Source organism: Blennius ocellaris (assembly GCF_963422515.1).
Source record: "Blennius ocellaris genome assembly, chromosome: 10".
NCBI classification, from domain to species: Eukaryota; Metazoa; Chordata; class Actinopteri; order Blenniiformes; family Blenniidae; genus Blennius; species Blennius ocellaris.
In genome coordinates, this window is record NC_137659.1 from 14,876,431 (window position 1) to 15,018,864 (window position 142,434).

The 142,434-nt window shown below is 44.7% G+C and overlaps 9 protein-coding genes across 12 annotated transcripts in view; 3 read left to right on the forward strand and 6 right to left on the reverse strand.

Annotated features, from left to right (window-relative positions):
* The first annotated feature begins 6,262 nt into the window (after positions 1–6,262).
* Positions 6,263–12,674, forward strand: angptl4 (angiopoietin-like 4). The gene is made up of 7 exons (XM_080503410.1): positions 6,263–6,828; positions 7,440–7,550; positions 7,656–7,734; positions 10,437–10,550; positions 10,643–10,738; positions 10,952–11,236; positions 11,324–12,674. Exons 1-7 carry the CDS (start codon positions 6,313–6,315, stop codon positions 11,506–11,508), a joined length of 1,386 nt encoding a protein of 461 aa, XP_080359536.1. The 5' UTR covers positions 6,263–6,312; the 3' UTR covers positions 11,509–12,674.
* Positions 12,675–14,398: 1,724 nt separating this feature from the next.
* LOC308135424 (dipeptidyl peptidase 9-like) lies at positions 14,399–26,837 on the reverse strand. Of its 2 annotated transcripts, none has more exons than XM_080503407.1 (21): positions 26,708–26,837; positions 24,463–24,553; positions 24,006–24,244; positions 23,693–23,805; positions 22,881–23,054; positions 22,177–22,345; positions 21,962–22,072; positions 21,752–21,880; positions 21,591–21,652; positions 21,414–21,514; positions 20,964–21,141; positions 20,706–20,865; positions 20,518–20,597; positions 19,949–20,101; positions 19,327–19,462; positions 18,141–18,286; positions 17,853–17,999; positions 17,609–17,761; positions 17,245–17,387; positions 15,716–15,827; positions 14,399–15,471 (listed from the first exon to the last, which is right to left on the reverse strand). In XM_080503407.1, the coding sequence occupies exons 2-21, from the start codon at positions 24,516–24,518 to the stop codon at positions 15,379–15,381; spliced, it is 2,655 nt and encodes an 884-aa protein (XP_080359533.1). In that variant the 5' UTR covers positions 24,519–24,553; positions 26,708–26,837; the 3' UTR covers positions 14,399–15,378. The 2 variants fall into 2 exon arrangements, with proteins under 2 accessions (XP_080359533.1, XP_080359532.1); XM_080503406.1 differs by having other exon boundaries at positions 22,177–22,348.
* A 970-nt stretch (positions 26,838–27,807) lies between these two features.
* Positions 27,808–29,829, reverse strand: rps15 (ribosomal protein S15). The gene is made up of 4 exons (XM_080503413.1): positions 29,765–29,829; positions 29,294–29,379; positions 28,510–28,744; positions 27,808–27,972 (listed from the first exon to the last, which is right to left on the reverse strand). Exons 1-4 carry the CDS (start codon positions 29,765–29,767, stop codon positions 27,859–27,861), a joined length of 438 nt encoding a protein of 145 aa, XP_080359539.1. The 5' UTR covers positions 29,768–29,829; the 3' UTR covers positions 27,808–27,858.
* Positions 29,830–31,056: 1,227 nt separating this feature from the next.
* On the reverse strand, positions 31,057–38,591 carry cnn2 (calponin 2). Its single transcript, XM_080503412.1, is given in 9 exon segments — positions 31,057–32,451; positions 32,667–32,813; positions 34,619–34,750; positions 34,753–34,968; positions 35,346–35,412; positions 35,526–35,647; positions 38,322–38,339; positions 38,341–38,361; positions 38,363–38,591. Coding segments are annotated over 9 exon segments (1,065 nt in total). The 5' UTR covers positions 38,387–38,591; the 3' UTR covers positions 31,057–32,133.
* A 4,967-nt stretch (positions 38,592–43,558) lies between these two features.
* crsp7 (cofactor required for Sp1 transcriptional activation, subunit 7) lies at positions 43,559–46,602 on the reverse strand (the record flags this gene model as incomplete). Its single annotated transcript, XM_080503408.1, has 3 exons — positions 46,327–46,602; positions 45,321–45,395; positions 43,559–45,229 (listed from the first exon to the last, which is right to left on the reverse strand). The coding sequence occupies exons 1-3, from the start codon at positions 46,396–46,398 to the stop codon at positions 43,559–43,561; spliced, it is 1,818 nt and encodes a 605-aa protein (XP_080359534.1). The 5' UTR covers positions 46,399–46,602.
* Positions 46,603–48,628: 2,026 nt separating this feature from the next.
* On the reverse strand, positions 48,629–70,820 carry LOC308135428 (CREB-regulated transcription coactivator 1-like). Its single transcript, XM_080503411.1, has 15 exons — positions 70,689–70,820; positions 66,724–66,840; positions 65,622–65,755; positions 63,643–63,696; positions 62,964–63,058; positions 62,235–62,320; positions 62,115–62,149; positions 61,493–61,683; positions 61,179–61,324; positions 60,860–60,952; positions 59,812–59,910; positions 57,512–57,616; positions 54,758–54,841; positions 54,467–54,644; positions 48,629–53,483 (listed from the first exon to the last, which is right to left on the reverse strand). Exons 1-15 carry the CDS (start codon positions 70,812–70,814, stop codon positions 53,278–53,280), a joined length of 1,749 nt encoding a protein of 582 aa, XP_080359537.1. The 5' UTR covers positions 70,815–70,820; the 3' UTR covers positions 48,629–53,277.
* A 7,949-nt stretch (positions 70,821–78,769) lies between these two features.
* gdf15 (Growth differentiation factor-15) lies at positions 78,770–80,442 on the reverse strand (the record flags this gene model as incomplete). Its single annotated transcript, XM_080503058.1, has 2 exons — positions 78,770–79,608; positions 80,112–80,442. 2 exons carry the CDS (start codon positions 80,440–80,442, stop codon positions 78,812–78,814), a joined length of 1,128 nt encoding a protein of 375 aa, XP_080359184.1. The 3' UTR covers positions 78,770–78,811.
* Positions 80,443–92,364: 11,922 nt separating this feature from the next.
* Positions 92,365–120,948, forward strand: mast3a (microtubule associated serine/threonine kinase 3a). 3 transcript variants are annotated; one of them, XM_080503889.1, is made up of 28 exons: positions 92,365–92,416; positions 93,854–93,885; positions 100,830–100,918; positions 101,772–101,844; positions 104,810–104,830; positions 104,999–105,080; positions 107,959–108,116; positions 109,746–109,821; positions 110,077–110,286; positions 111,255–111,356; positions 111,739–111,871; positions 112,446–112,531; positions 112,899–112,984; positions 113,604–113,812; positions 113,916–114,054; positions 114,265–114,397; positions 114,485–114,650; positions 114,769–114,870; positions 115,834–115,956; positions 116,193–116,305; positions 116,427–116,608; positions 116,747–116,868; positions 116,962–117,150; positions 117,550–117,773; positions 117,929–118,051; positions 118,195–118,331; positions 118,473–118,657; positions 118,782–120,948. In XM_080503889.1, the coding sequence occupies exons 1-28, from the start codon at positions 92,378–92,380 to the stop codon at positions 119,648–119,650; spliced, it is 4,203 nt and encodes a 1,400-aa protein (XP_080360015.1). In that variant the 5' UTR covers positions 92,365–92,377; the 3' UTR covers positions 119,651–120,948. The 3 variants fall into 3 exon arrangements, with proteins under 3 accessions (XP_080360015.1, XP_080360014.1, XP_080360016.1); XM_080503888.1 differs by lacking the exons at positions 92,365–92,416; positions 93,854–93,885 and adding an exon at positions 96,788–97,219; XM_080503890.1 differs by lacking the exons at positions 92,365–92,416; positions 93,854–93,885 and adding an exon at positions 96,788–97,219 and having other exon boundaries at positions 118,807–119,245.
* Positions 120,949–131,637: 10,689 nt separating this feature from the next.
* The window catches only part of pik3r2 (phosphoinositide-3-kinase, regulatory subunit 2 (beta)), a gene marked incomplete at both ends in the record, with an annotated part of 19,037 nt that continues 8,240 nt past the window's right edge, over positions 131,638–142,434 (forward strand). Inside the window, 2 exon segments of the mRNA XM_080504118.1 lie at positions 131,638–131,956; positions 141,874–141,966. Coding sequence (XP_080360244.1) covers positions 131,638–131,956; positions 141,874–141,966 — 412 coding nt within the window.

Genomic DNA, 142,434 nt, shown 5'->3' on the forward strand with positions numbered 1-142,434 from the left:
TGGTACAGTTATAGGTCATGACCCCCCACTGTTCTGGAAGGACACTTTGTAATTCAAGCTGTCTTTCTCTTCCCTTCTCCGCACCACCAGCTGCTCGGCACTCGACAGAGGTTGAGGACCCGCATCGTTCCCAGAACAGGCCTCATTCAGTCAGAGGCCACTTCTCCTCAAGTGCCTCCTTCATCCAACCTGCTTAAACCTCTGCTGTTCATTCAAACTAAAAGGGCCCTGAATTAGCGTCACTGCGATCAGTAATCTACACCCAGTGACCCGAAGTCCACGTTTATGATGTGCTTGAATGTTTCACAGGAAGCCTCGGAGATCATGGGAATCAGGCTTGATAAGTGGGGTACATACCAAGGGGCTCATTTTGGGGACAAATGAGGAACAAAGCTGTGTCCCTTGAACCCCCAAGGAGACAAATCGGATCGTGTTCGTCAGATCTGAGGTTCAGATCCATGAACTGTCTGAAGAGGGGTTCTGGAGAGCTCGTTCAGAGGCCACAGCTGCCTCACTGATGCAGAGTCCCCTGACAATATAAATATGCGTTTCATTTATTTATAGCTACATTCAAGATACATCTCAACCTTGACTGGGGCAAATTGTTTTGGTCTCCAGTGGAATTTTTTGAAATAATGATTACAGCACAATGCACGCGAACACCGATAAGGGGATATTTTCGTCTTTCAGGAGATACACTTGTTCATTCCCATTGAATTTGTTGCTTTGCACAGGATTGTTTACGAGACTTAATATTGCCTCTTGTCTTTACATAAAGTTGACCAAATATCCCTTGGCAGCTTTTTCATATTTAATAAGCAGAAAACATGTTGTTGTTGGTTTTTTTTTACTTTTGCCAAGATGGAATACTTTGATGTTTTGGAAAATGTCAATCGAGTTGCTTATCATCTGAGAAAATGCTGAGCATGAAAAAGAACTTACAAAGTTATCAGTACTTATTTTTAATCTGTGCAAAAACGTGATTTATAAATTACTTCAGTTCAGCCCAGCTCCATGAGTCACTGGTATCCTCAGTGTCGTGCACAAGAGCCTTGCTGGCCGGGCTGGAGCCCTTCTGTTCCAACAGCTGTATGACTCTGAAGTGCTTTTCAAAAAGAAACGAAACATCATAGAGTCTTTGGCACTTTTTCACTTCAGCATCTGTTTGTTCTCATATTTTCTACCAACTTCAGCCTGAGGATCAAGTCTGATTGTTTACAGTTGGACATGGATTACAATCATTTATCCAGTATATGATCTCTCCGCTGGTCTTGGTGAGACTTCCACCGCTGTAACGGACTGTCAGCACAGACAGCTGCTGTGGTCAACCGCAGTCACTCCCTATTTACATTTTCCAAAGTGGAATATGCGTACATTCTGTACTTTTCAGCTTCCTGCCAGCTGGGACGCTCATTTAGTGTTCAAGCGGTGAAAGAAGTGCAAGGGAAGGCATGCAGCCGCTGTCTGAGTGTGTGGGTCGTCCATCGGCAGGAGTTTGTTCCTTTCAGACTAATCTGAGGTTAAAGTATCTCTTAGCATTCAGGCAAGCAGGAGCAATGACAAGAAGACATTCTTTTTTTTTTTTAATTATCATACACTGCTTGCCTATGCATGTGGAGGTCGAACTTGAGATTTGATGAATGTAAAAAAAAAAAAAGATGTGTGTGTGGGGCAAAGAGGAAGTGTTCCGCGATCAAAATAAAGAACATTTTTATGTGGAGACACGTTTCTGAGTCAGACTGTGGTTAATGTTTGGCTTTAGGAAGCTGGGGCTGCAAACAGACTCCGTAGGAAATGAATGTACAGTATTGTCAATACAATGTCCCCATAAGCCATAGAAACCTAATAAGTGTGTGTGTGTGTGTGAATATCAAAATGCCAAATTACAAAAACGTCCACGCGTGAAGGATGTGTGTGTGTGTGTATGTCTGTGGTCAGCTGTGCAAACAGACAGGACACCATTTAGTCCTGTGACTCACAGAGCTCGCCTTATGTCCCAGCAGGAGGGAGAAGATAGAGAATACATGTTCTTCTAATGTCAAGTATGGAGATTTCATGGCTTCGTTGAAGGAGATTCTCTGTGGTCACTAAAAATAAATAAAAAGTCTGCCCTTTGTGTGATTACTGAGAGTCTCAGACAGAACAGCATGTCGGACTGCTCAGAGGAAAGTCCTCATATCCTCTCCGCCTGCCTGCTCTCCATGCCTGTGGCCTGTTTGAAATGAGATCCAGTGTTGGAACAGGCCACACCTCGTCCCTCGGGACAGCTGGGAGAATAGAAACTCTAGGTTTTCCTTTGTTTCTGCGGGTTGCTGGGATTCACTGTGCGGATCCCAGCCTGACAATCGTACAGTGGTCGCTGAAGCAGGGTTCCATCAAGATAAATGAGCCCCAGCCAGGGCTGAACAGACAGGAATGCTGTCCTGTTGCACCACTGGGAGGCAGTGGTGTGTTTAGCCTCAACGCCTGTGGCCACAGTGCAGAGAGGTAATTGCGAAATTTGGTGCAGAGCAAGAGTGCTTGAATCAGTTCGTATGTGTCTGTCAGCACGTTTGTGTGGTCTCGGGGATCTGTGAGATGATGTATGTGGTTATTGTCATTTTATCATGTGTCGATATACTGGAACACCCAAATGAACCACAGCTCATTTTATTTACTTACGTGACTTGTTATGTTTATGTGCTTATATGGATAAAAACTGACATAGTTAATATGTAATTTCCTTTATCTGACACTTTTATCCGAGGTGACGCACACCCGAGGCGCCGCATAATGCCGCTCACCTCTAAAGAAGTCTCAAGTTTCTTACGCGAGGACACAACCCTGAGATTCTCATGATCACTGCAGGGTTCAAACCCGGGACTTCCTGACACCCAGACCAGGCTCTTGGATCACTGAACCTATCAGTAGTAATCATGGCACACCCCAAAACGCTCTCGCCATCGTCACAGATTGACTTTGAATCGTATAAAACCGCAGGACAGACGTTCATAAACTGTGAAGCCAGGAAATAAAAAAAGACTCATGAATGTCTGTATGTGAAGTTGCTTAAGTATGATGCTAAACAGGTTGATGCATTAAATTTGTCATTTCTGAATATCCTGGGATTTAAGCTTCACTTCAGACTGCTTTGAAACATATCCAGATATTTATTTTTGGCTCGTGCGCATGGAAAAATCTTAAATAACTTAAAACCCTCACAAACGTCATTAAACGAGAGAAGAGAGAGTCCAGAGATGGAGCAGAGATCATAGATCATAGTCTGTCCATGGGAACCAGAGGGTTACGGCTGGAAAGGCCTCAACACCTGTTTTCTTCTTCCTCTTCCTTCCCGCTTTCTATCCCCTTGTACATGACTAAGTCTGGAGGCTGCAGTGAGACATACAGATGTTAAGCATTTGGAATCTGGGTAAAGGGTCAACATGCCGGCTTGAGATAGGAGCGGCCATTTTGGAGGAATTGAATGAGCGGCAGTGGGAAGGCGTGGATCCGGATATGATTGGGAACACGTGAAGTCAGCGGAAAAAGTACACTCCAACAAGCCTTGAACTGAAATGGCATTTGTTTAGTCTGTTCTAAATTAAATATACTGTTGGTTTAACAGCACAAGATGGCTATTTGAAGGATGAGCTGGGTCTTTCCCCCTCGAGATACAATCCACTTATGGAACATGAATATTCTTCTAGCAAAATAAGTGTAATTTTGATTTACCTTGAATACTTATTTTCAATGTATTTTTAACTGACAATGGATGGATGATATTACATACATACATACATACATACATACATACATACATACATACATACATACATACATACATACATACATACATACATACATACATACATACATACATACATACATACATACATACATACATACATACATACATACATACACACTTCTACTTTATATTTTGACATTTAAATGAAATATTTGAATGCACTGTATTAATCTAACAAGATTACTTTTCTTGCAGATTACAGGATAATCTTTCAATACCTAGTATATCAAGTCCATTATCAGCTTCCCAGATCAATAATCAGCAGTTATGTACGTGACACAGCATGTTCTCCACATGCCTTTCGACAGATAATCAACTCTCTGTATGGCTTGTAACGACGTCGCCATCGAGACATGAGGTCAAATCCAGGTTTTCTCACTCATTGTCCTCCAGTCTTATTCATATATGGATTTAAAATTCTTTACATGTACCATCACAACCTTCTTGTTTGTGACATCTCAATTTTACATTTTATGCAAGTATGTGAATTATCCCAGTGTCTGCATTAATGTTTTTTACTTCAAATAGCCTTTGTTACTTAAAAAGAAAATGGGGGTGGGGGGTATTTTAATCCAAACAGAGCAGCCTTTGAGTGCGGAGGCCAAGAGGAAAATAATGAATGTTTGTTACATTCCACAGAGGTATGAATGAGAGCGCAGCATTGCTCCATCCCAGCACTGTCAGCAGTCTCCCAGTTACCTTTCACCCACTTCGTCTCAGCCGCAGACAGGAGAGGGTTAAAACAGCTCCTTTCATTGAGGTCTGGCCCCGGATCACTTATGGCCTGTGAGCTCACGGGCTGTTAAGAAAAAAAAAAGAGAGAGAGAGAGAAAGAATCAACGTCCCTGTAATGTGGGCATTCTCTGTGCTGTGAACTTTCCCCTAATTCTCACAGTCCTCCCAGTTTCCCAGCAGCAGACCTTCAGTGAGGAGCACCTCAGGCCAAAGTGTACATGCTCCCCCTCCTGATGACATCCACCTCTCTCTCTCTCTCTCTCTCTCTCTCTCTCTCTCTCTCTCTCTCTCTCTCTCTCTCTCTCTCTCTCTCCAACCAGTGACGATTAACAAGTCCTGACACCAAACGTCTCTGCACAGTCACTCCTGGCTATGATTTCCCACTGATAGATGATACATCCAACCTGTAACGACATCTTTAAGTTTATAAACTGCATTTTGTTTTCATTAAACATCAAGAATTATGTGGTACATTTTGTAAATGTAAGGCATTCAAGATCTCTTTTTTTATATGACTTGGTTTGCTGTTTTATAACACTTCTGTGGGAAAAAAAATATTAAGTTAAGTTATATGTTCTAGTTGTTAGTGCTCATACTTGTGAGACAAATTCTATGATTTGGTTATTTTGTGGTTTGTAAAAATGTTTAAGAGGTTTTTTTGGGGGGAGAGCTCAATTTATGTTCTTAATATTTGGGTGATGGTGTGTATTAAACATCTGGCTCCTCATGTTTCTACAGAAGGTGTATAAGTATTTGTTTCACTAGAAGTTCCAAATCTTCTGCTGCTTAAGAAAACCCAGTTTGAGCAGACTTTATGGTGCATCGTGTCTTTGTACATTAATATAAAACAGTGGAAAACCAGGCCAGACATCATGAACACAAAGGGGCTGCACAGATATATGAACAAAAAGTGAGGCAACAGGATGGTCTACTCTCTACTGGCTGCCAGTAAACCAATTTGGTGAATCAGCTGATCCGTTTGGATCAATAATATGAGGCTCCAGGGCTTTGGAATGAAGAAGGTTGCACATAATAGTTATTTTGTGAATTGAATAAATGGATAAATGGATCTTTTACTGAGAGTTCGGCTCTGTGTTCGGCTGCGCTCATCCATCAGTAGGTGGCTTCCATTCATCCTCCATGATTCATCCAAGAGAAAATTCTGCCTCTCATATAGTCCTGATTCTCAATGCTTCCTATTCTGTAAATTGTTAAGAAATTATTTTCTTTTAAAGGATACACAAGTTATAGGATTTTTTTTTTTTTTGCACTCATTTAAAAGAGAGTTTTAGTCTCTTCGACTCGAAACCTTTTGGTTTGTGCTTATCTGGCTTTTGATATCCCAATCATATCATGTGATGTCAACCACTTCCAAGATGTTCCTGTTCTGATTGAAATAGATCCGTTCCGGAAACATCACAAGTTACACTTTGTGCAGCACCTTCCAGGGTGCAGATCCACTTGATTTATAGCAAAATCGATCCCTTGTTACGTCGTAATGTGGTTCTTGTCTCACACTGGGCAGATGGAAACTGATCTTATTGTTATAGCACGTCCCTCCTCCGCCTCTGACATGAATAGTTAACGGAGAGGCGGAGGAGGGACAGAAACCTGAGAGTAAGTGCCCCCCTCCCTCTCCTCGGTTGGCCAATCGCAGGCGGCTCACGGCTGAGACTTGAGGGCTGAGGAACTATATAATAGTAGAGCTGCGTCTCATCCAGGAGCCCGAGAGCTTTTACGTTCAACTCAGCAAGACGGACAGGACACTGGACGAGATCCCGGCAGGAGCGATGAAGATCACACTGGCATCCCTGACCCTTTGCCTCGTGGTGCTCATGGCCACAGGTTTCCCCTTTGAGAGGAAGGGGGCCTCGCCCTCCGGCGCCAGTGCCAAGGAGAAGCGCGTCCAGTACGCGGGCTGGGATGACGTCAATGTCATCGCTCACGGCCTGCTGCAGCTGGGCCAGGGGCTGAAGGAGCATGTGGACAAGACCAAGGTCCAGATGCGGGACGTGGCCACCAAGCTGAAGGCCTTCAATCGCACCGTCGCCGAGCTGGGGAGGGAGAGCCAGAGGCTGCGCGCCGAGGGCGAGACGCTGAGGGCCCGCGCGCGGGGGCTGGAGGACCGAGAGGGCCAGCTGCTGAACGTCACGGCCGAGCTGCGGGAGAAGGCGGAGGAGATGCAGCACGAGAGGCGGGCGATGGGCGAGAGGATGAGCCGGCTGGAGGAGAGGGTGGACAGCATGCTGCAGGGACACTCGGCGGTGCCCGACGGGAGAAACGGCAGTGACGCGCGCAACATCCAGGTGCGCGTGAACCGTGGAAGCCGATTTGTTTGTTTAGGAGTTAGAATGTGAAGAGAATTCGTCTTTAAACTGTGTGCATGGCATTGCCACTCCAATCCAACATGTGCCAAAGTACAAAGTGGTTTTTTTTTGTTGTTGCACTAAATCAAAATGCAAGCAGTGGGGGTGGTGGTATATGGTTTGGTCAGAATGGGGGGTTGGTTAACAAGCCTGCAGTCACGCACGCCCGTGCAATACGTGCAGGGAAACAGTGAGCAGCAGGACAAAGGGACCGAAAGCATCAGCTGCAAGAATGTGTGAATAATTTCCCCCAGCTGTCACATTTGACAACCTGCACACCGCGTTATGACCCGGGGGCTTTAAGAAACTTGTGCTTCTCTGCAGCTCTCTGCTCACACAAGTTTGTTTAAAAAAAAAAATATATATATATATAGTGGGATGGAAAATCCTGCTTTAAGAGGGAGTTACGTAAGCAACCAGCACAGCCGGGCCGGAAGCACAAAATTGTTGGGGGTGGTCGTTTTTACGCAAAGACTTGTTGTCAAGTAAAGTTGTGGAAATGCTAATGGTGTTTGCACTTTTGTATCTTTTTTTTTTCCTTCTTCCACCAGGTGATGCTGGAGGCTCAGAACAGACGCATCGACGACCTGATGGAGCGCATTGGCCTCCAGCAGGAGAAGCTGGATAAACAAAACGTGCGCATCCGGACGCTGCAGAGTCAGGTGAGGAGGGAAGACGTACACACGTCGACGAGTTGTTTCTGCTGAAGTTTACACATTGTCTGCAATCCCACCGCTGATCCACTGCTTTTTTTTTTTTTATTTCAGATCCAGCAGTCCAGACAGAGACCCCCCGCGAGGAGCCGCGACCCCGAAGGCTCCGTGGAGCAGCGCGACTCCCCCGACGGTCAGTTGAGCCGCGAAAAGCGTCCGAAATCCTCTACCAGCCTTAAGTCGGCCGGACACAATCTGTGACGCCAAACGTGGCGGACCATCTGTCTAGCGTGGCCATAAAGAAGCTTAAATCAGTTGCAATTACAATCAAATAATCGTAATTAAATTGTGGGACTCACTCCTCTGATGCCAGAAACACGCAGCGACAGGTGGGCCATTTACACACTTACGCAAACTCACTTTGGCCAAAACGAAAATAAACAGGTTAGATAAGTGTATTTACTGGGGGAAAAAAACTCCATAAAGTATACAGGATCTAACAACGGCACAAGAGGCAGAAGTACTCACGTTCTTCACTCAAGTGAAGCCAGTTCTTTATGTAAGAGGTTATTCTTAAAGTGAAATGACTGATTGAACCTTTTTATTTAAGGGAAAGTTTTGAAAAAAAGACAGATTGGAATACAAAAATGTCTAAATGATTGTTTCACTTTATTTAAAGTTATATGACCACACACACACACACACACACACACACACACACACACACACACACACACACACACACACACACATTATGACTAGTGTTATAACACAACAGCTAATTATACACAGTCAGAAATAACATTTTTGAAATGAGTAGCAAATGGCAAATAAATCACTATCAATGGAAACGTGATGTTGCCATATTTAACCATGATTGATGTAACTTACATTTTTCTTAAAGCTTAGAGTTTGACTGCAGGGAGGAAAAGTAAATGGTGGGCAGAAAAATAAATAAGTGAAGGATAAATACCAGAAAGAAAGCAAAAAAAATGTACTTGTCAGCGCTGAGTGAAAGTCATTTGTTTCACTTTGGCCGCAAACAGCAGACGGTGGCTTCCAGTAAATGAAGCTGGCAGTAAATGATGCTTTGAGCGTTCCGCGGCTGCGATGACTGGACCGGCATGAATAGCTGCTTTTATCCCCACTGAACTGAGCCGGAGAGAAACCACTGCTTGGGCTCACAGGAGAATGAATAACACACAGATATACAGTACGTATAGACATGTATAAGCCCATATTCAGTCAACCATCAGTTTTCACCGGTCATGGGTGGGAACTAGGTAAGAGGTGAATACGGCTGAGGCAACAGTTGAGTGCAATCAGCCAGTGCAAATCACAATAATGCCTCAAAGCGCTGACATCAGCAGGATTTGAGAAATGGGAGGGAAAAAAAGGAAACACGGTTTTGTGGCCAGGTTTCAACTGGGGGAAAGTTCGCGGGCCTCAGAGAGCCTTCAGCCGGGGTCACGCAGCTCACAATGGGATTACTCAATGATCATTTTAGTGGGCTGGTGGGTGGTGGTGGGTGGGGGGGGGTGGAGGGGTCAAAAGGAGACCTTACACATCTTACATAGTGCTCCTCAGATTTCTGTGATTGGGTGAAGGAAGGAAAACGGGAAAAAAAGGAGTGGGAGAGACGGGGGAACAGGTGTCTAAATCTGTCTCTGAACTTTGTACAGATATTCTCCACTGTTTTGAGGACACTCGTGTATCCACTTTTCTAAGACATCCCACTTTTGAGTTAAACAAACATTTGTACATCCCCGAAGAATGAGCAACCTTTCCCCTACATCTGTCAGTCTGACAGCACTCCTCCTCCTCCTCCTCCTCCTCCTCCTCCTCCTCCTCCTCCTCCTCCTCCTCCTCCTCCGCAGGGATTCTCTCCTCCCCCATCCCTGCGCACCTCCGTCTCATCCTTCTCTTCTGTTGTAATGAAGAAAAACTGTTAAAAGTTTGGGAGAACCCCCTCAACCACAACCAGCTATCCAGAGGTTATTCCAGTTGAGGACAGATCAGAAACAAGGTTTCACCCTCCTCGGGGTTATACTGCAACAATTAACATGTCAATATCCAGCAAAAAGCCATCAACCAGACATGTTTGATGTTTTCAGTATGTGTGACAACAATAATGAAATGAGTCTCCTTCTTTATGGGGTATATGACCATTTTCATTCCCTGATGACAAGGACTGCCCCTACCTCCTAACACCACACTGCCATCATTCCCCATGCATGCGCCGGCCATGCGCATCTATGTCACCAGCTGGCTGCTGCGCACGTGAGGGAGGTGTGAGGAGCTAAATGGGAGAGGGGCTCAGAGAGGGAGGGGTGCGTTGGGTGGGGGGGGATTGAATGTAAAGAGTAGCGGTATGTGGAACCGGCTGGAAGGCTGTAAAAGAGGAAAGTCTGCTTGGGAACTGGGAGAAAGGTCAAATTTACACACAAGAACACAGTTGTTGCTCTATCGTTAGGAGCCACAGCGAGGTCAAGAGCGTTATCGGGGCACACGTTTCTATCTCCAGACTTTGCGATAAGCCTCGCTGCAGTACCGCGGAGCCACAGGGCTATTTGGAAACACCTCGCTGTGCAGAGGAGCCTGTGGCTCAGGGGTTCCCCGACTGCGAGTGACCTACTTATGAAAGCTGAGTGGAGTAGACAAGCTCAGATTCACAAAGGGCATTTGAAAATAGCTCAGATGGACAAACATCTGAGGATGCCTCGAAGGATACTGAAATATAACAATCCCATTGCTGCCTGACAGTTTCTATGGAGTCAGCCAAGTTTCAAATGTAATTCTGCAGATCTTCCATGTTGATGCGAAAAATTGTACAACACCAAGCCTAATGTTAGAGCTGCTTGTTTATGGGTTATTGTTTTTTTGTTTTCTGTCCAGAAATTGCAACCGACTGTCATGAGCTGTTCCTGAGAGGAGAGACCAGCAGTGGGGTCTACACAATCCAACCACTCAACTCTGAATCTTTTGAAGTCTTCTGCCAAATGACAACTGGTAAGTGAAGGACTACGTTAATTGTAAAGCTGCAGTTTTTGGTTGATATAACATATTCTTACTAATGTGTCTCCTCTGTGTTTTTCTTCAAGATGGTGGATGGACCATGATCCAAAAGCGTCAAGATGGTTCAGTGGACTTTGACCAACTATGGCAGGCCTACGTGAAAGGCTTTGGCAGCCTGAATGGTAAATGCTCTTTTGAGTTTTATCCCACTCTTACTGACTGAGCAGGTGCTAGTCCGGGGTCAGATTAGTTGCCGGAGCATTACAGTCTTTTATTAACACTGCATGTGAGTAAAGGCAATTGCCTCCAAAAGCATCTTAGCAGAGAAGCTTGAAATGGCAACGAGAAGTCAGGTCGAGCATCATTTTCTCATCGTTTCTTCTTTGCTTTTCCAGGAGAGTTCTGGTTGGGTCTTGAGAAGATTCACTCCATTGCCAAAGACGGCAGCTACATCCTCAACATCAAGCTCTCTGACTGGGGAGACGACTTGGCGTCAGTCCGTCTCCCATTCCAACTGGGCGGAGAGGAAACCAAGTACTCCCTGCAGATCCCAGAGGTTGACACTTTCAGTACGCTGGAGAGCTCTCTGGGGGCCGACGCCACCTCCGGCCTGCCATTCTCCACCCGCGACCAGGACAATGACCAGAAAGCCGACATCAACTGTGCCAAACATCTGTCCGGTGAGTGGCGGTGGATCATGTCGTGTGAGCGCAACCCCTAGAAATGGCTCATGACGTGCGACAACTAACCTGATCTAACCCCTACAGGTGGTTGGTGGTTCAGTAACTGCGGCCGTTCCAACCTCAACGGCCGATACTTCCAGAGCCCCCCTCCCAAGCAGAGGCACCAGAGGAAGCAAGGCATCTTCTGGAAGACCTGGAGGGGTCGCTACTACCCTCTGAAGCTGAGCACGATGATGATCGCCCCCGCTGCAATCGAGAACAAGTCATAAACAACAGGAAGAGATGCGGGAGGAAAAGTCACCACAAGGACAAGAAGCAGATTTTGAACTCTTCTTTCTTTCCTCGGTGCTCGGTCAATAAAGTAGAGGTTTCATTTCTTGGCCGTCTTTCATGCGAGGAAGACGTCTTAGCAGAGCCAAGACCCTCAGAACGGAAGCGAATGAGATTTTTGACTGAGTATCTGAAAAGACAAGCCGACTGCTTCTCTGCATCTGAAACTGCAGATTGGGGGGAGAGAAAAAAAAAAAGTCAAAAGCTGAGCGTGCAGTGGAATTTCTTTACATGTTTCCACCACTGTTGTTTCCTCCTTGTTGGCCCAGTCACGAGCCTCCAGGAGAGACGGCGTCGCGGCGCGAGTCCCGACCTGTCCGCTGTGCAAACCGCCAGCAAGCATTAGCAACAAGTCGAGACTCCTCACCCACCGGTGCAAGGTGTCAGCTGTGTATGTCTGGGTTGTTTTTCCAAGCCAGAAAGTGACTTTGTAGGGGAGTAAACATTGCTGTCGGCTCAAAAACAACTCGTTTGTTTTGAAGAGGATGCAAGTAGAAGAGAAACGCAGGGCGGTTGAGAAAGCCCCTGAAAGCTAATTGTGCAGACCAAACTGACTGAACCAAGGGTGATTTTCCCACATGAACAGGATGAGATTAGTGTTGAAAAGGGTTATGTAAATGTATCCGTCACTGGAAATCAGGATTACGACGCAGAAACTGTGTTAACACCGATACAATGGACCATTCCAGCCTTTTGTACCGCGTACTGTTTTCTGCCTGCAAATTTAGAATCACATTTATGACATTCTTTACTCATTTGTGTTTTCCTGTGGAGATTTTGATATTAAGTCATATTGACTTCTTTTAAGACGAGCGGCATTGTCCTGTACATAGTATTTGAAGGAATGTTTTCTGTGTTTGCAGAAATGTGACTGTTACAGATTTGTTGTGATGGTTTCTGTGTCCCTATGACTCGAGAGATTGTTGTTGTAGATGTTCATCTTATTTAAATGCTGTAAAGAATATATATATATATATATATATATATATATATTTCTACTGCTTCTTCTTTGTAATTTATATTTTGCTGCGTTTTTTTTTTTTTAAGAGAAAGAACAGAATCAACTTTTGGCCGTTGTCAGCCAATAAAAATCGATTGAAATGAACTATTGGTCTGTTTTTGTTTGTCCAAAAGCTATGATGCTGACATATAGCATTCACACTGAACACTATTAATACAATTCAAAAAGAATAAAATAAAACAATATAACATAATATTCTTCATTTGAATATATCAAGGTGAAACGTCAAGTGATAAGTTGCAGTTAGTTGTTGCAGTTATTGGCAGATAAATCATTATTTATATATTTAATGTAGATTTTAACCTCTCCGTGGTGTCAAAGGTGTCCGAGCTATATAACATAGGTTAAAAAACCTTATGTATCTATTTGACGAGGGAGCAGGTGTCATTTAAACCTCGTAAATATTCATCGAATACAGCCGAACTCGTCAAACAAACCCACGAGCCACTGAATTAGAGAACACAAAACACATACGAGCCGTTTCATTTAGCCACACGTGGCCGGTCTCTCTCTTAAAAGCTTCAGCAGCTTATTGCCTGGAACCAAACTTTAGTAGCTTCCAGGTGTCAGCTTTGATTTTTCACTGCAGCACTTTCTGTCCCGTTAATGTGCGTCATCCGTACTGATCCTCCACCCCTGACAACTGATTCAGGGAGATCACCTTCGGTGACACGGCGCGCTCCCATCTGACCTCGCTCCTCACTGAGGTAGCCGCCGGCGAAAGTGTATCACCAGCTGGTGTTTCACTCCGGGAAAAGCCCAGCACTGTAATGAGACAATCACAGTGACCTTCTCTTGCTCTTCAGTGCATACAAGTGTCCTGCAGGGCTGTATCTTTTCATGAGCTCTACCATTAGCTGATAAAACTGATGGAAGAATAGAAAGAAAAAAAAACTCCCACATAGACAAGAATGTAGGAACTGATCCAGCAAGCCCCTTTTTTCTAAAGCATGCTAGAAAGTAGCAGCAGACAGGAAGGAACTATGTCTCACACATTGCTGATGCCCACAGTCTAGGCGATTATTTTCTTTGCTGGGCCATTAAGTGTGTGTGAGGCTTTTCACATTCCTAGTTGGTACAGCACAGTGGCGTTGAGCACTTTACACCAGACAGACAAAACAATGCCGCATTAACTTTGTCTTATCTGATTCACATTGGTCATGCACCCTATCTTGCCGTTTCCACCACTGTACCAAGCTACAGACCATAAATTTGCAGGTTACTAAAGTGTTTTGATGTGTGTGTTGGTTTATCTTGACACAATATATAAGTGAATGATCCAATTGAAAATCCTCAAAGTTGTGCCAGTGAGTAGTGCATCAACTGTCAAAATACTATCAATTAGTCATGTGCTGACAGGCGTAATTTCAATGGAAAATAACCTGATACGTCTGGTGTTATCAAAATAAAACGAGGCTTCATCCGTCTGCCTAATAACACTTTATTCTTAGTGTGGTTTCAGTGGCTGCAGCCTGCCTCCAATAATGGGGGAGAAGAATAGGGTGGAGAGACATCGTTCATCAATATTATGTAAAGGTTACCATGGAGACCGAGCTGTTCACAGGGACTGGAGGCAGAAGGGCCTCTCCGTGTGTTTACAGAGCTATAAACTGGTCAGGCTGAACTGTGATATGAAGGCTGAGTGTGGCATTAATGCAGGAGACCACACTTGAGATGAATGCATTTGCGATCCAAGATAGGTGGCTGCGCTGTGATAAACACCAAACACTTTGCATAAATTGTAAACAATAATAAAATTCCAAAAAGAGGCAGCATGTGATTGATTCATACATTTATTCAATATCATGTACAAATTCGGTGGTACAAAGCTGTTGTAAGACTCCAGTGCTCACCCTCTTGTTGTCTTTATTGCAGTAAAAAAAGGAAATACCAGCAAGATCAAGAGTCAAGAGGTACTTTGGCAAATATAAATTATATGTTAAGAAGGCAAGCAGACGTCTTGAGCAATGTGATGTTATGTGATGGGATAAAACGGCGCAAACGATGTCTGAGCGGCTCCTGTGAGCGCTCATTAAAAAAATGCATAAGAATCCATAAAAATACTTTATTTTAAAGGAAACACTTAAAATAAGGGGACGAAGAGCCTTGAGGATCCTCCTTTCTTCATCAAACTGCAAGGTACAGACTCACAGTATGTTTAGGGACTGTTGCTGTGAGTGTCTGTGTGTGAGATAAACTGTATTGTGTGAGCGCTCATGTCTGCCTGCATGTGTGTGTGTAGGTTGTTTTTCATATCGGTGACTGGAACCTTGTTTCTAGCACTGGCTGAAGTGGATAAAACAGGAGAGGTGGAGGTCTGGGCCGGGGCGGGGGAGAACAAGTGGATTGGAGAACATTTGGCAAAAACCATGACGGATGTGGAGATGAGGAACGCGGGTGAGCCAGAGTCCACGTGACACAGCCGGCAAACGTTTCTCAAAATGTCCTTTTAACTTTGTTCAACTTTTAGCGTGAGACACCACAACCTCTGCGCTCGTAAACGTACTCCGGACTGTACAGAAGAGGAGAGCACGGCGAGATAGAGCGAGCAAGTGCGAGACAGAAGACGAGAGACCGCGAAGAGGGACAGCACACGTAGAGGGGTGAGATGACTGCGTCGTGGGTAGAGACAAACGCTTTGTCTTCGGCGGCTGGGAGGTTGGGGGCGTCGTTCTTGACGGCGTGCTGGGATGGAGGAGCGGGAAGGAGTTCAGAGGAGCAGACAGTCGGAGGGGTACGGGAGGACAGAGGCGAAACGAGACTTGGCTTCTCCCCCTGCGGTCTCATTTCAGAGGTATTGTTGTAGAAAGTGCAGCAGCATTATCTCATAGTGCTCTCCAGACTCAGGGCAGCGGATACTGTGCCGCTCGTTGGGGTAGATCTGGCAAATATAAACAGAGCCGCTTGGTTAACGGAAAGGTACAAGGGCATTAAAAGCCTGCAATCAACAGAATCTGGTTTAGCAGAACCCTCAGTCCAAAAACACAAAACAAGTACAATAACTGTAGTGAACAGGTCAGGCCCAATACTAAATAATCAACTATAAACTATATTCAGTTGGGTGTATTTTCGGAGTGGAGTCACATGCTCATTTAAAACGTCCAAAACAAGGTTTTAATACCAACCTGAAGCTGGTAGGGCTTCCCAGCACGGATTATCTGTGACACGAGGAAATTGGTGTGGAAAAAGTGCACATTCTCATCCAGAAATCCATGAAGAATAAGCAAACGATTGGGCCTGGAGTGACAGAGAGATAGACATTTTGTGAAAACAAAAAAAAACTTTTTAGATTCATGTCAGTAGAAATAAACATAACACTGTTTATTTTGTCTCTGAGTCTATAGAATGAGGAACAGTAGGCTTTGTCAGGAGGCAAACTGGATTGACGAGTACCATCAATCCATATTCTAAACTGCTCTACGGGTAATTTCAGGTCACCAATCACCCTCAAAATATTGGTTTTGGACTGCGGGAGGAAGCTCACACATCCACAGGGAGAAGATGCAAACTCTGCTAAAACATGGCCCGAGCCTGGACTGAAAATGGAGATGCTGCGGTGAGATGTGAGGCGAGATCGCTCAGAATATTGTGATCAAGCTTCTTCAGAACATGAAGAGTCTGTACAACTTTACTGATCATGAGTTGTAAAATAGCAGAAGTGCATCGTGTTCAAAGGCGTTCAGACTTGATTTCACCTTCTGAAAGCGAGGCTCCGACACGACGTCTGCTCCTCGGGGTTTATTTATCCAGCCTGTCTCCTCACATTGTAATCATTTCACCTCTGCGCCTATCATTAACTCAGAGAAGAAATCATCTAGTGGTGCTGAATTAACCCCTCATTGACCGATCTGTAAAAATGATTAACCTCCCCAAGACACTTTGTCAAGCGTTGAGTTACTCAATGTTTTAATATCACCTATTGAAGAATATAAAAAGGATGTAAAGATATATACAATTGCTCCCAGGTTCTATCATTGTCAGTGACCAGAATGTGTTTTTGTACCAGTGTTGTTGCAGGTATTGGTGACCTTCTGTTATAAAGTCCACTTGTCACGTATTTGCATTGGCTTCCTTCCACCCCGTGAGTTCAAAGCACTACAAAGCTGTTCCGTGTTATGAAGCATCCAGATCGCTCAGGTCATCCGGATCAAACCAGATTTGTTTTCCCAGAGTCGCATGCAGAAGCTGCTTGTAGTTTGTAATGCACCGAATAGTTAGAACGAGCTCCCAGAAAGCTGCAGGACAGCATCAACTCTGAGCTCTTTCAACTGAGACGTTTTCTACTGGCTTTCAGTAAAACCAAGTGTTGCACTGCATCATATTTTGCATAAACTTTAAAGTCTTTTTTTTGTTTGTTTTAATATTTGGATGATTTTAATATCCTTCGCCGTTCTCATTTCTTCTAATTATCCCTGATGTGCCGCTGCTCAGGCTGATTGATGTCATTCCAGATCATGGAGGATTGGAGAGTGACATCAAATCAAAAATTGGCTGAAGCATGCTATTTTGATGCACGCGCGTCAGACTTAATGATAATAACAATCAATTTCCGAGAAACTAATAGTCATGTCCAGGCATGCACAAAATGTTCTTGTAAATATCTGTCACATGCAGAACGAGTGCCAATTGTGTGTGTGTATGTGTGTGTACTGACTCGCTAGGCAGCTTGTCCACGTGCAGGGCCACAGATCCCTCCTCGTAGCCTTGCTGGTTGTTCTCAGGCACATCCATGTAACGCTCTGTGTAGCCGGTGTCATAGGCCATCCACACAGTGACCGGGGCGCCTGCGATGGCCAACTGGCAGAAATAGATCAAATTCATGTGTTATAGCAGATGGAGATCAGACTTTGTGGCAAGAAGTCCTGAGCCTTTTTGTGGGCCGCCGCCTCTGTTCGAGTTGGAAGCCGTTTCAGAAATTGTTCAACAGTGACCCCGTGTGGCAGCAGGGAATGCTGGTTGATGGAGGAAGTGAAAGCGCCTTGATGATAAAAGGTAAAAAAGATGAGAGTTCCCTTCACCTTGAAGATGTTGGGTCGCTGAATGAGGCCCATGAGAGACAGGAAGCCGCCGTAGGACCATCCATGGATGGCGACACGGCTGAGGTCCACAAAGTTAAACTTCTCCGCCACGTACTGCAGCCCCTCCACCTGGTCTTCAATCTCTACCTGGCCCTGGGGGAGCAGAGGCAAAGAAAGTGAACTCAAACTTGGCGCGAGGACATCGCTCATCTTTGCGAATCTTTATGCATCGTCCATTTCGTACCATTTTATTCTTCAGCGCTCCTTCAAATTCAAGTCCCCTCTGACAGGAACCCCTCCCATCGATGACGACCACGGCGTAGCCGAGCGAGGCCAGCGTGTTCAGACGGAGGTATTTCATTCCTTTGAAGGAGTTGTTGACCAGCTGCACCTAAAAAAAAAGAGAAAGAAATTGACACACAATTGGAAGTGCTTCAGCTTTATAGATTTACAGGCTACGTGGAGAATTCAAAGCGCCACTTGATGTCACTTGGACACGCCGAAGCCGAACAGGACGGATGTAACCACGAACCTGCGGGCCTCCGTACACAAACAGCACGGTGGGGTGTTTCCTGCCAGGCTGCAGACTGTGAGGCTTGTACACCATCCCGTACAGCTGGAAGCCCGACTTCCCCGGAAAGTCAAAAATCTCAGGTGGATTGTAATCTCCCGGACAACCTGGAGGAAGTGATGACAAAGGTCAACAGGTAAACACTCAAGCTTTACGCCCAGAAATAATCTGGATAGAAACTACAAACGAAAGGTTTATGTAAAACGTATGCTGATTTTTTATTTTTTTTTTGCTGTTTCCATACATAATTTCAAACCCTTGAAAGGCAGTTTAATTAGAATTATATCATGCACAAATGATTCCTCATAACTATGATCCTCATTCTTGTGAAAAGTCCTAAATGCACCGCGAATAATAGAAAAGAAGCTCATCTCGTAACAGTGCTGTTCAGATTACCGCTCGTCTAAAGTGCTAGTTGTTTGATACGTGACGGCATCAACACAGACCGCAACTGTGGGAGTAATTACCCTTTGATTCCTCGGCCGCGGGAGAAACACTCGTTGTTGTACAACAACAGGGTAAAAACAAGTCTGACACAAGCGCCGGTAATGACCGTGTTTGGGCTCCACGCTACCTGATGGTTGCATAGTGTGGAGACGACAGGAGATAAAAAAACTGACCATCTAATCTACAATCTAATTGCAAATTTCCTCCTCTCCAGTTCACTCGGCTCCAGTGATCGTTTCCAAGATAATGGGGGCAACTTTCACAAATGCTTTTTTTTTTTAATAACAAAATGTTATTTTCAAGGAGGAGAACTGGACGTCGAGCAGATTTTTCTTTTTTTGGGGGGTAATATCGGGTCCAGATGCTTCTTTTCTCTGCACGCTCCTTTCAAATCCAACGACTTGTGATCATTGTGAGCTCTGAGGTGACCAGTGACCATGTAAACTTGGACTGATCTGAGATTTCAAATGTTGCTTGATCACATTTGGCGCTTCTGATTCAACTGGCAAATGAATAAACAGACTTTTTAAGAAGCATTTCCAACCAAAGAGTCATGGTCAATTTCTTTGCAGTGATGCTTTGTTTGACCGAGACACTACTTGTTTACAGGCCATGACGCAGCAGCTACATCCGAAGACTATTAGTATAGAAACAAAACGTGGCCCTTGGAATGTTTGTTGTTTCCAACAGATGTGTTTACCTGGCGATTCCATCATGCTGGCCCAGAACTCGGGCACAACGTGCAGCGGGTCGCCTTCCGAACTGCTCAGCTTGTAGACGTGAACGCAGGGAGGCGTACTCACGTTACTGTAGTGGCTGACGAAAAAGTCAAAGTTCTGCGGGGAGAGAGGCTCAACATTAATATCAAGAAGAGACAAAAAGTAACATACGGGGGACGTACACGCAATGCCTCATGGGAATATTCCTAAGGTCCATAAACTACACAGCTGACATTCATCTTCCGGCACTTTCCTCCGGTTTACAGTGACAGGCACTGGCCCTGCTGCTCAGTGGTGTGAAGGTTTACCATGATTTCTCTTTGCAACTCCGGATTTTCCTTCATATGATGCAGTTTCCATCCAATGTTTGAAAAATAAATAAATAAATACATGCATCGCTTAAAGCTTAAGGAAACAGTTTGACCTCTTGACTGAAACCCCAAGTTCACCATCTTGTATTTTCATGTACATTATGTCCAACTCGTATTTCTATTCAGACACCCTCTCCTACATGGTTGCTCTTTAAATGAAAAGGCCAGAGCCGTCAGTTTTTCTCAGGAACGCTGGAAACAAACGAGCAGACGCATGAACGGGATGTTGCACCTGACTAACGGAGCAGCTATGAGAGAAGCCAGGCTTGGTTAGTCTGACCACGTCTCCGGGTGACTCATAGCTGACCACGTAGAGGTGGTGCTCCAGAGGAGTGTCTCTGGTGCCCTGGAAGTACACCAGCTTGGTCGCCTCGTTCACCCAGATCTAGAGAGGAACACACATTCAGAATAACGACAAGAAAACAGCAGCAGATCAATGTAAAATAATGTAAAATATTATATGGGATGACTCTGAATAGAAACAATGAGAGTCCTTCAGTGGCTTCTACAGCATTGGCCATTTTTCATCACTGACACAGACTGTAGGATACTACTGACCATCAGTTTCAATACAATGCAGCAGTAGAAAATCCCAGAGGACCAAAGTGACATCAAAAAAAAAAAAAGAGGCAAAAGAGTGCAGTCAGCTGTGAAGCCTGACAGACCATCCCCAGGGAAAAGAGCCTTCTCATGCTGATCAGCAGAAGTGACTATTTGTTTTACCCCCCCAACACTTTAAACATCTGCATATTGTTGAAGGCTGACGTCGTGTATCCGGGACTAAAACGCTCGTTTGCTGACCTTGGAGCCGTGTCTGGCCAGCACCTCCCATTCTCCGGCGGTCAGCGTGACCTCCTCCTTGACTGCACATTTGAAGTCTCCTGCAGGAACAATCAATCAGCACTCAAGTCTGACAGAAGCCACAGAGTGATAGACAACATTTTATAAGCTTCAATCATAAATGTTGAAAGCATCGGTTTGCCTCCTACCCTCCACATGACAGTAGTCCTCTGTCCAGTGGCAACTGCCCGGTTGTAACAGAGAAGTGATTTTATACAGGTGGCTGAAACTGCTTTTAGATTCATTTATCCAAATGAAACTAAATTCCTCTTCTGTCGTTTGAATGAAAGGATAGAATATATCATGAACCTGCAGAAAACAACAACACACAATACCAGGTATTATTGTGATGCTTACATTAGTAGACATGAGCTTCGAGGGATGTGTGGCAATGTGGAAACACTCACATTGATCCAGACGTCGGTGGTCTCTTCGTAGATTATGTACGGCTGCGTGTCGACGGGCACGGCCGCCAGACTCTCCTGCCTCGCCGCCGGGTCGTCGCTCACGGGGATGAAGAGCGCCGGAGGCAGCAGGACGAGCTGGAGTTTCCTCTGGCTGCGGTCCAGCAGCACTGCCCAGCCGCTGGGGGGACACACGGCACAGTAAAAACTCAAGATTCCTACGCAGGAGGAAGCCCACTCAATCAGGGAAACAAGCCTATTAGAGAGAACGCCTCCAATCAGCTGTGCTGCACTCCAAAATAACATCTGTAAAAAAACTAATGGGAGCATCGTGGGTCCTTGTGCAACTGGAACTAATGTCACAATGTTTAAAATCTTGAGAAAAGAAAATTGCACTTTTTTTATTTTTCTGAATGAGAAAAAAAACAACACAATTTGGACTGGACCACTCACTATTTCCCGTCACTTGTCCATCCTACTCTGGCGATGTATTCTGTCCCTGGAAACATGGAGTTGAACGGGACGACCAGTTCTTTATCTTGTGTGCTCACAATCTGGAAGTACACGTTGGCACATTAGCAACGACATCAACAAGAACAAACAAAGGACAACAGAGATCGTGGCGCTTACTCTTCCTTGGTGATCTGTCTTAATCTCTGCCAGCTTTAGGGTAGCCTGGGGATTTTTGCTGCCTGTAAATAAAATATTTGGGCGATGAAAATGGGGGAAAAAAAGAAAGAAAGCAAAGGAAGCAAAACAGATTTAATCTGTGCGTGTCGGGCTGCACAAACCTGTCCGAGGATATCTGTACGCGTCTGCCTTCCTCTCCTCCAGAGCCGGAGACGGAACATGAATAATTTCTACTTCGGTCTCGTCCACCTCTTCGTACAGAAGACATACCGTTTTGCCTCCACTGGGGTCTGACGGAAGAGAGCGAATGTAAGTACATACAAATGGCGGAGCGTGCGCGCCGGCTGGAATCACGGGATTAGTCGTCTGACCTTCGGCCGCTGACGGACTCCACCAGTAGCCTGTGAAACGGTCAAACTCTTCCTGGATGACAAACGTGGCTACACCGGCAGACTTGGGGTCTTCCTTAACATTATCTACACCTGGGAGGAGATCAACGACACGTTGAGAAATCGATGCGATTCAAATGACTTAAAAAAAAATGTCCAAATGTGTCTCGAATGGTCGATTAAAGCGCCTCCAAGACCTTTGTGGCAGTAAGTGAGCCTCCTCTCCTCCCCCGTCTTAATGTTGGCTATCCACAGGTCGTTGTTGTTGATGAAGGCGATGAAGTCGGGGTCGCCGGGGCAGATCTTGGGGTCCATGCGAGTCCCCGAGCACTGGGTTTTGATCTCCACAGGCTTTACAGGAGCAGACTGCTAAAGTGAACACAAGCAGTCTTAATGAACAGCACAGGGTCGGTTCACGTGCATTCATCAGTTCATTCAAAGTGATTACGTCAATAGCATAGCGAGGAACATTATGACAACCTGGATTTAAACACCAAAATTCATCCCCAATACTCCGACGTCTTTGGGCGCGTACACCTGGCAATCTGATTGATTTCATACTTTCTCATCAGAATTTGTGCATCGTACTCCAAAACAAGTCTGATAATGGACTGAAACATGTAAACCTATTTTTCCCCCAATCAGATTTAATTATTAGGATTATCTGATTGCTCCCTTACAGTGAAGCAAATAGGCTCAGAGAAAGAGCGGATGGGAACTGGACTTATCAAAGTACATCCCAAAAGGAATATGTGATTAATTTCAATGAATCTTTAATACAAAGACACAGATTTGCCAACAAACATGGTGTGTACTGTGCACATGGGCAGATAAGATTACTCTCAAATGCCTCGAAGAGCATAATGGTCCTCTTGCTTAACAGAAAAGCCAGAGTACTCACGATGAAGCCATTATTGCCTCCATCCTGACAGTAGAAGAGGCTGTTGCTGGCCTGGAAGAGGAACAGGCCCGTCTGCGAATGGTAATCATAAGAAGTGATACCAAAAGCTCCCAAACGCTTGCGCTCCCTCAGTAGTTCCTCCTCTCGAGAGTAGGCTCCCTGGTGTGGCGTCGCCTTCAGGGAAACAACAGGGCATCATATAAACAACACTGGAGTTCACCGTGTCATCATTTTACGACACTTTATTGATCTCTTTTTTTAGGAAATGATTTCTCGAAATGTAACTGCTGGGAGTTAAGGGAAACGCTTCAAGAACAACAGTAATAAATTGTCGTCAGTCGGATTCAAACCAGCTACATTTTGGGCATGAACTTGCTTCTCTAACTTGTGACGAGGCACGGCCCACAAACCGAGGCCACATATGTTTTAAGGATATTGGCGGAATGACTAACAATGGTTTTGCAAAAGGCTCATACAATGAGATTTCTGGGAGTAAGTCACCAGCGATGTGGCTATATTGACCGAGTGACTCAGGGCAAAGGAATTTAACAAACTCACATCATATGTCAAACCTAAAAAAAAAAAAAGCTAAAACCTTGCACAAAAACTATAGTATAAAATATATTCTAATACCGACATGTCATAGTAATAACAAAAATGTGCTTCAGTGTGCAAATATATGCAGTGATAGTGTAAATCATGCGACTAAAACCACAGGCGTTTGATCCGTCCCACCGCGGCGTTCTGGAAATCAGCAGACGGAGCTGCTCGCTGGCGGCACCGCAAGAAAAAGCAAAAGAGAGGGAACTCACCTGGAAGTGATCCAGCATCTGTTTCCATGACAACACTAAGAGGGCCTCCTTCCGAATCTTCTTGGGGATTTCAGAGTAGAGTAGCGAGTTCTCTCGGCTTCCATAAGGCATTCCTGCAATCACACGGAGAGGCGACATGGGCTGCTGAACCAAAACAACAAACAAACGCTCCTGCCTGAAGCAACAAAACATGACTCTGGTCACATGGAAGGAATACAAAGGAGCAATATACTGACATAAAAAATTGATAAATAAAGCCCAACAGTGTATATGAGGTAGTTTAGGTGCGATCTCGAAGCTGAAATCAGCCTACCTAGGTAATACAACCGGTGGGAATGAGGTCCGTTCTCATCCTTCTTCTGCACGAACTGGAAGTCATGGGGAGCCTTGTTGGCAATCATGCCGGAGTACTTTCTGCTGCAGTGGATAATATCCCGAAGACCCTCCCAGGAGTGTTTCTCCACAAAGAACTGAGACGGGACGTCCTCCATGTCCACCACCTCCGAGCTGTCCGAAAGGCCGTCCACAGCCGTCATGCTCACAGTCACACAGCTGGGTGGGAACAACACGCTGAACCGATGAGTGGAACTCAAACAAAGACACGCCTGCGCTGCATTCTTTTCACTCAAGAACTGAGAGAAACCCAGAACGAGAAACGAGTAAATTGAGCGCGTTTTGGGGAACAAAACGTGCATGTGAACGAAAGGCAAACTCGAGGTCGCAAACATTAGTTGAAAAGCAAAAAACAGACAAAATGAAATGTACTGTACCTTTTCCAGATACCCTCTTTATTGTCACAAAGTTTGACCTTCTTGACTCTATGCATTCACCGGTCAACACTCCCGCCTCCAAATCTGTAACCTGTGAACAGATCGGACTCTTAACGCACATTTTAAATTCGTCAGCAGAATGTATGGACAAAATATTTGATATGAATCAGTCTGCTATTTAAGGTCTTCGGGTTAAAGGAACTCAAAAATAGAGTGAAAACAGAAGACCAGAGAGCTTTATTAGACTCTAAATATCAATGTCGATTAAGACGAATTAATTCCTCTTTACTAACACATGATGAGGTGAAGTGGTACTCTGCTGTAGGTGAGGCATTGGGTTTTAGGGAATACCCCACATTCCTTTGTTGATAATCTGTGCTGGATTAGTATGACGCAAACAGCTGTGGGAAAAGTCATACACTGAACAACTCAGGTGACTGTTACACAGTGTTGTTTTGATGGGAGTATTACAAGGGTATTACTGATGTTAACGCGCTCGATCATACACATTGCAGCAATTACACCATCCATCCATCCATCCATCCATTGGCTACCGCTTTATCCGGGGCCGGGTCGCGGAGGCAGCAGTCTGAGCAGAGTTGCCCAGACTTCCCTCGCCCCAGACACTTCCTCCAGCTCCTCCGGTGGCACCCCAAGGCGTTCCCAGGCCAGCCGAGAGACATAGTCCCTCCAGCGTGTCCTGGGTCTGCCCCGAGGCCTCCTACCGGAGGGACATGCCCGAAACACCTCCCTCGGGAGGCGTCCGGGGGGCATCCGAAATAGATGCCCGAGCCACCTCAGCTGGCTCCTCTCGATGTGGAGGAGCAGCGGCTCTACTCCGAGCTCCTCCCTGGTGACTGAGCTCCTCACCCTATCTCTAAGGGTACGCCCAGCCACCCTACGGAGGAAGCTCATTTCAGCCGCTTGTATCCGAGATCTCGTTCTTTCGGTCATGACCCATAGTTCATGACCATAGGTGAGGGTAGGAACGAAGATCGACCGGTAAATCGAGAGCTTCGCTTTTTGGCTCAGCTCCTTCTTCACCACGACGGACCGATACAACGTCCGCATGACTGCAGACGCTGCACCGATCCGCCTGTCGATCTCACGCTCCATCTTTCCCCCACTCGTGAACAAGACCCCAAGATACTTGAACTCCTCCACCTGGGACAAGGGCACTCCACCGACCTGGAGGGGGCAAGCCACCTTTTTCCGGTCGAGAACCATGGCCTCGGATTTAGAGGTGCTGATCCTCATCCCAGCTGCTTCACACTCGGCTGCGAACCGTGTCAGTGCACGCTGGAGATCCAGGCTTGATGTGGCCAACAGAACCACATCATCCACAAATAGCAGAGATGAGATTCTGTGGTCCCCAAACCGGACCCCCTCTGGCCCCCGGCTGTGCCTAGAAATTCTGTCCATATATATGATGAACAGAACCGGTGACAAATTACCGGTATATTACCGGTAATTTGTCACGGTAATTACACCATAACAATACAAATCCTCATCAAAGCGCTGTAAGGATTAATACTATTATGTTATTAGGGGGAAATTGATATATGCATATACACTCAATAACCAAACAGGCCTGACTTTTATCTGGATGAACAGGGAAAAGTGAAAGCTTGTCAACTTGAGCAGCTCCTGCGACCAAAATATCCCCCCGAACATACAACTTCAACTTCACGTGACATCTCTGTGGACAGAAATGTGTCATTATTATATAAAGGTGTAACGGGGTTCATCGTGGCAGCAGCTGCTTGAGCTCAGCTGGATCCCTGACAGCTTTTCCCCCCCGGCTGGCGTTGAAGGCTGGGCGACATGTGGAGTGAATCGGTAAAACACCGGCACAGCGGACGGTCACCGTGAACGTTAGCTCGCTCAGGATCTTTGTTCTCGGGTTGGAAGTCCTCAGTGAGACCGGGGAAAAAAAAAAAAAAAAAAACACCGGCAAATTCATCTTGGGTTGACTAATTCCACGGAGCCCCCACGCTAACTCACGTTCAACGGCGAAGCAAGGAATCCACCGTTGTTGGAAACTGCCACTTATCGAGTCGTGTGTGTTTAATACAATCTTGATTTGAGACGTTTTGACATGACAGCTCTTCTCTGTCATCTTCGCTCGGAAGCTAACGAGCTAGCAGAGAGCTAGGTAGCCGCTAACGGTAGCTGCTCCCATTTATTAAGAGACGCTCGCGCCGGTGCCGCGACCAGACAACCCGAAATTCAGCGGAATACTTACCGATGTGGCCACTGCTTCTCCTCGCAGTTCAGAGACCTGATTAGCTCGGTGTCAACGACGGGGTTTTGCGGCAGCTAAAGAATGTCTCCATGGCCCAGAGCGGCCACACACACAACGGAACTGGATTCCAGGTCGGAAAAAAGCGGAACCTTCGGAGTGGTGAGGGGTGCACGCCGGAACTTTGTTCAGGGCCGCACTGCTTCTTCATGGGCGGAGGAGGGTCTTTTTAAAAATCTTACAATTTTTATGAAGTCAAAACTCAAATCAACATAGATGTAAGTCGTGAGGTCATCATTTTTTTTCCCATTTTCAATATTTTGCACCCAGAACAACCGAATCTATATATATATACACATTTTTTTTTATTATAAAAAATCTGTTTAAATTGTTTTTAAATGGAAGTTACAAAATACCATGCATCCTGTGAAAACGAGGTTGCTGTTTTGATTATATATGCATTAGCGATACAAGTGACAGAGCCACATTGCTCATTTGTTGGGTTTCAGTTGAAAGCATCTAGAAATGACATATGTGGTGCTGAATAAAGTAGAATTGAATCGGGTAGAAACCAGCCAGACAATTATTTATAGCTTTAGTCAGAGATACGCAAGCGTTTTAGAGTTTAGGGATCAATTAACAAGTTACTTTGGTCAGACTACAAATGGATTGTCTCACTACTCATAATTTACCATTATAGGAAATCTTGAGTTAAATTGTAGGTTTTTCAGAAGTCTGATTTAGCTTTTTTCATGGACAAACAAGAATCAATTAGGTAATTTGAACAAGGCTGCATGATCTAGATTCATTTGAATGAAAACGGCTAATTAGTGCAGCAGCAGCAGCTTTTATGTAAATACCTGCTTTACCAATGCTTTCACATTGAAAAGATATTCAATGGAGTTGTCACCCAGATTTGCCTTCAGAAAAGTGAGTCACCTTCGAGTTTTAGTCTCCAGATACAACCCGACAGCTATTTTTACACCACAGTCATCAAAACCTTTAAAAACCACTTACCATGTTTCTATGTTGACAACATTCAGCAATGCAACTTTAGTGATACATTTTTCTTTCTTTAAAAAAAAAAAAAAGGAGCAAAGCAGTCATTGTGTGGGACACCCAGTTTTTGTTTTATTTTTACAAATACAGTCACTCTACTTCAGAGGGATGAAACGAGAAGAGTGTGTGGCTCCAATACCAGGGCGACCGTGCTTGACTGGCTTGTAGGTGATGGAGAACTCTCCCAAGTAGTGACCACACATCTCGGGCTGTGGAGAAGACAAACAGAGCCACGTTAACTCCATTAGGCTCCAGCTGTACAACAAACAAAACTACACCCTCCTGAGACAAATGTGATGACAAATCTAAAATTGTTTTATAAATATATGACATGGCTCAAATTTCAGCAATATTGCAGGGACTTTAATAAGAAAACATGAGCAAATCACAAAATACAGTTAAATATCAGTTCATGATACATGCTATATGTGGAAGGCTGATCTCAGATGAGAGGTCTGTATATAAAACGCCAGCTAAAACAAAAACTTCATTTTAATATTTGTATTGTGTTTACAGGTGATGGTTTCACATCATTGAATTTGACTGTGGTTTCAAATTGCATTTTTACGCAGTTGATTGCACCGTCTTGGACTCAATATTAAAATAAACAACAGCTTAACTGGACAAACCAGGAAATAAATATTTATTAAATCGAATGAATTTCGAAGCTGTAACAGATGATCAATCCCCAAGGTGTGACGAGCCTGTTGAAACCCAGTCCCTCCACACACTGAACACGAACTCACCTTGATTTCAACCTGGTTGAAAGTCTTGCCGTTGTAAACTCCCACCATGGAGCCGACCATCTCAGGCAGAATGACCATGTCTCTCAGGTGGGTCTTCACCACCTCGGGTTTCTCCATGGGAGGAGCCTCCTTCTTGGCCTTACGCAGGCGCTTCAGGAGGGACTGCTGCTTGCGGCGCAGACCGCGGTTCAGCCTCCTCCTCTGGCGGGCGCAGTACAGCTGCATCAGCTGCTCACTGTATAGAGACGCAACAGAAGACATCAGAGAAGCTCCTGGACACCAGCAACGTCAAATCATGTATCGCCAGGCACACGACGTGCGACACAATTATTGAAACCTCAGTAATTATGAAATATGAAAACCTGAGGAAGTTGCGATCCATGTTCCAGTTACTGGGAGCTTTTATATTACCAATGGCAGAGGTCAATTCAAAGCCCTTACATTAAATTAGCAATGAATAGAGGTGACCGGGCAAGCATCAATCCACCCACTAATACCAAACTGACAAGTGGGATAAAGGGACCAACATCTGGTTGATGAAGTTCCCATTCTGCTCCATCAACCACTGCAAGATGTTTACCAAGTCCACTATAGTATGTCATGCTGGTTGTGGAGCTCATGGAGAATGTTGGATAGTGTTTGAACAGTCTACCAAACCATGTTTTACACAGTGATTAACAAAATACCAGTCCAAAAGGGTTGTCTCATCACTTCTCATGCTGCTCTGTGATGACTTACTAGAACATTGTGACCTGATGCTGTGCAGTAGGATCGTGTGACTTACTAAGACATGTCCAGCAGCTGGTCCAGGTCCACTCCCCTGTAGGTGAACTTCCTGAAGGTACGCTTCTTCTTGATCTCGGTATCCGCCTGGAACAGAATCGGTTAGCATTAGCTGTTAGCATTATTGAGTTTGCGCAGATGTTTGGCACAGTCATTGTCAACCGTTCACTCCGCCGGCCACTGTATCTTATAACTACTGACTATGGTCGCAAAATATGAATAATTTAAAGAGTATGTGTTCCAGCGCTTCTTTAGCGCTGGTTAGCTTAGCCACATACGGCCGCAAAGCTCCGGCTGCCCGGGCGTTGATGAATTAATGAATCTGATTATCTTTGGAACAATTCTCTATTTGACGATGAGTAAACACGGGGAGTTATCGGATAATGTAACTAAACGCTCCAATTATTGATTCTACAGCCCAGATGCTTCTAGATTATAGTTTGATTAGACTCGGGGGTGAAGGGACACCTACCATCTTGCCTGAAGTTCCGGTAGAAAAGAACGGCCACAAGTCTCGCCCGGGCAGATATCGCGGGACTTCAGTCCAACATCCGGTGCGATCAGTTCCTGTGATGACCAGCGGATGGCGATAAAGGTGTTTCCTCTCTCTCTCGCTCTCTCTCTTTCTCTCTCCAGCTGATGGCGACAAAGCCGCTTTCTGATTTTTCCATTCAGTAGTTACTTTTCTTCACCAGTATCTTTAAGTAGGTTAATTTTCAACATGTCAGGTTAATGTATGTTTGGTAAAACCAGCATAGCTCAGGCACGTGGGGGTGTGGTGGTTAAGCACTCCTGCCTCACAGTAAGTTGTACATGGTTAGAATTCAGTTTAGGCCTTTGTGGGTGGAGATTGGTGACCCTAAATCAGGGGTAGGGAACCCTGGTCCTCGAGCCGTACTCCTGTTTTCAATGTGTCCTCATATCAACACAGCTGACAGCAATTAGTGCCTCATCATAAGAACTAAGGTGTGTTTGAGCAGGGAAATGTGTAAAACATGCAGGGCTGCGGCTCTCGAAGATACAGGATAGATAGATAGATAGCTTTATTTGTCATGGTACCGGGGAGTACAACGAAAATTGGGCTTCCCTACCCTAAATAATCCAGATGTGTGAATGTGAACGTGTCTGGTTGTGGTCATCTGTCTCTCTGCGTTTGTCCTGTCCAGGGTGTATCCTGCCTTCCAGCCCTGTGACTATTGGTTGGATAAAGTATAAGATGGAAGATTGAGTGAAAGAGGAGCCGAGCCTTTCAGGAGTAAACTAAAATGGGAATAAATACCGAACAGTGGTCTTCCTTCAGCTACATTTATTCTCTAAGTAAAGTAACTTTTGCTGCTTTGACGGCCAAATATAATTTTCTTTATACTAAGAAAACGTAGCTACAAACTGGTTTTGCTCAAGCAGAAGAAAAGAGATTTGTTTTGGTTTTTTTTTTAAACGAGTAGGAAAAATCTGTTGTAAAATGAAAAACTCATGGAAATTACTGAGCTTAAAATACACATTCTCTCTAAAATTGAATGATAATGAAGTTAAATACACATCAGGGTTTCAAATATAAGTTGTAATTTTTACCGTCACTGAATGTAAATGGGCTACAATTTTTTTTCAAATTCTGGGATCAGTAACAATTGTATGACGTGGCATCACTAAAAGTCACAGTACTTTTAAACAAACGGCTGTTTTGGATAACTGAGGATAAGCAATCTTTTCACTTCTTGTCCCTCTGACGTCACCCAAGTTCTGGCTTCAAGAAGAAAACAAAAGTAACGAATACACCATTTTATTACACGGTACTCACAACATACAACTCGATTCCACCTGTTTCACATTGGTATAAAGATTATTCCAGGAGAAAATAAAAAGTATAGTCCAATACCAAATATTATTCAGAGTCAAGGTAAAAAAAAAAAAACCCAGAAAAACATCCCCCAATTAAATCACAAATATCCATAAATAAAATAATCAAATACTAATACAGGATTGGTGCGTGTGTGAACCAGTGAAGAGTGAGCGAGTTCAGCACGGCTCTCCATCAGCACGCCGGCTTGGAATGTTTGAAACTTTATTAATGTGTTATCCACTTCTCCCCCAACTGGGTTTAGTCCAAAGAAAACAAGCCTCTCTGTCCTGCTGGAATGGTTCGGAAAACTATTTCTCCTCCGTTAAAAAGGACTTTAATAAAAAAATAAAAAAAACACAACAATAAAATGAGTGAGAAAAAGCTTGAACTGATACTGATTTGTTCCATTTTTAACAACTAAAATCTATTGGTTCAGACTTGACCAATACTGAAGAGATGAAGACACACACACACACACACACACACGTACATTCTCTTTCACAGGCGTTGCTGTTTACACAGATGATACAGGAACAAAGTTTTCCTCAACCAACTGGCTGAAAAGAAAAGAAAAAAAAGTCCCTACTGATTTAGTTTGTGTTGCACTTAAAAAAAAATAAAAAATAGGGATCTCCCTTCATTTAACAAGTGATTCAGCAGAAAACACCGGCAGAGAAATGTGGGGCTTTGGCACATTAAAAAAATTAAATAAAATCTCTGCGATAAACAGCTAATTGCTTCTCTGGTCACTTTGAATATTATAAAAACATCAGAAATACAATTCATCGTGATATGTTTAGAGATGGTTTTACAAAAAAAAAAAAAAAAGGGGTAAGAAAATAATTTCATACAATACTACAAAATCAAAGGAAATGACCTAAAATAAAAGCTGCACTATCCTGCAGGTATATAATACAAGCCACCTTGTCTGCCTTTGAGGTTTTCTTGCACGACGCGCCTGCCACCTTTTTAAACGAACCCCCCCCCTTTTCCGCTCCCTCTCAGTAATCTGTCCCCTCGTCCGGGTACACCTGCTGCTGCTGCTGCTCCTCCTCCTGGTAACCTTGGTAACCTTCGTCTTGGTAGTCGGGGATGTATTCGCGGGCGCCACCGGCCCCGTTCTGCTCGCCTGCGCCCTCCTCGGCTTTGGGACAGTACTTGGGGTCGTAGATCTGCCGCGGCAGGCCGAAGTTCTGCCCCGCCTGGTTGGCGCCGTCCTTGTAGCCCATCTGCAGAGACAAGCTGCTGTTGTCGCACTTGTTTGTGCCCAGCTTCTCGTTGTAAATGAAGCGCCTCGTTCCCGGTGCCGTCATCCCGGCCTGCAGCCAAGAGGGAGAAACAAAAGAGTCAGCTACTTTTCTATAATTATGCAACGATCCTTCAAAAAACAAAACAAAAAGAGTTTACAGTTTCCTACAAGAACAAACATGACTTGGGAGTTTACGGCGGAAGGATTGGGAGGGAGTGATGACAAATCCCCCTACGCAGCTCTATAATACTGACTTTACGAGGAGCTGGAGACACGCAGCAGTACCTGACTCGCTCCCTTGTTGGTCCCCATCTGCAGGCCGATGGTAGAGTTGTCCATGGGAACCTGCACCGGAGCTTTGGGGTCGTACAAGTGCCTCCTGGTGCCGTACGCACTCATACCGGTCTGACTGGCACACTTGTTGGTTCCCATCTGTGAACAAAAACAGGAAACTGGTTACACGTGGGAAACCTCAAGGTCAATTGTTGGGACTTCTACATGTTTTTATGCACAGACAGTCGCTGAGGAGGCGTTGGAATGTCGTCTCCATGTCAGGGTACGTACAAATGTCACATTGCTTCCCGCAGTCAGAGCTTCGTCTGTCAGTAAACGTTTAATTGCGACGCTTCTCGATCAGCGATCCGAGCGGCGGCGGCAAAGCGCAACGGTTCGCTGCAGGATACGACGCCACGTACAACCCTAACCCTCTTCCCTATCAGACTCTAGACAAGTTGAGCGTTTCTTCGGCGTTAAAAGTCCAAGGGAGCATGCCAAGCTTGTTTCGTCTGGTTGACTAATCCATCTCCAATGCTGGCAGACGTCCAGGTAAAACTGGATGCGGGGTTATTGCACACGTGTCGCTCGAGACGAAGCTAAATTCACAGCGCAGACAGAGGACGAAGAGAGTCTCGGCGCATCTGAACCTGCACGTCGATCTCTTCTCTCAGTCGCTGGGATACCGTCATGGGTGTTTGTTTGTACGGCGACAACCTGAAGCCATCGCGTCAGGCTTCAGTCAGCTCGCCGCCGCCGCCGCCGCACGACCACATAGTTGGAAACAAACAGCAGCATTGTTGGTTCTCCACTGTTTGGGCAGCCTTCACAAGTCTGACAGCTTCCCTAGCGTTCCAATAACAACACAGAAGGAGCAGCGAGCACAAAGAGCAGCTCTCACCGAGGCCATGACGGCTTCTTTTGCGAGCAGCTTCTCAAATCACGCGTCACCTCGTTGTTACACAACTTCACGTCGACCTCACGACCCCGACGGTGTGCTTTTGTCTTGAGCTGGCTCAATTTGATAAACGTCTCCACGGTTCGAGTTTAAAGCCTTCCATGGTTCAAGTCTGAATAAATGAGCTGCACCATCACGTGCGACGTGACGGATTCTGCTCAGTGGCCTAAAACCGACACGTCGCTTAGACCCAATGCTGTGAGGAACAAAATACAAATACTTGGGATTACTGTAATTATAGCATTCCCAGAGCATATTTTTACAAGTGTGTAATTTTCCTCATACGTAGTCCAAGTCGCTGGCTTTTAAAACCACAAGTTACTACTGAGCAGGTCTGCAATCTGAATCAGCCCTTTAAGTATCGTCAGCAGCGATACCGTCAGATTAAAGAGGTTGATTTAACGCACTTTGAAAATGGGCATTCTATTCGCCTATGTATGGAGAGAAAGTCGTGGAAATTAAAAAGGACGCCGAGAACAAACCTTTGTACTTCCACTTTGAATATACACTGAATAAATTGAGATTGACTGAATAAAAATGGTCATAACTATGGAAATTAATCCAGACAGTTCTGGCTGCTGGAAACGCCTGAGAGGAGCGTGGGACGGGACGGCTGCAGGTGTTTGCTTTGGTTTATTAGGGCGCGTCGATCTGTTTGCCGTGCGATAACATTTCTGGATCTGCACGCACGTCAAGTCTGTCGCCACCGCTCAAGATGGATTTGTCCAAAACGCGCCCACCTCGGCTGCAAAGCGGGCCGCCCTCCATTCCTTTGCGCCTCAACGTCGGGTGAAACCAAACGACGGGGGGGGAAATTCTCTGCACCAGATTCCAGCACAACGCTGAAACACTCCGGCTCTGCTTTTGCTTCCGAAAGGTTTTTTATTGTACACGTCTTTTGAAAAAATAAACCCGAGTTTTATTACTCTCACGTTCGATATTGTCCAGTCGGTGTCGTTTTCCGCCTTTCAAGGTGCATTTCCACCTTCATGATGAAGACGTGTACCTGCAGGCCGATGACGCACTGTCCACCTTTCAGCTTCGCTTCGTCGAACATCCGCTCCTGCTTGTCAGCATACTTCACCCCGATGTCCACCCGGGACTGGCAGCCTTTGGTCTTGGCCTGCAGGGGGGAAAGACGTCAATAAATGCTTCCGTTTGGCGGGAAATCCAGACCCGATACTCAAAAGGAGCGCGGCGGCGCAGCTCGGAACTCACCATGCTGGCGAGGGCGAGCAGCGTCGTCTGGACCTGCGTCATGTTGCCGTTCTCAAACAGGTCGTTGGCTTCGAAGATGTCGTGAGGCCTCAGACCGTACGCCGTGATGGCCGAGATGAAGTTTGTCAGGTTCTCCAGCTAAAATTCAGACGACATCAGGTTTGTTCGTTTGTTTTCTTAACTTTTACAGAAACCGAATACACACAAGCACTTCGTTGCACGCCGAGGACCGCTCATGATATCCGTGCCAGGTATTTTAAACACACCTAATCCACTGCACACATGGGTGTGATGTGATAGTTCGGCACGGCTTGAAAAAGGAAGTATGTTTATTGTGACTCATTCAGGAAAGCAGCTGCTAGAACGGACGGCTCACAGAAGCCAGTGCAACACTATGTCGTCGTAGAACGACCGAGCAGGATGACGTCCAAACGCTCAAAAGCACAGCGAGTCACTTTTCTAACTCGTGAACATTCCTTCCATTAAAAGGGGCGCGAGGTCATCAGCCGACTCACCTGGTGCCAGTTCAGAGACGACTGGTTGATCTTCTTCACAGAGCCGGGCTTCAGTTTGTTAATAAGCCTGAGAGAGAGAGAGAGAGAGAGAGAGAGAGAGAGAGGGAAGAGGACACTAATTTAATGGACATTAAAGATAAGAATTGGGACGTGAGGAACTTTGCCAAGGACTCCACTGACTCGCCCAGGATGACTCCGCTTTTCAAGCCTTTCTGGAAGTCGGGCCCGATGGTGGAGCCGGTGATCTCCTCGATCCACAGCCGCAGCTCCTCTTCTTTCTGAACGTCATACTTCTGTGCGATCTGGTTGAGGAAAAAAACAAAAAAAAAAAACTTAAAATCACCAAATCGAGAAAGCATGAGATTTATTTAATCAGTCAGTTGTCCATCCAGTTTTCTCCATCTCCTGGATCTTTGCTCTAAAATTTTTTTATTTTTTTTAAAAAGCACGAGACGAGTCCCAATTAAAAAGCGAATGATTTCCCCTTTTGGAATGTCAAGAGTTTATTGTGAGCTTCATCTTCACTCACGCAACATGAAGTTAGAGGATGATTCTGCCATTTTAGATCTTCCTCATTGCTCTGATGTTCTGTTTAAAGTTACAGTTTTCTATTAGCCATGTGTTGCTTCACAGAATGGAATCCCACTGTAATTTGACATCAGCTTCATCCTCCTGTAACCTGAAGCACCTCAATATGAACTTGAGACACTCAAGTTCACAATTGGTGTTCTCAAAACACCAATTGAACTTTTCAATGGAATTTTATTGTGCAAGTCTTTGAATAGCAGGAAGCTCAACGGGCCGTCTTTCAACTGAACGTCGTCACACCGAGTGACCCGAGACATTATTATCAGACAAAGATACGCCTGTCCCCACTGACCCGCGACTGAAAACAAACTTGAGATATGAACGCTTCTTATGGATCCTGATGACCCGAGTTGCATTTGTTAAGAGCTGCTGATAACACGTCGATTCAACGCCGGCAACTTGTCTTCACACTTTGATTGTCAGTTCTTCATAAATACAAGTGAGAAACAGAAGGAAAAAAAAAAGAGGTGACACCGACATGACCTCAGACGCAAGCAAACACGGACATCCTGTTTGGTAAACGAGAGTCTCCCCAGCAGCACAGGAAGGCCGTCTCTGGTAAAGGGTGGGCGACTTTTAAAGCCTTGACCCGACACAAAGAGAGACTCTCTTGCGAAGGCGTCACTGTTGAGGTGCTACTGAGATTCATAAGCCGTTCTGATTGAGAACATAAGCGTGTGTGGGGGGGGGGGGGGTCATGCCGGCTCTGAAAGAGGCCATTCAAACAACAGGCCGCTCCGTTGTGGCGACCCGCTGAGAAAGCAGAAAGTCAAAAACAGGTCCCACGTTTTCTCCTGGTCCAGGGAAGGTGCGTGCAAACTCACAGGGAGTCTCTCTGTCCACCCACCCCCCCAACGAGGGCGACCAGAGACCACAGCGCACAGCAGCCGGGCCTCTCGGCTCTTCCAAGGAATGTCCGTCTTCTAATTACGTACTCTATACTCAGCCATCCACATAATAATTAAAACTAAATTAAAAAATTAAAAAAAACACCCAACAACTGTAGCTATGTAATTGACCACAAAGTGAATCTGGGACGAAGTTAACTCACCGTGACAAGCGAGGAATTCCCCCACAGTGCAGGGATGAACGAGCGGGAATGAATGAATCTACACTGTTGTCTGCTTTGTGTCCAAACTTTGATCCATTGACAAGAGAGCAAGTGAAGCATGAGGGGTGGGTGGTTGGTGGTGATGGGGGGGGGGGCAACACACCTTCCAGTGCTTCACTTTTCACACAGAGGGGCGACGTCACTGATGGCAGGAAATACCAGTCAAGTGAGCATAATTTTTTTTTTTTATTGGGGGGGGGGGGGGGGGGGGGGGGCGCTTCACTCTCTCAGGGCCATCAGCAGGAAAAGACAGAGGAATCTCCAGGCTTTCTGTATTTCAGGCACATGTTGTTCTGTGGAGATGGAGATTTGGGGAGGGGACATGACCCCCCCCCCCCCCCCCCTCTCTCTCTGTGTCTCCCCCATACAAGGGCACAGCTGAGGAATGCAAATGGGAAAAAGGAAAAAAAAAAAAAAAAAAAAAGACAAAACCTAGAAGAATCGGCTGCAACACACTACATTTTAGTGAGACAAAGGAAATGTGTGTGATCAGCCTTGGCTTTTAAAGTGAATCCGGATGTTCAGTCATGTCCAAATAAACAAGGTGCTTTCCTCTTCAAACCAAAACCTCTTGAGTGAGTGTGTGTGTGTGTGTGTGTGTGTGTGTGTGTGTGTGGGGGGGGGGGGGTTCGGTCAACAATGCTGAACTTTTTCCTTTTTTCTTGTAAAGAAAAAGGGGGAGTTCTCACACCCAGAGTAAGAAACAAAATAAAGAACAAAAACAGCAGCGCATCTAATGCAGAAGAGGAGAAGTGCGGAAAGTCTTCTTGCAATTTTGCCAGAGAAATGAAAAAGCCCCGTGGAGGAGCCGGGTGCGTCCAGTCCGAGGACTAAATGACATTATCTCTAATGCGGGTCACGGCTCAGGGCACAGAGCCGCACAAAGTGCTGCAAAGTTGGAAAACAAATCTGCCACAGCGACATAGTTGTGTGCCAAGAGGGACAACGCCCATACTGCGCTTTTTCTTTTTTCCTTTTTAAAGCCAGTCTGCAGACGATCAAAGGGGAAATCGACACCCAAAAATATAAATCGAGCTTTAAAAGTAAAACACAAACGCACTTCTAAACTTTCTCCCCAAACTATGCGGGCCTTAAGTAAACTTTAGTCAACCTTTAAAGAGCGCTTTCTCCCACCTTTATCCCCTGGCACGCGCATTAAAAATGGACGCCAGGTGACTCTCGTGCACGCGCGTAGAGAAACTACAACGGCGTGGACATGTCATCTGTTTATAGCGTAAAATATTTAATAAAAATGTATATTACGCTCATCTACGTACCTTGTTTTTGACCTCCGCTGGTTAGTCCGTACGCAGGCCCCCCTGTTAAAACTGCATGAAGACATGGTCCAACCTGGTGCGGCTTTCCCGTGACGAGGTTTGTTTAAAAAGTAAGAGGAAAGCACCTTCTTGCGGGATGAAATCTGCGCTAAATCGTCTCGAGCTTTCTCTTCCAATGAGGCCCTCGCGCTCAACTAAATACTTCCTCTCTTTTTTTTTTTTTGCACGGCCGCCAATTACAGCGCTCCCACACTTTGTACCGAAGAGTTCCCGGGCAAGATGGTTCACTGCTCGTGCTCCGGCGGGACGGCGGCGCCTTATATGACCGCGAAACGACTCATGAATATTCAAACACGTGGCCGACAGACGCGCCTTCGCGCTCATGACACACGGAAACAAAAATGCACAACAGGTGCACGTGAAGGAGGGGTTACTGTGACGAACTGGCTCATTGGGCCTGTTCAACGCCTTGACTTTGACGTACATTTCAGGTGATCCGATCACATGTGGCGCCAAAAGACAAGTGTGAACACATCGGTTGTGTCGCGTTGCGTGGTTTTTCGTTTAAAAGAGTGCGCAGATCTGAGTTATACAGTCTTCCCAACTTTCCAAAGAAATTATGCAATAGAACATTGACATTTGTGCCTGGGGGTCTGCAGAGACACGGCGCCTTACAGCAGAGGACACCATCCAGCTCAAGCTGGGGGACTAATAACTGTGCACCAGGCCATTTAGTGGAAGTGACATGGAGGTAGTAACTCAATCGGTTTCAAGTGGTTTTGCCCAGAACACATGACACACATGGGTAGACAGTTTGCGTCAAGTGCTCGCAACGTGTGATTGGAAATTTTGTATTTATTTTTTAAATGGTCAAAACTCAAAATTGCTAAATCATCCAAACTGGCTGAAGCGACAAAAATTACTTTTGTTGGATAGTTGCTGATCCCTGATCCTGTTCACCCAGATGAGAAAACAAGCCAGGTCTGTGACTGTGTGAACCATGACCCCACTGCACAGTCCCATTTGTAAACATCGACATGTAAACCCAAGGACCTGGCATACAGACGGCTTTGTCCACCTCAAAAAATCAGCTCTGTCCCAATTCTAACCCAGGATTCCTCGCATTCAAGGCGCACGAGTGGTCCAAGTTTAACATTTTAATTAATTGGATTTAATTTAGTATCCCAAATATATTGTGTTGAAAGCCTTTCTGTGTGGAGTTTGATACAGGTACTGCAAAAACATCCATGTGAGGTGAACTGGTAAATCTAGATTGCCTGTAGGCGATTAGTTGTCTGCCTCTCTGCGTTTTCCCTGTAATGGACCGTCCAGGAAGTAGCACTGCCTCCGTCCAGAGTTCGCTGGGACTTTTCAGCATTCGTTATTTCTTCCCTTGACAACGCTGACGAGAAACGCGCGCGCGCTGTACCGACCCCGGAAGTGCGCAGAGGGAACGCTCTTGGTCACCTTCTGCAACTCTCGTACCCTGGCTCCACCTTTCCCCTTTTCTTCTCAGGTCGTGATTTAAATCAAAAAGTCCTTATATGGAAGGAAACGTCCCAAATTCCTGTGTGGTGGGAGTGATCCAGTGGTCCCACCCTGCATGCCAGACGGCCAGTGGACCAGACACATTGTCGCACTTTTATTGAGTCACGTTGGAGGGAGAGAGTAAAAGAAAGTTTGTACGGACTAAAGTTAGTTTGGCAAAGCTACTGCAGTGATGTAATGTCGATTTTTTTTTTTTTTTTGAGGGGGGGGGGGGGGCTTAGATAAGACATGACTTCTGTTGCCAGGAAGTCCTGGTTGTTGTACAGAGTCAATAAAAACAACTCTTCACATATTGATAACAGTGTTAAGCTCAGCTGAATGTTTCATTTCAACACTAAAACGTCTGGTTTCTAAAGAGGGGCACAATTTAAAAAAAAAAAGTTTTTTTCTTAAATCACTCATTGGTATAGAATAGGAGGGAGTGAAACAGGCAGACTGAGACATAAGAGTACTGAGTGAACACATAGTTTCTGTTCACAATGACACATACAGCTGTTGTTTCAGATCATCCAGGAGCAGTAAGGCCCGACTGCAGACTGCCTGCCAGTCATTTCACAATGATTTACTGACTGACAGCACAGACATATAACCTAGAGCCATTTCCCCCAAGTAAGCTTCATTTCATCACTGAAACTGGGAGTTGTGGCAGTAAACTGGCCTTAAAAAGCTTTTTCTTGTCACTATATTTTTCACTTCTTTGAGTTTTTATTATTTAAAGTCTCACAAAATGTCTGTGTACTTGTGAAATCACGCTATATTTCTTCAAACTCATTTTACACGAGAAACATTTGGATTTTTTTAGGTAAAGTAGTTAAATTGCTGCATGAAATGTCTTTAAAAAGTTGACTGAAGTTTCTGACTCGGCTTATGCGTTAGGTTTTTCTAGGAATAATTCACATCAGTTGTTTTTAATGAAATTGACAGTTCTATAAAACTATCATATATTAGTAAACTGAATGTTGAGATATTGCCTCCGTTGTACATTAGAAGTCACTGCAAGGTTTCAGATGAAATTCTCCCTAATTTTGGCACGTAAACAACTTGCGAGGGGAATAGTCATTTATAGATAACATATCTTACATTGTTTTTACATTGAACAGAAGTTGACACCACGTTCCTCAAAACTATAAAACTCTGGATGAAAGCCGTTGTAAACTATTGAACGCCATCTACGGATTACCATTACAATATATATTAAATATATTAGCCTCCCCTTAATCTTCCAGGGGCCATTCGCCATTCAGGCATGAGGTAATTTAGCAAAAAAAACGTGTGTTGCCTTCAGATTTAAGCTTCTGTTGAAAACGAGACGGGCCGAGAAGAAAACACCTCATCAGAGTCTGGCGCTGGCGTGCTCAGACACAAGCCTATAAAAACCGTCTGCACGCAGCCCGTCACCACTTCATCCAGGTGTGTGAGCAACGCTGAATCAGTTAAAAAAACTAAAAAAACAAACACCTGAGGTGTGCAACTTACTCATCCCGTGTGGATGATGTCACACATCCCCCCCCCCCCCCCGGGGGGCTGACCCAACAAGTCCCAACACACAAAAAATCTGTCTTAGGAAAATAATGTCGTCACACACTGATGTACCCAAATACAACCGGACCATGTGCTCCCCCGCATGGATACACCAGGTAAGTACAGTTCCCTCCCCCCCCCAAAAAAAAAAAAAACACCATCTCCTCCACCCAGGGGGGGGGGGGGGCATAAAGACACCAATTAACCTGCAGGAAGAAAACAAGAGCACCTGGAGGATACTGCAACGAGCCGTAACGCGGCTCCGCTTCTCCAACACGGCGAAGGACCCAGGAGTCAAAGTCAGTGCAGCCAGCCGAGGATTTAAATCTTTTTGGTTTTGTTTTTGTTTTTTATTTTTTCCAAACATTTGAGAGATGTTAAACACAGAACACATAAAGATGCCCGGTCACACCTCCAGAAAAACGGATTCTCGTCAAACACTTGAAGCACTTTTCCTTTATTGCCAGCTGTGTTTGTGCAGTTTCTCATAATCTGCAGCGTCGCCCTCGCTCCGTCAGTGTGTACAAAAAGGAACTGGTTGGGGGTTGGGGGTGGGGGTGGGGGGACAACAAAAAAACGGTGCATATACCAGCGTCGTCGTATTCATCCGGGATTTGGACTTCTCGCACGTAAACTCTGCTCCGGAGAGGCGTGTCGTTTTCTTGCTTTTAAATGCGAAATCAAAACCCAGATTGACCGTTTTTTTTTTTACCAAGGCACATTGGTGGGGATGGAGGAGAGAAAGAAAGAATGAATGAATGGATGGATGGATGGTGTGAGTGGTGGTGGAGACCGATGAGTATAAAGGGAAGTCAAACTGACAAGACTACTTCAGTTGTCGCTCAGTGTGACACTCGCAGCTTTTGAGTTAAAAAATAAGGGTGTGCGCCCCCCCCCCCAGTCTCTGAATCAGGCCTTGGCCATAACGGTCGCTAATCACACCTGAAGTACGAACCTGATGAAAAATGACCAGCGAGATGTTGACTTCTGTACGAGAAGTCTGCGTGCTGCACATTCATTAAGGCTGCTGGACTCCGTGACGTGGTCGGGGGCGATGATTTCAGAAGGCAAACGAATATCTACAGGAATGGAAACAAGGCGAGCTCCAGCATTCAAACATCCTTAAAAAACAGTAAGTCACTGATCGACGCGAGTAAATTCCACATTCTTCAAGATTCGGAAGTCGGGGCAGGGTGAAAGATTGAAAATTGGAAGTTTAGCACCACGCTACGCTGACGGAACCGTTTGGAGTTCCCGCAGACGGGAAGTAAATGTGACGTTAAGCTCTTGGCTTTTAATGGTGAAATGCCCGGTGCTGGGAGTTTGGCTCGTCTCTGGACCATTTTGGCTTCAACGTCACGCGCGCAAGGCAGGGATCGGAGCAACAGGTGAGAGGGGTGGAGTTCTGGAATGTAAATGACCGGATGCGAAGGCCGCGCTTTACAAATGTTGGTACGCTTCGTTCGACACGGAGAGATCAGGCTGACAACATGTTGATGCAAACACAGGAACGAGAGAGAGAGAAGGAAAAAAACCTTAACACAAAATAAATCTAAACTTTCTTTGAAAGGTGTTTGGATGAGCATCCCATACATGAGCTGGTCAAAATAAATAGATGTATACAGGATATGAAATTTATAATTTACTCTTTATATCTCACATAAAGCTTCTTGTAACTGCTCAACACTTCAGAAATGGAACGTGTTCAGCTCCGACTGTGCTAGATGAACTCTATCAACACCTTTCTGGGCACCAACATGGTGGACTGGACAGCACAGCTAAAAATTCTCCCCCCCCACCCTCACCTCACCGTCGGACCCGGGTCGGGCGCCCTCAAGGGGAAGTGGGAGGGTGGGTGTGGGGGTGGTGGGGAGGGGGGAGCATGATGACAGAGCTCCTGGAAAAGGCGTCCCGACGTCGCCGTGTCTCTTCTCCGGCTTTAAATGTGAACGCAGCACTTTGCAACGTGGGCCTCATAATTCCTGTGGCTTTCACTTTGAAAAATAAAACAGAAACAGCCCTTGATATCACAAACTCAACTTTTCTAACGTTTCGATACGAGGATCACAGAGAGGGGGAGGGGCTTCGCGTGCCTGCAAACTGGCGACGGACAAAACAAAAACCACTAAATCTCTGCTTTCTGCGGGAGGGGGGGGGGGGGGGGAGGCTCAGTCTAGGCAAACGTATGGCAGGATGTTCAGTCTACTTTCGTCCCCGTGAGGGTCTAGCGATATGCACTCTGTCCAGTCGAACCAGGCGCCCTTGGTGTCGTAGCAACCGTTGACGCCGGGCCAGCGCTGCGCGTGTATCCTGTCCATGTCCTGCTCCGTCAGCGCCCGGCTCACGCCCGGCGTCTCGGCCGCCGAGTTGTCCGTCTGCAGGGCGTGCGTCTTCTTGGCCTCCTTGGTCTCCCGCTCTTCCCTTTTCAGATACTCGGACATGAAAAAGTGTGCGCCGGGGGTCTGGACCCCTGAGGAGGAGAGCACGTTGCTCTGCCGGTTCAAGTACGACTGGATGATTTCGTTCCGGGACAGCTCCTTCCAGTTGGCCTGGTGGAAGGGGTTGGGCCCGGGGCCCGGGGCGGGGGCAGGGGGAGGGGCGGGGGGCTGCCGTGCAGTGCTTTCGGGCCCTTGCCTGGACTGCGCGGGGTCCGGAGTGGGGGCGTCCTCCGTGTGCGAAGGCTCTTTATGCAGCTGTTTGATCTGACGTGTGACCGGGTCGAATGTGATCCGCCGCTCTTTTAACCGCACGGGTTTGCTGGCGTCTTCTAGTTTTTGCCCGTCCAAGTTGACAGAATAGTCCCGAGGCCTGTACTTCCTCCTTTTATGCTCCGAGCCGAGCGCCGGCGTCCCCTCCCCGTCGTCGCCGGCCACCGCTGCGGACGAGGGTCTGTGAAGTTCTGAGTTCTGTGGGGGCAGGGAGGGGGAGGGGGAGACCGACGGGGACTCCGGGGCCGTGGAGGCGTCTGGCTGCGGCGGACAGTGGGAGGGGGTTTCCGATGAACTTGCCCAGTGTGCCGAGGACCTGTGAGAAGAATGTGGCAGCCTGTCGACATGAGACCCAAGGGCCGGGGAGGCGGTGGGCTGGGGGGGAGGCAGGGGGGAGTCCCGAGAGGAAGGGCTCGGGACCGGCGTGCCTTTCGGAGTGTACGCCGACGAGCGCTTTGCCACGGCATCCTGCTTCACACTCCTCGGACTGGTGGCGAGGCCTCGGGGGCTTCGGGCCTGGTAGCCCCCCCCTCCCCCTTCATCCAGCCGGGCCTGCTGCTGCATCACCGCCACTTTGATCAGAGAGGAAGTGCTGGGCAGCTTGGCCACGCCGGGGGAGCTGGGCCGTGGCTTGACGGCGTTGACTGGAATCCTGGGAGTTTTCTCGTTGTCAAGGTGCTCTACTCGGGATAAGTCGGGAGACGGGACCACCTCTGGGTCAGGTGGGGCGTCGGGGCTGCCCGCGGTCCCGTTGACGGGCAGCGGGGAGACCGAGTTGTCATAAATGGACAGCTTGCAGATCTTTTCTGGTAAGTGCACGCCATCTCTGTGCTCTCCCCGCCGCTTGCGGCTGCCTGATTTCTCCGCTTTCGGCGAGTACGTGTTGTGAACATCGTTTCGGATTTTGCCTTCAGGGACACTCTTCCCCGACACGGGTATCTCGGGAGGAGAGGAGTCCGTCCTGCAGGGATGAGAACTGCCATTGGTGGATCCGGGTGTACTTGGACCCACAGCTTGTCCAGGCTCAATCAGCTTCCGCCAGTTCCTCAAGAGTTTCTTAGCACGCTTTGCAAGGTCCTCATCCTTCGTCTTCTTTCTCACATCGTTTATCAGCTTTCCTAATCGGGTTTCCTGCAGAAAGAAAAAAAGACTCAAGGAAATCAGACCTGAAGTCAACCTTGACATCTCTCCATGACATTTAATGTGCCACCAGTTTTCTTACCTCAAGTGCTTCTTTGGTGATGGGATACTTTTCGAGACAGGCAATTACGTCCAATACAACCACCATATTGCATATCTGCAGAGAAGACAACGTCTTGCATCACTTCACCTTGATGTGAAGCAAATGTTACAGACCACATTCAAATCGCCAGTACGAGGAAAAGCAACAGGAGTTTCTCAAAGTGATGTATTTAATAATCAACGCTGCCAACAACGGACACCCCATCGAATAATCGACACCAATAACGACACCTTGAAGTGTCCAGTAATTTGAATCGTGCTTGCAACGTGTGTAAGGTAGCAAGTTGGCTAACAGGCTAGCCCAGGGGGAAAGTTAGCTTGCCTGTGCTACAGAGCAAGTTAACGTCAGCTCAGGTGGAAAACCACACACGACTGGACACATTGCAATAAACCCAAGAACTTCTCGTTATGTCGAGCGGATCCGCCCGTGTCGGCTGCCACCTACGAGTTACGGTTCACCCAACATAAGGAAGGAAGGATCTGGCTATTTCCTAAAACGTAGCTTCGGCTAAGTCCAGCTAAAGTTAGCTAGCTAGCTCCCAGAGTTTATTATCGTGAACTCGTGCGCGTAAAACAGCTTTACAACAAAGCAAATGTTACGCTGGCGAGACTTTGAGCCAGCGACACACGGAGACGAGTGCTTGCGAGGGCGAACGACGAGCCTTTTGTGTCCGCAACGCGAGAACCACGGTGACGGGTGGGTTAGCCGCTATAGCATGCGAGTCGGAGCCAGGCAACGGGGTCGATGCTACGTTAGCTCCCAGACTGTCAACCCGGAGAGAGCACGTCCCGTCCGCCGCGGTACGGGAGGCTCCACACGGTCAAGTGGCAGCCCACAAACGTAGAAAATACAGGTAGCGCGAACGCCGCGCCGGCGTCGGGCTGACAGCTGCCGGGCGAACCGCGGGTGTCGACTTTTTTTCTGCCTCGCGCAGGTAAACAAGCTACTGCTAGCCGCGTAGCCTGCTAGCCGCCGCGGGACTCACATTGCTCTGACTGTCGATGGCCTGCAGCAGCCGGTCCCTCATCTGCTGCGGGGTTGCCGAGACCGTTGTCATTGCCTGTTCGGTGCGATCCTGGGGGATGGAGGGAGGAATCCTCCAAAATGAAGAACGGCTTGATGGCGGTGACTCAAAAGCCGCTTCGGGGACACGCCGGGCGTCCGACCAGCATTATTCTCCGTGGGCCCGCGCGGTGCGTGTGGAGGCTCGGCGGATCTCACATGTAGTTCGTCGGGGGAGCTTGTGTGTTGACCGTCCGCTGCTGCCCCGCTCCGCTCGCACGGCTCACTACCAGCTGCTGGCTCCGATCGGCCTCCTGCGGCATGCCGGGATACCATGTAGGCGCTCTGACGTCTGCACGCAGCCGGTAAATATCCCTGCGTCAGCCCGCACTTCTCCTGAGGATCCCCGACTCGCGCGCTCACAAGCACGCACACTTGTGATGTGGAAATTGTGAAAGTATTTTCTCTCCACAAATACAACACCACACTTACACGTTGACAAATTTCCAAATTTTTAATTACTGATGCAGGAATCCCCCCCCCCCCCCCCATCCCCCACAAATCACACTCGACATACCTTGGTGAATCTCTGGTGCTGTTGATTTAATTAATGTGTTGATTCCAAGCGAGATAACTTTTCTAGTGCTTTAATACAGAGTAAATACCCTCTCCTGATCATGCCAGTGATGCTCAGTCATTGACGAAGGACTTTTTGAGTGATAATAGCACTGGGAGTTATAGAATTTATACATTTGTTCCTGAAAAATATAAGATAAAATAATGATGTCAAGAGATTATTACACTGTTGACTATGTTTATACTATTTCGAACTGATATTCCTGTTTAAGCATGCAGTGGGTCGCTTTGAAAAAAGAAAAAAAAATCTACAATACAAGCTTATTATAATAAAGGCTATATGTAAATTATTTTCAAACGTAGTACTTATAACTTGTGCTTTACATGCACGTGCTACAATATGCTATAAACATTAGCAATGGTGAATACTTGGACATTCATATATTTCAGGTGACTGTCAACTATAAAACTACCAAGTCCCAGGAGAAGGTGGACGGGGGGAGTCATGACATTGTCGTTATTGTCCGTGTACTCACGCATGCGCAGAAGAACTATTTACTACAACCATGGTGCGCATGCACAGAAGCTGTGTTTCCGCCATCTACACAGAGACGCAGCCCAAGCGTTTCTGTTTCTGTTTTCACTCAATAGTTGTATAAATGGAGCCTTAGTATACGGTACATACCAACTTATTTTCAGTTTTCAGTTCAACTCACGGTACACGACTACAAATTCATGGTACGCGACTACAAATTATACTTCTACAAGCGCTCACACCTTTTTCACCAATAATGCATCATATGTATGGTATTCATGAGTCAATCGCACATTTCGCCAGCAGATGGAGTCCTCAAACAGAGGTTTCGCAAAGCAGCTGTAGCAGGAGACCCACCAGTGATGGATCAGCATATTTCTGGGACTGAGATCATCTCAGGACAACCGAACCAGGCCGAGGAGTCATTCAAGGTGGTCGCACATTATGCAGGATGGCAAACTGCTTTCTCAATTCAAGGGTTAGGGTTAGATCCACTGATCTGAGCGTTTTTAAGGATTATTGTCATAATTTCATTGTTTTTCCCACATGTATTTACCAAAGTTTCCACTAATAAAAATTTCTATTTACAAGTCCAGCCTTTCTCTGTCGTTCTTCATCGGGAGTTGGGTCGCTGAGGGGGGCGGCGCTGAACACCATCACTTCATATTTGTAATTGTTAGGGCACAATTTTCTTTTTAGAGTTACACATGTACATTTGACATAACAATGAAAGGAGATACGGCACTTTCCGACGAGCGATTCTTCGGCTATGCAGCAGAGGAGGGAGGATCTGCAGCAGGTGGTGAGGGCGGCAGAATAGATTGAAAACAAAAGAAAAGCGAAAGTTTACCAGCAATCTTCTGTGTCATCGCTTCTTTTTTGCACTCATCCCACACAGGAAAGTAGCAGCTCATTAGCATAGCCGGTGTGGGAGAGGCAGGGCAGCTGCTGGGCTGGGAGCTAAAGAGTGGGTGAGAGAGTCCAAGTTCTGCCAGTTACGGGGGCTGCAATTATCATACAACTATTGCTGTGAAGATTAGTTTGTTTTGTCCCCCCCCCTGTATTCGGCCTGATGGCAAGAGTGAGATTTCAACTAACAAAACAGCCTCTGAATTTCATATATATATATTTATTTTCATCTCATTTACAAATAATAATGCAAAGATACAAAGACAGAAGCCTTCACACAAGAAAAATACATCAGGTACAGTCAAAACAGAAGTGTATTTCATCTTTTAAGACAGCACACATTTACAGCCAACTTGGATTCTTTTGGTCCGATGTTACAGAGAAAATAGAAAACACGCCATCTGAAGAGCAAGGTTGTGACCAGTCATCTTTAAAGGGTTAGCTCCAAAAAATACCAACTTGCCAAGCTGTGCTGCAGAATGCTATTTTGCATATTATACGAGCATAATGTTTCCCGTCGCTTGTGAGGACAAACTCAGCAGGTGATTCGACCGGGTGATGGGGCGGGAGGTGCCATGCTTCTTATTACCAGACCAACTCAATGCGTCTCCACTTATCAACTTTGCATTTCCTGCAACACCGACCGTGGCGGAGAAAAAGCGTTTGTTCGTCTCCCGGTTTGCTTTAGCTGTGATTTCTGCAAATTCCAGTCCGGACTATCAGTACTAAACTACATTTATGATTCTCACTTCTAATAAAATAATGACAAATCACCTACTGAGCTATTATAGGAGCAAAACACGCCTCCTCGCGGCTGTAAAATGCTTTTGCAGTGTTTGGAATAGTATCATTGTACTCAAAAACAAAATACAGTATATAACATTTTAGCTGCCATTGTATGAGGCTTGAACCAGCACTGGGCTGTCCTCAAAATATACACAAAGGATTCCTAACTATGCGAGACCCACCGAGCAACCATACGTGACTATGACTGGGTTTTATTTATTTTTTTATTTATCTCAGTTCCTTATTCATCTGGGTTACATACAGTACAGTAAATGTATCCATTATTTCTTAGTCATACTACATCCTACGGGCTCTTGTTTTGGTGTAGATTATTATTAATATTACATAAAAACCCAGTGTTTCAGCTAATTGCAAAACATGAAACTCAAACTAAAGGCTTAATTTAAAATAAAATGCGACATGTGAAGATATTTTCCCTGTTGTGTCGCAAAAAGATCAACCACGTGTCAGTCGTCTCTCGGGGTGATTTAATGACGTAAACAACGCATTAAGGAATTCTTAGTTTGTGAAATATTTTGAGTTCAAATACAACATTTTGAGAGGGGGGGGAAACGTGTTATATATTTCTTTTATCTCGCTTGTGGCTGTTTTAACTTTGGTTGATTTAATATGAAATTAAGTGGAAATGAGGAAAAAAGTACAGTACTTATGAAAAATTCACCAAACAAAAAAAAAAATGCAATAAAAACCTTGATTATCCAAAAACTGTTAGTGTTTTTTTACGATAGGATGTAACTTCCCCAAGCAGGTACACAGAGAGGAGTTTCATTAAACTAAATAAAAAGTGCTCCCGGGGTCTACAAATGCATATAGATGAGGCCCAAACAATATACAATTACCTCAAATAACTTAAAATATCTCATTTTATAACTCTTATCTGTAAATCATTCCCATACTAGTGAAATTACAACACCGCTTCGCTGTTTAACAGCGAAGCTGGTCATCGACACTGCGAGTGGTTCATATGTATGTAGTGCGTTATTCCAGATACAGTATCTACCCAAGCCGACGCAATTCAGGTAGAGAAAAAAACAAACATTGCTCTATTGTAAACTCTTGTCTTTGTAAACACTGGTAGGACACCAATGGATACCTGAACGTTGATGCATAAAAAGGTGGCAGTAACAAGTGGAACATCAGTCAGAGCTATCTACAGAAGCACTAAATAATAAGAATTAGAAGAACAAAACAAAACTACAAAGATGTCGGGCTCACTGTAAAGTCTGGAGGTCCAGCAGAGATTAGAGAGCCACAGTGACATATTGCAGCACAGTTGTCAGTGCATTTTCTTACTTTTGACATCATATCACATAAAGCACAACAAAAAACAAAACAAAAAAACAGTTCCTACCATTCAGCAATATACACAGCTAGTCTAGAAGATTCACTATGACATAATCAAACTCTGTGGGTGTTGCACGGGAGGTAAGCACATACTGTATATCGCAGTACAAAACATAGTACCAAACAACAGCTTCTACGTGTGCATAAAAAGCTGATTACTATAGCTGATGCGTTTAGGTTTCACTTAGCAGTTACATAGCCAACACATGACACCGTATTTAAAACAAAAACAAAAAAAGACACAAAGGACAAATAAAGCAAATGCAAAGAAAATGATCAGACTAACAAAGCTGATAAAACCCTTCAATAAATAAAAAAAAAACACAGAGCCATACATGGGGAAAACATTTTCAGGAACTCGTGCAGTCACAAAATCAATATCAAAAAATTATCCCCTTAATAAAGAAGTATTGAACTTTGATGCATCTGGAACGTTTTTTTTTTTTGTTGTTGTTTTTTTTCTTAAGAAGGAAAAAAAGCAATTGCTAAAGCTTCATGACTCAATTTCAATGTTTTCAATCTTTTTCTTTCCACTGTATGAGAATAAAGGTGAAACATGCTGGCACAGGAGGTCTCCACACACATCAACGGACGTAATGGTGCAGCCGTTTCTATAATGTATCTGATGCCAAATGGTTCTATGATGTCCAGAATCTGTGAAAATCACCTTTCAGTCATTTGACCTGGACTTGAAACACTTTTCAGGGATAGTCCGACCCAATTTGCTCCGGTCGGATGAATCACACCATATTGGATGAGGCGTCGCAACACCCAGATATTAATTCGCTAACTGGTGTTTTATGAGAAATGTTTCTCTAAATCATTGAAAGAATCGCCGTAGCGAGAAAGGAGCTGCGGGTCACATGACCTTTGAAGTTCGGATAAAATGTGTAACAGCAGACGGATAACAAAGTACTTAGAAGTTAAGTAAAAACTCAGCTCTTTTAAATAGATACATCTGAATTTGTGTTTTCAAAAATAACTATATCTTTCTTTTTTATTGATAGAACTTTTTCTTTTTTCTTTTTTTTTATAAGAAGGCAAGTTTAATTAAAGACAGGGAAAACTGGTCCAGTGCACATAACAGTCACATGGAGGAGGAGGAGGAGGAGTTGTAGGGGTATGCAACCCCTCATAAATCAGTGTTTTAAATAAATGGTTAAAGTGCAATAATGACAAACGGGAGGGGAGGGGGGGCATTTATGAACGAGTGCAAAGGACCCATCAAGAGCAAAAACACGCTGATTTCAGAGAGGATTTTTCAAATAGAAAAAGCATGACAGTGCATAAATTTAAACACTTTAAACAAACTGATACAGGGACAGAGACAACACAGGCAGGATGGGGGAATAGATCAACTGTCACTGCAGTGCCAAGCACACCCAAGCACACACACACACGCACACACACGCACAGGAAACAGTAATCTGCTTTGTGGAGAGAAAAAGTTACCAACTCAAAGGTTTTTGGTCCTACGAGGACATAAAGGCTCGATATGAGAGGCAATGACGATGGTATGATGGCAACAACACAACTGTACAGATGTGACCTAAATACATTCTTGTTGCATCAACAATGCTGTTCTTGTGTACAGAGGCAGATCAATTGTCTGGAAAAATATATATTATTTCAACTGCGCTGAGGTCACATCTTTGGGAGCAAATCCAGGAGGGTTTCTACGGCGCGCCATCTTTTTTTTTTTTTTTACTGCATGTCTACTCTAAAAACAAACAAAACAACAATGCTTAAAAAGCAACATGGCACCATCACTGTGCATTCTTTAAAGATTCTGCACACTGGCTTCCTATAACGTAAGAGTTCACTGGGTCTGTTCCACTTCTAAATCCACCACTGTAGTTTTGCATAGATACTAATACGCAAACTCTAATCACATTCCGTACATGTAAAACACAAAACAATACAAGCCTGTAAACATCTAGTTCGTGTCAAAGACCTCATTTATCCATTTAGGCCTGATCAATGAATATGAAAAATGATATGGTGGTAACAATGCGACAGCGATGTGTGTTTATAAACCCATCTACCGATCAAACAGTAAAAATGACTTGATCAATCGCCCTGTCATTTACAGAAGTCATTTTCGCACACAAAAAAAAACAAACAAAAAAAACACAACTAAACTAAACAAAATGTCAAAGCTATTAAGGCAAAACAATATGCACAGTGATTTGTGATTTCATGCATAACTAATGACCGGTGAAATCAAAATTCAGCATGTCTTTAAAAAATAAATTAGGTTTCGTGACACAATGAGTCAATGGCGTCGCTGGGCTTTGGACCGCAGCTCGGCACAGAGGGACATCAACCGTGACACACGCGCTTCCTCTGAGTCACCAGGCTCCTCCATGTTAACAGGTGTGTGACAGGCGTACGGGAAATCAACACAGGGTTTCTATGCAGACGCTCTGAAGTCAGTGACTGACGGACAGTTAAGAGTCCAGGCTGCTCTTGATGTTTTCAATCAAGCCTCTTGAAATCAAAACCAGAAGCATCTGAAACTAATTTTCGCACGGAGCAGCGACAGAAACCGTGAATTCCTGCCATACCGCGTGTCATCAAGTGTGACAGGGAGGCTGGCAGTGGTCTTCAGAAGCATCTGCATGCTTCCTCCTCCTGTGGTGTTTCTTTTTGAAAAGCTCTCTCGTAGGATCGGGCCCATGAGAGCGCATTCAGGTCTCTCCATCAAGGGGAGGTTTTTCCCGGGGCGGTCGGTTTCACACACCTGTGAACGAACGAGCCCAGTTACAGCCGGTCGAGGCGAAACGCGTCCTCCGTGGCCGGGTCGGCGAGGACCATGTCTGGGTCATTGAGCATGTGCAGGCCGTCGAGGGTCAGCGGGTCGATTTTCAGGTCGTCCAGCGGGAAATGGGAGTCGACGTCAAAGCTGACGTCCGTGGACAGGGGGCCCGTCAGCTCCTTGGGGAGGCTGGGCGGAGACTCGCCGCTCACTGCAGGGAACCAGCAGACAAACCAAAAAAAAAAAAAGGGTAAGTGTCCATGTGTGAGAGAGGACTGACTGAAATGAAAGTAGTGAATCAATGACAAGATACCAGAGGATCGGCATGCTCATACATTACTTTTCGGCTGTTTGAAGTTTCCGAGAGGAAAACAAAAATAAAAGCAACATTTCTGAACATCACAGTCACCATTGAGGATACATTTCTATACATTAAAAAAAAAAAATATATATATAGCATCTCCATCTTGGGTGCACTCTACATGGCTATTAGCTTTATTCCCATTACGACAAGCACAAAACACCTGCAGAGACACTACTTTTTTTTAAATTGTAGTTCAGATTACAAACATATACAACTTTAAATTATTTTAAGCTTTTATCAATTTCATTTCTGCATTTTGCTTTCATGTGGGACTGCGTCTCATGTCTTCTTTTTTTTTCACACTGTCTCTGGTTAAAGCTTGTGCTCGTTAGAGTTAGACTGTTATGTCAAGTGACATCCATTTCCCAAAGTTTTCATTTATGTTCTTTATGTTCTTCTTATGTCTTCTAACCCTAACTTAAGTTTTAAGCTATACTTCCTGTTCTTGTAGCCCCTGTACTAACCAGGTGGATGGATGGATGGATGGAACATTGTGTTTCCATGTCTGTCTCAGCTTTCCCACTTTTCTCTTCTGTTTTTGAACTCTGCTTGTTTTAAATTGATTTTGTTTGTGCGTGTGAGACCTGAACTGGAGGCTCCTGCTCTCCATGGGTCATAAGCCGAATGCAACGCAAGCATAAAAGATGGATGGCTGGATTGACCAGGACTGGCGATGAACTTTAATCTGTGGATTCGACTCCAGTTCTCGGTGCTTGTTTACCTTGAGCCGCTGTTCAAGCTGAATATATGAGCTTTAGATTCCAAAGTATGACCCTGAGCTCCGTCTCAACGGAGCTGCTTGGAGAAAACATGATATGCTGAAACAGCACCTGTGAGAATGATGTTGGGGATGTTGCCGTGGTTACTGTATCCCAGCTGCTGCGAGCCCTGGAGGTTGCAGTGGCCAGTCAATCCCATCATCAGAGCCTGGGAGTAGTTGAGGGTGGAGGTCTGGTTGTACAGGTTGTCGGTGCTGATGGGGGTCTCAATCATGTTGAACTGCTCCAACTGGTGATCGCAAAAAGAAACAGACGACCGCTCTTTCTCTTTCTCCAACCTCCAACCTGCGAGCTGGACGTTTAAGCAAGGTAAGCTGAAACCTGAACGTGTGAAGGCTGTACCTGCTGCGAGAGCGCGCTGGCCTGGATGGACGGCAGCTGCTGGTCATAGAAGTCCGCAAACACACTGCCCAGTATGGAGTTATGCTGCAACAACACACAAGCCAGATCTGTTGACTTACACTCAGGCGGAAAGTCGCAGTGCGGACCGGCAACATGAAAAAAGGGGCTACAGAAGTTAAACATTTAACATGTAACAGAGAATATGAAAAGACCACATTCAAAGCGGTTACAACCAGGAGCCTGAAATCACCTTACGACATCTGGAGACGTTTTTTTATTCACAGCTGGCCGTAAGTGTCAGATCCAAGAACTGTACGTTTTTTTCCAGAAAAGGTAGAGGTCATGTGTAAAGACGAGCGAACCTGTGATGACGTAACCGTCGCTTAAATGTGTGCTGCAGCGTAACAAAAGAAGCAATAAATACAAATAGATTCAAGATGACTGTAATGAGTTTGACAAGCAATAATTAAACTGGAAACGAAACAAAAAAAAAGAAACTAAAAATCAATCTAAAGTCAAAATACAACATCTTGTGAGAAGAATGAATGTATAAGAGCGTGAATTAAGTCAACAAGTCGCATCTAAAAAGCCTCTTGGCGGAATAGCAGAACCTCTTTTTCACTCTCTGTGCAAATACTGAGGAAAATGTGATGTTTTTCGACATGAATTGGTCTTTAAATTTGATCTGCCTCCAACGTGCTTGAATCGACAATTGTGATGCGTTTCATGTAATAACATGCAAACTTCATGGAAAGCAGGTGTTAAATACCCGCTACTACAACGGGAAGAATTAAACAGCTCCTAAGTTGACGTCTCCAAAGTGACTTAATTGAGTCGGAAAAAAGTGAAACAAGGTTTGAGTCAGGTGTGCACTTTGAATGATGAAATTACTCCCAACGATTTTTGGCTTGCTGTACACGAGAAGCATCTGCAGGCTTGTTAGAAGACTGATGTGAAATTGATCAGGTCAAAATAAACGGGCGATAGGAGCAGACACCTCTAAAGTCGATAGCTAACCTTACATTGAAAAAGAAACTTGTTCCACTCTTGTGCCTTTGGCCTTGGCATCTTAATTAACTCCAGCCAAGTTGAATGTTACACACACACACACACACACACACACACACACACACACACACACACACACACACACACACACACACACACACACACACACACACACACACACACACACACACACACACACACACACACACACACACACACACACACACACACAAATAAAAGGAAAATAATCCCCTTTGTGACATTATTCTCTCTGCTCTGACTCATCCAGCGCAAGCTAATGCTCGCGAAGTCTCTCATTTGAATGTCCTCATTGAACCAGTGACAGAAAGTCTCCTATTTCATCGTGGCCTCTTAATCTATTAGTAATTGGATCATCTCCTCGGCCCGTGCTCCTCCTCGTTGGAAACCAAATTATCTGTGTGTGCTGCAGATGTCCCCACAGGGCAGAGCGGGATAACAGAGCGCACAGGCCTGTCAGCTGTGGTTTAGCCTGTGGATAACCTCAGGACTATGAGCAAGCCACTTGTGCCCAGGAAAGAGGCGAGCTGGGTGAGCAAACAGGAGGATAATCGTGGGGGGGGGGGGGTAAAAAAAAAAAAACGCACCTGCAGCATGTGTCATTGTCATCACTCAACGCATTTCACTTCCTTCGCATCTCATACGTCCAGAGACACACACATGCAATCAAAGACGAGGCAAACGCTGGATGAAAATGTCACGTATAGTAGAGACGCTGTCTGTTTTCATTAGATTCAAGGTTTACGAGAGAAAATGTAGTCAAATAACACTGGCAGAAGCGAATGATAAACAACTAACTCCACTGAATGCTTATACTGACGCCGACAAGAGATTAACACCCCTGATCCATGTTTACCTTGGATGTGTTTATTTTTATTTATTTATTTTTTTCACAAAGCAGCACACACCGCCAGCAAAGGTTCAGCTTGGTGAAATCCAACCAAAGCCATCAGCAACGTTACCGCTCTCCCAGTCCCAGTGCCGATTTACACAATAGATGTGACAAACAGTGAATAAAAAAAAAACCAAACAAACAAAAGTAAACTGACTGCAGCAGGACTGGGGAGGAGAACAGTGGAGATGCAACGCAAATAGCACAAAAGCAGCAGAGAAAGGAGGGTCAGGAGCACAGCTACATCACAACACATCAATGACACTGAGTGTTTACGGAGACTGGTTGGTCAGATCTGGGCAAAACAACAACAACTAACTAACCAGACTTCACTTTTGATGATGCAACAGCACTGTTGACTGAGTGGATTTGTTTGTTTCCGTGACTGCACTTCACAAAAATGATCCGCAACAAGTATCAGTGTGTATACATGCACATTATGATCAGTCGATGTTCTTTTTTTTTTGTTTGTTTTCAAGTTGTTTTCAAGTCCTCATCATGCGTAAGGCATTTTTTTTTTCTTCATACAGAAGTAAAAGACGGAAGATAAACTTGAATTACCACTATTGAAGAAATTAGCTTGTTTGGATTTAAAGCCTCAGGTGCTCAAAATTAAATGTCCTTTCCTTATTTATTAATTTTTTTGCCCAGATCTGCAAATATCAACAACAACGACAAAAAAAAAAGAAGAAAAGCTGCTGTGTAAGGGAAGGCAGCCACTGAAAATCCTACTGGGCACCACAGAGCTACGATGCAAAGGGACGGTGACGCTTATACAAAATGAGCCGGCGGCTCATCAGTCCACACGCCCTTACTTGAGGCGAGCCTCCAGGTGAGAAGCCTTGATTGGAGACGGGAGAGGTCGGGGACTGATTGGCCGAGGATCCGACCCTACTGCGGTACTGTTGGAGGGAGGAAGCCTGATACGAGAGGATACACTTGAATTATTCACATTGGAGGACGTTCTGCTTCTCCTGCTCATTGCGGAGCTTCGCTCAATGTGTCTGCCGTGCTTTACTGCTCGTTGACAGAAGCTTGCTGGAATATTAATGCGCTGCCTCCGACTGTCATAGACCATGCACACTTGTAGCCGAGGAAGGAATGAGCACCAGACACTGCGTGTCACGCCGATGCATTAACAGCACTGAGAAAAGATGAGGTCGGGGAACAATGAAAGCTACCGGGGGAGGAGGAGGGGGGGGGGGGGGGGGGGGTTGTAATCTAGAGAAGAAAAATACTGCCGACAATTACTAAGCAGGTGAACATTGTAAAACTAGTAATGAGAGAGGGAATTTGTTCTGGTCTTTTATTTAGGATCTTCTCGGTATAGCCTTCAGGCAAAAATCTAAATAATAATACTAACAAAGTAGTCCAGAAATATACGTGTAGAAATCAAGGTTGCATCAATATTGAAATACGTGAAAATCAACAGTTTAAAAAGTTCAACCACAACATATTTACTGTTGTGGCTTTCTAAAGACAGTAAAATAAGAACGTTGTTTTGATGGAATTTTTAACAGCTTGAGGCATACTTTTTTTAAAGTATAAAACTTGGGATATAAGGTGCACAAGCAATATGTCATTATGCCGTTGAGAAAAACAATATGTTTGCACATCCACCTCAAAGCGCTCCTGTTCTTTCCCATAGTTGAACAGCAGCTCAGTCGATTGGTGACTTTGGCCATATTTCCGTGATTCTGGTACATTTGACTCATTGGACAAATATTAATACATGAGCATGATGTCACAGTTTTATGTACATGTAATCAAATATTGTCTCATTATTTTGTTTTTTTTCCCCACATGGTAAAACTCATCAATCATCAATGAAGGGAACTGAAGTATTAACAGTGACCAGCATAAACCCGACACTGGTAATTTGAAAGAAATACTGACAAGTAATGCTGAACTTTTAAAATATGGCCACTTGCCCAATAAAGGATTAAAATCTGAAAGCTCCCAAAAACAGTCCAAGCGTGTCATTATCTTCAACAGATACGATGATAATAACGAATTGACAAAATCCTGAATGAAGCTATAGGTTCCTCACGGCCAAAACTCGTCTTCAAAACTGCCAAAACAATGAAAAATACAGAGGCGTTTCTGGTCTTATTTGCGCAACCCGAGGCCCCTGCTTGAGCTTCCTTCCAGTGTTTTCCTTGACCTGACGCAGCACGGTGTTCAGCTGAGATGAAGAGAATGTAGGCCACTTCATTTTCTGCAGTAATCCAAACACATTCCCACTGCAGCAGAAGCAGAGCAGCCAGAGCCAAGATCTGAAGGACAGGCAGCGCTTCGCAGTTCGACTCTTTCACGCTCTTCACTTTTTGTTTTTCACTGATGCATGAATGAACTTTGTGTCTTAAGTCTGACTAAATACAGACAGAAACAGAAAGTTGTATTTGAGTAAGGTATTTGATGGGAAACGAAGAAATCTAGCGAAGCTGCACTGATCAGGAGACGGGAGTCAGACATAAGGTTCACGGACCAAAAATGGCCCACTGGAGGAAACAATTTGGACCTTCCAAAAAATAAACGAAAACCAAAACAGTTTTACTGCAATATTATTCCTAATTAAATGTAACATCGACTCCTGATTTGTCCACGAGGAGACAAAACACAAATCTGAGATACCGAACAAACAGCAGAAGTGAGTTCAACATTTCAATTTCAAAAACGTTCACAAGTTTTGTAAAAAGAAAAGTTGATAAACGTACAACATTTTCAGAATGTACTTGTGTTTCTCTCTGGTAAAGCTGTTTACATGTTCTTATTAAATAAGTTATCAACGCTGGTTTATCCTGCGTGTGTTCTGTTAAAATGTTGAACTTTCTTTATTTCAAGGAAGAAAAATTGAGAAAGCTTCAGAATATAAGCCTTAGAATTAAAAAAAAAAAAAAAAAAAAACATATGGTAAGAGGTATTGCCTTATAATCAAGCTCGTCTTCAATTCTGACCAACCACAACAGAGTATGAACCCCTGAGTCCTACCACAGTAAATCTGTATAGGAACGGCTACACGGGAGCAAAATATTTCAGAGACACCAGCCAAGTACCACAATGCAATATTGTGTCGCAATCCCAACACGACTCGGCGGCGCTGCGGACTGCTCACCGTGTTCATGTCCATGCTCACGTTGGTTTGAGACGACGTCTGGTTGTCCGTCGTTGAGCAGGAGTTCACAGAGGACGGCAGCTGGACCAGACCCGTCTGCTGCGACACAAGCAGAGCCAGTCAGAATATATGAAGTAACGTGCTCAATCAAGAGTCGTCATCCAGTACAAGTACGCACAGCACAATAGTCTCTTATTATCGTAACTTATTCTATTATTGAAGGAGCCACATTGCAAATGGAAATGTAAAAATAATCTCATTAAAAAGCTCCAAGCATTTAACATTTACGTCAAATAAGTATATTTTGGAAGGACTTCCTGAAGTGACAGGAGGGAAGAATCTGCCTGTATGTGAGGAACTGAGCGGCAAGATGGGAACATTTACAGATCCTTGCAGGCACAAATTGAAGCATGCACTCGCTAAACATCACCTGCACGGATCTAATTACACACACATGTAAATGTGGGTGTGCATAAATCAAAGTATGCGGGCACAAATCTGACTGCGGGCACACAAATAGCATCCAAGCGTACACAAATCAAAACACCCACAACTCCCCATGCACAAGTTATCAGGCTCTACCGGCTCCATAACAAAAAAAGAAAAGAAAAAAACATCTGATTTTGTTAAATAATAGAAGCAAAAGGCTGGTGCACAATTTCAATTTCACGGTGTTGAAACAGCAAAAATGCATCAAAAGTTATTTGTAAATTCAAAATATCATATTTGATGACTCGTTTCATGTGAAACTTGTATTGCTTTAAAAGGTGGCATTAAGCCAAACACAATACACTGAATCTGCTACCTCACAAACAATTCTAATATTTCATCTAATATTGCCCTGCCGTTTAGTGCTCATAATGCAGTTGGACAAAAAAGTGAAGAATAGATTAGATTCCTTTTTTTTTTTTTTTTTTAAAGGCTGAACCCCTATTTACTGGAGATCCCCTTAACGAGGTGGCAACCCGAGCTGCTGATCAGTGCCGTCCACACAGTGTTTGGATCCAGGTATGGGCGCAGGTCAGGTGTTGTTTGTGCAGAAACTCACTTGCTGGTTTGGGTGTGTCTCACATGTTGGCTGCTGGTTGAAGAAGGCATACTGGGAGAGCTGCTGCTCAAGATTCATGGCGTTGATGGCCGCCTGGAAGGAGCACAGCAAGGTGTTATTAGTATTATTATGATTAAAAGACGGCAAGCTTCAATATTTCACGGAAACGCATTGAACTATAATGTAATCCAGCGGTGAAACACTCATTGAAAGCATCGATTTCACACCAATGTAAAAACAAAAACTTCCATTGCAACAAAACTTTATCTGCTGTAACGGCAGGAACTGTCCAAATCAGTCCAATCAGAGCTGCAGGCACCTGAGACAGTGTGAGAGGGGGCGACGTCGGGGAGAGCTGCAGGTTCTGGTGCTGGTGGGATTCTACTGCATTCAAGATGAGAGGAACCATGTTGTCCTGTCCAGACTGGATCTCCATGGTTACTGCGGGCTGAGAGTTGTTGACTCCTACCCCGCACACGGGAAAAACAGAACAAGGAAATAGTGTTCCTTAATCTCGCCATGCAAAACTGACACCTAATAATTGCCGGACAGAATAAAAAGCCAAGTCATTCCCTGCCGCCGAGTCGAGGACGGTCCCAATGCGTTGTGGGTGAGAACGCCGGCGGCGTTTACCTTGCGTGTTGCCCAGAGGCTGTACGCTGTTCGTGGAGCCAAACGAGGCGGCAGCTGCCTCGTCTGTGTCGAGCGGGGTGGGCAGTGGGGGAGGGAAATGGATGTTGGTTAAGTCAGGGAGAGAGCCGCCGCTGTTGTGGGCTGCTGGTTTCTGTGAAGCGGTTAACTGCTGGTCAGGAGACGGAAATATGCTGCAGAGAACAGAGAGGGGAGATGAGAACACTGCAGCCACGGCGAGTTTAATACATTCAGCGCGCGGCAATTTAATCAGATTAAGTATCTTTTCCAAGACAAATAATTAGAACTTCACGCTTTTGGCCCCTCTGTCTTATTACTTTGGCAGAAACAGAAGAAGCCTATTGGCTATCGCCTCTGACAATGTAACATTTATATCTTCTCCCTTCATTGGTATGCATATCTCTAATTTATAAAGATTACTTTGGTAGAATAATGAGAACAAAGTTCAATTTAGAAGACTATGTTTTATTTAGGCCTATTCCCTGCATGTGGGAAAAATACATGCATAATCAAACTCGTCACTGGGCTTTTAAAACCATTTCATTGTGCTTATCATGCTGCACGTCTCCACACACAAGGTCTACAGATTTAAAAAGATACTCACTTGATCCCGGGAACTGGTTCGGACGTTGAAATGTTCTGAAAGAAGAGAAAATTGGAGCTGGTCGTCAAAACACTATCAAGAGTACGTCAGAAAATGCATCTACTGTATGTGAACGTTTACCTTTTTGCAGTCCCAGTTCTGTTTTAATCCATCTTCATCAACTTCCTGTTTAATTGTCTCAGACCCCGGCACGGTGAGTAACAGAACTGAGAAATGAGGAAAACAGACACTCCTCAGACTCTTTGATTTACAGATATTCATCCTATCTGAGCCGATAATAAAAACTGAATGATGGATACGTGCCGAACAAAGTACGAACGAGCTAAACAGAACAAGGCAGGAAGTGTCACATTTGCCAACTTAAAAATACCACATAAAAAAAAATCCCCACAGGCGACACACAGAAACCAAACAGGACTCCTTCTGAAATCCAAATAGTCTGTTTTAAATCAACAGTTATTTTAATGCACTCCAACGTCTTCCTTTTTTTTTCCTCTTCTGCCTTTAAAACTAGATTTGTACATTCCCATCTGACACTGCAGGGAAAATCAAACCACATTAAGAAATATCAGAATTTACCCCCATAATAAAATTGATAAAAAACACCAGACCACGACAAAAAAAAAACAGAGCCTGACTCATTTACAGTAGATCAAAACAAAACCGCTCACATTGTGCAGAAAGTGTAAACAAGGTCACGCTTTTAATCTTCAACTCATAAGTCAACCTTGTTTGACACATAGCAGGTCGATAACCCTGCTGCGGTGGGTAATGGGAGCATTGCTGGCTGAAGAAGTAGTCTGCATTAAAAAAAAACAAACAAAAAAAACTTGTGGAGTCGTCCGTTACCTCGTTTTGGCTGGAGCTCCTGTGATCCTCCGGTGAAGGAGGCCTGCTGGGCGGGCGTTAGTGTGCTCTGATGTAGTGCTGAGTCAGAGTTTGTCCTGCAGCACAAGAAATAACAATCACACAGTGAAGAAAACAGAAAGAAAAAAAAAGACAAAAATATGGCTTGCACAGAAAATACACATACTGTAACTTACTGTAGAGCGTGTAACAATAACAAGCAGTTTATAGGAATATTAGCAGTAACCACAGTTGACGTGAACTGATTATTTAGACTCATGGAGTATCTCCATTTGTCTACTTAAAAGAAAACACATATTATACGCATTGTCTGATCACAGATACAAATATCATAATTGATATGTAACATAAACGTCTGATATGAAGCATAGTAATCATGAGATTAAGTCATTAAATGTGAGACATTGTGCTTCATTTTCAGTTAGATAAAAAAAAAAAAAAAAAAAAAAGGTGACAATACAGTGAGAGCAAATGAGCTTTTCTCCCACAGTCCAAAAAAAAAACAAGCGTTTGTGGAAAATCAGTGACTCGAAAATTGTTGGTAAGCGTAAATGCTAGTGTGCGCTGTTTAAGAAGCAGTGCAAAGAATTGTTTAAACGTCCTCATAATAAAAAGAGTAAACACTAATCACGCCAGCCGTGGCAACCACAGACGGTCTTACCTCCTCCAACTGGTATCAGGCGGCGGTGACAGATATATGGAGCCATATGGGCAGCTGTCAATGTGAATTCACAGGTTAAGAAAATACAGCTGCAGGCGGAAATATCTTGGCAACTACAATGCAGTTCTCTCCCATTAAATTTATGGCGACAGCAAGATACAATATAAAAGAAAGGGGGAAAAAAAATCACAGTTCTGCTGGCACAGTCACACCAGCATGTGACAGAGGTGATACAAGGTTTTCTTAGCACTTCATTTGCAATCCTCAAAGCCTCATTGTAGGAATACCTGCTACACAAAGACAATCTGCGATTTGACTTCAATTATTTGCAACAGTAAATTGGCCAAAAGATTTTTTTTTTCTTTTCTTTTCTGATTGATTAAAAATGTTTCGCAGGATCGTTCACATGTAGTATTTGATTTTCCACCAGATCAAAGTCTTTGTGTTGACCCGTTTGTTTCTCCTCTGCTTTCAATTCCATACGTGCTTTAATTGGTTGAACATTAGTGTTCAGTTACTGGAAGCTTCAAGTGCTTTTCACCTCTCATTCTACACTTCAACGTTGATTCTGCTGATGTGTCAAATTGGCCTTGCTTTGATCTCAAAGATCATCAACACTCACACACGTCAGTGCTTGTAGTAGCACGAACTGTAAGATTATCTGAGCACAGCGTCATTAGGTGGATTTACAGCTCAAATCTCTGCAACCACGCCTTTGATTTCTCCAGTTCTCTATCATCTCTTTCATTGATTTGAACAAAATTAACAGTATTTGGACGAGACTTATATTGATTTTATGGCTGCAGAATGGTCATAAAATGTGTAATAGATGTTTTTGGCCTTTTTACAAGACACTTTTAGCTCTCAACATCTGGTAGTTCTTCCAAATGTGTGACACCCTGCTAACTTTCATCTGCGACTTTACTGCAGCACTCCTGGGGGAAACCTAAAAATACAAGCGTTTGGGCACAATGACGTATTTCTTCGCTTTCATGCAGTTTCTGAAATATCTAGATGAGACACATACATACTAAAACCTTCCAGGTAAGAAAAGTGAGGGTCAGAATCAGATGGAAATCTTTAGGTACAAAAAAAAAAAAAAACAACAACATTTGGTCAGACCATTTCCAGAATCACTTTAGAAATTTGGGTTGTACGCTAAATATGCTCTCCAAAAGCAGTCGATGTGAGCGCCGACAGCTGCCACGAGGCTCAGTACACAACATGAGCCCATCATAGAGACCACAGGAACCTGAAGATAGGCCAAACAAACAATTTGGACATTTCTTGGGAGACGAGGAACGCCTGGAAAATATGAGAAACACCAGAGGGCCCAGGATAACACAGAAGACCACAAAGAAATGTCTTTTCTTGATTAACAAAGTTATGAATGTAAAAACAATGGGCCTGACCCAGGGCATGCTGCACGAGACAGGCTGGATGTACAGGCATGTATGGCAGCCGACAGAAGGGGGTCGATAAGAGTTTCACTGCTCATAGCAGAAGTAGCAAAATGGATTTGCAGGTGTGCCGAGTCCTACTTTCTGCTCGGGGTTTCGGTCGGGACTCGGTGCAGGCCAGTCTAACACACGTTACCCTCTAAAAGACTCTCGAGCCACTTTGTCGCCCCAAAAAGTGTCCGCGAATATTGCTTATTTCGGCCTCATGTCAGCACCTCGTCGGAGTGGCCACACTGCGTTTCATTAACATCTCCATGGTATTAATATTCATTTTGTTTCACCTTTGAGCAAAGGGAGAGCCGGTCACGCCAGGCTATTCACAGCCTAATTCCTCCCACACCCGTCTCATCAGCTCCATTAATTTGAGCCAGCTGTCAGGGAATATCTGACACAGCGGTGAGTTTAATCACATTCAGACCTCGAATAGAAAACAAAAAAAATAAAAATCAACAATAATAGGCCGGCGGTGTAAAAGAGACAAACAGGAGGAGCTAGCATCGCAGGTTACAGACGGTGTCAAAGGATATTTGGCGTCCGTGTTTGTCAACAGAAACGGGCTTCCGGTGGGGCGACGTTAAGCGGTTCCGGTCCCGGTAGACTCTGTCAACCAGCCCGTGGTGTCGTGTTGATCTGTTTGTGTCAAGGCCTGAATTCTGGAGAAAAAAATAAAAAAAAACAACCCACACACAAATAAAAAAACAAGTAAGCTTTGTAATGAACTTGTGGTATTATGGACATTTTCCACTTTTCTTAAACTTTGAAGGCCTTAATTTACAACAAAAAAAGCAAAGGCAGACTGCACTCTAAAACTTGGCCATGTTACACTGTCCTTGGCCAGCAGATAATAGAACGATCTTCAGAGCATGTACTGCAGGTAGGAGGGAAGAAAGCTGACAAATGAGTAAAAATGACAAGTGACTGCAACAGATTTGAAAACACAAGTGCAACTCTGCCAGTGTCTATACAGGTATGTACGCATGCAAGTTTACAAGTATGCATGCACGTGTGTATGTATGTTGTTGTCCAGCGTGTAACCTCTCTAAAATGCACTTAAAATGTATATAAACCATTAACGCACAGGTGACAACCAAAGCTTTTCATCATAGCTCATGATGCGTCTTTTAATATATTTTGCGCCCGGAGTTGTTTTCACTAGGTAGTATCTAAACGAATTAGGAACTAATGAGCAGCTCTCGTGTAATTAGAAAATATTACAACAGTTAACATCACTGTGTGCAATATTATCTACGTGTGCTACTTCTCATATATGTATTATGATAATACTATGATGTTTCTGTCTGACTGAAATCTGACTCAGTGTTTCATACAAAAATCCACTATAACCTCCATATAACCAACATTCATTTGAGATCATTCACTTTCAAGGCTTTCATTCAGAACTGAAATCCTTTCGCTGTCATTTTATTCAAGCTTTTAAACGGCAGCTCACAGGAGGGCCATAGATGTTTCACACAAAACTACGCCGCTTCCTTTGTGTGAGATTTCTTTCTCTCCAGAAACAATACCACCGAGGTCAAAAACGAAATCACTCACACATGTATATGATGATCATACAGACGACTTGAATCATTACGTGAAAACAGACCCCCCCCCCCCTCACCTGAAAAGGCACGTCGATAGTGCTGTTTCCGATCTGATTAACATTTGGCAGAGATCCTCCGTAGTACTGCACTCGGTTCTGTCCCAGCTGCAGATACTTTGTCTTCTGTAGCTGGAGCTGCGAGTAAAACAGCAGCACGTCAGCGGGGAGGCAGCTCAAAGGTCAAAGGTCAACTGTCTCATGGGCAATTTTGGCTCGCGGGCCAATAAGAAGAGACGCAGTTGAATTCATAGTCTGAGTTGGGCACACAAACACATGCGCCGGGACAAAAAAAACAACATGGATAACCTGGCGTCAGAAGCAAAGTGCAGGTGCACGAAGCAACAGAAATTCTAAATCCCCTGATCTGTGTATGAATACCTGCAATAAAATAGTCCTCAACAACACATCGATAATCAGCTTTTCAGAAGAGAAAGGAGAAAAAAAACCTTGACTACCACCTGAGGTACACACACACACACACACACGCACACACACACACACACACACACACACACACACACACACACACACACACACACACACACACACACACACACACACACACACACACACACACACATACACACAATGCCAGACGCTCAGACTTGCCTCTTCAGCATCGTCTTTTAATCACTTTTTAGAGGTTCTCTTTAATTCAGTCTAATTGATGATCAATTTTGCTGCTGCGTTTCACTCTTTCCAGTTTTGAGTTTCTTCCAAATGTTTTTTAACGTTACTCTTTTACTATTGCTGTATTTTAAATGTTGCTTGCACAAGCTCTGTGTAAGACCGTCTTAGATATGTGGTTTATTATTCTCATTCCCAAACCTGAAGGTAAAATCAATTTCAGAAATCTACTGCAGCAAAAAATTATTCACAAAAAGTAAAAAAAAAAAAAAAAGGATTATTTAATTATTCATCTATTGTAACAATGCTTCTCAGCAGCAAATATATATAAAAAAAACAAAAAAAAACCCAGATTGTTTCTCTTTTAAATTGCACCACAAGCAATACACATTTGTGGGATGAGCAGCTCAGTGTGTGTGCCCATGAAATTATCAAACAGCTTGTGCTCGACTCATTGCTCAAACTTGTCAACTGTTTATGAAGCACCAAATCCTTCTATGGCGAAATACAACTCTGATTTACTTATAAAGCACTGAGGACCCTCAGATAACCTGAAACAGGTTTACTCAGGAGCTTTATAAATCCGTACATTGATCCATTGTTGTGAAACTCCAAGTTTTTGTTAAGGTTGTAAACACGACAACATGTTTATGGGCACTATTGCACAAGAAAACTATTTCAACTTGAAACCTTGAGGTAATGAAGAGTCTAAAGATATATTGGAACATTAGATTGAGGAGATCATCTGAAACATGTAGTTCAGTGTATCAGTGGATTGAAAATGACTGCGTTGCAGAAAAGAAAAAAAAAAAATCAACTCCTCATTTACCAAGCTTAAGTAAAAGCTGGAATTGCTGGAGCAAAGTTTACTGCAGGCTGCTACACGTCCAAGTAGAGCTCACGCCAGTACAGAGGCAGTTTACAAACTGGTATGATTTTCGGGTGCAAACAAAGCACTTCCAACACAAAGACTAATCTGATGCGGCGTGGACACGGCGTGCATTTCCTGATGTTACAACAGTGTTTATTTCAAAGTGACCGCCTGTTGTATTTTAGAGACCACGGGAAGAGAAAGTCAGACTGAAGGGGAAAGAGAGGCGAAGAGGCTGAAACTGTAAACCTCAGGTCTAACTTTGGATCAGAGCACAGCTTCCCCACGTTGGCCTTTGTGTTAATACAAATAAAATGCCACAACAAATGAGGCCACAGACCCCCCCCTCTCAACTGCATGAGAAATGCATCCCGAAACACAGGTTTATAATTACATGGTATTAATCCTGACACAGCGGATCGGTGAGTCGGGTTGAGCGACGATTAACACAGCGACAGGAAATTAATTGCCGTCTGTTTTAATAACTGATTGAGTGTTCGGGGGTTTTATTTGTTGTTTTTTTTAAACAAACAAACAAATGCATACACGTTGTGAATAGATTCAGATTTTCTCTGTTCTCTTGGTTGTGCAGTCTTGGCCTTGACAACGTGAGGCGTTTCAGGCTGCAGACCTTGGTAGTAGCCGGCCAACGTTTTCCACTACTTTCGGCCATGTTTAAAGACAAAACAACGAATCAAATAATTAAGAGATGTAAACGACGATTGGTTTCACTCTCCGCTGATTTTTTTTCTGTGATCGCTTAATTTTAACCAGAGTCGGGAGGCACCAACCGACAGCATGCAAAATGCAGATTTCCACTAGGATTAAAATATACAGTTGATTGCAGGGCGAACACAAAGAGATACACAACCACCCACACACACACACATCTCCACCTAATTCAGTGTCAGACGTTTATTTAGCATGCATGTATGTGGCTGGTGGGAGGACGCTACTTACAGCTTTTCCAGATGGGAGTACTGGTACATTGAGCAAATAAATCCCAACAGCATCATGGTCTGAAGCAGCTGGTCGACTGGGCCTGACTGCTGATGCATGTTCTCCCTGTGCCTCGCATGCATTTTACAGGTAAACAGTCATAAAACACATGCTTCATGGATTAATTGGTCCCACAATAACTGTGTGCATGTGCCTGATGTGTCCTGCTCGCTGTCACCCGGGATCAACTTCAGTTGTGACGTTAAAATAGATGGACGGTTTGCAACTCTCATTGCTTTAATGACTATAAAGGAGAGAGGGAAGAAAACAAACCCTAAACATCAAAGGAAGCTTCATAAATGAGTCATTTGTCACAGTAGAAATTGTGAATAGTTCTATGAGACAAATCACAGGTATTCGTAACAATAACAATGTTTTTGACCCGGCAGTACCGACAGTGTGAATCACTACTCACAATGCAATCCTTCATTTTGATTATTTTACACCTCTGCTTTTCCCTGTGTGGCATGTCAAAAAAAAAATGTTCCCATTGAAAAAGGTCAACAACAGAAGTGATTTTGCCTTTTGGTGTGGGCAAGCTGGTTGGAATGACTTCAGTGTTGTCTTGGATTCCTTGACGCAAAGAGGAGAGCAGATTTAAAAGTACAATGTCAAGTAATGGTCCAAAGTCAAACTAAGTAAAGAGGAGAAACTAAAGCGTTTGGCAAGGGATGTGTTTAAGAATCCCCCCCCCCCCCAAAAGTGATGCCAGATATGAGTTTTTTTGAACTCAGACTTGTTGACGTTTGGCGTGGAGCTCATGGCAGTGGCCCATGATGCCCGACACCAGGAGTTCAGCTCGTGCTGGACGTGGCTTGGATCCCACATCATCTGTTGGCCTTCATCTTTTGGGGGTAAATGTCAGTCGTGCACACATGGACCCGAGAACCAGTCAGGACAAGTCGTGTGACCTCAGATCGCTCTCTGACACACACACTATTGACCTTTTTAAAAAAAAAAAAAAAACCAACAACAACATCTCAGCATCTCTATTCTAGGTGGTGGCATCGTTTCGTGTGTCTGCGGTGGTCAAACCCCCGTAACGCCCTCCCCCCTCCGCTTTCACACCTGCGTGGGACAAAAAAAATAAAAAAATCACGTGAACTTTTTGGGACGAGGGTCACATTTGCGTGGCAGGACGCGACGGATCCTGTCAACCACGGTGCTTTGTCAGCGGGAGGTTAAAAAAAAAAAAAAAAAAAAAAAAAAAAAAAGGCAGGAGCTGGCAGGAGGCGTCGTTTGTTATTGTTTACCTATTCTAACCCCGGCTGCGTGCCGCCGCCGCCGTCGCCGCTGCTGCTGCTGCTGCTGCTGCTGTGCTCCAAATGCAGATTTGACAGCTCGCTGAAAACAAACGCTGCTCCCAAAACCACACACACACACACACACACACACACACACACACACACACACACACACACACACACACACACACACACACACACACACACACACACACACACACACACGGAGCGGTGTCGTTTACCCTTGCAGCGCGGGTGATGCTGAGGTCTTTCATCACTTCTTCGAACGCCGCCGTCTCCTCCGCCTGCTTCTGGTTATGTAAAGCGATTTTCTCGCTGAATTTCCGCGGATTGTTCGAAGTCGCCATGTTTCGCTCCTCTGCTCCGTTTTTGCTCCGAAGTGCCGCGTCAAGCAGCGCGCAGTGAGCACGCGCAGCTTCCGTCCACACATACACACACACACACACACACACACACACACACACACACACACACACACACACACACACACACACACACACACACACACACACACACACACACACGCATACACTCACACGCACACAAACACACGCGCGCGCGCGCTCCACCACACAGCCTCTGCAGCCCCGCAAACACCCGCTCAGCTCGGCGTCAACACGGACCCTTCCCGAACCGCTGAAAAGACGCGGCATTGCGCGGCGAACGGAGCGAGTGCCGCTGAAACAGCGACAAAATAGTCACGCATTGCAATTTCGTCTTGTTGCGGCAAAAGCAATCCGAACACTGTGAAGGGGAGCTCACGTAGTTTCCGGTGTGTGTCGCGGTGTCTCCGGCTAACTTGACGCCTCTCGCTCTTTTTGCGTGCCAATGTCGACGCGCGGGGGTGTAGCGGAGGCGCACCTCACATCTGGACTGCGGAACAGCCGCACAATTTCACCATTTAGGCCTTTGTCCGACACCCGTTCGACATTATTATTATTATTATTATTATTATTATTATTATTATTATTATTATTATTATTATTATTATGATGATGATGATGAGGATGATGATGAAAGGGCGTTACCAAAAAGACAACTATCATTTATATTCACATCTACAGGCAATACACGCTCCAATTAGGGGGGAAATCCTGAGCACCCACAAAACAATACAACAACAAAAAAGTCCACTCACACACGCACAGGGAGCTCACGCAAACTCCATATACATAGAAAAAAAACCTAAAGCCAACTTTGAGACAACAGGTGGGTATATATATTATTATTTGTGTTGTTGTTCGGGGGAAGTGTTACTCAGTTGGAAGAGCGAGTCCGTTTTAAACCCAAATGTAGCTGTATGTGTGAATGTGATTACATTTGAGAATGATAGTCATTTCACCATTCATTATTATTTTCATTATTATACTACGCCAGCATTTATTCAGTCCACACTGTGTATTATCTGATAAACTGGGAGGAACACGTGTATATGACTAAGCCTAAATTCAGCTTACTCAGGATTTCATTTTGATTTGTGGCTTCTCGTGGCAGCAAGAGTTGGCCGTGGCTTCAACTGTTGGCTCATAAAGTAAGTACCCCTGAATGAATGCACAATTCTTGCTGACCGGGAATCGACGCGGCCTCTGCATTGTCACTCACTCTCAGTTTGCAATCAAAGCAGAAAATGGAGGCGAAATGGGAAAAAAACGCACGCTCCTCTTGTGGAGAAAAGTGGGCTTGAGATGCATCTTTGTCACATATGTGTGTTGGGGATTCTCCAGTGGATTGTTGACGCTAAATGCATCCATCGGTAGGGGATCTTGTGCGTGTCTGTTCCTGTTCCTCAACCGCGGCAGGCATTTCACTCTCACAGTGGCTCCGGAAGCAGCCTGTCACACTCACGAGCAGCTGCAGACACCTTCAGGTTTTTATAAATAATAGTGTGTACAGCTCTGTGACACACACTCGACTGCTGATTCACGTCCAACAGAAACATCCCATTTGTTTGTTTTACAGAAAGATCAAACATCACACATACAATGGTATTTTTTTTTTTTTTTTCAGGCTCTGAAGGCACTATGGAGCTGGTTCACCTGCCATTAAGTAGAGTGTAATTTGGTTGTAAAGTAACCATGGTAACATAGAAAGAGAAGCGTATCCGGGGCAGGTGAGAGAGAGAGAGAGAGAGAGAGAGAGAGAGAGAGAGAGAGAGAGAGAGAGAGAGAGAGAGAGAGAGAGAGAGAGAGAGAGAGAGAGAGAGAGAGAGAGAGAGAGAGAGAGAGAGAGAGAGAGAGAGAGAGAGAGATGGACTCTGTGTCCAGGATTTCTCTGCGATTTTGCTCGATAAGCCTCCAGGGGTGCAAAATGCTTGAAGTCGAGCCTATTTGGTTGTGATCTGTTAGTATGACGGGAAACCACATGTTGTGGGGGGATTCCTCATCTCATCTGTCCTTTCTCAAAATGCCAAAAATAACGCCATCACACCAAGCAGCAACATACCAGTTAGTGTGCAGCAGAGAGGGAAAGATTCACTTCACTTTTTTTTTTTTTTTTTAGCTGAACATGAAAGTCTGGAAGTTTTAGGCGCCTGGACCATTTTGTCGACACTTTCGTTCTCTTTGTGGTCAACAAGTGGTTGATGGAGAAATTGGCAGGAGAAAGTCTTGACGAAGTACAATGAGGACGCAGGGAAATTAAGAATTGAGACAACAATCAAACCTGTAACCCATAAGTGATAAAAAAAAACAAAAAAAAAACAAAAGGTCACACTTGTGTGTTTCTTTAAGATTTAGACCTGCAGACATGGATACTAAAAGGCTGGCAGGCAAACTAAACACACGCTGTAGAGAGGTGAACTGGCCAATGACCATGCTGACGACTACTGTACTGTACTGAAGTCAGTCAAGCACCAACATGAATGTGCACAAGCATGAAACATAAATATGTAAGCATCCATTTTATATCTCTATATCATATCCAGGGAAATTATTTTCCAACACAACTAAGTAAAACAAAAGTACTATTTCTATGTCATACAAGGGCGTGGATGCTCCTGTAATAGCTAATTGAATGAAGTTACATCAAATTACATCAAATTGAATTAAATTGAATATACTCACAGCGCACGCACAAAATATGAAGACATTGTTGTGTTATTGGTGTGCACAGAAGGTTCATTTCGCTCTGTCAGAGAAATAGAGTGAGTGAGTGAAATCAAAATGAATAATTGTACGTTTTCTTTATTACCATATAAAAATAATTAATTTATCAATTTACTCTTATTATTTAATGCCATATATCACATGTCTGAGAGCGTTTCAGCATGAAAACATGTATTTTTAATATGTGAAAATGTGTGGAGTTGATTATTTGTGGAGATGATTATCGTAGTTGGACTTAGGGCTGCTCAATTAATCGAATTTCAATCGTGATTACGATTTTGGCTCCAGACGATCTCAAAATTCATATAATCGAGGAAAAAACGATTATATTCAATATTCCAATATTACCCCAAATAATGGTGATTCTGATGTTTTATTTTTTATTTTTTCATAATCGAGCAGTCCAGGTTGGACTACATCTACCTAAGTAGGAATACTCAGGGCACATGGGAAGCTTCTTGGGAATTTGTTGGCGTGGAATTCACACGGCTGAACTTCAGGTCAAAACGCAGCGAATAAAACACCAATCTGAAATTTCCCGCACCTCTTCAAAGTGATGGGTACGAGCTTTTTTAGCACTTGTAAGTAGTGTGCAATGCTGTTTGACACAACTGTGTCTCTCACATGTCTTGACACCTTCATGTTGTGAGTTTTGTACGTCAGTATTGCGAAAACAGTTCAGATGGAAACGTTTCACAGAGGCTCAGCCTCAACACTTAAAAGAAAAAACAAAGTGTTATTTACAAGTTTACATACAAACTTTGACAAAACTCCAAAAAGTCCAATATATGGTCAGAACTGAGGGAAAGATGAAGCAACATTCTGCTTGAGTGTCACGTGCATGTTGGTAACGTGCTGTACAGCAGGGGGAAGCAACGCTCCTCTTGAACAGGGTTGTGTGAGTCTGTGTCGGTAAAAAAGGAAAAGGAAGGCAGTTTACCAGCATAATCAAAGGCGTGAAGATGATCAGGTAAGTGTATTAAATTTACGTGTAGAAAAGCTTCGTTTTATTCTCTCACTCTCAATGTCAGCATGCGTTTAAGGTACTCAACACACCACTTCAGTCCAAAAACACTTTGTGATTACAGTTTACTCGTGTCAAAAACTATGATAAGCAGCGAAAGTGAGACTGATAAAAAAAAAAAAAAAACACAATGATGTCACTTCAAAGGTTGGAAATTCTGTCCAGTGAGTAATTTATGAGATTGTTACCACAGTATTTCAGCTCTTGTCAGCAGTCTTATTTTCAGCTTACAGCTTTTTTTTGTTCTTTTTTTTTTTTTTTACAGGAAATCTTCTGCTTTCAGTTCTTTTGACCCGTTCCATGATTTCAATAAAAGGGAAGTGCACTATTGCGACTCTGAGATGTAGAAGACAACAGTCAAGCTCCAGACCTTGACCCACAGAGCTGTGCCCTTACATGGTAAGACATGTGTTTGTTATTTACTTCTACTTTAACACTTTGTTTCACTTGGAGTACGTTTGATAAGTTTTTTTTTTTTTTAATTGCTGGAATGAGTTGGTTATTCTAATCTTTTTTTTAGCTTATTGATTTTTTTAGGTCTAAAACCCAGTTATGAATTGAAAGTTCTCATGGTGTCAGTTCTATATCGTTTTTCATTTATTTACTTATTTCTCTATTTATTTCTTTGCTTGTTTTCTCAAAATAACATAAAAATATGACAAAAAAATATGTACGATCTTCCTGACTTTAGCTACCAAATAACATTTTGCCATCTTTAACAAATGGTCTGGGCTGCATTATATTTATATTTATTTCATCATATTTACATCATATTTACTTCTTTTTTTTTCAATCAATTGCAGATGATGATTGTGAATAACACTTGTGTCCTGGGAAACAGCACCGACCCCTGTCTGGACCCCGGTTCCCCTGCAGGTCTCGCTGCAGGCCTCACACTCTTCTTCCTGCTCCTTGTGATCATAGTTGCTGTGGTCCTTTACAAATACTCCGCTAAAATCAGAACTGCGGTGCAGTTTGGGCAGAGAAGCCAGAAGAAGAAGGAGGAGGAGGAGGACTGTGCTGAGAGCGGACGAGCCGATCCTCAACATTACACTAGTCTGATGAGAGAGCAGTCCACAGCACCAACGCCGATCTATGAAAACCTGACAGCTCTGAAAACGGGACACGACAGGCCTGCTGCAAAGCAACACAGGTACATGAAATATTCAATGCTTCAAATTAAATTGTGTATTTTAGAACAACTTTGAGGAACTATTGAGTCTGATTTGTCATTTTTGGAATTTTCAGAACGGAAACAGGTGAAGAAATGCTGCGTGTGTTGTCAATTTCCCCTTTTTGCACAAACATCTTGTCATATATGGACATAATCCTTCTCTTGTCCCCAGGTTATCTGCTTTTCTGTCACCGAGCACAATTTCTGGTCAAATAATTACATGTTGTTGTTTTTGTTTTATCTATGAAAGAATAGAAAAACTCGCAAAAGGAAATCGACACAGTTTAATATCTGTCTCATATCAGCATTGACTGGAACAACATTTGGTGTGTTTATTGTTTCTCAAAGGTTACCCGAGGAGGATTTGTACCTGCAGTGTGACTCAGCAATATACACCAATGACCAAGAACATAACTCCGTTGTCCCAGACTCTCAGGAAGAAGACGTGTACATTATGCCAGATGCATGAGAAGACATACTGTCCGATCATTCCAGCGCTTTATCTCTATACGTGGAGCTACGTAAACTGCTCGATGCTCGAGGGGAGTGTTGAGATGAGAGTTACATGACTGTTGCTTTTTCTGATACAGACTGACTGTAAACGGTGTTCAATGTATGCATTCACTGAATATTGAGTGTCTTTTATAATCGTCTGTCATCCACAAAATTGAGGATGTGCTGACATTTTGACCTTCGTCACTTATTTTCTGTGTTTGAGGAGAATAAAGTATTCCAAATATCTTTCAACGTTTTTTTTTTACATATCTCTGCTGCTCTGCATGGGTGTATTGAACATGCAGTACAAAACGCTAGCTAATATTTCAACAGGCAGCAAAGTTATTCGGTGTGTTTATTGTTGTTTTCGGGTGTTGCCTTGATATACAGTATCTGTAATTGCTCATGATAAATCACTTTTATTTATTTATTTACTTTGTGGATAATTGAATACAGTAGCTATGTCGGCTCCTGCATCAAATGTATTGATAGTACATTATCAAGTCTTGCTCGCACATTTAACACATTGTTTTTTTCCAAAGTATATCTGAACTTACAACCTCGGAATGGACAAATGAATCTGATTGTAGAAATGTATACCCAAATTACAGGGCAACTGGTCAGGCTTTCTGCAGACATCATGTTAGAAGAGGCCTCTGTGGTCTGGTGCATACCTTCACATTATGAACTTATTCTCAGCATTGGAACTGATCTGTGTCAATTTCAAAATTAACTAAATGTATCATCCAAAATATGTTAGTCAGAAAGGGTTTTTCCCTCTCGGCCTTCCAGGTGAGACGTGAACGACATTGCTGTATCACTCTCCATATATTATTAGCCATTTGCTTAGTGAATGATTACAGTAAGATGTTACTTTGCACTCTATTAATGTTTACTCTGCTGCTTTTGGTAGTGACGAGTAAAGCAAGATTACTATTTGACACAATAAAAACAAAACACTTACAGTTATCAAAGTGTATTACTTTTGTAACATGAAAGCAATAGAAGAGCCACAAAACTGCTGTGTCTCTCTCTCTGCTCACTCTTTTTACATCACCCCGAATCCACTGAATGTCTGATGTATTGGTGAGAAAGGCTGTATACTGGTAGTTTTGATTGCTTTATTGTTAGTTCTTATCTGAATTGAGCAATAAATCCATTCAAGAACGGCAAACATCAAGAGTAGAGAGCCTCTTTTTTCCCCCCCAACAAACTAAAGCAACTTCAGCTGGACGTTATGATAGAAGTGACCATCAGATTGACCAACACTACAGCAATACAAAAGTATCCAAATCATCCAAGCGCCACGAGACCCTGCTACAGAAGATGGATGGATCATTAATACTGAGGATGTCTTGAGCTATTTGGGGGGGGGGCAACAACTAAGAAATGTACAACCAGTCAAGGGATGTACGTCAACATTTGCTGTAAGAAAAGTGTTATCTCGATCAATAGCTTTGGTTAATTACCTTTTAGTTCACCTAAATATGTATTTAGTGAGGTCACTCAGTATCCCTCACCATTTAAGATACCCATTTTGTTAGTTGCATAAAAACGTATGCTCTTGTTAAATGTCATTTAGTGATTCAAAGATTCAAAAAAGGTTGGAGATCGTTATGTCACATTATCATTGAACTATGACATTTTTAGTGGGGTTTCATCAGAGCTCTCAGTCACAGTATCAGCCGTGACAATGGGTTCATTTTCACTGCTAAACCTTGACTGGCAAAATTCTGAATTCTGGCACTCATCTCCTTTGTAACTTCTATGAAATGCTTTACATCCTTTTTAATGACTATCAGCCTTCAAAAGCAAATTATATACAGACGCTTTGATTGCCCAACTTTAAAATGCATTTACAGCGTCCTCGATGATAACAACTGATAACAGTCAGAAAGAATTTACAGCTTTTCACTTGTTAAAATTTCAGAGACAATCTGTCACATCTGTAAGGTCAATCTTCAAGTTCCAGTCAAGGCCACAGAATTATATCTTCACACACGAGTGTCTCCCAGACACACCTTGACCTTACAGCCCTGAAATAGTAGTTAGTATTTCTGTAAAGTGAAGGCCAACCATGCAAACATGTAAAAAGTTCTGTTTTTATTATGAAATGTACATCGAAATATGAATGCAGCAGTTGTGCTGGAACAAATGAAAAACATGTTCAGTGATTGTTGAAATGAATAAGCAGCATACAAACTTTTTCTACCTCATAAAAACAACGCAGTTCAAAACAATTAAACGGTACTAAAATATGCTGTAACATAACTAAACAATGATGTAACTCAAATAAAGCCATAAATACAATTTAAATAAATAAATGCATTTAAAAACAATTGTATGACTGTACAGACTTACAGAGGAGTAGAGTTGTTTCTTCAAAACGGTGTTCATCATGACTAATTTCAATTGATCTTAATTTAATCAACAATTAAAAAACAATGTGTCAGTCAATTTTTTACATGAAACATTTTTTTTTTTTTTGACTATGCACGCCCAAAAGTTTTATAAAAGTATCTGTACATCAAGAATCACCTGCATTTTTCAGGCACAATGACATTTAGTGACAATGAAGTCACTGAAAGGGGTCAGATTGAGTTTCCCCCGGCTGTCATAGTGCATGATGACCATGGGTTCGTAGGCTGCCGGCACGCAGCAGGGTCGAGGAGTCCCTCCTCTGGTGATCTGGTGCAGCCGGGACTTCACCTGCGTGTGCATGCTGGCCGGCTTGTAGTTGTGGGGGCACGAGCCGTCGCAAAAATGCATGGTGTATTCTTCCGGGGCCACCACCCAGTCCGCCCAGCCAATGTCTTTGAAGGAGACGGTGACCGACTTCCTGCAGCACCACCCTCGCTCGTCGCAGTCGTCGACCCTGCTGGAGCGACGAGGCCTCGTCTGCCGCAGAGGCCTTTCCTGCCTGAGGATTAACTCCAAAGAAATGTTTGCAATTCTGTTTAAGGTGTCTTTATTGACCTCACTAATCCTCAGATCCACAACTAAAGACTGGTCCTCAGTCCTCAGCCATGTCTCCACAGGAGAGCTGATGTCAAGCAGCACATCCTGAGAGCTGGAGTCATTGGGTTGGATTACAGAATCTTCTTTCTTCAAGGATGCAAAGACCGTTTTCCTTTTCCGACTAACTTTAACTTTGACCTCCAGCTTCACTTCAGGTTGCAATAAAAAGAGTTTATCTAAACTCCGAATTGAAATCTTCAGTTCTGCCCGAGCGAGCCTGTGTTCACTCTGGATATTGGGATTCCTGTGGAAAACGGCCCTGTATCGGTGCATACGCTGACCGGACCGCGGGTGATGTCTCCTATGAAGCACTGGTAGTTGCTCCACTAAAAAGAAGAAAAACAATGGAAAGCATGGTGAGAAACAAAGTTGGCAACATCATGTGAGAAAAATATTTCAGTAGGTTCACATATAGCCGCAGTAAAGAAAAGACAGAGGGGTGGTGGAAGCAAACTTCTAAAGTCAAATGTTTTAAGAATGATTCATGACAGGAATGAAAGACAATGCGTTCTCCAAAACGTGACAGCTGCATATCAGACTTCTAAAAGCTCAATGAAATGGGTTTGCTTTGTTCACTCTTTCCTACAGATTATGTTTCTGCTGTTCAGTCTCAAATATCACAGATGTATAAAGCACTGGGTCAGTAGAAAATTATTCAACATACACAAACCATCAAAGGTATGAGAGTTCTTTTGTCTTAATCTGCATAGGTGACATCACAAATCTTTTCCTTCTTCCACGCAAAGTTTGTAATATGAGTTTTGACTTTAGTGAATTAAAAGTGACTAAAATAGGCCTCCCTGTGGTATATCTGGTTAAAATCCCTCACCTGTTCCTGGAAAGAGTACAGTGGACTTGGAGGATTGCCTGGTTTCACTGGAATTTCTTCTCATCTCTCTCATTTGTTCCCAGTAGAGTTGATACATCTTCCTCAACTCCTCTTCTGAGGCCTTTTGTGTTGGCCTGGGCTCCTTGTCCATACCCAGAGAGCTGAGGATCCCCGTCTTCACTGCCTCCAGGAGCAGGCCCCTCTGGTTGTTCACACGATCCATTTCGGGGGTATCTTCATAGGGCACGTGGAGCTGACTGTCCCCTGAGGTGGAGCTGAGGAGCAGCAGCATGCTGGAGATGAGTTGGAGTAATGTGGGTGATCTGAGCATGATGAGGCTGACAGGCAGGTCTTCTTTCTAAGTGCACACTGGACAGGGTTGGCCCTTGTTGTGAACAAAATTCTTCACATGCTTTTATTTATAGAGCTTCTGTGTGTTGCCACACCCCTTGTTGGTCAGGTGATGTCATGCCCTCCACCTCTGGCTCCGCCTGGTGGCAGACCTTCTTCCCCTTCTCCTCCCTCCTTTGCTTTATCCCTAAATGGGTGCATGTCGTCTGGTGTGTGAGGTACGGACAGGTGCTGTGACTCAGCTGATTACTTAGCGAGTTTATTAAAGGGCCCAAATCAGGATTGAGGCGCTGCGGTTGCTATAGAATAAGTAAGATGGGATTTGTGCATCACATTCTGATTTTTTAAGGAGATGAAGAAGGTGTTTCATCATCCTGTGAATGGCAGGGAGCTGGAATCGGCTCACCACCTTGAAGCAAGTAACCAAGATTATGGCAGAATTTGCAGTGGAGTTCTACACCCTTGTTACTGAGAGTAAATAGAACGATGCAGGAATCTTCTACAAGGGTCTGAGCGAAGCAATAAAGGATGAATTCCTCATACACGATGACTTTGCCAACCTGGATGCCCTCATTGCTTTGGTCAACCTTCTAGGTTATTGGCTCTGGGAATGTAGGCAAGAACAGAGTTAGTGACCTTATCCGGTTGGATCTGGTGATTCAACAACCTTCTGAATCTGAACCCAAGGCAAAGCAGATGGGTCAAGTACAAATCACACCACAAGAAAAAGAAAAAGGGGGCCAAAGAAAACTTTTGGGATAGCCACCTAACTTTACCGCTCCACTGACTGAGCCTCTCAAATCTCTTCTCAAAGCCTAACCCTTGAATGGTCAACCCACTGGCCTAAGTATTTTTCCAATCTGTCCCTGTAAATCTGGTCTTGGTTGGCAATCACCATGAGATGCTCATATTTCACATCAATGACTACTCAAATTCACCGGTAGTCCTTGGCTATCCCTGGAGTGACTGGAACAGAGATAAAGTAAAGTCCTGGATCCCGAAGGATCATGCCAGATGCCGATCCGATCCAATCCGGCTTGACCCCAGCAGCCTCCAATCCAAACTTCTTCACGTCAACCCATTCAGAGTCTCATGACCTCACACCTGTGATCAGTATAGAAAATGCTCCGTCTCTTCCCCGTCATCGTTCATACGGCTGTGCAACAGACTCCACTCTGGTGCAATTCTTTCCAGAAGCCACTTGTACAACTTAACCAAACCCCAAAAGTCTGCCATGGAGACCTACATCCACAGATGACTAGCTGTCAATATTATCAGGTCATCCTCCAAGATGTGATAGACTGGTTTGTCTTGACAACATCCTCATTTACTCCAAGACCCCTAAAGAACACACTCTGCAGACTGCCATGTTCTTGAGCAACTTCTCAAGAATCGTCATGGCAGAAAAACGGGAATTCTTCACCACAACCACATCCTTCCTCAGCTACATTTTCTCTTGCCGGGAGATCAGAATGGATCCCCAGAAGCTGAACCAGAAAACCAGAAATAACTGTAGTAATTTTTACGATTTTTCACCTTCTACCAAAGATCTCTTTGGCACTACAGTGAGATTGCTGCACTCCTTACTGTCCCGACCTCCTCCTTGCTAAACTTTTCCTGGACCACTGAAGAAACTCAGGCCTTCCAATCCTTGAAAGACTGGTTCATTTGAGCACCAATCCTGATTCAACCTAAAGGTAAAGATGAATCTCAAGAAATTGTGATATTGGTTGGAGGGGGCTGAACAACCTTTATTGTTTTGAACTATGTTAGCTCACAGGAGATGCCTATACATTTGGGGTTCTGAGACAGCAGTTCTGGTAGAACACCACAGAGAAGGACATTAAGGACTTCATTGCATTCTTGCTTCTGTGCCCATCACAACAGCTCAATCTCGTCCAGTTTCAGTCTGCGGCAGCCCCTACCCATCCCGTAACTGCCGTGGTTCCACATTGTGGTGGATTTTGATACGGTGTTGCCCGTCACTGGCAACACTACCGTTTTAAATGTGGTAGATCATTTCTATAAAGAAGCAAAATTTATTGCCTTACCTAAGCTGCCTTATGCTGAAAAGACTGTGGAAAATCTCTCAGGTTTTCAAGATGGAATACTAGTGGATATAGTGTTGGACTGAGGACCCTAGTTTTCACCTGAATTATGGAAGCTGTTCTGCAAGGCTTTGGGCACCACGGTCAACATCTGGTTTCCATCCCCAGTATAATGAGCAAACAGAACGAGCCACTAGTGCTTGTAGATCCTACTGAGATGCATCACGGTGGAGAATCCCACAGCCTGGAGTACTAAGCTATCCTTTTGGAGTGCGCACACCACTCATTGATTAACGAAAAGGCTTGGGCCTCCCTTATTCTGTCCAATCGGACGATGGAGCAACAAGCTAATTGGTGACTATAAACAGCTGTTTGTGGCTAGCTCTTCACTCGAGGCACGTAGCAGGGTCTGAAGAACAATGGGTTGTGATCTGACCTGCCCAGAGGGAAGAGAGAAGAGCAGCTGTATGCCTCCTTAACATCAGCATGGGTGAAGGTGGCGAGTGTGGAGGCCATGGTCATCTGGTTAAAGTCAACCGAGATAATAATGAGGGCATCCTTGAGTTTGGTTGGTAAAGGCGCTATTGTAGAGTGGATAGTGTTGCAGGCAGATGTGGATGTGTCAGATGTGTCAGAGTCTCTGAGTCTGCATCGTGACAGATGAGCGTTTGATTTGTTCAGCTTGGGCCAGAGGTAAACAAAAAGTGATAACACCGTGTGATGTTCTCTTCCATTATATGTAAACAAGATTCAGCCTGCAGTAAGAAATGAAACTAACATGTGGATGAGCAGAATTTTGCATTTCTTACTAACACAGTTAGTACAGGTAGTTTTGGTACAGTTTAGTGCACCTGAGATTGTTTCACCTAAGCTTGGGAGTTATGTGTAATTTAACCACATAAACCACAACAGTTCCCACTGTGAGCAGCACTGATGAGGTAAAACGTGCCATTGCATCATCCTCTTTCGGCATATGTAATCATGGCTTTGGATTTCTGGAGAAATAGATAGCATACAGTATTTTTGGAACAGCCCCCCCCCCCCCCCCCCCCCCCCCCCAAATCCTGCCCTGCCCTCCCCAAAACAATTTTTCTCTTATTATTACCCCCTCCAAAACTAACATGGATATGAAATGTCTATCCTTCCCTCCAAGGTTATTTTTAGTTTTGTGATAGTCAGCCAAAGTCCCAGTTTCCAAACAGAACAGAGTCCAAACAAGATAGAGTTAATTACCTCTGCATCGACTCTCCTTCCTTAAGTCTGCATCAAGAGAAAAAAAAAGGAGGAAACTTAAAAAGACAAGCCTGTCTCATTCTGTGATTATGGTTATCACATCATCACACATCTGATGTAAGACGCTTGTCAGAGATGACATGGGCCAGTCAGATTCATGGATGATGAAATCCTCAGTGTTAGATTGCAGAGCAAAGTTCTTGCTATTTTCGGTGAAGCCGATGGGACAGATTAAACACAGGACACCTGCACATAGCTGTTATCAGCAAATAACATGAAAATGCACCCTTCTGTCAGCAGATAGGGTGAATGCACTGTTGGATTACAAAGCTCTTTCCCCACCCTTGTACGAGCCTGTGACATTGACCTTCTTCTTTTCTTTTCGCGACAGGCCATCACGACTGCTCCAGACACAGACTGATAAAGACTCCTTTTTGATGTATATGGAAAAATTCTACTCTCTGTATCAGCGAAACGGTTGGGGATAATATAACTCCTATCAGTGGTTCAATAACATTAATTGCTCAAATCTAGATCATAAAACAATCAAACAATTATCAAAACGCAGCTATAAAAAGTCTAAATGACAAGTTGTTTAACATATCTGCTTCTTTATCTAAATTTTCTCCGATATGACAACATTGATAACTAATCTATACATGAATCTGACAAGGGAACATCACTCTTTGAACTGTGATGAAGGGCTACAAAAGGTCACACATTCAACAAATTGCGAAAACAAGACAGGAGTATTTCATATATCAGTTCACTGGCTGCAAAACCCTATAGACTTGCATTCAATTTGAGTGGAAAGGTATTCTAAAGCGTTAAGAAGTTGCTGCCCAAGTGTTGCATAGTGCCAGAGCGAGATGTGGCTGTTTCACCAGTGTGGAGTGTGTGAATCTCTGAGCAGTGAGTCACTGAAGTGATGAAACAGTCATGTGCTTTGCCAGGTGAACCTTTGCAAGCTTGAAGTGTGTGAAAGGTATAAAATGACTCATGCAAACTGACACTGTCGTATAAGCTGCCATAAGACTCTCACTCTCTTCACTGTCTCTACCTTCTCCTTCTTCTGCTTCTTTTTCGGTCTCTCGATACGTGACAGCAGCACAGAGGAGAAAACCTCCACACTCAAATTGTATTGTCATCATGAATGAGCAAAGTTTCCAAGTCCTGAGAGTGAATTGCATCATAACACGATCCTCAGCATGTGGCTTTTGGCCCCCGTGCAGTGTTTCCAGAAGGTTGCTACACAAATAATTTAGACCTAAATATTAACTGAAGAGCAGAACCAAAAAACAAACAAAAACAAAAAAATCTTAGATTAGAAATAAAGTCTGTTTGTTTGGACATGGAGAAGAGTGAAAGGTGAGGGGATGAAGCAGGCTGCTGAAAACTTTGGTAGGATGAGCAAGGGACATCCAGCGTCCATCTTCTCTACCGATTTACACAATTTAGAGCCACAGCTGATTAATCAGGATGCGTCCTGGAAAGACGACACGCAAACAATCCCAAACATTCACAACTATGAATAATTTCAGTCACCAATGAGCCTCAAACACATGTTTTTGGACTGTGAGTAGAAAGTGGAGCACCCAGACAAAATCTCTCAATACACGGAGGGAACAATATAAACACAACACGAGCTGCAGTGGAGCCGGAGTATTGATCACAGTGGAGTTTGTGGCCACAGGTCGGGAGTCGGTTTGCAGCCGGAGACATCAAACGACAGCTCAACCCACAATGGCTGTAGTTACGATCAAAGACAGGTCTGACACATGTGCTGCATACTCGGGCCGATTGCTTGCAGCTATGGGTGATGATTCAGGAATTAAGGAGGGGTGCCACGCCCCCCGCCCCCCTGCCCCCCCTCCACCTACGCCAAGGCACACAAACACGCATGCTGAAAGAACAGCTCAGAAACAAAGAAAGTACAACAGTCAAGGCCAACACCTTAACTATCGAATGCCAGTTAAATCTCTGTATCATGTCAACAATCTGCATACTTTAGTGGTAAATTGCTCATGAGACTGAAAAAAAATAAGGGGGGGGGGGGGGGGTAGATACGCACATGCTTTGACTTTAGCGATATTGTTTAAAAGGTAGTCAGCGCTGGCGTCAAGGACGTCAGGATTAGCAGAAAATGTTTTGACTTGTTATTATAAAATGATGTTGATATGATGGTGAGCTGATAAACAGCAGTCACTACTATTAGGACACGTTTACGCGTAACCGGGTTTTTCAAAATGCTGTCATATTTCTCTGCATTTGGGCCTCGTATTTACATATAAAAGTAGCTACAACTCACCACGAATGATAATTCCTGAAAACTCCAGCCACAGGGGAGCTCTATATAACTTCATTGTCTCTGGTTGCATCTAAAGGGGGGAAGGCGGATATTTACGTCACAATTCGTGGCGTGGTGTTTTTTTGTTTGTTTTGTTTTTACCAGGATTCTGATTGGCTATGATGGCTTTATGCTTCTGGCTACACTGCCCCTACAGATTTGGCATGTTCATAGTAGCTCTGAACCAGGTGTATATGCAGTCCCTGTAATGGAAGATTTTTTTTTTTTTTTTAAACACAGTCGGAAATATCAATTTTTGCAAAAACCTGGGTATGTGTAAACGGGGTCTCAGTGACCTTCATTGTGACACCATCAGGACTATTGTATGTCCCCGCTGATTATTGTAAGTCACTGTGTGCTCTTGGTCGAGGTCAAGGTGACTTTATTAGTACCTGCAGGTAGATTCATTCTGCAGTAGCAGGAGAAACCATCCGACAATTCATACTGACACATTTTAAAAACGTAAGACAATAAAAGCTGCAGATCAGAGCACAGACATGGAAGAAAAAAATGTTGCTTACTGATTTATAACTCAGTTATTGTCAGTGTTACAGATACAAAGCAGCATTTTAATTTTTTATTTTGCTTAATGCATACATTAACACCCTGGATGAATAACATATGATGTGATATGATATGATATCATAAAATAAGTATAATCTCAAAGTATTGCCTCAATCATTTCTAAGCTATATGCACATACTGATGTGCAGTGGTTTAAGTATTTGGGTCACTGAGGCAGGACAATCATCCAGCGCAGAAACTCACCAAGTTCATAGTGAAAGTGACGGTGACCTGCTGTCATTGTGAATTTATATTACAGACTAAATTGTATGATGCTGTATTGCATAAGAGTAACGACAATCTGTCCACAGACTAGGAGTGAAAATGAGCTTCACTGAAAAGTCTGGCTGCCAATAAATACTGATTATGACAATAAAAACTATTTTATGTCTTTGAGTTTTCTCTTTTGCTTTGATTATTTACTTTTTCTCCAAGTAATTAATAGATTTTTCAATCATTTCTCTGTTTATACATACATTGTAATATCTGCCGAGTCATGGCCACAGCCAGTTCTTAGCAGCTGTTTCGGGCACCACAGCCACCAGGGGGCCCCCAGATAAAAACAAGATAAAGTCACATTTGTTTGTGGTTGCGTCAGTCTCCTCCATGCTTGGCACAGGCAGCAGAGTGGAATTGTACATCGGAAATTTCCATTGATGTCAGCAGAGAAAATGAAAATGATTAGGCTGAGTGAAGCTATTCCTTTTGATTTAATACTATTTACTTGTATATTTTCGGATATTATAGTTTCTCCCTCATTGCATTTTATACTTTCTTAACACAGTTCTTCTTCATATTTTTAATAAGAACTTTAATTATTGTTGCCGTCTGTACTCGGCCTGCTTTCATTTTTTAAAAAGTGCATTTTTGCTTTTTATTGCAGTTTTTGCAGTTATTTGTCTTGTCTTTTAATGAACATATTATCATTAGTCCTATTGCACGTTTTGTTGTAAGAATTATTTTCAGTATTTAGGATGTTTCTGACTTCGAATGGCATCTTATAAACCATTTTAGTCATTATATATATATGTATACACACACACATACATATATATTTATTTCTATATATTTTTTGCATTAAGATATTACTTTATGTTTGAAGCAGGCCAGTTGTCAGGCAGTTTGGATCATTTTAAACATTCCAACACTAAGCAGAATTAATCTACAGTTGAAGGTAAAAAGTTAACTTTAGTCAGTGAGCTTTGTGTTTCATTGAGTATGCCAAGTTTGCAGCTTATTCCCCTTTATATTAACAGACATAAGGCTTCAAAACTACCCTGTCTGGTTTAGTTCCCTCTTAATTGCCCATGTATGGGAAAGCAGTGCCCAGAAACTCATCCCGTTTAGAGCCCTGAGGCAGGATGTGCAGGTCTGGCCTCCATCAAGAGAGGCTGGAATCAGAGAAGCTCTCACAGGAAAAGGGAAAGTGGTGCAAAGTAAACACAGTGCACGAGGACGTGGCGCCCTCTGGTGAAGCTCAAGCTGCAGTACAAATGTAATCAGCAAAAGTTCACCCTCAAATAGTGACAAACTGAAGTTCCGGCGGAAGTGGGATGAGTATCAAAGCCCACTTTTTTGCTGTGTCAGTCATTTAGTGCAAAATACATGAAAACACCTCATGCTTCGATTTGTATTTTCTCTTTGAATTTCGCTGTGTCTAAAGATCCTAATTAATTTATATCTACTTCTATTTATTCCATCACAAAAGACCCCCGAGCAAGAAAAACAGCTAAAGAAGGAATGACCCACATCATCCCACACGGAAAGAACCTACATGAGGATATATGCGCATATATGAAACCTATAAGCAGTTTCTATGCACATATATGCTGCATATATGCACATATATGACTATATATGCAGCATATATAGGCAAAATTGAGGTGCATATATGTAAATATAAAGGCCATATAGGTCTCCTGTACTGCTTCTTTATTTCCACATATATACAGCCCATATCTCACTTTGGCAACTGTCATACATTATCAAGGCAATAACTAAGAACTAACTAAAAAACAATTATGCAAGAACAACATATAGGCACATATATGCACACATATATACGTGCACGGGTGACCGTGGCTCAGGTAAATTCCTAAATTGCTCCCAGTGCACTAAATATGCCTTGCATGGCAGCTCTGTCCCATTGGTGTGTGAATGTGAGCGTGAATGGGTGAATGAGCTGATATGTAAAGCGCTTTGGGACTACCTCAGTGTGGTTAGAAGGCGCTATATAAATCTAGACCATTTACCATTACCATATAGGTACGTGTATGTACATATATGTGCATATAATATAGGAAAACGGCCAATTTTATATATGTCACATATATTAAAAAACCTACATCAAAACCTATATTAAAACATATATGTTTGTATAGGTTCTTGCCATGTGGGATAGGTCAGTTTAAACTCCTCTCTTGTGGAACCAGTTTCAGGTAGGGAGGATAACACTTCTTTCATGATCGGGTTGAAAACTTTCTCATTTCTTCAAGCTTGCAGTTCATAAACAGTTTAATGCACTGGGTTATCTCACTCCCTGTTCATTCATACATTCGCCCCACTGGATCTGAGCCTCCTGCACATTAAATCTATAGTGATCTAATTTCTCTGCTGTCTGATCTCAACCTGTGAGTTTCGTTGTTGCTCTCTGCGTCTCTCCTACTATCCTCTGACACCAAGGTTGCAAAATGGATGTAAAAGTGCCAGGAGACGGCTCTGCAGTAATCAGTTCTGTGTATAAATAAAACTGAATTCAACTGACTGGATGGAGGAAACTATATGTATAGGTCTCTTGAGGGAGAACTCAAACATGGAAGCTTGGGACGTGTGGTAAAAGAGACAAACTACAAAGAATGATGAAAATAGTGCAGTGAAAGGAGGAAGGGATGACTTTCATGCCTGACTGCTTCCACTAATGAGGTCGGACCATTTGAAGATGACCTCTGCTGGACCACATGGGGAGAACAATGAAAGGACACACGCAGACTTTAGACATCACTATTTATATAAGGTCCAAACACCTTCATGAGTCACAAAAAAAAAAAAGAAGAAGACAAAAGCTGGTATTTCTAAAAAAGGAACATTGCTCCTAAAGATTTTTATCCCACCGTGTAATAATGTCGAATTCATAGAAAGGAAATTGTAGTTGACAAAAAGTGGAGGAGTAACCAGAGGTGGAAGATTTGTCCCTCAGAAGAACCAGGATAGTCGAAGACCAGCGACATGAGAAAGTACTGTTGCAAATGTTAAAAAAAGTACTCTTTCTGAAATAATATGCAAAGTATTCATTATATTCTAACCATATTTAGTGCATTATTAATGTTAAGTTCAATTCAGTTTACTTGTTTATTATCAACCACACCACAATGTGTATCAAAATGTTGCAGCAGTGATGTGCTATGTAAAGAAAATGCAGATGAAAAAGTTTGTATACTGATTCGAATTGTAGTGACTTGCAATTTAAAACTAGATTACATAGTTCAATCTGTAAATAACTGATTAAAATTACATTCAACTGAAATACTATCTAATTATTTTAAGGTGAGTAGTTATAAATTGTTATCTCCATGCCTGGTAGTTACAGGACAGGGGAAATCAGTAATATCCCTTGTCTATGCATTCAATAAAATGTTGGTTTTTTTGTGTGTGAAATTAATTTGAAACAAAGGCAAGATAAACAGGCACACAGTAAACAGAAACGCCAAAGGTGATGTAGATTTGGATGCAACATTTAAATAATAATAATAATAATAACAATAATAATAATAATAATAAGAATAATAATAATAATAATAATAATAAAGTGATCCATTAATTTTCTTTGATTATGGATGAAGGCAAATCCACCGTACATTTCCTGGTTTTAATCCATCTCTACTAATAGAGTGACAGCAAAAGCTAAACAACAACTACTGTTAATACCCTAATGATAGCTTATATGTAAATATGAATGTAAACAACACATCCTGAACATGATCTGAGGGGGCGATAACGTGGGATTTAACAGGTACTCTAATCTGTACTGTGAACGATTTCAAATTAAAGCATCGTAAACCCAGCGCACTAATGTAACTGGTGTTCTACCTCAAATGAATCCCACTTCTTTATCCAGTACAAGAAAATAACACCACAACAAGAAACACGTTGTATATATAATATCATCAGTTATTTTCAACGCTAATGCGATCGAATGCACGTGTTTCTTGTGGGAGTCAGGTTTGTACATTTCATACAAACCTGACTCCCACACTGCAACACACCATACATTTACTCATTCTGACACTGGCATGCCTTTGGATGTTTCTGCTAAACGGGGAATTTCACAAGAGAACAAGGAAAGGATTCACATCCCTCTGGCTTCTGTCAGAGGACATGTGACATCACAGCACAAGAGATCCATCATTGTTTTGTGCAGAAGAAAACACATCGTGGCAGCTGTGGGTGACTGGCACGGATCAGACTCACAACTATTCAGGCCGGGCTTTAAAACCCAATTGTTCTGCATCCTCTCCCTGATCAACTGTTATTCCAGAGGACAGACACGGTTATGTGCCATGGTGAGTGACGGAGGATTAGCCGCATGGCGCACAGACCAAACGGCCTGCATCTTTCACAGCGTATGGAAATAAGTGGCGTGCATGCATCTGTGGGGGAGTCAGTTCACTGAGGCCATGTTTATGTTAGAGCTCCCGAGTGCAACACGTATGAAACATGTACGTTCGTTTCGAGAGATCTGTGGACTTAAAAGCATAGATGTGGTCGAAAGCACCCAGGAGAACATGGAGATGCAGTAACAGGCCTGTTACGTTTCTTAAATCGTATTGATGGTGTGTAAAACTCCTGTCAAGAAGATGTTATTATATTACTTTAGCAGATTAAGCTGTATAAAAATTACTTGTCGGCATGGTGCCATAGCATAAACGAGAGAACAAGGTTGACCTTTCTGAGTTGCCTTCTTGATCACTCTCAATGTCTGAAACCTGTGATTGTGATTATGTGTGTGTGGCTGTCTGTCTCTGTGTGTTCTGCCCTGTGACGTCCATGTGCCTTCACTCACCACCTGTTTTGTGAAGAAATATTGACATGAAGTGTCAATATTCTCCGTTGAAAGAACACATTTACTGTCAAGAATTTAAATAAATAAATAAATAAAATAATCTGAAGGGTCCAAATGGTTGAAATACAAATTGTGACTGTGCTCGGTGCCTGGTGTAAATTTCACTTCAGTAAAATCAGCAATAAATCAGCATAATTTTATGGAAATTAGTCAGTCTAATCACACATTTGGTAAAAAAAAAAAAAAAAACTCATCGTAGGGGTACAAGCACCGGAAAAATACACATGGCAGCGATTGTGAGCGTGATGTGTTGCTTCCTCCTCTGCACGATGTGAAGAGGAGGAGGGTGTGGCCAAGGCGCGAGCTCTCCTCGTTATCAGGAACAGATTATCAACTCCACCAGTCAACAACAACAACAACAACAACAGGTGACTCCAGTGGTCTTTCCAGGACCGGTCGAGCCGCTGGGTGGAGGAAGAGGGAGGAAGGAGGAGGAGGAGGAGGAAGAGGGAGGAGGAGGAGGAGGATGTGAGGCGGCAGCAGAGAGGAGCGCAGGGCTGTATCCAGGCTCCCGGGGACGGGGAGCAGCAGTATGGGCTGGCTGGCTGACTGACAGGGGGGGGGGGGGGGGGGATCCACCTTTAAGGGGCTTTTACATTCAGAGATGGACGAGCCGAACATCCTGAGACGTCGCGGTCTGCAGGTAACTACTGAAGCTGTTGTCTGTGTTTTTGTCCAGGAAATCGGGATGGTGAGGATGAGGATGAGGATGATGAGGATGATGAGGATGATGAGGATGATGATGATGATGATGGTGGTGGTGGTGGTGGTGGTGAGCAGCAGGCGATGGTGCAAGGAATTTCTTCGGGTGTTGCACTTGATTTGCTGTCTGTTTTCCATCGAGCACGATTCCACCTGAGCTGTGATTTATTTACTCCCTTTGTTGTTTGTGTTGACATCGTTTTTTTGAACATCACGCGGCTGAGATGTGCTCACCGTGCCCGGTGGCCATTCATCAGAACACACAATGAGTCCGTGCAGTGTATGATTGTTGTTCTTTGTAAAAATCCTGAATATAAAATCTGTGGCTCAGACCTGATCTCTGCAGCCTGTAAGATTATTTTGGAGCTTCTCTATCTCTTTATTTAATTTTTTTCCCCCCATCCTCTAGACAGTCTGGTTGTCTTGGTGATGGGACCAAAATTGGCCGAAATATTATTTTAATCTTCTCCTGGATGGCATGTTCATCACTCAACAGGATTCAACATCAGATATTTAAAAAGGCTTATTTCTACTGTAAATACATCAATTGAGCTGCGTTGTTTTCGTTCAGTTTGCTATGAAGGAGTTAATCTTGTTTTGTTATCAAGGACTCACCATTACTATATATCTGAGCTGTCACATTTGCTTATGAATTTGCGTTTGTTTCCCACCTGCTATTAATGGATCCTGAATTGTGCAACCCCCCCCCCCCCCCCTGGCTCTGAAAACAACAGTCAAAACTTAAGCAAAAATGCATTTTCCATGCACATTCGGCACATTTCGATATGTGTGTCCCCTTCTTGTATTAGTCACTCCCTGAAATCTTCAAAAGAATGGAGCATATGAAATAAGCCAACATCTCAAAATGGTTTCGTAAACAGCCTTTCCTCGTCTGACAGTGTGTCAACCTGTGTCTCACACCCTGACCAGCCATGGACACATCAGGATTTGTATTCTCACAGCTAAATGACAATGAAGTCCCCACGCCGTGCAAAGAACTAGGCCACGCTGCAGCTAATGATATTTACACTGCTTTGAATGGAAATTAAGTGTTTGAGAGGGAAAAATCCATATTATTTTTTTTTTTTGCAATTTTACCTTTTTAATGATCTAGTTATGAAAGTGTTATTACAGGAAATAATTTTCATTACCCCCCCTCCCCACCCACCCTGTTTTTGCTGAATGATTAAATGAGAGCAGATAGATTTAGAATAATATTAAAACACGAGCAACCCCTCGGGGCAAACAACAACCAACCATTGCTCTCTGCTCAAGCGAAGCCAATTAGATTTACATTTTAATGCAAAACGAAACGTGAAAGTGTCACTTTTATTAGAAAATGTTATCAATTCTGTCTTTCTCATCTCTTTTATTTCAGAAGGAACTGAGCCTTCCTCGCAGAGGAAATGTGTGAGTATTATCAACTGATCTATTATGTGCATGCACCTCGTGCTGCTCTTGCACCCTTCATCCTCCACGAACCAGACCAGCAGGGTGTCAGCCAGTTGACACCCATGTCGTCATGCGTGCCTGTCATTGGCATCAACAGATTACTTGATCTTGGTTCGACAGGGAGGACCTTGAGTAAACTCTGAAACACAGAGCAGTCTCACTGCTCAGACAGGTTTGCTGGAAGAATAGAAAGCGAGAGATCTGTGTTGATGTAAGAAATCCACTTGGGTAGGAATCAATTACTTTCCTCACTTGGTATTCTTAAAATCATACGTTCACTGAAATATATTTGCAAATCTCCCAAACAGCCCCGTTTCTTCTGTATTTCAATATTTAATGAACAAGTTTCTACAAACAACTAATTATTGGTTTGGATTTTTTTTTTTTTTTTTTTTGCCCTGTTCAGAATTAAAAGTAATCTGTTCATCATTAAGTCATGTTAAGTTTGGTGAACAGGGCAGTCACGCATAGAGGAAGCAGGAGAGATCAAAGAATGACGTGAGAAGTCTTGGAGCTTCACTGGGACTTTTCTAGGTGGCCACTTTAAACAGGGATATTTTCCACTGTGACTGAGTGGAAACATCTGAATAACCAATTAATGGTATCAACCTTGAACTTAGTGGACAGACTTGCACTGACCCATGACACTTCATACCAGGAATATAATGTAACTGTTGTGTTTCTCATGTGGACCTGCAGTTTATGCATCATTAAGTTTAATCACAGTTTTATGGTGTGTTATATTTGTAATGTGTGAAATTGACAACAAGAATTGATTAAGGCATTTTTCTGCAATATCTAACATTGTATTTGTCTAGTTTGTTTTTATTATGTATAAACAAAACGAAAAAGAGATAAATAAAAAAAAAGCATAGCAGTAGTAAAAACAAACAAACAGACAGACAGAAAAAACTGGAGGATAATTCCATTCAAAATAATGTAAAAACACAAATTACCAATGTGAAATATTTTGCATAAATCATTAAAACTAGACCATTTTCACAAAAACACTGTGTCTTTAACAGCTAATATGCAATCACTTTATTCATCTAAATGTATATCAGTCTTCATCAGTCTTCATTTACATTTTGGTATATTCATGCAGATCCATTATTATCTGTTGTAAACTCCAGAATGTATAATTTATTGTGTGCTCTCATCAGGGTTGATAACTATGAATGGGCGAGGGCAGGGTACACCCTGGACAGGTCACCAGTCCAGCACAGGGGCAAACACAGGCAACCACACACAATTACATTCACACCCGTGGGCAATTTAGGGTCACCAGTTAACCTCACATGTATGTTTTCGAACTGTGGGCTAAAACCGGACTACCTGGAGGAAATCCATGCCGCTTAACCCTTGTATAGTGGTATGTGTGTCATCTCCAAGCTCGTGTCCTCTACCAGAGGCCTGGGTGTTTGAGGGTCCTGTGCAGTATCTCAGCTATTCCAAGAACTGTGCTCTTTCTGGACTGAGGCTTCAGATGTTGTTCTAGAGATCTCCTGCAGCCACTCCTCTATTTAGAGGGTCTTCGCCCCATGTGCTACTACTACTACTACTACTACTACAGGGACCACATCAGCTTTAATCCTCCACGTCTGTTCTTGGTGTTCCTTCAACCCTTGGTTCTTCTCAACCTTTTTGTGTTCTTTCTTCCTGATGTTGCTGTCAGCTGGTACTTCCATATCTATCATTATGGCCCCCTTCTGTTTATGAACCACCACAATGTCTGGTTGGTTAGCCACCAACTGTTTGTCAATCTGGAAGCTGAAGTCCCGCAGGATCTTAGCCTTGTTGTTCCCAACCACCTTCAGGGCATGTCCCACCGGGATTTGGGTATTTTAAGTCCGTACAGGGTACAGATGTTTCACTACACTAACCCAGCCACTTGATTGTGTCCCTCTGTGTACGCTGATCCTGCTTGCATCTTACACCCTGCAACTATGTGATGGACTATCTCTGGGTCATTTGTGCACAGGCTGCATGCACCTTGGATCTGATCTACTATGGTAGACCATCACCTCTATAGCCCCTTGTGCTCACTGTCTGCTCTTGCACAGCCATGATTAATGCATCCACGTAGTCTGTTCTTCTTGGATAGTGGCTCTGACACTTACTAGTCCTCAGCCTCCATCTTTTAGGTTCGTGTATAGTCTCAGGATGCTGGTTTTGGGTGGAAGCCCTCCATGCATGTTGACATTTTTTCTTGGTGTGCTGTATTTGGTTGTGATTGACTTCCTTGTGGTTTCCTTTAGCCTGAATATCCCTTATATTGCCCTCTGGTAGGTTCATCCCTTCAGTTCTGACCATCCTGCCTCTCCTTGATACCATCGGACCACACTTGTCTAACCTGAATGACATTCTTATGCTGATGCTGTAGATCCTGCTGATGTGGGCAAAGGGGGTCAAGTGTTTACCTTTCAGTGTCCCACTGTTGGTTGTGTGAGTGAATGTTGAAAGAAAGGATTGAGATGGTTTGAGATTATTACGTTTCAGTTCTGTTGTGTCATGTTGTGGTTAGTGATCAATCAGTGTCGTTAAACACACAGCCTCTCAACCAGTTTACTTCCTGTTACTGAGATATTCATACTTTAACACCATGAATATCTGCCAACGATGTGCAATGTTTAGAATAATAAACACCTCAATGTCCCCTTGGCGACAAACATTCAAATACACGATTATCGCGATGACACCCACCCCACGTTTTCACTTTTTTTGTTGGGGGGGTTTGTTTAGAATAAAGTGGTAGAGCCAGTTTTTCTGACAGCACTTGAAGGTCTCATTAGTACCTCCTCTCCCCCCTGGTGCTGCGCATGCGCACTGCGGCGGACGCTGCTGTCGCTGGAAACTTTGGAGCACACTGTTGTATTTTTCTGACGAAGATACCGCCCGATAATGTGGCATCCCGCTGGTGACGGGCCGCTTCCCGTGTTCTGCTGCTAGGGTTCGGGGAGCGTGTGATGGAGCCGGGGACATGGCAGCTGCAGTCGCTCGGCGCCTCCGTGCTTCCGTGCCGTGGGTCTGGGGTCAGTTTGTACCGAAGCTGAGGGGAGTTTCTGCCGTGGGACGCGGCGTACTGGCCTAACCACCGCCGACAACACATCCGTAGGACGGACCGTCCTGGCATGAGGCTCCCCCTGTAACCGCAGGACGCCAGGAATCCACATTGCGGGACCGGGTTTCCGACGGTCGCCGCCAACATGTCCGACCAGAACTACTACTGGACCGTGCTGCCGAGCTACAAAACTAGTTTTGTGACCGGGGCGATGATGAAGCGATCTAAAAGGTAAAATAAATAAATAAGAAAAACAATACATACATGTTTACATCTGCAACACTGCGTTCATAAGAGGAAGGCACGGGGAGAATGAGCATAATGGCTGTCTGCTGTCGTTATTATCAGCTGTGGCATTCACGGTCCGACAGGCGGCTATTTGTTGAACGTTTATGTTGAGCTATGTGATTAAAAAGCACGTAAACGCATCATCCCCGGATATTGGAGATATTATAAAGGCGCAGCTCAGATTTATGCCGCGGCTGGTCTCTCTGTGTGTGTGTGTGTGTGTGTGTGTGTGTGTGTGTGATAGCATTACAGTAGGGTACTGTATGTGTCCCATAGATCCGCCCTAGTTTTTGTTTCCGACAGAAACGTGGCCATTGTGTGTGTGAGTGTGTGCGCGCGCGCGCGTGCACGTGTGTGTTTGAGATTGAGATTGAGATTGTGGGCAGGTTGCATTGTCTGCTGCCAGCTGTCGCATAAAGCTCCATCCAGACACGGTGCTGATCAATACCCCTGATGCGGTTTTGTTGGGTCCTTGTGGTTTGTTTTTTTTTACCCGTGTGATAGATTTAATCAGCCTTTTACAGTATAAGCCTTTTGAAGCCCGGGGTCTCGGTGTGTCTGTGGCAGTCAGTGAGTCCACGGTGATCTTATCATGGATTATTACATCCCTATCTCTTTTGTCCTAATCCCAGTGTTTCTGTAATAAAGTGTTGTTGTTTCATCCTTTTGCCACACACTGCAGGCCACGGAGTGTATGGGTGAGAGATCCTGGTGGGAAGCAAACTGTGCGAACTCATATTTTAATATCTTGTGATGTAGTTCTTCTTTCGATGTCAAACAACCTCCCCCCCCCAGGTTCCATGCACCAGTCGTGCCACTGATTCACCTCTGGCTGATTTTGAATGAGCCCGAGTGAATAAATACAGCCCTTCATCATCAGCAGACATATGAAACATGCTCCTCGCTGGCCTAGATTCATCATATTACAAGTCATCATTGTTAGTCTCGAATATGAGTAACTGTTGATAAAGTGCTCATGTGGCCGGGGTGCTATACAGTGATGCTTTTATTGCTCCGTAGTAAAAAGAAGAAAAAAAGTGAGCGTTCGTTTATTTTACAGATAGAAAGCAAATTCGTGGCCAGTCTGTGGGTGCAGCTGTGTGTCACAGGCAATTTGAAGATAAAAATCAAACACACCTCATTGGCTCTCCATTCCCTCTCTGTTGCTGTGCATCTCTGCAGATCCTGTTTTTTTTTTTCTTTTTTGGGTTGGGGGGGCCTTACAGTCTGTGAATCTGCCTCAGCACCAACCCAGAAACGTCAAACTCTGTTGCCATCTCAGCCCTTCAATTATTTTAGGTCACTGCTAGAGAGGGAAAGAGACAGCGTTGACATCAACAGGATAGGAACAGAGAGCATGATGGGATTACATCCAGATTTTAGCACACCAAACAAACGGATTGAAATAGAAACTAAAGCTGTTTGTTCCCCTGCAATCTGCATGAAGACTTTTGTAAACACCGAGTGAACAGCATGCCAAGCCTGTAGGCACCTCCTATTTGGGAAAAAATAACATTTGACTTGGTGAAAGTAGCTGTATTGTGATTATATATGAGATTTGTGTAAGAAGACTTCTGCTTGTATTTGTTAACATTAATATTTTTGTACTTGAGAAAAAAAAGTCATCTTGGTACCAGCCTTATAAAGATGATTAAAAACTATACATAACCGAAGAAAACCTGCCTGAGAACAGGGAACTCTGATGGTAATTTGCTGCCAAGCCGGTGGCACAGACGGAAGCAACCTTTATTAGAGCAGTGCAAGCAAAACAAACAACAGAATGCTTATGTGGCACTTGGTGAACCGGATCAAAACAACAAAATGATTGCGCTTATACAACAAGCGTGTGTCCAAAATTGTATCCGCTGCTAAAGATCAACATTAAGTACTGACTTAGATCAACTTATAGATGAGCTAGTGTGACAAAGATCCTCATCATCCATGCTGTCAGACTTGTGACGTTATAGGTCAGGGGTCGGCAACCTTTTAACGCTCAAAGAGCCAGTTAGTCCCATTTGGTCCCATGAGCACAACACTCTGGGAGCGGCACACCCCGGCTCGCGCATGTCAAAAGAAGCACGCCAGAGACGAAGCTTACACCATACACCAGACGTGCGCGACAGTCCTTTATTTTGACACTCGCACCTACAGGAACACCATGGCAGGACGACGCACTACGCACAAAACCTTCTTCACTCCCGCTTGCCAACTTACAACTCGTAAACTAAACTAGATGAACTTACCGACATGAACTAAGCAGGCGTGGGGCCGCGCAACACAGTTGGTTCTGGGTGCGCTTTGCCATACCGTACCACCTTACCGTACCGCCCCGCTCCGGGATGAACTGCAGTGGGACCGAGGCTCAAATAGCCACAGCGGAGGGGCTAAAGAGCCGCAGGTTGCGGACGCCTGGTATATACAGTATGTCCTGGCCTGTTCAGTTACATCATAGAAGTCGGTGGAGCCACATACTTCTTCTATCGCAGGAAAACATCCAGCCGGCACAATTTGATAGGATCACCAGGTCCCGTGGTTCCAGGTGTTTGTCAGGTTCTCACTTGTGAATACTCTGTCTTCAATAGGTTATCATTGGTATTTTGAGGTGATGGCACAGTAAATAATGTCTGTTCTTCCACATCCTTCCATGTTGTATAATATTTTATTCAATTCAGTGTTCACACGCCTGTTAGGTGCGGACCAGAGCTCTCTTCGGGATCAAGCATTTCCTTGGAGCGACGTGAACACACCCACAAACTCTGAACCGGAGCTAACAAGCGATCTCGATTAATTTACAAACGATCTTTCTAGCGTAGTGCGCAGTGCATTCTGGGTAGTGCACAAACAGCAAACCCCGATAATCAGAAGAAGCAGACGCATAAAGCAAAGGTTGGGAAATATCTAGTGAAATATCTAATAATAGTGAGGAAGACGTAGTGAAAAGGGCCCTCATTAATATCTGGTATGAAGACGATAGCTTGTGGTTGTTTGTGGCTACCCCTGAAGTCACGAGCTAACTAGCCTAGCCAACACAGGCTAACGTAGCGGGACTTCGGGTTTCGGTCCAGACCAATCAACGAGCCGTGTTTCTTCTGTACTTCTTCTCTGGTCAGTGTTTTGTTTCGGGTGACGGCGTTCCCAGTCTGCTGTTGTAATCGCGTGACATTTTCCAGACGGTTTGGTCCGGTCTCAGAAGTGACATGTGAACACGACCCGAACCAAATGAAGGTGTGAACCAGACTTTTAACCCCCAGGATACTCTCTCTGAGTGGGGAGATATCTAACCATATGTGTTCTATGCATCTGTGTTTTCTGATGCGCAGGCGTGTTCACTGCTCTTGTATAAACATTGGCAAAAGCATCATTTCCCTTATCTGTGTTTGTCTTCCCACACCAAACAACTCCAGTCCATATGCTTAATTTGAATACAGCAGCTTTGTGTACTGATAACGGACTGATGAGCTGCGTGTGCTTGTAGGTGAGGATAGTTGTGACTGGGTTCTGCTTCAAGCAGACGTTTTCTCTCTGTCTTATGTTTGTCTAATTCTTCCCACAGTTCCCGTAACAACAAGAGAAGGAGTTTGGCAGTTGGGACTCCATCCCCCACGCTGTCACGACCGCTCTCACCTCTCCCTCTTGCCACAGGTACTTGTATTTTGCTTTCAACTGCTGCTGGTGTAGGGCAGTTTTTCAGGATGGCTGCATGTAGTCATGATCATGTGGAGGGGCAGACCAGTTGGGCTTGGAGAGTTTATTTGTGGCAGATGACAACAGGATGAGCTCCTTGTCTTATATATGTTCCCTCGGCCTTCAGTTTATTTTCATGCTCGGTGTCACAAGACTGGCTTTGGTTTACCCCTGGTGTCCCGACACGTTTTTTTTCTTGCTGTTTCATGAGACGAGAACCAAAACTATGAGTACAAGATGCCATGACTTACCCCCTCCATGAACATTATACAAAGATGCCTTCATTCATTGTCTCCATTAATTAAACACGTGTGTTTGGCTGTGGAAGTGATTTGGCTTGAGTTTCCTTAAAGCTTGTTTTACAGTAAAATACTAAAAAGGATGTTGTTGTTCATTTTTGAAACCTGTACCTATGGTCTCTGAGCCAAATCAATCTGTGACTGGACATCAATGTTTTTTCCTGCCGGAGCCACAGGAGAGCTACCTTTTGCAGGATGTCTCCGTTAAAAGAGGTCTCCGTGACCTTTTCAAGGGAATCTGGTTTGATGTGACACACAGCTGGACTGCCTGCTGTGTGTCCGCACAGTCGTTGATTTAAGTGGTGAACTGGCCAATTCACATGACGCGCTAACTGGCTGTGAGCAGGGTGAACCGTGAAGTTGACCGCAGTGGTAAAAGTAATTAACCAGTCAGCTGATCGTGTCAACCGAAAGAACATCCCTGGGGAATTATTCAGCATACCAATAGTAATTGACACACTTTATTCGCATTTTTCCCAGTTTAAGCGTTTGTATGTTGTTTGTTTTCTCAGCTGGCAGCAGCCCTTCAGAAAGCCCCAGAAATGTCTCTGCGAGCACCTCGGCCAACTTCCAGTTCGCCCGCAGGTAAGAATTTAATCAAATGCTCTTTATTGTTGAGGGGCTTTTTTTTTTTTGTTGCAAGGCATTCAAGCATAGACACATCAATGCAGAAGTTATTTCCACGGCAAAAACCGACAAAATCCAGTGAATAGCTGGAAATAGTAAGAAAATAAATCTTTTTCTTTTTTGTATTTTTTTTTTTATTGTGAGAAAATGACATTGCTACACCCATCTTTTTAAAAAAAAAAAAAACACTTTATACAGCTGAATCCCAGCAGACATATGGTTGAGGGCAGGGTGCACCGTGGGCAGTTCACAGGTCAAACACAGAGTGACTCGTCCCACACACACTCGCATTCACAGCTATTAGTAATTAGCTTTAAACACATGTTTGTGGACTGAGGAAAACCAAATTTTACTGAGGAAGCTCACCAATCCAATTCTTGTAAGTCTTGTTGACCCGACATGGCTGTGGGAATCAAACCATCAACACTCAGATCCTGAATCTGCTTCAGTATCCTCTCGGCCAGCACTCCTCAAATACAAAATCTTGACAGAATGTCTTCGAAGTTGTTACTCGTACATGCATGACCTCAGTAAGAGAAATGCTTTCATTTCATTCAACACTCAGACGGTGATTCTGACAAACCGATAGGACAACAATAGGCTTTATTGCATGTGCACTTTCATACACGGGCAATTATAGTTATTATATTGCTCTCCTTTGTAGCTCAGGAACAAAGGGCAAATTTTATCAATGTGGATGCATGACTGGACATGGTAGATTTTTTTTTTTTTGTCCACCGAGAAATTGATGAACATGTGAAACTTCTTAACTGCAGTCTTAAGTTTATATATATATATATATATATATATATATATATATATATATATATATATAGTTTGCAAGAACAGAGAAATGTGTTTCTCGGTGAGAAAAAGGATGGCATCATTCTTTCCTCACAGACCTGGTTTGGCCGTTCTCATAGTTTGTTCTCGACACATCATCTTGGTAGAACATTTTCCTCATGTGATGCCCGACAACGATTCTGCGCTTGTGCCGAATCGGAGTTCTGCCCTTGCGCTTCGCCTGAAATATGAAATATCTAACCAGAGATAAACTTTGTTCTCGCTTATCTTAGGAAAAACGAATTTCTGTGTTCTTGTAGAGTTTGTGTCCACCTTCATATAATCCAAAATGTAGCTTTTCTGCTGCCATATTAAAAATGTTGCATTTCAGTGTCTGACATGTTGGCGAAATTAACATTATTTTTATAAGGCCATCTTTCAAACTCTTCCTGGAAAGACTTTAGTGATTAAAACGTCACACAACTCGACATGAAAGGAAAATTAAATCATGTCATTAGAAACATATTTCACGTTCGTGCTTTTAACACATGCCTGTCCTAATTTGCATCGAGCGTTAAAGTCGGAGCAGTCATTTCTATTTCATCTGTCACTTGCCCCACTGCGGGGCTCATTTCTTCATCAAACCCAAAACCAACACGGCAGCAGCCACTCTTCACACACTTTCAACTTTGGCCTTTTGCACAAAATCCTCGAGGAATCCTTAAGAAGCTTTGGCTGGAAACTGAGTTTCATGAATAATGATCACGCCTTGGCTTGTTCCTTTTGCCCCTGGAAATGAGGCAACGGAGAAGCAAGCCCAACCAGCTGAAAGGCCCCGGGGCCCGTCGCTGGACCCGGCATTTGTCAAGCCAATTAAGACGGGAGAGTTGCCTCGCACACTCATTTTTCATTGCCGCTGTGATTATGGGGGAAAGCTGCCTGATTCGCTGTCTCATCACAAATCCTGCTACCATTTTTTTTTTTTTTTTAAATAGATTTACTGGGATCTAGAAGAATGCTAGCAGGCGCTGGCATCTTCGTCAGAATGTACAGTAATGATACAGTATGATATTGCGCCATAAGCTCAGGGATAGAGGGAGCGTCTCCTTATGTAATTGCTTTGCATGACTCATCTAAATGTATTCAGACTTTTGAAGCTACCGACGTGCAGACAGATGCCGGGACCGCACACTCTTGACTGCACCACTGGGTTTATTTGTTATTCCCACAAGCATGTTCAGTCCTTGCTGAGTCCACAGCCATGTTGTCATGTGAGCACAGATTAGCTATACATGTAATATGCTGTGTAATCGGCATTCAGCCAAAGAGGGACAGTCGTCCTTTTAATGTAAAGGAAATGGTAATCACTGAGGAATATAGCTGCAGGTAACCTTCCGAGATGGTTTTTTATTCCTGTAAATTCGGGACTGTCGACACTGCAGGCATGTCCGTGATCTTATGTCTTAAACCAATAGTTTCCAACATTGATTTGAAGCCTTGTTTGTCATCTGTTTCTCTTCCACTTTCATGGATTACGCAGCACTAATGCAGCGTTTTCTCAATGAGGATTTCATTGACACATTGCTGATGACATGTATATTTAAATATAAATCCAAAGAAAACACAAGTCTAACACCGCATTGTACCCAAGAGCCGGTTTCTGAAGAGAAACATTTGACTGTCTTTGTCGCCACAGATTGAATCAATAAGGGAAATTGGGTCACGTCCTTTGAGGGACAAATTGGATGGGAAAAGTAGGGACGAACCTGGAGGAGTGTGGATCCTGCAGTTCTCGGTTGAGGGTTTTTTTTTTTTTCTGTTTGCAGCAGTGGTTCGGGTAAATGTTTCATGCAGTGTTAATGTGATTGTGTGTGTGTATTAAAAGACATGAGCTCAGTGTCTGCGGGTCCTCAGTGCTGCAGCGCGATCGCAGGCTTGGCAGGTGTTCAGAAGCCGAGACGGTCGACAGCCGCTGGCTGCCTGCTTTGACAGACTAACAGGACTGTGACTCTTACTGCCAGACTTATTCTGTCCCCGTCATTAACCAGTGTTTGTTTTCTTTCTCACTTTTCGTCCCCGGCTTCCTCCTCTTATCCATCTTTCCCTTAATCTCTCTCTCTATCTCTCTTTTTCATTATAGCCAACTGGTCCGCACAGAAAGGTAAGAAAGTGGCACACAAACTTGTGGAAAAGATGATTATTATTTTTTTTATTTGATTTTTGGAGATCTAAAAAGTTCTCCACTTTAAAGATAGGAGTGACAGATGAGCATGCGCTCGCAGGCTTTACGAGAGCTTCCACTGAGGTGTCTGTTTCTGTTTGCTTTCAGTCGAGCAGATGGTCGACGGTGGTCCGTGGCGTCTGTTCCCTCATCTGGATACTGCACCAACGCACCAAGTTCATCTGTATCGGTAAGCCAAGCGTCAGTCTACAGTGATGTCTCTCTCTCTCTCTCTCTCTCACTCTCTCATCAAGTATTCAACCCCTCCTCAAATCGCTGCCATGGGAGCGTTTAGCTTCCCACATGCACTTCAACTCATTGTATCAATCAGTTTACAGGGGCTGACGTGTCTTGTAAACTCCTGGTGCTGACTGAGCTGTAAATCCCTCCAGATTACACACACCGTAGGAAATCAAACCGCCTATAAATCGTTTGTTGATTCACACTGCAGCTGATATATGGACTTACCTCTTGCATGAAAGCGGCATGCACCTGGGGCACGTTCTCTTTAGATTGCATTGTGTGCGTTTGGCCCCGTGGTCCACAGTGAACGCTTTCAAGCATATTTACACTAAATATTTTAGTCTTAACGTCAAGCCCGTTGTTTTAAAAAATGTCGAACTCGCCTTTCTCGGTCTGAATTTGCAGGACACATTCACATGTTCAAAACCACAGGCTCAGAAGGATCAAGCGCACAAACAACACGACGTGCCGGTAAATCCCACCGCTGGGAATTGGTAGTGAGCCCTGGTGTCGTCGTCGTCACCTGCCCTGCTTTCTGCAACCCAGCAGGTCCGGCTGGTTTAGCGAGGCCTCTCCCCGCACCAGCTCCACCACTATAACCAGATAAACACGTGTTGGTGGCACTGCTCGCCACTAATCACCATCATTACGAGAATCCCACTTTAGCCTGGGCGCATAAAGTGCTACGCTGAGGCGTCACAAGTCCGAGCACTACTCGGGTTAATGTTGCACAGGTTTGCAATTCTGCACTCTGAAATAAGAACTTTTCATTTGAGACGGATGCAAGAAAGTCATGTCGTCTTGCCTTTGTCATTCCGATCCGCCCCCACCAAATTAAACTAGCTTTGTATTAGTACAAGCAGTCGTTGCAGAGTTCATCGGAGAGCACCGAGATGTTTTTAATTCCAAGCTGAAAGACACATCACAGTGTCTCCAGATGAGTTGTTTTTCTTGATACGGCAGAGCAATCTGGAAGTGGTTGGAAAACACTGGCAACATGACCGTGTGCTCACCAGTTGTTTTCAACGAAGCAGCTGACTGTAGATTGATGTCGGTATTTTTTTAAATGACTCAGAGACTTTGCAGGATATGTGCAATGATGACGATGAATCCCTCCACCATCGGCCTTGTTCCCTCATGTTTTCCGCCACGAAGAGGAAATGGGGAAATAATCCTGAAATGCCCCTTCCCGAGTTTTAACCGCAGTTATGCAAAGTGTCATCAACACGACAGATATAGGTGGATGTGAAACACAGAAATTTGCCTCGGTGGCGTGTATATTTGTCCTTAAATTCAACATTAAACTGTGTGTTTGAGAGAGAAAAGAGACTGGTGGTGAAGTGAATAGCTTGTCCTGTGGCCGTCAGTATTAAGTAAATGACTTCAACTGCAATGATTTAAGTTGTACTCTGCGTATCCGCTCCCGACCGAGGGAAAGTACAGGAATAATACGGGTAATCGCTAAAATAACACGGGTCTTGTTGAAATTCTCCCGTTTTCTTTTTTCCTGGATGACATCACGGCGTACATTTTCCAGGTCAGCCTTTTTAATTCACGGAAAACGAAAGGAGCGAGCTGCGCCGCGCTGCCCCGACTCCGCCCCGTCGGCACCGTTGACGGTCTCCATAGTGATTATCTCGGCGTTTTTTTACCTCCCTGAAAACTGAAACGTCAACTTCAAGTGGGTTGCATAAAAAAAAAAAAAAAGAGTAATGGTGGGCTCTTGTGTCGTGGCTGTAATGTTGTCTGGTGGACCACGTGGCGCGGAGACGGTGAGGTCAGTCTCTCCGCACACAATGCTCCATTCAGGCTCGCTGTCAGCGAGGTCTTTATGCAACTCTTACTCGCCGCTAATACGTCTCCAGTTTCCTCCTCAGGGTATCTCCCCTCCTCCTCCCCTCCCCCACACCTTCTATCACTTATTCTTTCTCTTTCGCACTCTCTGTTTTTCAGTGTCTTTCTCTCTGTTGGATGCGTTTCTCTTTCCTCCTGTCAGATGAGCCTCTATCTCTCTCTCTCTCTCTCTCTCCCTCTCTCTCTCTCTCTTTGCTCTGCTCTTTCTCCAGTGAAACACGAGAGCCCGGCCAGATGGGAGTTCTCATAAATTCCAAGCCGTGTGTCTCACATTGTAGCTTGGAAAGAGAAAATGAATGCATGCATGGGCCGGCATGACAGTCGGCCTGCAATGAGAAGGAGAAAAAAAACAGCCCACCCCCCACCCTGAAAGCTGCTTTCAGTCGAGCGTCAAAGTTTTAGCACGTCTGGTTTTGCATGTACGGAGCTGGTTATGATTTACATGATCACAACGCTTTCGCATGTCCTTCTTAAGCGCTGGATCTAAACCACTTCTATAGCGGACACATCGAAGCCTTTAATACTTCCAAAGAGCATTAACAGGATAATGATGGAATCTGAGAGCACCGCGATGTGGATCTCTTACCAGAGGAAGCCTTTTACCACAGGATGTTGTACCATCAAAGCTGCAGAGGCTCTCGCTTCACAAACACAAACACATGTAGACAAAAAAGGTCAAGTATTGATATTTTGGCTGGTGTGTGTCTTTGTTTTTTTTTTCTTTCCTTCTCAAGCTTTAGTTTATGTTCTGGCCCCCTAGTGGTGTATGAAAGCCATGTGGCCAACAAACTACCCACGTCTATGATGCCTCACTGATGTCGTTGTCTTGAAAGGGAGCCGTCTAATAGATTCTCTCTCATTTCTATTCCAGCACACCGACCCTCCTTCAGCCCTTCCCGTCTAAATATCAAATGCACCCTTTTCGTAACGCACTCCTTTCCCGTATGTCCCCTCTTCCATTTCCCTCGCAGTCGTCTTCATCACAGGAGTTGCTGCACCAGTTGCCCTTTCAGCCGACGCAGGATGATCTCCATTTCCTCTTCAAACACTTCCGGAGCACCGAGAGCGTGGCGGACGAAGAAGGAGCCCACCACTCGCCTCCCGTCAGGCTTCGGTCACGCAGTCTCAGGTAAGAGGCCAGATTTTAATCTTCCCCTGACCTGAGGTCAGTGTTTCAGTGCAACCTCAACATATGTCGCACTTGGCCGGCTCTTGAACTCTTGACTAGAGCTTTACAAAAGGCAATATGTTCCAGAAGGTTCTAAAGGAGAATTGGTGTGAAAATAGCTTTTCAGTATTTTCTGATTGGGAAGATTATCACATTTAACTTCAGGCTTTTTTTTGGGGGGGTGTATTTCTTTTTCTTTTACCATCAAACCTTGTCGATCAGCTTTCAAAATCAAGTATTTATCCTCTGCACGAAATTCAACTTAATATAGTAGCAGTTTCAAAATCAAGTCACACTTGGGGATACATATTCTGCTGTACATGCAATTCTAAATGTTATTAAGCAGACATAAAAAAAAAAAAGATGTCTGTTGCCCTGGAGCAGAGCTGTAAACAATAATATAGACAAACTGCCACAAAGCCCTGAGCTGACACCATTTAGCCCTGTGTTTTATAACATCTTTCACACGTGATTCTAGCAAGAAAAATACCGTCTGGAAAACTCCGAATATGCCGAGATAATTACTTGATGCGGTTTTGGGTACCCTGGATTGAAAGGGCACATGTCCTCATCGTTTAGCCTCACTGAAACTACCGGCTGCAGCGGTGTTGGCCCGCGAGCTCCCGTTTTATGACGTGTCGTCCGAGGGTGTCGGCAGCGTCTTTACGCGGCTGCCGTCCCCCCCCCCCCCCCCGACGTGTCCCGTCTCTGGATGCTCCACACAGACTCGGTGTCCACTAACGATCACAGCCAAGCTAAAACTGTCGGCTACCGTAACACATTAAATTAACAGGCTGTGCAGTTCTGGCCAGAGACGAGTGACATGTGTCACTGCTGTTTTAATATAGTTCCATAGGGTGTGTAAAGTATATCCTACCCCCCCCCCCCCCGAATAGTTCCCAAGTGGGTTCAGGTTTGCGATTACCCTCAAATAAAAGCACGCCGCATGTGCAACTGTTGTGACTGTCCTAGAAATAGCCAAGTGAATGTCACATATTAATATTGCAATTTGTAGTATGCGGGGTGCCGTTAAAGGAGCACTCCAGATCACTATTTTCAACACTTGTGTTGACAGTGCCCTGATTTGCAATGTGTACGAATCGTTTTAAAAAGGCAGCGTCTTGAAACCGAAGCCCCGGGCGCACAACAGATGTGTTCATGGATACTGCAAACGAGAACCTGAGCCGAATCGCATCAGTGTGATTTGAACATGCTGTGTTTATGACCTGTGCAGGCAGTAAACACGATGAGTCACACATTTGTCGCACCCACTTAAAAGGGATTCGCAGATTTTGTGTTGATAGTGTCGTATTGGTCAAATTAAAAGGCCTCCCGACTTTTGACGAGGCTCATATTGGGAAACAGTGTTTTACAAATGAAGTCATGTTGATATGAATTAGAAAGTCATTGTGCTGATTATTAGTCGCCAAATATATGGAAGCGAGCCCATTTATTTCAGACCAATTGCCAATCAAAAATGTATATAAAAAATAAAAACAATAGATTCCGAAATGAACATAAAAGTATATAAGATTTCTTTTAATGTTCTGTGTCCGATCTGTTTTTCTCATTGACTCGGCTCTCATGCAGCCCTGGGCGGACGTGTGGAACCTTTGACAATGAGATTGTCATGATGAATCATGTCTACAAAGAGCGCTTTCCAAAGGTATGCTCAGCTTTGAACTTCTCTATATTGGACTGGCTCTTTTTTTTCTTTTTTTCAACTAAATTGGATGCAAAAAAACGGATCATATATTGTAAATAGGAATTTCCTTTTCTGTGTTATGCACAGAAATCAAAACGGGACAATGTGAAGCTCCCCACAATGCCATTGTTGTGATTCACTATAACCGATGGACTTCAATATAAATGTTTCCTGCTGCGGTCGTTTTAAACTAAGCGGTCCGGTTTGGTTTCCCAGGCGACGGCCCAGATGGAGGGTCGGCTGCTCGACATCATTGCAGAGTGCTCACCGGGCACCGCTCTGCCCCTGGCTGACGGCGTGCTGGGATTCATTCAGCACCAGCTGGTGGAGCTCGCCAGGGACTGTCTGGACAAGTCCCAGAACGGCCTGGTCACCTCCAGGTACTTTGTGGAGCTGCAGGAGAAGCTGGAGAATCTGCTGCACGAGGTGGGTGTTTGTCACAGTCGGCAATCGACTTTTCCGTTTGCTTCTAAATACACGTAATTCTGCTCATTGTTCCGACGTTCAAGTCGAAGTGTGTTTCCTCCGAGATGCCGCCAGCAGATTGATTTGTTGGTAACACGAACGGCCTCTGGGACCTCGCGTGCAACGCCGTGGTCGCGCGAGGACACTGAAATGAAATGGCCTGTTTGATTGTTGGCCGTCGGTGGTGATTGTAGGCCATTAGCCAGACGCAGTGTGGTCGTTCTGTGCCGTCGCATAGATGTGTGCAGCGGTCAAGTCTTTGATTATGCAAGGATGGATGACGTAACCCAGCCAGCAGTAGTTGTTTCTCTGCAGGAAGTACCGCCTTCTGCAAAATAGATTACAGCTTCTGCGAGAGACTCGAACCCCGAATGGCTTTCTCTTTTACTCAGAAAGTTGGATAATTTATATGTTCTTTTCACAATGCTGCCAGATTAATGCTGTTCATCTAGACTTTATCCATTATTAAGTCTGATTTCCACTGGAGTCTTATTTCTGTGATGGTTTCTTCCCGTCAGTCACGACATCCTCAGTCTAGCATTTACTGTTTGAGTATATACTTTGTATTTGCAAAGTCAGGCACAAGAGCCGAGTGACCTTCATTTACCACCTGTAGCACTTTTTTTTTTCCAGCCACCTCTTTGGCCAAAGCAGGGAAATGTTCGCCAAAGATAAAGAGCCCGTGGCTTCTCCCAACAGTGGAGCGCAGGGAAAGAGAAACGAGTGTTGATGCAAGACGTTGAAATCGCAGCCGCGATCCATCGAGTCCCCGGCAGATAGTGTAATGAGATGAAATGGATGCTAAAAATATGAGCCTGAAGTGCCGACTGCCCCGCGCTGTGGGATGAGCCTGTACTGCCTCGCGGCTTATCCCGATTGGATTAAATATTAGTAGCAATCCATCATCCTCCGTCCTCTCTCCTGATCAGGCGTACGAGCGCTCAGAGAGCGAGGAGGTGACCATCATCACCAAGCTGGTGAAGAAGATTCTCATCATCATCTCCAGGCCTGCCAGGCTGCTGGAGTGTCTGGTAAGGCTCGCTGGCAGACTCGCTAACGACCACGTGCACATCGAAATGTTACATTCACTGTGTTTTAAAGCCTCGGAACCAAATATCTCCCACTTCATGTGCGAGAGTGAGAGTGACTCACAGGATGATGATACCCTGCAGTGATAATTCCCCCGGGCCCTGTTGGAATAAACCAACAAGTTGATGTCGCACTATAATCATCTGTAAATCTTTGAAACATATTTTTTCAATCTGGCCTTCTTCCCAACCCCGTCATGAAGCCTCCTGCTCCGACATTCACTCTTCGTAGATCTTCCCCACGAGTTAATGATTTGGATTTTTTTACAATCAAGTCAGCACAGTTCATTGACGTTTAATGATTTGTGTTCCCTCGTACGTCCAGGAGTTTGACCCCGAGGAGTTTTACCAGCGTCTGGAGGCAGCCGAGGGTCAAGCGAAGGTCGGCCACGGCATTAAAACCGATATTCCCAGATACATCGTCAGCCAGCTCGGCCTCACCAGAGATCCCCTGGAAGGTACAGCAAACATGTTTTAAGTTTGTTCCTCAAGCATTTTAACACATTGGGTTGGTTTTACTGAAGAATATATTTAGACGTCTTAGCTGCTGTTTTTACTATAATTTATATTTAATCACATAGTCAGGCGGTCATAACTCGCTATATTTCTAGACTCACATTTATCTTATTGTATGAGAATAGAGAAATAGCCAAAACAACAAATCTGATTTCCCTCATTTTATTCTTATTGTCATAATATTCATTCATTTTATCTTTGTGGGGGTTTTTTGCTGTCTGGCCTTTTTAATGTTTTTGAGAAACGAGATACTGAGTACATGTGATTTGAACCAAGGTCAGCTGTTCGTGTGCCACTTATCAAATATTGCATTATAGACTACAACAATATTCCCAAAAATCTGCTTTAGAGTTTGTTTCAGTGTGAAAGTGATGTCAACATTTAAGTATTTGTGTCGTGAAACAAAGTACCCATACTTGGCTGTTCCCCTTGTTGTCCAGAGCAAGAATCGCTTGACCAAAACAAAAAACAAAAAAAAACCCTCTGAATTAGTTTCTATTGTGTCTTCTGTTGCAGAAATGGTCCATCTGGAGCAGACAAGTCCGAGTCACCGGGCAGCGAGCAGAGAGTCCGACGACGCCGGAGACGTGACACCTGTACAGGTATAAGCTCACATCAAACAGGCCGCAGGTGCTCCGAGCAAACTTGGCGTCGGCTTGTTTCAACCTTTTCTGATTAGTAATGACCGAGTTGACTTTGAACCGCGCACCCAACACGCGCTTAGATTGTCTGCTATTAAACTATTTAAAGTGGATGTGGACACGCCCTGTGTGCGCTCACTCCCTGTCCTGAGGTCATGAAAATTATAGCCCCGGGCGCTTAATGAAGTGCTTGTTTATACAAGAAAACAGAAACAACTCGAATCATCACAATGAACTCGCCAAGCTCCTCCGAATCGACGCAGCAGACGCAGGCCTCTTATCCCCCCCCTTCTCTCTTTCTCTGGGTGTGTGTGTGTGTGTGATTCAGAGTCGTGCAGCCTGCACTCCCCCTCGCAGGAAACCACTGGAGAGCGACTTTGAAACCATAAAGCTCATTAGCAATGGCGCCTATGGGTGAGTAAAGACAGACGTCTTTGTTTGTGTGGAACTGACTCGGGTCACTGTTTGACACCACAGATGGGCAAATAAAAGCAGAATAGAAACTAAAATCAGGATGTGTCGTCGTAGGATTTTTGTGTCCCACAGTCCCAAAAAAAAAAAAACCCCACGACATTTGAGCCCCATATACTGCCAGGAAGTTTGATTGTGTGTGTCTGTTCTCTGTTTGCTCGGCGGTGGACTGGCTCCTGATTCGGGATGTAATCTGTCTCTGCTCGTTGTGAGCTCAGAGAGCGCCAGCACCTTGTAACCCTGGATGAAATACAGCCGTGTAATTAAAATAAAGAACTGCTTTTCCTCATTAGTCCATGTTGTTGTACAGCAGAACTCTTAATATTAGACCCCGAATTTAAGAGGAACTCAATTTTTCAGACCCTATTTCCAGCGAGGAAAAAAAACAAACATCTGTCTCATATTTGAACCAGTATGTTATGTGCATCAGTGAGTTTTCTTTTTCCTGCAGTTGGCTCATAGATTTTAATTATGTAGTATTGTAAAATCTGTCATTATAATTTGGTTTGTCATTTTTTTTTTTTTTTTTAAATATTCTTTCCGCTCTTTCCTTTCCCCACAGGGCCGTGTTTCTCGTTCGCCACAAGGAGACCCGTCAACGATTCGCCATGAAGAAAATCAACAGGCAGAACCTGATGCTCCGGAACCAGATCCAGCAGGTGTTTGTGGAGCGAGACATCCTCACCTTCGCTGAAAACCCGTTTGTGGTTTCCATGTTCTGCTCATTTGAGACACGGAGACACCTCTGCATGGTCATGGAGTATGTGGAAGGTACGATTGTAGGGTACAGGCACACAAAGTCACGGTGTAGACAAAAGGTGGTACCAGAACCTGAACCTGATCCACGGTCGACCCGCCTTCTTTGTGTTTATAGGTGGGGACTGTGCCAACCTGCTGAAGAACATTGGACCTCTGCCGGTGGATATGGCCCGGATGTATTTTGCAGAGACCGTCTTGGCTCTGGAGTATCTTCACAACTACGGCATCGTACACAGAGACCTCAAACCCGACAAGTGAGTTTTGTTTTTTTACCGAGATGAATAAAAAAATTGTTGCCTCACAATTCACAATGTCCATTTCGATTTGCACGATAAAAAAAACCCAAAACTTGAGAGTTTTGCTCATCTGTCAAGGACTGCGAATTTCTCTGAAGCCGAAGTAGTTTTAACTGTTGAATCCTCTTTTTTTTTCTTTTCTTGTCTTTTATTCCGTCCCCGTGTAAGTTTGTTGATCACATCCCTGGGACACATTAAGCTGACAGACTTCGGACTGTCGAAGATCGGCCTCATGAATATGACGACCAATTTGTACGAGGGACACATTGAGAAGGACACACGAGAATTCATCGACAAACAGGTTTGTTTCTCCTTATCCTCCTCCTCCTGTCCTACTCTGACATGTCCCTCGTCTCTACGGCCTAACCAAGCCCTCCCTCCGTGGCAGGTGTGTGGTACTCCTGAGTACATTGCTCCTGAGGTGATCTTAAGGCAGGGCTACGGAAAGCCGGTGGACTGGTGGGCCATGGGCATCATCCTCTATGAGTTTCTGGTGGGCTGCGTGCCTTTCTTTGGGGACACGCCAGAACAGCTCTTTGGCCAAGTCGTTAACGGTAAGAAGTGTTTTGAGTTCATTTGGCTCCCTTTGACGCATTTTTTTTTTTTCTTTGTTTGAAATGCCGTGTCTGGCATTGTGGTCACTGTGTCACCCGTGTGCATTTCTATGTTCAGATGACATCATCTGGCCGGAAGGGGAGGACGCTCTGCCAGCGGACGCTCAGGATCTTATCACCAGGCTCCTGAGGCAGAGCCCCCTGGACCGCCTGGGAACAGGTCGGTGACCGATAGGTGGACAGGGTTCTGTTGTAAGCACCAGGTTTACGGTCATGTGACCCAGAGGTGCAACCAGATTTTCTTGTCACTGCTACTTGAAGAGCCGGTTGTCTGGAAACAGTTTGCAGTGTGAGGGGGGGGAGGTGGGCACATGAAAGAAGTGAAAACAATCAAGTATGTCTCTGCACCGAAAGGCAAATTTCCTCACCGAACTCAGATGTGATCAGTGGTGACATGTCCAGGGTGCCCCCCGCCTGGGAAAGCCTTCAGCTCCCCGCTGAGCCTCGCATTTGTCTTCGGTTTTCCGCTGTTGATGAGGCTTAGGAAAAAAAAAGGCTTTGAATGTAATTTTGTCAAGCAGAATTTAGCGGACAGGCGCAGCATGTCTCACACCTCAGAAATTCTTTGAAACGTTTTGTGAGCATTTGCACGGTGGAAGAGCAAGAATATCCTCGGTTCAGGTTTGACTGAGATTCACTTCGTGTGTAGTTTGTTATCCGAGGCCACTTCTATTACTAAAACATTTGCTAAAGCTTTTTAATCATTGGAGTAGCTCAATAATCTTAGTTATATTTCAACAGCGCTGCTTTTCATTGGCTATATCCTGGTGAGTTATGAGAGCTCTGTTTATTTTCCATCGGTTGTCCCTGTATCTCATTTTGGTGGCTGGAAAGTAGTTCCAATGTTTGACCAGTCTTAATTCAGTATGAAAGTCCTGTCATGACAGTTTTATTAAAATGTTTTGAATGAGGCGGGGCCGTTGTTACACAGACGTGTTTCCTCTAAATGGACAGAAACGGGGGTAGAAAACTCCACAGTGGTTGTTGAGATCTTATTAAGCACACTGATTTAAATATGTTAAACCTCTAGAGAGAAATGTTGCTCCATTGTTTTGCTACCTGCTGTCACATCAAGTTCCCTGTGGGTTATAAAAAACAAAACCGAATGTGTTTTCTGTTGTAGGTGGAACTCCTGAGGTGAAGATGCACACGTTCTTTCTGGGTCTGGACTGGAACGGCCTCCTGAGGCAAAAGGCTGAATTCATACCTCAACTGGAGACGGAGGAGGACACCAGTTACTTTGATAGTACGTCCTTTAACGGACAGATGAACATAGATGGCACTTTTTAGATGGTTCTTTTACTCTGAAGGTGTATGTTTGCATGCACACACACACACACACACACACACACAAACACACACGATTATAAACATGGGAAGGCAATAGACTCAGCAGTAATATTTGGTCTCCTTTTAATTTGGATTAAAAGCAGCCTCAATGGGTTTTCATTATTTAACGCGCCGTCACCGTGTTCTCCGCAGCCCGATCCGAGCGCTACTGCCACCTGGGCTCAGACGATGACGACGAAACCAACGACGACGAGTCCTCTCTTGAGCTGCGACAGTTCTCCTCTGTGGCCCACCGCTTCAGCAAGGTACGCCTGTTGCTCCTCTGCGTGCCACAACTTTAACCCTCGTGATGAGAAAAGCCGACGTCCCTGCCTCCGTTGTACCGTCGCGACGAAGCCCCTTCAACCGAGTCCTCCCGGCCTGCAGGTGTACAGCAGCACGGAGCACCTGTCCACCTCCACGCCGGCCCACCCGAGCCTGTCGCTGTTGGAGCGAAGCCACAGCGAGGAGAAGGAGGAGCGGTGGGAGGGCAGGGGAATCCTCTCCCCCGGCGACGGGCACAAACACTTGGCTGGGGGCGACAGGAGGGCGGATGGACACAGGGGCAGGTGAGATCATGGGGGCAGAAAACATCTCTTTTTATTTATTTTTTTCCTTGTCGTCTTATTGGGTGGGAGTTACTCTTTAACTTGTATCGTTGCGCCTCGACCAGGTTTCACCGATTACCTCAATATTTCTCTCTGTAGCCTCCGTCCACGTGCCTCCTCCAGTTCCTCGCAGTCGGAGCGCAGTGCCAGCCCGCTGGTGATGAACAGCACCCAGAGCCTGGACATAATGCCCCGCTTCGCCATCTCGGCGGAAGAGGAAGGTAGGCAGCAATCCCTTTTTTTGGGATTATTTTGCAGTTGTTGGAAATACTAGCGCTCACGCATCAAACCCCCCCCCCCCCGGCTGGTTGTAGATGGGATGGTTTCCAATCTGCGGCGCATCCGTCTGAGAAGCAACAGCACAGGCACGAGGCCAGCCTTCCGGAGGGGGGCGTCCCGACGCATCGCACACCAGCTGGAGACTCCAGAGAAACCCAGGGCCTCCACAGGGAAAGTCCCCAAATCAGCCTCCGTCTCTGGACTTTCCCTCATCATTACTCCAGGTACGTAGAATGACCTGTATGTCTTAAAACAAATTAAGTAATATATTTCTGAATAATGTATTAAGTGACAATGGTTACTTAATACCTTTTGTGCACTCCCTCTCAGCCTGAGCTTACCCGATGTCTCAAAATCCAATACTCATATTTTTAAAGAAACCTATAAGAGTACACTGCTGTTTTTGAGTTTTTATGTGTTTACAGTGCCCTCTACTGCCTGAAAGTGTAATTGTATGCACTAAACAAGCTGCACAGTCTTAGTATGTGAATCATTTCATGATATTTTTAAAGTAGACGAGTCCAAGAAACGTCACGAGTGGTGGTTACATGGAGTCCTATCAGATTTTACAACGTGGCCTTACAGATTTTTCACTGTTTTTCCTTCTTCTCGTTCGAAACCAGACGACTCCGCCGGTCCTCCCACGAGCCCCAAATCATCCCTATCGCTGTCGTCCAACCCGTCGTCCCGGGACTCGTCTCCCAGTCGGGATCTGTCCATCAGCATCAGCTGCCTGAGGCCTCCTGTGGTCATCCACAGCTCCGGGAAGCGCTTTGGTTTTGCACTGCGAGCCATCAGGGTCTACATGGGAGACAGTGACGTCTACACGGTTCATCACATGGTCTGGGTACGAGTCTTCATGTGGTATTTAATGTCCGCATCAGTTGTGTAGAATGAGGCTCTTTCGGCATCTATCGGTCTTCTGCCAGCTGTCTCCAGACCAGCTGATCACCGGCTTCTATGACCAGTAATTTTGAGGTTGTGTGTGTGTGTTTGATGCAGTGTGTTGAGGATGGCAGTCCAGCACAGGAGGCGGGATTGAGGGCAGGTGACCTCATCACTCACGTCAATGGCGAGTCGGTCCAGGGCCTCGTGCACACTGAGGTGGTGGAGCTGCTGCTGAAGGTAGCAGGAACTTGAAATGTCAATTGCATGCTTGATGGTTGCATTTTAGTTCAAAAAGAAAGAAAAAAGGCTTTGTTTAAAAAATGTTTGGCTTTCGAATAGAACCGCTTTAAGCATTTATGTTAATGATTTGCTTTCAACAGAGTGGCAACCGGGTGACCTTGCAAACGACCGCGCTTGAAAACACTTCCATCAAGGTGGGCCCGGCCAGAAAGACGAGCTACAGAGCGAAGATGGCCCGACGTAGCAAAAAGAGCAAGAGGAAGGATGGACAGGACAGGTACATGAGGGGGAAATCAGCTCTAGCACAATCATTCTATTTTTCACATTAGCTTTAGCTCACTTTAAGCATTTTGTTTGATTTAGATTTTGACTATACGAGCTCACAGTCCGTTTCTTACCTGCTGTGCTTTTTTTCTAGCCGCCGCCGTAGCATCTTGAAGAAGCTGTCGAAGCACACGCCTCCTCCGCCCATGCAGAGCAGCCGCAGCTTCTCTTCGGGGTTCCACCAGTCGTCCAGCGACAGCCTCTCCGGTTCCCCCACACAGAGCCTCTCTCCTGGGCCTTCCACACCCTGCCGCTCTCCGGCTCCCGACCACTCCGGAGGTCGGTTGCTGTGCCTTTCCAAGCTTCCTAATCATACGGGTGTAGTTTTCTGGAGGGACTACACCTAAATCATGCATCATGTGCAGACATATCTGATGGGTTTTTGGTTTCCCCTCTCTTTCAGATTCAAGTTCTTCTCCCTGTTCCAGCTCTCCAAACTCCCCGGTACCGCAGGCTCGCCCCAGCTCACTTCACGTCCTTGGTCGCTACACCAAAGCCGGTCGATGCAAGTCGACCAGCAGCATCCCGCCGTCGCCCCTGGCCTGCATCCCCCCCCCTCAGCCTCTCTCCCCTCAGTGCTCTCCCTCCTGCCTTCCCAGTCACCCCAAGTCCCTGCAGGGCTTCCACGGAAAGACGCTGTCCCCTCCCACCATCGCCCGCCACTCCGTGCGTCCCCGCAGCGCCGAGCCGCCCCGCTCGCCGCTGCTCAAGAGAGTGCAGTCGGCGGAGAAGCTGACCGGGGACAAGTCGACGGGGGGCTACCACGCCGACAGGAAGGCTTACAGCACTCGCCGCCACACCATGGAGGTGCCCCTGTCCGAGGGCGAGGGGCTGGAGGACGCCGAGGGGGACACCGCCACCGGTTTCGTCTGCGTCGGCGAGCACGGCCGTCAGGGCCTGTGCGTCGGGGGGCTGCGCAGCCACCAAGACGCAGCCGGCGGCGGCGGCGAGTACCACCGCTCCACCACATCGCCGCAGCATCGCAGCAGCAACCATCACTCCAAGGAGGTGGTGGTGATGAGGAAGCTGGCGCTGTCGGAGCGCCGGGACTCCTTCAAGAAGCAGGAGGCCGTGCAGGAGGTGAGCTTCGACGACTTGGAAGAGCGGGAGGCCACGCCGAGCCCCACGCCTCCCACACAGCCCAGGCCCTTCAAGGCGTCCTGGATCAACTCCCCACAATCAGAAACCGGCGGCAAGCCAGAAGGAAGGGCGCCGCCGCCGCCGAGCGCCGCGCCACCGAGAGCCAAGTCTAAAGACAAAGAAGGGTATTAGTCCGTCTCTCTACCAGGGGACCGGTCAACAGAGCGAAGCGTTTGACCCTGCTGCTGTTCCGACATCGAAGGCCTTGCATGTGTCCAGAAAACTGTGACCAAGTCCCAAATCATCACAAGCAAACTGTCTGAAGACAAAGTAACTAATAAGTCAATAGCTCTCAGTAATACACGCACCCCGTGACACTGTTAACGAAATAATGACTGTAAAAAAACAAAAAACCCGACGTTTACTTTCAAGTTGCTTGTCCTCCCTTTTGGTTCTCGAATCACTGTGGCACCTGACGTATTTGTAAATATTTTGTTTTAAATGAAGAAACTTATTTATGACTTTTTAATGCCCATCCTGTCGTTTCGCTGAAAAAAACCCGCCTCTGATTCGTCAGCTGTTCTTTCAGGAATTGCACAAGAGAAAGGCCAGGCAGCAGCTTCTCAGTGTGTACCAGAAGAGGTGAAACGACACAATATTGTACCATGTTTCTTTCTTTTATACCACAGTGTGTGCGTGTGTGCGTGCGTGCGTGCGTGCGTGCGTGCGTGTGTGTTGAACTGCGTGTCCCGTGTTCAGATGGGCCTTCTGCTCTTCCTCCTGGACTGTACGTGCTCTAGAATCTCGCATAATCTCCTGCGCTGCCTCTCAACACACACAGATTGTGATCTTGACAATTGGGGCTCATTGTTAGTGAAACACACGGAGCTGCGGTGCCAAAGCATGGTCCAGCTATAGGAACCATTTAAACAGAGGTACTGTATCTGTATATAAAACACTTAATGTATGCATGGGCTCCACAGCCACTTGCTGTCCGTCGGCGTCGACACTCCTCTGGCTAAATACAATAACCCCCCTCCCCCCCATCAACGTGTAGATAAAGCTTTGTGGCTGCCTTCAGAAACTGGGGCTGTTGTGTTCGTCACCTTCCCGAAACTCTGTTCGACTCCAAAGCCTCCGTCCAGCTCGTCACGAGTGTCGTCTCCAAGCTCAATCCGTTCGCACGTGTTGTCGTAGCCGCGTCCCAGAGTACGCTTATATGTCAGGACGATCTCTTTTCTCTGTGGGATTCAAAACTTGTACAGTGGATGCAAAACTTGGCTCACTTGGCTGTTTTCTTTTTTTTTTTTTCTCTCTCTTTTTAGGAAAAAAAAAAATACATGTATTATGAATGAATGTTTACATTTTAGTGGAACTATTTTGCGTGGACGCGTCATGTTTTTTTTTTTGTTAAATTATTATGAAGAAGGAAAAGGAAACAAAAAAAGTGACAGGGAAGATGTGGAAGCCCCGAGTGGATGAAGGACCGAGGAGGAAAAAAAAAAGAAGGAAAAAAAAGGGGGCTGATCCTGCTTTTGTATATTTTGATATGGAAACAAGTCTTGTTGCAGTACTAATAACCTACGCTGTTGACATATATTGTGTAAACAATGGTGGACCTTATAACAGCTGTCAGTGATGTATTTTGAAAGTGACCTTGTCAGGTTGGATGACTCAGTCAAAGTGCCACTTCAGTGGCACCGTAGTATTTCCCTGTTCTTCTCACCTTCACGCCCGCCATCGGTCCCTTTTTGCAGTTATCTGTGGACCTCCGGAGCTTTACTAACCCGATCAGACTGTTGAGTTTAAAGTCATTGATTTAAGATTTGTGATGAGATAATAAACATATGGGATTTAGCTTTAGTTGTATACTCTTTTCTGTAATTTTTTTTAGGAAATATAAAGATTTTTTTTTTTTTACCGTTTGAATTCTGGATTTGTTTGAATCAGGAAGTTAAAAAAAACAAACAAAAAAAAATGCTTCCGGTCGTGTTTCACATTTGGTTTTGGGAGATTGAAACGGAGCTTTAAACATGCGATAAGTAATAGAAGTTTACCACATTCTGCAACGTTTCACTGTGCATGTGGGATCAGTCACTGAATATCTGATGCAATATACATTTTCACACGTTTTTGATCGTTTGTTTTTTTTTGTCTAATCATGGTATCCTTTGACTTTTATGTCATACCAGCAGTTTGTCATCTCAAATCATCAAATGGAGCATCACATGGACCTCTCCATCTCTGCTTTTGCACATGACTGTGTGAGAAACTCCACAGGCGCTCACCCGCTGTCTTCTCCACACGAGTGTTTGCATATAAAAACCTCTCGACCCCCCCCCCCACCCCCACCCCAACCTCATCCCCAATCGACAAACTGGCCTTCGTTGAAATGCCTACCATGTGGGTATCTGGTGCAGACTGGTGTAACATTCTGTTTTTCTCTCGTCTTAACAGTGCTTGAAATAAATTGCAGAGGACTCAAAGTCTGAACCATGAATCTTTGTGCTTCTTGTCTCTCGCAGAAACATGCAAGTCTTTTCTACACAACATTACAATAAACCCTGATAATATAGAATGCGTTTTTGGAATAACACAGCTCTTGAGAGTACATATCCCACTAGAGTCACGGGCTTTTACATGAAGTACACTTTCACCATCGGCCTTTAAAAAAAAAAAAATCCACTTTTACAATTCAGTTTTACTTGAGGTTATCGGAGCGGTCAGAACATCGGCTCCATGTTCATGTTATGCGTTGCATTAGTGTGCATTTCTATTCTTACGCCTCGTGCATCGAATTATTGGCACTGCCAGAATATTAGAAGCACTATTTAATGTGAAGCAGCCCAGGCCTGTGAGTGTTCTCTGTCAGGTATTTAGCCCCAATCATACATCCTCCCCTAATATGTTGAGTTTCTACTTTAGCTGTCAGTCCATACAGTCTATAGAGTTAAATTTACAAAGCAGGGCGCTCAAACCGAGGACGCCACAGTAGCTTGATCCAGGTCCGTGCACGAGCAACCTATCCATCCATCTTTTCATGACGTCTTCACTCTAAGTCCAGAGCTGCAGGTGCTCAAGCTGAAGTCTGTTCCTGGAGTTTGGGCTTGTGGCTGCAGAATTAACCCGGCAGAGGTGGATAAAGTGCATAATGAATAATAATCTAATGACAACGGCTCTTTTACCTGCGCTGATCGAGGAATGTATAATCTACTTGAAAGGGATAAAATAAGCTTAAAAAAACAAACCCTGATTAAAGATAATGTCAGTGGCACGTCGGGCAAAGTCACGACCTCAACAATAACCTTGACATGCTGAGAAGGGAGTGACCAACAAAACCAAAATAACACTAAACAATCAATATGTTTGAGCGCCAAGTGTATGTTTTACCCTTTCCCTGCATATAAAGGTAGATTAATTGATGCTTTGTGCAGGACTTGCATAGTTTTGAAATTAAAAACTTGATCAATGAATTTGAACGTTTTAGACTTGAGGAATAGTGGATTTATTGTTTTTTTTATAAACTTCTTTTCATACAATCATACTACTTTGGCAGTATGATTGTCGTCTCCATTTTGTTCTTATCCCACAATCTAAAAACATCCATATGAGGTTCATTTGTGACCCTAAAATAGCTCACAAGTAGAGGTGCAGAAGATGAAATAATATTTATTTTTTTTTTTTTGGGGGGGGGGGGGCACAGGGACAATGTGCAATCTCATGCCGACCACAACCCTGCAGACAACATCACATATGAAATAGATATCGGAAACTTTTCATTGTATGAAAATCGGATGACGTGGGAAATAATCTTGGTTTTGGAAAAAAAAAAAAAAGAAAAAAGAGAGAAGTGGATTGTGAGAGGAGTGTAATTGAGATGCTGTCCCTGTTTAACCTGCCATGAGATTAGACACGGATTAAGCACTTTTACTTTTTCATGTGATCCTGCGGAATAAAAGACAGCTTAGTGTGTGTACGGTGTGGAGACCCAAAAAAGAAAAAAGAAAAAATGTGTCCGGTTCAGATTTCCATTATGAGCCGAGGCCACTCGGTGAACCCCCCCCCCCCCCCCCATCACTAATCGCTCGGTCTTTTCCGTCGCTCCTCGTCACTTTCCGCCTCTCGAGAGGAGTTCCCACGCAGCCCTGCCTGCCTGCCTTGCCTTGCCTTGCCTCGCGCTGCTTGAGCTGGAAAATGGCTGTGAGCAGGAGCAGGGAGTTATGAACGGGAAAAGAAAGAGAGGGGCGAGAGAACGACGCAGAGCTTCTGGAGCGAGCTGGAGGTCTGCGGAGGACTTGGACGCGCCCGGGACACGCGAGCGGCTGCAGGTTATTAAAACACCGACCCGGGACCACCGTCGAAGGGAGAGAGGAGGTGGTGGTGGTGGTGGTGGTTAAAAAAAACCAAAACAAACAAAAAAACAAAACAAAACAAGTCCGAAGAGTTTAAAAGCTGCGGAGCCCCGAAGTAAGAGGAGTCAAGAAATAATCCACTGGTGAGTTTTTTTTTTTTTTTACCCCCAAGTTTATTGCACATTTCCAGTAGAGCTCCACTGTACTGCTGGAAAATGGTGGAGCCGCTGTGCACCGTGTGCTGCGGCCACGCACATCCACGCTGCGCACTTTCCACCACTTTTAAACTTTAAACACACACATTTCTTTCTTTAAAAAAAAACAAAACACGCGTTCTGGTCTTTTTTTTTTTTTTGCACAAAACTCCGCGTGATGAAATATTTATTTGTGCAGCGTGTTTCTCGCTGGACAAGTTATTTTTTTGTTTGTTTTTTTTCCCACCCCCCGACAGTTGACGTGTATGAAATTCGGAGCCCGTTAAGTTACCGAGACACCAAGTTTTATTTCTATTTGTACACTTGGTTTGCTTTTTTTGCTTTTTCCTTTAGTTTGTTTTTATGTGTTTTGCGCGCACGGAGAGAGAGAGAGAGAGCGAGAGAGAGAGAGAGAGAGTTGCGCAGGACATTTTCAAAGCATTAGTGGCTTTTAAAGTTCTTCAGTTTGGTAGAAACTTTAACTTTTTAGGTGCTTTCCCCCTGTTTTTTTGTTTTTTTTAATACAAAGCTACAATTTTGTCGCTTATTACAAATAAAAAAAAAATTCTGTTGAAATTGAGCTGAAACGCACCAATAAAAGTTTTCTACACTTCAACCTAAATAGTGTATGTTACACTATGGTGCCTTTACATTGACTGGAGACTACAGGAGGCCATGCAGTGTGGAGGGGCCCAACATAGCTGAAGGCGTGTGTGTGTGTGTGTGTGTGTGTGTGTGTGTGTGTGTGTGTGTGTGTGTGTGTGTGTGTGTGTGTGTGTGTGTGTGTGTGTGTGTGTGTGTGTGTGTGTGTGTGTGTGTGTGTGTGTGTGTGTGTGTGTGTGTGTGTGTGTGTGTGTTTTGCATTGCTGGCCTGGTTCAAGGATTTGACATGTCCAGAAGAGTTTTAATAACAACTGTACCACTTGCACATGAAGACAAACACAGTGGAGGCTCCCCCCTCTGTGGGTTTGTCTTCAAAATTATGCAAGTGTTTGAAGGTTTTGTTTTTTTTAATGTTTTGAATTTGCTTCATAGCTGTGATTATTGAGTAAACAATAGACTCATATGTGGAAAAAAAACTACTTATTGTTTCATAATGTATGAAACCAACAAAAGTGGAAGCAAAGTCCCAATGTTCTCCTGAAACTGTAGGAACTTCAGACTGTCAACTATAAAACCGTTTTTTTTTGTTTTTTTTTTCTATTTTCCTAATCGTCATTGAGACCTAAATGAATTCAATCTACCACACTGCTGTTCGCTGCATGCTCGGTAGTAATCGAGTGAATTACTTTTAGTAATCAGCGTTACAATGGTACAGTCCTGCACATTCAGGAGTGACTTGCATATTACAGCTGCGCAACATAAAACCGTGCAAATGTCTATTATAATACGTTCCCTAAATGAAATGTCAACCTTTTTCACCGGGCGAATTGATCTTCTCTGCTTGAAGCAGGGCTGTCAAGCTGATGTTATTCAGAGGCACATATAGACCAATAAGGTCTGGACCAGTTAATAGGGTGGGATATAACGTGGTTCCTCACAGAATGAATTGCACAGAAGTTAGAATGTCCGTACGACAGAATAAAGTTGTAAGAGACATTGCCCAGGATGGACCGCCTCCTGTACAGAGTCCATGTCCACCCCCACCACGTCACCAGATGGTGAAGAGGAAGGGAGAGGACGGTCCCTTGAGGGTCCACGGCGTTGACCACCCTTCCTGACACAGTCCTGCAGGCCCACTTGCTGGTGGCTGGCGTTTCCCGAGGACCTTGTCCTCAGTAATGTCTGTCGCCGTGTCTCAGTGATGCACAATAAACTCCACTCCCGTAAACGAAGTGAAAACAAAAGTCCAATCAGTGGAGAAAAGCTCACCGACACACCCGAAAGAGTGAAACCAAAGTGATGAAGACGAGAGTGAATGGCAGATTAGCGACGACAAACATGAAATATTTCCTAGAGTTTTACTGCACAAAAAGGTTTAAAGCACATTGTGAAAATATTCACATTTTGATCAAAAACCTCAAAGAAAAATACATCCAATGGAGCAAAACGCGGGAAAATCTGCAGAAATCATGCCGCCTGTCACGTTGTCCGTTTGCAACTCGCGTCTTTTCTTTGAATTGCGCTGCAATTGTGTTGGCGCAGACATTTTCAAATGCGTATCTGCGCATCTCTGTTTCCAAGATTCATCGACCTGGAGGTCAAAGACGTTTGTGGGGCAGAAAATTTGGGGCCGTTGCAAGTTGCCATTTTCTCCAGCGCTGCAGAAAATCTGCAGACGTGATTAGGATTTGTGTCGTTTTAGTGTGACCGTGGAGCGTCCACAGTATCTCAGCCTCAATGCTCGTCATGGAACTTCCTCATTATATCCTTATTTAATTCCAGACCAAGGCACGCAAGTATTGCGTCGTCAACCGAGTCAAATCGGTCCATTATCAATTCTCTGGAGCGTTCGTACTCGTGGAAACATGATGCGGTATAAGGTTTTTGTCTACCGTGACGACAATTGCAGTCGTCTGGCTCGGAGGGACAACAGAACAGACTCGGCACGCGAAAACTCTGCCGCAAGAAGCCCCGAGGAGTTTTCAAAGTGTTTGCAGGTTTATCGCATTTCTTTCTCTGCTGCCGTAAACCTGTTTAAATTCAATCGCATGGTCATAAAGATTTAAGATGGGACTTTAACCGAGTTAAGGCGTATAATTGCCCGCATCTTATATCCCCTGGTAAATACGGTTCGGCCTCTCGGACTGTGGAGCCTTGTGGCACGGTTGACTTTCCAGAACAGTACCGTCTCAGTGCGAAGTCGCCGACAGCTGTTTCTGCTTAGCGAAGTGAGCTTTTCAGCTTCACTTAGGACAGATAGAATTCAGGTGAACATAACTTAAAATCATAAAATGGCTAAACCCCCCCCCCCCCCCCTCCTCCTCCTCCTCCTCCTCCATTTCAGGTTGAAAAATGAGTCCTCACAAACTCCGGAGTTGTTTCTCCTGCGTCGTCCTCGCCTGTGGCGCAGCACATTTCTCAGATCCATGTGGACAGATGGCTGGAGGCCAGATCGCATGCGCGGTAGCCACTTCTTTCCCCGGCACATGCACGGGCAAGGAAATCGCAGTGTGTCGAGCAATATTTACATTTTTTTTTTTCCACTCTGCGTCTACTTTGCCTTTTTCCTTCAAGGCAACGAAAGAAAGAAGAAAAAAAATTTCCATGACAAAATGTGTGAAGCGAGTTTGGCACCGGTCACCAACGGCGGTCGGAAAGTCAAAGTTGTGCCGCATCCTATTTTCATTTCGGTAATTCTTGATCAGCATTATTATCACACAGTGAACGGTAAATTAAGATAAATCGGAGGCACAGAATGTAAAAGAGTGCATCTTTTATTGAGGTGAGGGTTACAAGTTGAGGCTCGACCTGATGCAATTTTCATATATGACAATGCCTAATTCAAGTAACATCTAGAGGTATTTTAATATTGCTTTATTTAAATTTTTTTATAGTTTTGCTCCAATAAACTTTAGCTGCCAAATATTTAGCATTTTTGCTTAAAGCTCGCATAAATATCCATGTTTCTTACCATTTCCATGTTACATTCATAATATATGTAGTCATAATTTAAAGGAAATGACCTGCATTGCCAGCAATACAAAGATTAATACTATTTATACCACTCTTGTGCAGCTCCTGTATTACTGGACTATGTTAGTGATGCTCTGAATAGCTTATTTGACATTTTCCATTCTGCATACTGGAGTGTAATGAACAGGTCAGAGCTGCACTGGCTGACTAAACACATCACGAGTCATTTGATAACTGCAGACTAAAATCTATACGGCATCAGACGAGGCCTCACTCTCTCCCCGCAAATGAAATAAGACGTGTGAAAGAAGAAGTATGAAAGACTAATGATTTAAATCACTGTGGAGGTGTAGGGGTCACCTCAGATAGTCTTCATTTATTGCGGCAATGAAGTCAACTCATTGAGCTGTTACTTTGCAAGTGTGTGTAAATTTTAGTCTTTTCCTGAAGGTTTTAATGTATTTCTCCTCTTTTTTTGTGTGCATGTAATCACTGTATTTTGTCACCATGTAAACTCAGAAACGCAAACATCTCCTTTTCATCCCATTGCATGACCACAGGGTGACTCGCTGAGCTCCAGCCAATCACAGGCAGCCTCGAGTTTTTACATGATATGTTCCACATCCTCTCTCCGGGGTAGTTTGATTTGATCAGGATCGTCGCTCCATCAACAATCCCCGAGCCGTCACGAAGGCGGTGGGGCTGCGGGGGGGTCAGGGGTGCGGCAAAAGCCGCCGTTGTTTGGGTCGGACGATTTGATCACTGCCTAGATACATTTTCTAATATTAGAACGTTTCCTTGATTTGCCCGGCTTCTCTGGTGACTGGGGAGCACATGGCCACAGTAGCAGCCAATCAGAGCGCGGGATTAGCTTTCCCTCTCTCTAGCAACAGTGAGTTACTTGCTGCCTATTCATTAATTATTTTCCCGTGGTCTCCCTCAGCCGTTTGGAGTCCACTGATAGCAAAGCGCTCCGTCTCTCAGTCTTTTTCTCTCTCTCTCTCTCTCCCTCTCTCTCTCCCTCCACTGCGCTCTGCCGCTGTCGGTGCAGCGCGAATGCAAAGTCTGAGAAAAAAGGGGAAAAGGATCAACTGACACCGACTGAGCCTGCCAGCTGCTGCCGCGCTCCAACTCCGGCACCGAGAGCAGGACTTTAAAACAGAGATGACTCCTCTCTCACCTCACGCGACTTTTTCTACTCTCGAACTCGACGGGGGGAATGGGCGGCTGATCGGGCGCCATCTCCGCGCGCCGCTTCCCCCGGCACTTCCTTTTCGTCTCGTTTCTACCTTTTTGCGGCAGCGGGGCTCTGACTATAAACAAATAGGACACGGTGACTGGAAAAACGGCCGGACTTTTCCTCCTGCTGGGGATGATGGGGTAGGGAGGGTAGGGGAGAGGGGTGGGGGGGGGGGGGGGGGGGAGTCGTCGGAGGCAGGACTCGGTCTGTGTTTGGGGGGGGGGGGGGGGAGAAAAGCAGGTGGAGAGAGGAGGGAGGGGAGTTTGGGGCTGGGGGGGGCGGGGGGGGTTATGGTGGTGTGAGGATTGCGGGCTGTGGTTGGGTATGCCAGTGCCACGTGTCTCGCCTGGCACCTCTTGCTTCTCGACTCGAAGGATGTTGGACCGAGAGTCTGGCTTGAGCCCGTCCGGCGTCTCTCTTAACCAGGGAGTGGGGTGAGTTTTTGCACTCTGCCGCATCCTGTTACCACCCGTAACTCCTAAACGTTTATTTTTATTTATTTTTTTTCCGGAGAAAAGATGGCATCCGTATTCGTGAAGATTTCGCAGTGAATGTGCGTTTTTGCTTTCCGAATATCGAGGGTGTGGGGGTTGGGGTGGTGGTGGTGGTGGTGGTGGGTGGGGGGGGGGGGGGGGGGGGGTAATCTAGACTAAGGTTCAAAAGCATGCACTTGGGTATTCAAGGCTGCAAACCGAAGGCTTCGGTTGTTTGTTTGTTTGTTTTTTAATGCTTTTGTTCGATTACATTATCACATCTGCAAAGGATCCGTCGAAACACTGTCCACTTATGAACATTTCTGAAACGATGGCACAACACCGGGCCTCGCAGACCAGGCCTATGCTCGTTTAAAACCCGACGTTTTGGGAACAAGCCCCTCGTATACTTTCTCCCTGGCATGCCAGAATCAACTTCCCAACTTTCCCCTTCTTTTAGCTTCCCTTTTCTACCTGCCCACTTTCCTCTCGGACGTCCTCACATCCCACCCGGTGAGGTTAATAGCGTCCCTGCGTTGCCCAAAGACCACAGATGTTGTACTTAATCTGGACACCATAATCTCCGTCTTTTTTCGCTCCATGTCTCGTCCCCTTGCCGTTTTAAAATTTAACTTGCTTATGTCTCGGATGCTTGGGGGGGGGGGGGGAGGGGGGGACTGCTTCTTATTCAGATGCTTCTCTGGATAAAGCATCCTACTGTTAATAAATGGTGGACTGTTAGATGTTTGATAAAAGAATCCAGTATCCGATAGACTTCCGTGCGTCATTCTTTTAAAAACATGATCATTTTAATCAACTACAGCATGATTGCATGTATGAATTGCACAATTTTGCTTGTTATCTTATTGGGCCTTGCAGTCGTGTCTGTCAGTTGCTCTTTCATGCTCATGGACTGACCTTTTTGCTGTATTTAGATCCCACGAGCCGACTGACTGGAAGGAGAGGATGATTTTATTGGGTTTAAGTGGTTGTTTGTGATATAGTGTCAGTCTCAGTGGCTCAGTGGACTGTCCTTCCAGAGCTCTCGTCCCGTGGAGACTCGGGACACCGTGATTTTAGCTATTTTGACAGAATGAAGTCGAAAATATTTCCATGGCTCCACCGAGCTGCCTCTTTTCTCTCTTACGGGGGAGGGAACTGTTGCAAAGGCTTCTGCATGTTTTACAAAATTGTGGTTGCCCGGCACTCGACGGGCGCTTCTTCCGATCTTTCGCACGCCCAGTTCCTGCGAAAAAAATAACCCCGCTCTCTTCGGTTTTCGTGTTCTCGGAACACAATGTTAAGTTTAAGGGACGTTTTTCATTCAGCGGTGAAACTTCTTGTTCCTGTGAAGGCTGTGACGCGTCTGAGGCTGAGGCTGTGTGAATGTTGAGCGGAGGGAATGGAGGCTCATGTTCAGAGACCCGGTCTGCTGTTGGTTATGACGCAGCAGCAGCAGCAGCATCCGATATGTCGGTCCTCACCGAAGCCCGCACAAATGCATGAGGCTGTCGCAGTTCGCCATTTTCATGCGCCGCTTTTAACGCTTCATTCCTAATCGACCAGGGCTGCTTTTCCTACGGATACTTCTCCAACCGAATCAACCTTTTATGTCTGTCTAAGAGTTCGATTTTTTTTTTTAATCGGGTGTTTCTGACGACTCATTTTTAATTATTTTTGTTTTGTTTTTTGTTTTTTTTTTGTCATCCAGGTCAAACCCAATTCCTGCCCGGATCATGCGGGCCATCTGAGAGGACCGAAGGAGATTAAAGACCTCCCCACTCCGCCTCTGGTCCTCCAATCAGACCACTTGATTTGACCGGGGCGATCCGGCGGCGTGGGGGCCCTCGCCTGGTGAAATCTGTCAGCAGGCTGTCCTCGGTAGCACCCAGCCGGCAGGTTTTTTTTTTTTTTTTTGCTGCTTGCAAGAGCATGTTGCCAACGCTCTCCCTCTGCTCCATCATCTGGCTCAACCGGGGTATCAAGCTGAGGAAAGTGCACCAGTCCACCAACACCGGTCAGGTGTGAACCCCGCTGCCACCGCAGACCTAAGAGCAGCACGACTCCCTATCAACTTTTGAAAAATGCTCCTAAGCTTCGGGTGATTTCTCCTCCTCCCCCCCCCCCCCCCCCCCCCCCCCCCCCCCCCATTCCCCTCCGACCCGCTAAGCCACTGTACCAACACCAGATTTCAGTGACTCAACCCGTTTTGGTTTCTGAAGAGGATTTTTTTTTTTTTTTTTTTTTTTTGTATTGCCGAATCCTGTCGTTGCAGTCGGACTCGAGCTGCCTCAAGCTAATCCTCTGTTGGGTGGCCATTTTAATTTTTTGACTCTGACTCAAAATGGCGTCGGAAGGCTTCCAGTACCGTGCCCTCTTTGCGTTCACCAAGGACCAGGAGGAGGACTTGGACCTGCAGCCCGGAGACCTGCTCACGGTCGGCAGGGCGTCGCTGGCGTCCACGGAGAAGTACCAGGAGGGCTGCGAGGTGCAGCCCGAGCGCCTGGGCTGGCTCCTCGGGTACAACGAGCGCACCAAGCAGAGGGGCGACTTCCCGGGGACCTATGTGGAGTACGTGGGCCCCGTCAAGATGGCGCTGCCTTCAAGTCAACCTCGGTCACAGAGGCCACTTCCTGCCGCTCCCACACCAGAGTCCCCACAAGGTAGGGGCTTCTCAAATGTATCTATGCATCTTCATTTCTCTGAAGCTTTTCCATCATGTCACGTCCAGATGGAAATGCACGCGGAGTCAGTTGCCGGATTACAAATGCTTCTATATAGTCTTTCATTAAGACGTTTATCGTGTGCACAGTTTAGTTGAAAATAACGCGAAAAAAAAAAAAGCTGGTTTCATTTAGTCAGTAATGACCCAATGTGTGGAAGTGATCAATTCAGACGGTGGCTGTTATGCAGGGAGGTCGTCGTCAATCTATACTGTTTGTTTATAATGGTCATAATCTTTGTCGCTTTATTTTCCTGACACATTTTCATGTCGAGGACCAGATCTGGTCGTTAGCGTGTGCCGTCAAAGTTCCACTATCGTCTACCTTCGTTTAGGTAAATGCTCTCCCCTTATCTGATCCCCTAAATCTGTATTTGAAACGCGTTATAATCCCACCCCGTTGGAGGCACAGCCAACCGAGCTCCATGCTGAATAATGACGGGCTCGTCCATCTTCTTGCTGGACTCTCCAGGTGTGACGTTGATCCGGTCCATCTGTGTGGGCCCCTTCGCATTCGGCCTTCATGACAGTCTCTGGGATCCAGGCTGTGTCGGGCCTGACCTGGACAAAAAATGCCATCCATCTTTTTTCACTCGCGAGTCGTTTCGTCCTCTTTTGTACTGCTGCACTCGTCATTACTTGCGTATCCACATCGAGTCTGAATCGCCATCATTTCCCATGTTTGGGTAAGCTGAGGCCACATCGCTCAAGCCGAGTTCACGTCGGGAGTTTCTTCTGAAAAGACCCAATTTATTCTATTTATGTGCCCGTCACTTATTGAAATGAATTACAATCAAGTAAAATTACAAATGGTGTCGAGATTCAAGTACACATGAAGGACAGGGCCGAGTCGACAAGTAGGTTTGAGGAAGAAGGATGTTTTTGTCCGAGTGTTTGTGTTGTTGTGCAGATGAAATCACTCGAGCTAAAACATCACAGCTCACTCAGATAAGTGCTCCGTGCCGCCACAGTCCGCTCCCACCACTTTTATTTAGGCACTGATATTTATACTGATATTTATTCACATCGTTAAGAGTCTGCTTTCAGCTACAGCCAGTTCTACCTTTGCACAGTTTGAGGTAAAACTTTGATTTGCTACCAAAGCGCCTCCACTCTCCCAACATTTCCCATCATTCTCTCCTCATTTGCACTCCTTTTGCTTTTGGCTTCTGTCGGTTAATTTATTGCTTCCTTGTACGAAATGCCAGTAAAAAATGAGCGCACGGCCAAAAAAAGATAAATTAAAGTTTTTATATCGACCTGCACATCTCTTCTGTCAAAGGCCCTTTCTTCTCCCTTCTCTTTCAATTTTTATTTTTTTTTTCTTTTTTAATTTTTTATGAAAGGTGGACTAAGTCCCAGTATGCGGGGCATGAACTCTGAATTACCTCTGGCTTGGCAACTTGGCTATTCAGCATGAACAACAATGTACATTGAGTGTCATTCATTCATTCATTCATTCATTCATTCTCGTCTTTTTTTCCCCTGAAAGGTGAAATACCTCAGCAGTGGAACAAAACAAAACAAAGCAACCAAAAAAAAGATCCAGAATTTCCAATCAGTTGCAGATATCGTTCTGAAACTGAAGAAACTGTGATCATTTAAAAGTGTTGCTCGCCAGGTGAGGAGGACAACGGTATCCTTGCGGTTTGATGGACAGTGAGACAAACCAGTTGGGCAGCAGGCATTTGTGTCTGTGATTCGGGGAGACAGGGGCACAGGAACCAAGCCAAGCCCGGGTAGAGGGGAGGTGTTTCTGAGCGGGGAGGGAAGGGGGGTGGGGAGGAAACCTTGGCTGAGCACCAACAGCGCATTGTAGATTGGAAATGGTCATGTCCCGACTTAAACAAATATCATCGTTGTTTCCCCCGTGAAGCAGCAAAGACTCTGATCCCGGTTTGAATAGAGCTATTGTGACTGTGGCTCACTAAATATTTACAGAGATCGTAATGTTTGGCGTCAACCTTTCAGGCTGCAACCCGGTGCTGCCAAATGTTGACCAAGTCCACTACATGGATCCCAGCGTCCATTATTTCCACAGGCAATTTAGCACTGATTTATGGACAAACTCGTGATGGGGCCGATACCGATCCAGTATCTGTATCTGGTTACGATACTAACGTAATTCACGGACTAGAAATTTCCGATCCTCAAGCCGCGCCTGTGCTTTACCGTTGCGGAAATGACTCCACAAGAAGATTCTCTGCCGGCTGCAAGCTGGAATGGATCTCCTGAACGGAGGCGGGTCTCAATGAGTCCGGAAATCCACTCCACAGTTTGCAGCCAGCCAACAGGCCAGTGTGGCAGCACTGAGGCTGTCCAACGTTTCATGACAACATGTCGCTGTTTGGACGTATTTTATGCTCAAAACACGGCAAAGCAACACAGCAATGCGCTATGTTTGCAGAGCCGTTGTACAGCGAGGCGGCTTCTCCGCAGCCGGCCGTCACCGTTTTAAAATGCCAGCTCACCGAGGAGAACGGCACCGACAGCGGCATCAAAACAATGAAAAGCAGCTCCTCCGCGCTTTCGGCAGGCGATTCAGACCTCTGTGAAGCTGATAGTCCAAATCGTTTATGTAACATGAGTGCTGGAAAAATTGCTGTTTGTGCTGCGTCGCTAAATAAATTCTCCAGGGATTAATGAAGTGATTCTAAAGATTTTAAAGACATAACAAGTTTATTACGAGATGACGTCACGCAGAATCCCCACATTGTCCAAAGTGCACAAAAATAGTTTGTACAGCTTCCTTTTCTGACCTTTATACTAACCTCAAGTTGCATTTTAGGAGAATACATGCATACATTCATACATTTCATACTTGCCTGTAGAGAGGAATTCATTACAGCCTCATATAAAATCAACAATAATGATAATATCAATGTTAAAAGAAACACAGCTCTGGTATTGGTATAGTATCGGCATCCACTTTTTTTCTGCTGCTGGACCACATTTGTCAGTCCAGCATCGTTCTCATGCAAATACACACGAGAGTTTAAACCAGGTGTAACACTGCAGACGCCTGGCTGCTGGTGAGGATCTTCTGATTCTGTTACTCAGGTGAGAGGAAGGTGGTTTCTGGTTTGCATTGGTGTCGTCGGGTGACTGCAGCCTGGCTGAACCTTTGTTTAGAAGCAGTAGTGAGCGAGACGGCCGATTTTTGGTTGGGGGGGGGAAACATTCAAATATCTTTGAGCTCTGTGCTTTCAGAATGACACAGCAAAGGCAGGACTGTGGGTTAGCAGATGCCGTCTTATTTAGTGTAGATATTTAGACCAACGGAGGCCACAATGAAGCTTTAAGTTTTGCTGGCACGCATTCAGCCAATGTGCTTTGCTGCACTCGGACGCAGTTCTATTCTTGCGTTTCTTTGAAATGGAACGCACAAAGTGATTCTGCATGAAATCTTCAACTCGATTATGTGCAACGTTGTGAAAGTAGCTGCAGTAACGCCCAGTAATACATGCAAATGCACGTTTATGCTTGAATAGTTTTAAATGTTCTGCTATGGATACAAAAACATGTAGAAGTAAGTCTGGAAAACCAGGGAGTCGTCCCCCCCCCCCCCTCCTTTTTTTCTTGCTCTCCTCTCCCTGGCCTCACTTTAACTGCCTGCTGAAGTGAACCATGGCTTGGCATTTTTGCAAACTCCTCCCTTCGTCCTCCTTCTCTCACCCCTCCCGGCACCCCCCCCCCCGCCTCCCTCCCCCCTCCGAAAGCTTCTCTCCCTGATTCACATACACGTCTGATACTGTCTCTGGGCAGCTATAAACCATGTTCGCGAAGCCAGTTCTCAGAAAGGAGAGGCCTCCATGCACTCTCCCTGCGCCTTACCAGGAAAGCACTTTCAAAGAACCCGTGGAGGAGGGTAGGGTGGGAGGGAGGGAGAGAGAGAGGGCGGGCGGGGGGGGGGCCGGGACAGTAGAGAATGAGGAATGTTATGGAGAGGCTGCAAAGGGAAGGAGACAAGGGTGAGAGTGTATGCCAAGGCCACCCTTCCCAACAGCAGATATAGTAACCAGCTGGATTTGGTTTCTTAACCGGCTGTTGGAACATTTTCATGCACTTTAGGGAGTTTTGCATGTTAAGAGTTTGCACACCTATGGAACATTAAAAAAACAAACACGCTTGGGAGCTTTTCTTTTGAGCCAGCGCAGCAAACAAGATGAGGCTATTTCAAACTAGAAGATAAAGTCAAAGAATGAAATGATCTCTGTCTATTACAGCAGAGAGAGGCCCTCAATACGTTCAGTGTTCACTTTTATGCAACTTGATTTGTACTGACCTTGACGAGTTGTGAGACTTCAGCCATTGGATTTGGCTGCGTGCACTGTTGTGGCTGCAGAGGCTGCTCAAAGAAGATTAAAAAAAAAAAAAAAAACTGCCTCGGTCTGCGACTGTCGACATCTGTTCCTCGCAAGATTGCAGGAAGTAGTGATTTGCAAACGGGGAAGATAATAAACTTCGTGCCCAAAAGTAATTTTTGTTTTGCGTAATATTAAAGGGCTCTGAAATCGCTCATCAAAAACAATACGAACCTGGACTGTGCAGTCCGAAACCTCACGAACAGACGGGAGTTATTTTCTCATACAAATATAAAACGCATTCATAAGTATGTTGATTTGGTTCTCTCAGAGGAAAATATTCTTATTGGAATAAAGGGCCTTCATGCAGGAGTTGAAGCACATATGTGCATCACAAGTCCTGCTTGGAAAAAGCATAGAGCCCCCCCACCCCCCTCCCACACCCCCCCCTCCCCCCCGTGGGCCCCACGTGGTGAAAAGCGCTGATCTATGGTCCACCGAGGAGACGAGTCTCGATTTCTCCTGCAGCGTGACTGCATGACTGCATTCAGTATTTACTGTAAACTACCGTGCAATCGCAAACCCTCGTCGTCACGTTGTGCGAGACGCGTCTCGGTGAGTTTACTCTTTTTTTTTTTTCGGGCGGCCGCCCGGAGGCCCGGCCACAACCAGACGCAGCGCCGCAGTGCAGGGGTCACCTGTGCCCGGCGTGTCGGTGGCGGCTCGGCCATCCACGTGCAGCGATCCGAAGCATGTTGTGACAGAGGAGTGGATGGTGTCGCCCGCTCATAATGCATCGCCTGTCTGCATAGTTGGGACGCGGTGAAGACGTGCAGCGGTGAAACCCGACCGGCTCACACGCACCCCGTTACACATCAGCTGCGAGCCAGACGCCAACTGGCCTTGTCACCACGACGCACAAGAAACACATTCATGGAGCCGCGAGCGAGGCCCGGAGCGCCCGGCGGATATTTGCCCTCGTTTGTTGATCAAGCAGATTCGTTTTCAACGTCGCTTAAAATATTTAAGTGCCTTTCCAGGCCAGCCAAACCCAGAGATGGCGCTTTCATCTGGCGAAATAATGCCGATCACAAGCGGGAACGTTTCAGTGGAAATGGAAACGGTTTTAGTCGGGGCAGCGCGACTCGAATGGGAGTGTTTATTTGGGGCGTTGAGCATTTATTGATGTTGGCGAACTCATCTAGGCAGAGTTGGTGCCTCCGCAGAGAGTGGAAACCAGAAAAGTAACGCCGCTGTGAGTTGCTTAATTACGCCAAAATAGAAAAGTGTCGGTCGCTGTCAAACTGAATTGCAATCTGGATTGTGACGCGTCAGTCCTCGCGGCGAAAAACTTGAGTTCCGTTCCGGTTAACCTCCAAAATCCAATGGGATCTTCCATTGCCCAAAATCTATATGTGGTTACAATTCTGACAAAATGCTGTGTTGTCCGAATAGAATAAAATGTTTTTTTAATATTCAAATGATCTTGAAGACATTGAAAGTTGAAATTTCTTACATCATATTCACAAATGTTTTGAACAAAGTAATCCACTTATTATTGCAGGCGAGAAAGACGTATCCTTCACTGGTCTGCACATTTCTCCCTTCAGCTTCAGTATTTGTAGCACAGGCAAGGGATAAAAGCTGCAGACCCCCCCCCCCCCCCGAAAAAAACCATAAAATAAATGATGTTACGCTGTTTGGATTTCCATTATTTACCAGATGACATAAACAATGTACTAAATAAACTGTCTCCTTCTTCCCTTCTTATTCAAAGTGAATCCTTCTGCATTTTCAGTCCGGTCAATTTGATGTTCTTCATATTTAAGCTGCATTTCCTCGCCGACTTCCCCGCCTTTGATGCTTGAATCACGTCATGTTTTGTCAAAGAAGAATGAAAATATTTTCCCTCCACGGGAATGATTAGTTTACTGTTCTGTTTTTGTTCCCCCCCCCGTTCTAAATTAAATGAGCAGCGTGTTGTGGTTGCAGTGAGGAATCTGCAGAGGTTTGATCTGTGCATGAATTAGTTCTGACTCTCTGCACGCAGGAGCTTCAGTTTCTGGGGGGAATGCAGCAGAGCCAGCTACACGTTATGTAAGCTCGCCGATCGAGGAGATAGAGCAAATATTTTTGCTCCGCGGAGCTTCTTCCCCCTCTACTTTTACGACGGCTTCTCGCCTCGGACGAAGCGACACCGAGCTTTTCCATCACGTCTTGCTTCAGAAGCCTTCCTGAGCGTTTCACTGTCGACAGAAGCCCCCGCCAGGAGGTCTTGTTTGTGGAAAATAATTTGCAGTGAATGCATCCGTACGGCAAGACCGCCGAGCCCCGAAATGCACCGCGGCTCAGGTCGTGTCGGGTCGTAATAAATCTGTCTCGCGGGGAGCCGGAGTGCTAAAGCGGCGGCTCTCTCGATACTAGTTGTTTATCTCTCGGCCCGTTTTTTCCAAAACCCAGAGACCACTCCACGGCTTCAAGTGCAAGAGCAAGCAAAAAAAAAAAAAAACAAGTCCCGTCTTCTTACAAAAATTTGCACTTGGTCCAGGGCTGCGGTGGCCTGGAGAGGCGGGTCTGGGACCGGGACCCCGCAGTGGACAGGCCACAGCCGTGAGACCCTTGACCCCAAGAATTTCCCCAAGGGCATTAGTAAAGTGTGATTTGTTAGTTATTTCTTTGAATATATGAAGTGGTCTTCTGGCTGATAGTGGTATCTTCTTCTCCGTTTGGTTTTATTTCTCTTCTTGCCTGGAGCACGACCAAAGCTGAACTCTGTACGAGTCCCATTAGAGTGGCTTTTGGCTCCAGATGAATCATTGATGCGTTCTGCTCTCTAAAAGAAACACCATTTACATTTTGCAGCATCGGTAGTTTATCACCAACCCATCGCCCTTTACCAGGTTTTTTAAAATTTCTTTTGAAAACAAATTCTTTTAATTGGTCAACCAAAGTTATTTTCGGAGGATCCGAGTGACTCGGAACGGGTTCGTATACAATTTACCTGCTTTGGGTCATCTGAAGTCTTTCCAGAAGAAATCTGCCACCAGCAACATGAAATAATACAGTAATCACAGAGCATCTCTCTGGGTGTCCCGCTGGTCAGTGGGTCACTTCATACTGCATTTCGAGACCCATCAGTATCTGACACCGTCAACCGGTCTCAGTGCGACGGAGGAGCCGCACATTTAGAGCTAAGACCAGCGAGATTCTCTCACGACTGTTATCTGTCGCACGTTGTGTAGCGTTAGCGTCAGATTCTCCCGACACAACCGCCAAGTTAATGGATTACTAATTACAAAAATGCAGGTAACATTATTTCTTCAACTGAACTGCCCATATTTAACTTTATGCCATTACACATAAATTACACATTAATATTTTTTTTGATTGTGTAGGATTCATCCTGCAGTTATAAATGTGCACTAAGAACTATGATTGCATGATCATCTGGAGGGTGACGAGTGCTTATTTTCAGTTAAATTAGTTTTTTTGCTGGGGGGGGTAAAGTGAATACTTCTGCTTCAGGATGAGCAGATCTCACAGCATTTTATTTATCGTATGTAGGTGAGACCTAAAGACAGAAGTCCCGGACTGTCCTCCGAACTCTTGAGTTTTAAGGACCAAGTTTGTAAAAACAAAACCGCTCGGACACAAATTATTTGACCAGTTTTGGACCCGTTTCATCAACGTGTTGATCAGAAACTCTATCCCGCCCCGTAACTCACGACGTCCACTCTGCCCTCAACTTGACCCTTTAGCCCCGCCCCCAGAATGCTCCGATTGGTTGAGGCAGCGCGACGCCAATCCCAAGCTGGTCCGATTCATTTTGTTGGCATGAGTCAGTTGTTGCTTTCCAGAGAAAATTGCACGTGGACTTGCTCGCCTCTGGTTCGCATGCATTCATCACTTGTGCCAAACTTCTTGTTTGAGACTTTCTGTGAGATGTGGCACATTTTGAGTTTACGTCGCAATGCGAGCGCGAGGCCCCGGGTCAGGGAGGAAACACACGAGAGGCCTGTTTGCATCCCATTTCCACCCCCAACACTCGGCACCGGCACTTGTTTCATTTAATCACGAGCACAATCTGTCCCAAAGCAGGGTTTCTTTATTTTTCCTTTATTTTTTTGGCTTTTCCAGATCTTGGATCCAGATCTGGAAAAAAACTCCCCTGCAAAGTTTAGTTGGGGTTTATGTTTAGTGCAAGCATGTATGTAAACTCTGAAGTGCACCACCTGAAGAAACAGAGTGCGGGCCTGCCAGCCAAAATGGCCAACGAGGATAAAGAGGTGGCAGAGCCCCCCCCCACCGAATGTGTCCGTCTGCCTGGGTGGACGCTGGAGACACTCCCAGGCAAAGTTTCCACATTTATCCAGCAAACATGGAGACAGAGAGGCAGAGAGAGAGAAAAAGGCACAAAGAAAGGAGGAGGGGGGGGGGGGGTGGGGGGATCAAATAAAAACTGAAATAAAAGAGGCCTAAAGGGGCCTGAAAGAAGAAACACGAGAGAGAAAAGTCCAGAGAGGGAGAGGAATGTGCTGACGCGGCGTTTCTTGTCTGAACTCCCCAAATTAATAATCAGCAGCGGTTTAGCCGAGTCGTGCCAGGAACAGGAGCCTCTGCCAAGCCCTGGCCAGGCCAGGCCCTTCCTACTCCCAGTGTTACCCCCCCCCCTACCCCTACCCCTACCCCAGCCTCCACCTCCACCCCAGATCGCTGCCCCGTTCTGGGGGCCGAGCGGGAGGCGATGGCTGCCTGTCCTCGCCGGGCCGGGGCCTGGCACGCTGCCACGGGGCTTTTGCTTGTTCAGGAGTTTTGATTAAATCCTTTATTGTGCTCCACTCACGCAAAGAGCTAAGGCGAAACACCGAGCAGGACGGAGCGAAGCGGTGGGGAGGACAGAAAGCGAAAGGGGAGAAAAGAAGAAGAAGAAAAAAAAAAGGGGGGGGGGAGAAATGGGATCCCTCTCTTTTTTTTTTCTTTTTCTTTTTTTAATCTTGCTTTCTCCTTTTCTCTTTCTCCCCAACTGAAAAGAGATTTGATTTAGACTATGGGGAGTTGTAAAGTAGATAGGATTTCTCACCATCTCTAGTCCCTCTTCTGTTTGAGGCCTTTTTTTTTTTTAATTTCCATACTTGAATAGGGGCTTTTTATTTTGCACGTTCAGTGTCTGGTTGTAGTTTTACCCTCTTGTATCTCATCACATTTAGAACCTGACTTGTGTAGATGGAACCACAGAGTGCATAATCCACAGCGTAAAGGTAGAAACACCACTTTACTTTGTTTTTTTTTTTGTTTTTTTCCTCCCTGCTTTTGTCCACACGTTGGCGCATTTTACATCCGTCGTCTACCACTACTACAAAAAACAAACCATGAAGCTCCCCACCACTTCTGCAAAACTGGGTGCGCTGGTGAAATGTCTCCCCCAAACTTGAAAATGTGCACTAAACTTCCCTGCAGATCTGATCCGTGCTCTCGCCATTATCCACGCTCCAGATCTCCTACTGCTCCCAGTTAGCGGCGGCAGCGTTAACCCAGCTTCTCCTTGTTGTTTCAGCTGCTCCCGTGCCGGACCTGAGCGAGCAGTTCGCGCCGCCGGAGACGGCTCCCCCGGCCCTCGTCAGCCTCATCCAAGCCATAGAGAAGAGAGGTATATATATGTTTATATATATGTTTATATACATGCACATATCTGCCAGCCGGCGGTTTCATCTGTCTGTTCTCTCTCTCTCTCTCTCTCTCTCTCTCTCTGCGACCGTCTCCTGCGCGGAGACGTGCTCTCGCTGCGCCTCCTCGGTGCCGCCGTACCGCCGTGTGCGTTTTTCCCCGCGTTCTGTCCCGACGTTTACCGAAGCCCTCGCTGGAGAGCGCCGCACAGCGGGTCCGACTCACACCGTGTCATCAACAAATAGAGCCCAGTGGGGCTCCAGTCACACTTTTTCCTCCTTGTCGTTTTTTTTTATTTAGACCAATCTACATTCTGTGTTTGGTTTTTTTTGTTTTTTTTTTCCTTGAGATGAATTTTTTTTGCCTGGTCATTCAACACAATACAGGCTCATTCTCTGTGGCTCATTTTCCTCTGTAAAATACTCCACAACAAAAGGCGCCATTGATGTTC

Bases quoted from the DNA above. Each gene is read 5' to 3' on its own strand.
- angptl4 (XM_080503410.1), top strand. From the start codon at position 6,313: ATGAAGATCACACTGGCATCCCTGACCCTTTGCCTCGTGGTGCTCATG. The intron at 7,735-10,436 runs GTCAGTTGAGCC...TTTTCTGTCCAG, and splicing joins GCAGCGCGACTCCCCCGACG to AAATTGCAACCGACTGTCAT. The intron at 11,237-11,323 runs GTGAGTGGCGGT...TAACCCCTACAG, and splicing joins CTGTGCCAAACATCTGTCCG to GTGGTTGGTGGTTCAGTAAC.
- LOC308135424 (XM_080503406.1), bottom strand. From the start codon at position 24,518: ATGCATAGAGTCAAGAAGGTCAAACTTTGTGACAATAAAGAGGGTATC. The intron at 22,349-22,880 runs GTGAGTACTCTG...TGTTCACTTTAG, and splicing joins GAGGCAATAATGGCTTCATC to CAGTCTGCTCCTGTAAAGCC. The intron at 21,653-21,751 runs GTTTGTGCAGCC...TTTTATTTACAG, and splicing joins GTACAGATATCCTCGGACAG to GCAGCAAAAATCCCCAGGCT.
- rps15 (XM_080503413.1), bottom strand. The intron at 28,745-29,293 runs GTAAGTCACACG...GTCTCTATACAG, and splicing joins CAGCTGCTGGACATGTCTTA to TGAGCAGCTGATGCAGCTGT. The intron at 27,973-28,509 runs GTGAGTTCGTGT...TCTTCTCCACAG, and splicing joins TCAACCAGGTTGAAATCAAG to CCCGAGATGTGTGGTCACTA.
- LOC308135428 (XM_080503411.1), bottom strand. From the start codon at position 70,814: ATGGCGACTTCGAACAATCCGCGGAAATTCAGCGAGAAAATCGCTTTA. The intron at 61,684-62,114 runs GTGAGTATCTTT...TGTTCTCTGCAG, and splicing joins GAACCAGTTCCCGGGATCAA to CATATTTCCGTCTCCTGACC. The intron at 54,645-54,757 runs GTACAGCCTTCA...TGCGATCACCAG, and splicing joins CCAGCGCGCTCTCGCAGCAG to TTGGAGCAGTTCAACATGAT.
- mast3a (XM_080503888.1), top strand. From the start codon at position 97,134: ATGTCCGACCAGAACTACTACTGGACCGTGCTGCCGAGCTACAAAACT. The intron at 108,117-109,745 runs GTAAGAGGCCAG...GCTCTCATGCAG, and splicing joins CTTCGGTCACGCAGTCTCAG to CCCTGGGCGGACGTGTGGAA. The intron at 115,957-116,192 runs GTACGTCCTTTA...TGTTCTCCGCAG, and splicing joins GGACACCAGTTACTTTGATA to CCCGATCCGAGCGCTACTGC.